This window comes from Onychostoma macrolepis, chromosome 11, assembly GCF_012432095.1.
Source record: "Onychostoma macrolepis isolate SWU-2019 chromosome 11, ASM1243209v1, whole genome shotgun sequence".
NCBI classification, from domain to species: domain Eukaryota; kingdom Metazoa; phylum Chordata; class Actinopteri; order Cypriniformes; family Cyprinidae; genus Onychostoma; species Onychostoma macrolepis.
This window is the reverse complement of record NC_081165.1, coordinates 16,579,907-16,724,085: the sequence shown is the minus strand read 5'-3', so window position 1 is coordinate 16,724,085 and position 144,179 is coordinate 16,579,907. Positions and strand designations below refer to the sequence as shown.

Genomic DNA, 144,179 nt, shown 5'->3' with positions numbered 1-144,179 from the left:
AAATGCTTCTTGAGCACCAAATCAGCATATTAGAATGATTTCTGAAGGAAAGTGACACTGAAGACTGGAGTAATGATGCTGAAAATGTAGCTTTGCCATCAAAGAAATAAATTACATTTACATTTACAATTACAGTTATTTTAACTGAATCTAAATTTAAAATTAAAATAATATTTAATAATAATTCTGTTTTTACATGTAAACATCCCACCAGGCTTGGGTTCTCTTTAATGTAGTTGTATACTTCAGCTGTTTTATCATACGCCGGTAGTACAATTACTTAAAAAAAAATAATAGCACAGCCCTTCTCAACAAGCCACATGATTTGAGGTACCATTAACGGCCGTAGCTCAAACAGGGACGAATTACATGCAATACCTAAGGTAAGCTCTTTGTTCAAATCCCTAATTGGCCTTATGAGTAATAGTAATAGTGATGTTTGCCTCAGCAAGCTCTGCTAATTAAAAAGAACAAAGCAGGAGTTTATTTATCTTTATTTTAAGATTTAAAGTGTGCATCTTTATAGTACTTGGTATGTGTGGAAGCTGTCCTTGAAACTGTATCTAGTATTTTTCCATTTTATACAATATCACTTATTTTCTCTGATGAGGGTGACGCCTGGAAGGATATTTAGTACAAATAGATACAGATCCACCAAGCAGAAGCCGGGAAACCTGGATCCATACCAGCGCTGCAATTGTCGATAACACAATTGTTAAAAGTCCTCAAAGCAAGCCTAATTAAGCCCGTTTTCAGGCTGTTCTTCACTGAAACCTTGTCAGCCGGTTCCAGAGGGGGTCTCTGAGAGATAAGCAGGCGATATGAGGATTCACGTGCCTCTCTGCAGAGCGCCTTCAAGGTTTTAAGATTCATCCATTCTGTGTCTCTCTCTTCTGATCTCTAAATGAGGCGAGAAGCGATTTGAGTTGGTTCATCCCATCTGACACCACATCCAACTAAGTAAATGAGGGCTGATGTTCCCTCCATATCTCAGGAAATGAGGTAGATTTCTGCAATTGCCTGCTGTCAGGCATGCGTAGTTCTTGCCATCAGAAACCCTGAGCATGTGAATCCGCTTGGTCTTCTCTCCTCCTAACACTTATGTCTTAAATCCCCATCTGAGAAAATGATGGCAGCCACCATCATGACAGACCTTGAATCTTAATGCAAGGATCATCGCGATAGTCAATAAAAAGGGAGAGAGAGAGACGATCATTAATGTGAATCAACAGTGAATCTCTATTACTACATGACACTACATGACAAATGTTTGCATTCTAGATTGTTCCTCATTCAGGGAGGTTAAAAGCTTGGTCTCTATCATCTATGAGATTCTGCAATTTATATAGAAGGGCTTCTATTAACATTTCATAAGCTGCTCATCGTACAGATCAGAAGAAGCACGATACAGCGCATTTGCTAGTGAAATTAATGCTGAAGCCAATGTAGCCATTTCAACAGAACTGATTCTTGTCCAAATTCCCATACAGAGTGGAAAGAAAAAAGGGGGTTTCTAGTGCTGTCAAACGATTAATCGCATCCAAAATAAAAGTTTTTGTTTACATAATATATGTTTCTGTACTACACTGTAAAAAAAACAAAAAAACGTTGAACCAACTTAAAATTTTAAGGCAACCAGCTCCGGCAGATTTTTGATTTTTCTCAACATGTCGTTTTAAGTTTATACAACAAAAATCTGAAAATCTACCACAAAAATAAGTTGAGCAAACTCAAAAATCTGCTGAAGCTGGTTGCCTAACATTTTAAGTTGGCTCAACTTTTTTTTTTTTTTACGGTGTGTGTATATTTATTATGTATATATAAATACACACACATGCATGTATATATTTAAGAAAAATATGTTACGTTTGTATATTTAATATATTTACATATGATATAATTTATATGAATATAAATATATACACGTAAATACTTGTAAATATCGTCAAAATATATGCTGTATGTGTGTCTTTATATATGCATAATAAATATACACAGTATGCACACATATATTATGTAAACAAAAACTTTTTTTTTTTGGATACGATTAATCGCGATTAACCGTTTGACAGCACTACGTCACCTTGGAATTATAAGGTTCTATCTGCATTCTGAGTGGTTTTGAGATATTGAGCCTCAAAGTTTTTGCATTCCATATAGCAAAAATGATATGGGGAACAAGTCTCTTTCCTACATGAATATGACAGAGACCCTAAATGTACAATATCAAAATCCTCTCAAATTTTTAAATGGGGATTTTTGAAACAGGTCAAATGCAGATAGAACCTTCTAATTCTAAAAAGTCATTTTCCGCTTGGAATTAAGGTTCTATCTTGCAAAACATTAATTGAAGCAACAATTTTCAAGAAATACAAATCGTTTTTTTTTTTTTTTTTTTTATAATTTGTTTTAAAACATATTTAATTAAATTTAATGCTTTCTTTATCACATTTATTCCATATTTTTGGACAATTAATTTTTCTAAGGTTAAGTTAGGCACAAAGGGCAATAGCCTACTAAATATTTTGTTCAGTGTTAATGTTAATTTTAGCTAGGATTATAGTGGGTAATTAAACACATTATTGAGGGAACAGTTAAGGCAGCTAATGTTACTCTAATCCATCTGACCAGGACGTTATTCCACAAAAAGCAGGACAGGGAAAATGGCATTCTCTTTAAATCAGTATGGCCGAGAGATAACATGCTGACGTTTATTGTTGTAATTAAGACCCCATCGTTTAAATTGTTGACTATTTGATATTTAAGGCTTAATTTAGTAAAATTTAAGACATTTTAAGACTTTAAACTGCATGAATATTTCGCCAATCATTACATATTCGGGTCTTTAGCGACCCAGACTTATATCCAGCACGGATGGATCTCTAATTGCTGCAATAGCAAACTCTCCTGATATTTTAAGAACATAAAATAAAATGGAAAAAAAGAATAAAATAAGCATACTTTCTTACCTTTTGAAACTTAGAAGGGTTCGATTTGAGCAGACTTTACCATCACTGCCATCATCAGAGCGCATCTGGCTCATATTCACGATCTCAATATATTCTCAAAACTATCGTTTTCAACATCTTCAAAAACAACATTTTGATCGCTATTCACCACATCCACCATCAAACGACAGTGACACTTATATTTCATTATGTGCAGTAATTGCTCTGCAGTAAAGCCATTCAAGCCAGTTCAATTTTTGTAGATGATTATTTGTTTTATGCATGAGCTAATTATGAGTGACAAATCACGTCATTATTATGTTTTAAACAGTGCCACTTTGTGGAATAAAGGTGAATTGCACTTATTGATTATGCAGACACGTAATTATTGTTGTTTAATGTTTAATCTTTCCTGTTGTTACGGAGCAGTCCGGCGACATGACAAAGAACGTTGATCCTGATTGGTCCGCTTGCGTGCATTCCAAGTGCTGATTGGCGGATTCACAGATAGAACCTTATAGAACCAAGTTAGAGTTCGACTTTGTAGATAGAACCTTTTTGTTTTCTAAATAAAACGTCCTAAAATGTACAAAACTTAAAAAAAAAAAAACATCACATAATGTAAATAAGTAGTCACAGAATAAGAATATGTGAATAACTCAATTTTGACAAAAATGTCAGATAGAACCTTATAATTCCAAGGCGAGTATTTTCATACTTGTAAGACCTGGATAAACAATTGAGGCATATATGATTAAATGTGTGGCTGTACAGGACTATCCAAGACTCCAAAACAGATATTCATATTGTGTATATATATAGTAAACCGTAAATACCTTATTATGCATTTATTTTGCATATGTCTAGATATGCTAAACAGATAATTCACCCAAAACTGAAAATTCTGTCATCATTGTTTCACTCTCATGTCGTTCCAAACCAGTATGATTTTTTCTTTTCAAAAGATGTTTTGAGAAATCTTAACTTTTTTTTTTTTTTTATCGGTTCAATATAAGTCATTAGTTACCAAAACAGTGTGTTCACCAGCATCTTCAAAATATCTTCATTTGTGTTTTGTAGAAGAAAGTAAGTCTTAAAAGTTTGGAAAGACATTGGGGAGAGTAAATGAAGACAGAATCTTTTTTACAATTTTAACAATTCAGTAAAGACCTAAACTTCTAGACATTTATATCTTCATTTATATCTTCTAGACATTTATAAGGTGATAAACTGGTCAGGATAAACTCTTTTGTATAAGGCACATGTTGTCAAAAGAAAGAAAAAAAAGAAATCAATACAATTTACTTCTGAGGCACGGTCAGATGCTTGACAGCATTGCATCTGGGATTTTTGTGAACTGTTTGCTTAAGCATAACCATTAAGCTCAAACTCACAAAGAACGTCCCCTTGTGCTTCTGCAAGCACATTCATTTCCAATGTAACCTCCCACTTTAGAGGCCCTCCACCAGCAGGGTCCATCTCCACACTTACATGCAGCACATTAGCCAATTGGTGAGCTGTCAGATGCTTGAAAACAAGGCGACAGAATCAATTTTGAGTGTCGATGCATCAGAGGATGCCCGCATCTGAGCTCTTTCCATCCTTTAACGTCATGTACCCATTCCCATTACACTCTGCTGCCCATTAATTTGGCTTAGCCAAACGGAGAGAACTCATTGACAGGAATCAGAGCATGAAAGAGAAAGTGTTTAAATCACTGTAACCCAGGCTGGTTGGATTATTAGGTATCTGACACACGACTCTGATAAGATGATTAAAAAAGTAGAAGAATTGTCGGTGAAGTGCTCAAATAATCTGAAGTTTTGTAAAAGTGCTCGTCTCGCGTGCACATGAATGGTTCTCATTAAATTCTTCCGAGGATATGAACAGTTTTAGTATGTACTACAAGCTCAGCTGTTCAGACAAAGATGTCTTCATGTTTCTGACCTATAAGTTCACAAATATTGTTCCATAACACAGCAGCAGCCACAACTGATGAATTGAAGCCACTGGAAAAATGTTATATACTGTAATGTGTGCAAGAGAGAAAATTAAGCAATTAGTCATTTCTTATAATTGAACAGTAACTCTCACTGTTTTGCATCTTGTTGTGAAAGCCGGAGCAAATCCATATACATCTATTTAAGACATAATAATGCACTTCTAATACAAAAGTTTCTTATTCCATCTCCCAAAAGCCTGCTAATATAAATCCACTCATGCAAATACAGTAAACAATAAAAATGACTTATGGCCCAATATAGTCAGCTGTCACTCCAGTCACTTTTTCAGTAAAACAAACTGGCAAATCTGCCAGCCTCGTTATTTCATGCCCCCAAAACTGATAAACAGTCTCATAAATGAGACTACATTCATCTGCTCCTCCACAAAAAAAAGTTCATTTTAGCTGAATAAAAAATAGGTCCTCTAAATGAGCCAGTATTTCAGTATAATGAGGGCGAGCAGGATGTTTCAATATTGTTGCTCTTCTTCGCAGACTCAGTGTGCATGTATAACATGTCAGCCTTTTTACTAAAGAGATTATTTCCTCACACTTATATATCAATGTTATCTGATTCTGAATGCATTTTTATACTGAGATATATTCTCACTTAGAGTTCTTTACACTCCATTTACCCAAATTAAATGCGCATTGTGTACAAGAACGACAACATTGAAGTCCCTTGAGAGCACACAGATTTTTCAGTCGATATAATTTAGTCACTGTGAATATGTAAATGAACTAATTAATGCAATCAGGTTAAGTGTACTGTGTTTCAACATTGAGTACTGTGACTGTAATAATCTACTGGGATGTTTCCCTTACAGTAACTAGAATACACCCACATGTACAGTAGGCATTCAAGTTCCTCCCTTTTTGAAATCGTCAGTCATCGTCAGTCACTGACATCAAACATCAGTTATATGTCAAAATAGCATTCACAACTCCCAAACTGACAAATTTCTAAGTGAAACAGGATATTCAGTAAGAAAGGAGACTGAAAGACGAAGGTTGAAAGAAAAGCAGCCTCGTTATATACCAACATGGGGCCTGGCGAGTGGCGACTGGAGGGGAGGAGTTTGCAAATTCCCGGGGCCGTTTTACACTGTTTTGCTTTCCACTGAGCTATTTAGTTATTTTGTAAACATGCGCTACACGGATGCATTTAAACGTTATGCTCTGCGTATCGTGCACAAGAGAGCCATGGCTGCCGTGTCAAATTTAAGAACTTCAGTTGTAAAAACCTGATAACCTAAATCCGATAACCTAGTGTGAGCTCTGTTGGGAATTGTGGTAAGAATTCAAAAGGAAAATTTATTATTATTATTTTATTTACTGATAAATCGTACAAATAAGCCTAATAAGCCAATGAACCTGTATTAGGCAAGGCAAGGCAAGTTTATTTATATAGCACATTTCATACACAATGGTAATTCAAAGTGCTTTACATAAAAGGAAGTGAAATAGTCATTAAAAATAATAAGAAATTCAAAATAATAAAAATCAACAATAAAAACAAAGTGATTTAAAAATTTATTTTAAAAGAATGTAAAACATTTAAGAATAGAAAGTGATTATACATAGTGCAATCAGTTCGGACGTAGCACAGTGCTCATTCAACAAATGCACAGCTAAACAGATGAGTTTTGAGTCTGGATTTAAAAGTGGCTAATGTTTTAGCACATCTGATATCTTCTGGAAGCTGGTTCCAGGTGCAGGCGGCATAATAGCTAAAAGCAGACTCCCCTTGTTTTGTGTGAACCCTTGGTATTTCTAACTGACTCGATCCTAATGATCTGAGTGGTCTGTTAGGTTTATATTCAGTGAGCATATCTCCAATGTATTTAGGTCCTAGGCCATTTAGAGACTTATAAACGAGTAAAAGTACTTTAAAATCAATCCTAAATGTAACTGGAAGCCAGTGTAAGGACCTGAGGACTGGTGTAATATGCTCAAATTTTCTGGTTCTAGGAATAGTTTACCCAAAAAGACCTTCGTTCATCTTCGGAACACAAATCAAGATATTTTTTGATGAAATCTGAGAGCTTTCTGACCCTGCGTAGACAGCAATGCAACTACCACGTTCAAAGACCAGAAAGGTAGTAAGGTCATCGTTAAAATAGTTCATTTGACATCAGTGGTTCAACCGTAATTTTATGAAGCTACAAGAATACTTTTTGTGCTCAAAGAAAACAAAAATAACGATATGCGTTGTGTTGCTGTTATGAATGTGCATCGAAAATGGACACAAAAGAAATTGTTGAAAAAAGTTGTTATTTTTGTTGTCTTTGTGCATAAAATTAAGGTTGAACTACTTATGTCACATGGGCGATTTTTATGATGTCCTTACTACCTTTGTGTTCTGAAGATGAACAAAGGGTCTTAGCAGTTTGGAAAGGTATGGTTTTGAGTTTATTAACATAGGATTTTTCTCCTATTACACTTTATAATGGACCCTGGATATAAATATGTGTTGCTTGAAAGCTTTAGTGTGGCCTTGAGAACTACATAAGCTTGAGAGTTTGGTAGGCCTAGAAAACTTTCTCTTCAGATATTTAAAGGTGCAGTAGGAGATCTTGGAAAATGCTAACATTAGCCTGATAGCCCAGAACACGAACGTCCCACACTCCCTGCAAATCGCCGTTCAAAGCCACGCCCCCTGCACGCATATACGCACGCATCAGAGACAACACTACTACAATACATTATATGTCATTCAGCGGTGAGAAAACTTTATAGTACAGTTAGTGAAAGTACAACAATACCAGGAATGAAGATCAGGTTGTTGATGTTTGCCTGCCATTTTTGCTCTGTCTGCAATAAAATACATGAATGTGCTGATAACGTATCCTGTCTGTGCGAACAAGGTGCGCAGAGGTATGCAAATACGTGTTCCGAGCGTTTTGATTGGAGGAACATTTCTTGGTCCTACACCTTCCACAGAATATATAAACTTAACTTAATGATTGCTATCAGGGTGTGAAGAGACTTTCAACCAGCATAACAAAAAATGTTTCTGAAGACAATCACCTATTGCACCTTTAAGTGAGTTTGAAGGATGTCATATTAAATTATGTGTCCTTGTGAATGTGAGATCTCATTAACAGAGGGCTCATTATGGAGGTTCGATATGTGTGCTTGTGAAATTCTGTTTATATGTTCATGGAGATGAAAATGCCATGACCTTCAGCCATTCAGTAGTGAACAATGGAATGATAGAACAGCACCAAAAATATTATCGCTCTCGCTGTCAAGGAGTTTAGAATGTAACTCAATGTACATATTTTAGCCTTTATTTATTCAGTGCCGATAGTGATTCATACATCACAGAGGACTCAAATGAAGCCAGCCATCACAGGCCACAGCAAGTGCTCAGTTGACCTTAACCCAATGCACATCGGTCATATAAATCAAGGGCCACAGTCGCTCATACTACAAGATGAAGTGTGCTTCAAATCAATACAAATCTATTTGGTTTTTTGCACAAAATGCCTGCAGCCTGCATATTTGTGGCCAGCAGTCCAACCAGCTGTTGTTTTGATCTTGGCCAATTTCCTTTCAGTTCTTGATCACAAATCCAAACGGGATGATCTCACTTATAGCCTGCAGTGGGATTGGATTCAATTGAGGTACAACAGTTGCATGAGACTGACAGATTACATCCGTACAATACATGTAGGTGGCAATTCGTCCAGTGAAAGATTGGTTTGTTCTAATAACAGGCATAGGGAACTAAACGCATGGTCAGCCTGCAATAGGGAAATCAATCGCAGAGATGAGAACAAAAGCATTGATGGCCTTGTCAGCAGTGAAGTGCACACTTTTTTCAAAATGCTGTTCACAAACATTAATAACAAGCAAAATTGCTCTGTCTGTCCTTCTTTCCTCATTTTACAATCTTCCTCTTTCCCTCTTCCACTTTCTTTCACTGAAAGTGAGTGATCAATCACAAACGCAATGTGTGAGATATTTCATTGATGCAGCTATGTCTGATATAAATGTAAAATGAATAGTGCTGTCCTTTTTGCTTTTGGTTATGAAACAACGCTGGTTTTAAAGGGATAGTTCACCTAAAAATGACAATTCTGTTACAATTTACTCAGCTGATACTCCACTTAGTTAATGCAGCTCTTTTTCACATTGAAAATGTACGGAAATCAGGCACAGCTTTTGGTCACCGCTTTCATTGTATGGAAACAATGACATTTCAGGATATCATAAAACATCAACAGGTAATATAAAGGTGAGAAATTACTGTAAGCCAACAAAGGCAATAAACTTTATTACTTGGTGGGGAAACATGTTGATTTCAGTAATATTTTCTGACAGTGAACACCAACGTTCAGTTAAATTTATTAGTAAATACAGAAAAAAATATTTCCTGCTCAAAAAATATGATTTGTTAGCATGTAATGGTTGTGGCTGCCATTAACAAAGCAATAATATAGAATGTGTAGAATGTGTAATTTAAAGTGTGACTTATAATACTAAGATATGAAGCTTAAATGTATTGCACCAAATGACACGTCAATGACTCTTAGAAACACAATTTCTTTCTTCAGAAAAAACGATCTATCATTTAGCCAAGTCTCCAATCAGCAGGTGAGCCAATAAGGCCATTTCTCTCAGAGTTGGGCCATTAGAGCTGTACCACATTACCACCAACATATAACAAAGTACAGCCTTCAGCCCATCAGTCAAATGACTCCCAACGGAAAATAAACAGAATCCATCACATCCCACAGCACCGAAGAATGGGAAAAGGCACATTAAAAAGCTGCAGACTTTGATTTGTAACACACATTACTCATGAATTATGCAGGCCATGCCAGGGAAACTCCAGGTAAACCAAGCGGTGCGGTAGGTGAGAACAATAAATAATATTTAAACTTAAAGTAGTGTACAGCAATGACTCTTCACTCCACTTCATAGACTGAAATTGAATTGATCTTTTGAAACAATATGGAAAAATGTGATGAGAAAAAATAGATTAGAGCAAAGAAGAGGTCACAAGGTCAAATGTGGTTAAAGTGTGACAGCAGTGGATATGAAGCATTGATGGATAATGACCACAGTAGAATCAATATTCTGCTCATAATAGGCATAACTAGACTTTTGCAGAATAAAATTCATACTTTGATACCCATGAATATTCACAAGCAATAGGCTGTTAATTCAATCATTCTTTGACATGCTTTTCATTTTGTATTTATGCAGAGAAATCTCTTCGGGCCCCCAATTTGGCAAGAAAACATTTGCAGTAATCAGCGGATAATGGAAGATTTTAGGTCTGAATCCTAAAACTGTGGCATAATGATTTCCACCTAGTGCTTTTCTGAGATCTTCTTTTGTGCAGTTTTGCTTCTGTTGTTTGGAAAGTTACTCTTTCCTGTTTGTTATTAACAAACCCACACAGCAGAACTCATTACTCTCATAGTGGTTCAGAAAGATATTTAGAGAAATCCCCAGCTCCCAGGAAATAAGCCATTGTGTTAAAGGACTCACAGCAATCTATGGTGTAAGAATGGCTTCCTGCTAAGTGCGAGTGTCTTGTGCTGAAGGGGAACAGTCTGTCATTTAAATGGTGGGAAGCTTGTTTGTTGTCTGAGTGCTACGGGTCCGTTCATGTATGTGGCTAATCAGGTGTTTGAGTACACTGTAAAAATGATTCTTAAGTCAAGTAAATGTATGAATTGATTGACTGACTTCCTATTCTGAATTTTTGATAGAATAACTTTTAGGTGCATCTCAGTACACCTTTTCCATTATGGTATACTCAGAGTCAAACAAGCATAGCAAGCAATGCACCAGGAATGCTTTATATGACTAAGTATTTTTTACTTATATTTATATTATTATTTGGAAAAGTTACAATAACGTGTATACAATAAACAACATGTCTTTTCATCATAGCTCATCTATTCACATTCCAAAACAAGAAATATTAATAATACAAGAAATATTATTACAATTTAAAATAATTGTTTTCTATTTTAATACATTTTAAAATGTAATTTCTTTCTGTGATGGCAAAGATGAATTTTCAGCAGACATTACTCTGGGCTTTAGTGTCACGATCCTTCAGAAATAATTTTTTTGTGTGTAAACTGTCATACTTATTTGAAGAAAAAAAAATCATATAACATTATAAACATTCTTACTGTTAATTTTAATCAATTTAATGCATCGTTACTGAATAAAAGTATTAATTTCTTATAATTTATAATTTTAACTTAAGCTCAGTGAATACATTTACCTTAATTAATGCAAACAGTTGCCTCCAAACACATCATTGAGTGCACAACACTTCACATGCATCCAAAAACCACTTGAGTTTTACAAGTAGTGGATATTACTCACATATCAAGAGGTTTTATATGGGGACCTTTGTGAATTAGATATAGGTTGTGCGATGAAACAATGATACAGTCAATACAATGACAACCAGTTCTTCACTTTAGTATTATTTGCGAGTAAACACAGATGTCTATAACACATGATGAGCTTTGTTGCCATGTTGTCCTGAGAGACTGCCATATATTCATCATAGTACAAAGGTGATGTATGACTGAATGAATCTTTGTTTCCATTCCTGTATTTCCACTAATAAAATCATGCACCTGAAACTTAAGTGCTCATGAGTGCTGTTTGCATCCTCACTACAGCCTGCCGCTTATTAACTGTAAGTGGATACACCTACTCTACGGTACTGAGCTCATTACTGGCCATATCTCTTGTTTGTTTGATGTATTGTGGAAAGGTGGACATCTGCAAATGTCCAATGCTACATGAAAGAACACCATGTTCTCAACTTAAAAAATGTTTAAAACAATTGATAAGCACTACAAATCACTCAGGTGAGACAAATGCGATTTTAAGTAGTGCTTGTATAAGGTATTCTGCATCGCCGAGGTGTAACAATGTCTACACACCCACCTAGCTAAATGAATACTTGCTCATTTGGCAGGTGTTTTAGCCCTTGCTACTGCTCATTTGCTTAACATCCGGCAGTGTAGGCGGGCTGTGATCTTTTCATAGATTGATAGTAATGGAACTGCTAACTTCTTTCTCTCTGTCCCAATTTGTTAGAACCATCTCTTAACTTGACTGTACAGCTCTACGTTTTCTCTGCATCTTCCAAATAGGTCAAGTACATTTAATTTATTCACTATACCTAGTTATCTACTAGCATATATATATATATATATATTGAGTAAAATAAGTATTGAACACATCACCATTTTTCTAACTAAATATATTTCTAAAGGTGCTGTTGACTTTTTTTCATAATAATCCATATACACACACACAAAAAAAAAAAGTTCAGAAATAAAGTTATGTGTAATAAAACAGAATGACACAGGGAAAAAAGTATTGAACACATGAAGAAAGGGAGGTGCAAAAAGGCATGGAAAGCCAAGACACCAGCTAAAATCTATCAGTAATTAGAAAGCAATCCTTTCTTTCATCAGTGGAAATTATTATTAGCTGGTTCAGCCCCAACACCTACAGTACCAGGATGATGAAGATGAAACAAGGGTGGACATTTCAGCAAGACAATGATCCCAAACACAGCCAAGAAAACTCCCAATTGGTTTCAGAGAAAGAAAATAAAGCTGCTAGAATGGCCAGCCAATCACCTGACATGAATCCAATAAAAAATAAGAACTAAAGATCAGAGTTCATAGAAGAGGCCCACAGATCCTTCAAGATTTGAAGACTGTTTGTGTGGAAGAATGAGCCAAAATCACACCTGAGCAATGCATACGATTAGTTTCTCCATACAGGAGGCGTCTTGAAGCTGTCATTACCAATAAAGGCTTTTTGTACAAAGTATTAAATAAATTTCAGTAGTTCAATACTTTTTCCCTGTGTCATTCCATTTTATTACACATAACTTAATTTCTGAACTTATTTATTTTGTTTTATTTGTATGTTTGGATTACTTGGGTTGTTATCAACATCTGGTGAAAATTTCATGTCAACAGCACATTTAGAAACATATTTACTGGGAAAAATGGTGATGTGTTCAATACTTATTTTACCCACTGTGTATATATATATATATATATATATATATATATACAGTGGTGTGAAAAAGTGTCGGTTTTTTAATTTTTTTGCATATTTGTCACACTTAAAAGATTAAAATTAAAATATTTTAATATTACACAAAGATAATGCAAGTAAATACAAAATGCAGTTTTTAAATGATGATTTCATTTATTAAGGTAAAAAAGCTGTCCAAACCTACCTGGCCCTACATGATAAATTAATTGCCCCCTCCTATTAAATCATGAAAGAACTGTGATTAACCACATTATTTTAGAAAGCTGAGTTAAATTTCACTAGCCAAACCCAGGCCTGATTACTGCCAGACCTGTTGAATCAAGAAATCACTTAAATAGAACCTGTCTGACAAAGTGAAGCATGTTTAAAGAGCAACACATCATTCCGCGATCTTAAGAAATTCAAAAACAGATGAGAAACAAAATAGTTTACATGTATCAGTCTGGAAAGGGTTATAAAGCCATTTCTAAGGCTCTGGGACTCCAGCAAACCATGGTCAGAGCCATTATCCACAAATGGAGAAAACTTGGAACAGCGGTGAACCTTCCCAGGAGTGGCCGGCCTACCAAAATTACTCCAAGAGCACAAAGACGACTCATCCAGGAGGTCATAAAAGAACCCTAAAGACAACATCCAAAGAACTGCAGGCCTCACTTGCCTCAATTAAGGTCAGTGTTCATGATTCAACAATAAGAAAGAGACTGGGCAAAAACAGCATCCATGGGAGAGTTCCAAGGCAAAAGCCATTGCTGGCCAAAAAGAACACAAAGGCTAGTCTCACATTTGCCAAAAAACATCTTGATTATCCCCAAGACTTTTGGGCAAATATTCTGTGGACTGATGAAGTTGAACTTTTTGGAAGGTGTGTGTCCCGTTACATCTGGCATAAAACCAACACAGCATTTCATAAAAAGAACATAATACCAACAGTCAAACATGCTGGTGGTAGTGTGATGATCTGGGGCTGCTTTGCAGCTTCAGAACCTGGATGACTTGCCATAATTGATGGAACCATGAATTCTGCACTCTATCAGAAAATCCTGAAGGAGAATGTCCGGCCATCAGTTTGTAACCTCAAGCTCAAGCACACTTGGGTTCTGAAGCAGGACAATGATTCCAAACACAGCAGCAAGTCCACCTCTGAATGTCTCAAGAAAAACAAAATTAAGGTTTTGGAGTGGCCAAATCAAAGTCTGGACTTAAATCCAATTGAAATACTGTGGCATGACCTTAAACAGTCCATTCATGTTCGAAAACCCTCCAATGTGGCTGAATTAAAACAATTCTGCAAAGAAGAGTGGGCCAAAATTCCTCCACAGCGATGTGAAAGACTCATTGGCAGTTATCGCAAACGCTTGATTCCAGTTGTTGCTGCAAAGGGTGGCACAACCAGTTATTAGGTTTAGGGGGCAAGCACTTTTTCACACAGGGCCATGTGGGTTTGTAAAAAACTTCATTTAAAAACTGCATGTTGTGTTTATTTGTGTTATCTTTGATTAATATTTAAATTAGTTTGATGATCTGAAACATTAAAGTGTGACAAACATGCAAAAAAATACAAAATCAGGAAGGGGGCCAACACTTTTTCACACCACTGTATATATATATATATATATATATATATATATATACTGTATGTATGTATGTACAGTATGTATATACATATACATGGGAAAAGTTTGGTCAAAACCAGTCATTTAAATCTGAAATATTATCATAAAAAATAATTAAAAACCTTGTTGATACAGCTTGAAATGTGATGTTTGCAATTTTTGGGGGGAATATCAATAAAAGTCTCTGTTTGCGATTTATTTTTCATTCAGGTTTGTTGAACATACTGGAAATACTGCCGTAAATATTTCACTGTTGTAATTACAGTGAATAGCTGTATTTGTGCATTTGTTGCTACTTTAAAGTAATCCTCCCTTTTCGCAGAATTTTGTACCCATTTACCAAACAAATGACAGCATTGTGAAAATGATCCCATTCACATGGATCTGCAAAAACAACTAAAAATGCTGTATTATCCAGGCCGGTGGTTGGTGATGTCACTTTGTAAAGAAACATTACACACCTGTACTAATGAACCCGCAATACAGTATGTATGTGCATGACATCATTTTCACAAATTCACATTTTTTGGTTTACATGGAGAAGATAATGGTATAGTTTTCAAAAATATTAAAACCAGTTTTCAAAAGTTTTCAAATGCTGTTGTCATGTAAATTAATGGAGTCATGTAAATGCCCCCTATATTCCCAGAACAGATGTTTGAGGGGAGCGTGGCAGAGAAACAGAAGCCATTCAGAAACCGAAGTCGGTGTACCATCAGAATGATAAAATACAAAAAGAACTTGCATACATTTGCTTTAAGTCACACAAAAATATATAAAATTCATTATAGTAGGCCTAGATAAAATATTGAAGCAGTGCTCATTTGCAAACAAATGATGCTTAGAGTTTGATTGACACCATTGAAATGTACACTGTTAAAAATTGTTGTTAATTTACGGCAGAATTTCAACAGTATAATCCTGTTATGTTCAAAAGCACTACATTATTGTTTTTTTTTTTCGTTTTTGTGAAATGTCGTAGACACAATATAACGGCATTCTACTGTATTTATAACTCGAAGGAAATAAAACATTACATTTACATTTACATTTAGTCATTTAGCAGACGCTTTTATCCAAAGCGACTTACAATTGGGGAATACATCGAGCGATTAATCTTGAAGAGGCAATCAGACATACGAAGTGCTTGCAACACCAAGTCTCAGACATTGTTCAAATAAATACAAACTACCAAAGGAAGGAATAAGTAAAGATAATTTTTTTTTTTTTTTTTTTTTTTTAAGTTTAGGATGAAGTCAAGTGCTGTCGAAAGAGATGAGTTTTCAGTTGTTGCTTGAAGATTGACAGGGATCCAGCATTCCGGATAGAGGTGGGAAGATCGTTCCACCAGCCAGGAATGGTGAATGAGAATGATCTAGAGAGTGATTTTGCGCCTCTCTGTGATGGTATCACGAGGCGTCGCTCACTAGCAGATCTCAGATTTCTGGAGGGGATGTAGTTTGTTAATAGAGAGTGCAAGTAAACGGGTGCTGAGCCAGTGGTTGTTCTATATGCAAGCATCAGTGTCTTGAACTTGATGCGAGCCGTGATTGGTAGCCAGTGCAGGGAGATAAAGAGAGGTGTAACATGGGCTCTTTTGGGCTCGTTGAAGACCAGTCGTGCCGCTGCATTCTGAATCATTTGTAGAGGTTTGACTGTATTAGACGGAAGTCCAGCCAGAAGAGCATTGCAATAGTCCAGCCTAGAAATGACAAGGGCCTGGACAAGAAGTTGTGCAGCATGCTCTGTCAGAAAGGGCCTGATCTTTCTGATGTTATATAGTGCAAACCTGCAAGATCGAGCAGTTTTGTAATGTGGTCTTTGAAGGTCAGCTGATCATCAAAGATTACACCAAGATTTCTGACCGAAGTTGATGGGGTTATTGTTGATGAACCTAACTGGATCGTGAAGTCATGCTGTAGAGTCGGAGTGGCAGGGAGGACAAGAAGCTCAGTCTTTGCCAGGTTGAGCTGCAGGTGATGTTCTTTCATCCATGCCGAGATGTCCGCCAGGCAACCTGAGATCCTTGCAGTTACCGTTGGATCATCTGGTTGAAAAGAGAGGTAGAGCTGTGTGTCATCAGCGTAGCAATGGTATGAGAATCCATGTGCCTGTATGATGGGACCCAGTGATGTAGTGTATGTGGAGAAGAGGAGGTGTCCAAGAACTGATCCCTGAGGAACCCCAGTGACCAGTGTATGTGCTTTGGATACCTCACCTCCCAGGCCACCCTGAAAGACCTACCAGTGAGATAGGATTCAAACCAGCGAAGTGGAATGCCAGAGATGCCCAGTGATGAGAGGGTGGACAGGAGTATCTGATGATTGACAGTGTCAAAAGCGGCAGATAGGTCCAGCAGAATGAGGACTGATGATTTGGAATGGGCTTTTGCAATGCAGGGCTTCAGTGACCGAGAGAAGCGCAGTCTCAGTTGAATGGCCCTCCTGAAACCTGACTGTTTAGCATCCAGTTTGTCGTTCTGTGAAAGAAACAGTGAGACTTGGTTGAAGACAACTCGTTCAAGTGTTTTCGCTATGAACGGAAGGAGAGAGACAGGTCTGTAGTTTTCTATAAGAGAAGTGTTTAATGTAGGTTTTTTGAGCAGTGGGGTTACCCGAGCCTGCTTGAACGCAATGGGGAAGTTACCTGTGAGTAGGGATGTGTTGATGATGTGTGTGAGTGCAGGTAAGAGTGTGGGTGAGATTGCTTGGAGAAGGTGTGAGGGGATTGGGTCAAGAGGACATGTTGTAGGATGGTTGGAGAGGAGAAGCTTGGATACTTCAGCTTCAGTGAGTGGACAGAAAGAAAAGATGGGAGTTTTAGCAGTGGATGTGGTAGGGTGAGGGTCCTGTGTGCGTGGAGGTGAAAACTGACCACTGATTGATCTAGTTTTGTCTGTAAAGAAAGTGGCAAAGTCATCAGCTGTAATAGAGGTGGAGGGAGGAGGTGGAGGGGACAGAGGAGGAATTAAATGTTCTGAAGAGATTACGCATGTCTGGAGCGCTGTCGATCTTGTTGCGGAAATGTGAGGATTTGGCAGTGTGGACTTTAGCAGAGAAGGATGTGAGCATAGACTGGTACCTACTGAGGTCCGACAGATCGTTTGATTTGCGCCATTTTCTCTCTGCCGCTCTGAGTGTAGTCCGATGTTCACGAAGAACCTCGGATAACCAGGGGTTGGAAGGAGCAGCCCGTGCGGGCCTAGAGGAGAGAGGACAAATGTCGTCTAGACAAGAGGTTAAGGTAGAGCATAAAGTCTCAGTAGCTGCGTTTACATCCAGAGATGAGAAATGGGTGGGTGAAGGAAGAGAGGAGGATACCACAGAGGAAAGATGGGAAGGAGAAAGGGAGCGCAGGTTTCGTCTAAAAGTAACTGGTAGGGGTTGGTGGCACAGGAGAAGCAAAGTGTAATGTAAATGTAATGAAGAAATGGTCCAGTATGTAGCGGTTGTACCAGAATGTTATCTGCAGTACAATTGCGTGTGTAAATTAAGTCAAGTTGGTTGCCTGATTTGTGCGTGCTAGTAGTGGTAAGGCGTTTGAGATCAAACGAAGCTAGGAGTGCATGGAAGTCTGTAGCATAAGGCTTGTCTAGGTGAATGTTGAAATCACCAAAGACTAGGAGTGGAGTGCCATCCTCCACGAAGAGGACAGCAGCCCGTCCAGCTCCTCTAGGAAGGTGGCTAGAATTTGGCTAGGGGACGGTAAATGACCACGATCTGGAGTTTTATCGGAGCTGATACAGTAATGGCATGAGATTCAAATGAGTTGTAATTGCATAGGGAAGAGCGGGTTGAGTATTTCCAATTGTTAGAAATGAGCAGACCAGTGCCTCCACCCCGCCAACTTGCCGGGGTGTGAGAGAAAGAGAGATTAGTAGAGAGAGCAGCTGGGGTTGCTGAGTCTTCTGGACGAATCCAGGTCTCAGTCAAGCCCAAGATGCTGAGCGTGGATTTTAAAGAAAAGCAGAAATGAAGTCAGCTTTGTTGACAGCTGACTGACAATTCCAGAGACCCACAGAGAAGGAAAGAGGTGTAGTGAAGGAGGTAGAGATAAGGCGCAGGTTAGCAGGATTACGTTGCCGTCTGCGTGGGACGTTAGAGCGTGGTTGAGAGAGAACCGGAATAGTTTGGAAACACATGATAGAGGTGGCAGGAAAGAGGATGGAAACGGAGAGTGTGTAAGGGAAGGGGAAAAAGAAAAGATACTTAAGTGTGTCGCCGGAGTCGTTGCTCGGTTAAAGTCGCGCAGGAAAAGTCGATGGTCTTTACCCTCGTCTGTCTTCACACGAGGAGGCTGAACGCTTCCGCTGATGCTTCCGCCAGCGCTCGGACCTCTGATAAATACAGCCTAACACACTACCGTGAAAACAGCTGTGGCCGGCTTCTGATTGGCCCAGCCAATAGCCTTGTGCAAATAACTCAAGACGAAACTAACACTTCGCTAGCAAGGAGCACTGAAAATGATCCAGGTTCCTTCTTAGCCGAGGTGCAAATTATTATAATTAACAGAAAGTGCAATCAAACAACGAAACCTCAACGAAAATGCAGAATAGAAATAGAAGGGAAACGAAAGTATTCCTTCCCAACATTACTATCCAGTATTTTTGTAAACTGCAGTGAGCACGCTGGAACTTTCATCCATCTTGTTAACAGGTAAGTTCCCCTTTGCTTTGCGCAATTTCATAGACAAAATACATTACATTTGCTGCTGCAACTATCTGTATAGTGGATATCGGAAGTGACACTATCTTTTATTTGCTCTTTTCAGTGCTAAACGCGCCAAATACGACATCATCGAGTGGAACTGGATTTCTGACTCTGTGACTCGGATTATATTATTCCCAATTACAGGGTGAGTTTCATTCGTCATGAGATAATTCTTATGCAAAGTTAAGTTTTCAAACACTGTTGCATTGAAATCACATTGATGTCTCTGCAACATGCTGAAATGGCCAGTGTTGTTTGCTAATAGGCTAATAGGCTATCAGTTTGCAGAACTGGCTAACGCGTTAAACCTCCACCGTTTGAAAAAAACTAACGAACAAACTCAACATTTCGGTGTCATTGTGATTGCAAATTTGGGTAAGCATGTTCTAGAATGACATGTTTATTCTAAGGGGGATTTTTACTGTTGTGCTTATATTGTTTTTATGTTTCACAAATAAAAAGAAAAACACAAGCTGAAAATGACATTTGACTCCACAGCTGTGAATAATCACAGAAAAGGCGAATCATTAGGAGAGTGAAACAATTGATTGCAGTACTAAGAAAAAGCCTTAAGCCCCTAGAATCAATTCTGACAGTACCACACAGAAAACGGTAATTAACATGAGAAATCTATTAAACACAAAGTGCAAAACAACAAAATCATAACCACGAGTTCCATCTTGGATACTGCAGAGCATTGCAAAACAAATATTTAGCTCAGGCACTGTGAGTGTGGGCAGGCCTTATTGAGGGGTCTCATTGTTTCATGGTCACATGTCATTGTGTTTGCAGTAGGCAGTGGAGTTCAGGGCTTGGTACAGGCAGGGTTGGGATGGGAGGACAGAAGCTCACTTGACAAAGCTTTGGACTTTACCCAGCACTAGCTGCCAGCTCCAAAATGCTCCAAATGTCTGTGACAGCCTGTGGCATTTGATATCAACCATTCTGATTTTGGCTGTCCAAATTTTAGTGAGTTTAATTTTAGGAAAGCTGTGAGGACTATTTTATGAAAAAGACAGAATCTCCACTACTTTTGTTGGCAGTGGGTTATTATTTGAGGGTGACGTTGTCATCCAGTAGTTGCGTGTTTCTTTCAAAAGAGAATAACTGCAATATTAAGGAATTTCCTGATAATTTGGACACCCTATCAAATGTGGACAACTGTTAGTTCCGCTCCTTAAATCTGATTGATTGGCTGAGCAGTGTTCAAAGAGTGCTGATTTAACAGCACAACATCACTGTGACCTTTTAGCAACAGGTGGTGGTAGGTGATGGGTCTTTCTACAGTAAATAAAACATTGGCTGAATCCGAAATCGCATACTTTCCTCCAACATAGTTGTCAAAAAACAGTGTTAGAATAGAGTAGTATATGTCCGAATTCATAGTATTTATACTATCAGGGCCTTTCCTCCGAGGAGGCAAGGGAGGCAGTGCCTCCTCAAAATGCTGGATGAGAAAAAAAATTGTAGAACAAAAGTAAAACAGTGCCAATATTATGAAATATAACATTAAAAAGTGTATTAATCACTCGTTTTTTCTACAGAAACACTGTACAACAGCGACACCAGCAGGTAAAGTTACAGTGGGGAGTCTGTGTCTGTCTTGCCTCCCCTGAGCACATTGAGTTTTAACAGACCCCCTAAGTGTGCCATGAGTTTGATGGGGGGTAATTGAAAATGAATTTTGGAAAGTCACGTGAGAGGAGGCCACGCCTCCATTGTGGTGTGATTGGATTTGACTGGTTATGATCAGCTGTGATTGGTTAATGCGATGAATCCCACCTCTTGTTTTTGAGCGCATTCCGCGTTCGCAAATCAGTCGGAATGAACAATATAATAGCATTAATGGGAAGACTAATTTAAAAAAAGTAAACAACTCACACACTTATAACCACTCTGTTACATCAAAATATGACTTAAAATGGCATAAAAACATGATATGTGGGAGTTTTTAGTGAGTATTCAGCTTGGTGAAATTTATGATAAATCTCAGTGTCTGAGACCATAATTTACCAAGCTCTGATGATCCGAAAAATTCAAAAATAGTTAATACTAAAAGTAATAGCTGAACATAAGTTCACAAATAAAATATATATTTTAATCGTTACCGTTTTTTCAAAATTATTTTTATTATTTTAACTAAATGTTTTTTCTTTTCTTATAGTGCAAATAATGTTTATTTGACCAAGAAAATGTGACTGTGACATAAATTTACATTTTATTTAAAGAAAAAAAAACTTTGAGGACTTTGCCTTCTCGCTTCAGAACACCACCGCACACAACTGAGATGTGTGTATATTTATGTATGCATGTTGGAACATTTCACCCCTAAGTGTCTGTGGTTGACATATAACAGACTCTTTCAAAACGGCAAAAAAGCATGCCAAATCCCACCTGCTCTTTACTATGTTTACTTAAGGATCATGTTGTCACTGTTGACCTTGGGGAGGATTTGATTGCAGATGGCTGAGCTTTCTATCTAAAATCTCATGATCCCCTTTAGTATTGCTCAACATAAATCAAAGTGTTCCTATGCTCCGCAAAGAGACAGTACTTTTACTTAAAGATGAGGTCAAGCCCACCGAGGATAGCTTCCATGCTCCAGAATGTGATAAAAATGCAAATCTCAGTTTTTAATTATGTATATGGTAACATATTTAAAACTAGCATATTTGACATAGTATCCTCAATTCATACATGAAACAAATCCCCAAAAGAGTCTTCCATGAACTTTTCAAAATAACACATTTAGCATAGCCAAGTAATAGAGAAAATAAAGCTACTGTAGCATAACATGGTCTAAAATAATTAGCACCTTTATATGACATCATCAGAAGATAATTACTTCCTCAAGCCTCAACGGACCCCCGTTTATTTTTGTAGCATCCATTTGTGTATTCTACAAACGGTAGCAAAAACTAGTTAATTATTCCCTGGCTGTCCTTAGCAAACAAAACCTCAGTGCCTAAAAACGAAGAACAGGTTCTGTTAACCAAGCATACATTTCTATTCAAAACCATTCAAGGTCAAACTAACTCATACCATTCTCAGGAGCTGCAATCGGCTGTGCTGAAATGTTATAGTTTTATCCCAACAGGCCCTTCTAGAATGACAATCACATATAGCGAGCTGATATTTAACTCTTTAGCTGTCAGATTGTGGAGTACAATGATCTAATCTTGAGTCTGAGACCAAGGAACATTCTCAGACCAGTGCCACTGCCATCATATTCCTGTACAGGAAGACATTCCTTTATCTTCCTACTAGCCCTGGTGCATTCAAACCCTACATTTTAAACAGAGCCATTTATCACACAACTGTCACAAAGAGCTTCCAGACAGAACCTGGAGAACAAAGGATTCATATTCCATGCAGTGCACTGATGGCAAACTTTGATGTTTATGTCGCCTCATAGATGAATTGCACCAGCCCTCGGTATGAGAGTTATTCCCCACTTCCTTTAAAGATCTTAAAATGAGCAGAGTTCACTCCCACAAACTTATTACTTTTTTGGTCACCTTTAGCAATATTTCTCTGTGAGAGTCCTCGAGGAATGGTATACAGCAGCAGCAGTATCTCAGAAAACAACGTGAGCGGCTCCGTGGAACGGCTTGTCCACACCTTTGCAGTCAACAAAGCAGCACAAAGCCTGGAACATCCACTGTAAGAACCAAGCCACTGATGATAACATGGACAGTTGCTGTCATCTCTCTTTGACTGTCGTCATGGAAACTGATCAACCGGGTATCGGAGGCCAGGTGAAGTGTCTGCTTGCCTCCAGCGAGCCATCTGAAAAATGACAAAACAGAGCGCAACAGATGTTTTACAATCATCCTTCTCTGACAAACGCTCTGGTTAGAAATCAAAAGATAATCAATTATAAGAATTAGAAACAGACTTTGCTTAAGTTGATTGATTTTCAACCTTCCATCTGTGAAAAGTGGTAATAAATTGGTATAACAATGTATCATTTTAAATTAATGAATCTAACTTTTCCGAAAGTTTCTCGTTGATTGTTTCTTGAATGTATTAGCATACATTTGGTCTGTCTTTCAGAAGAACGGAAAGAAAATGATATTAAATTTGATATGCCAGGTTTGACATCATGGATACTAAAATGACATTTTAAAATGCCATACTAAAATTGGTTCTTGTGTTTCATTTCCAAATGCAACATGCCAGTGCAGGGCAAGATTTCCTGTGAATAGCAACCCGATTCATATGGAATTCAAAGACTCAACATATTAACTATTTTTATGGTTCTTTGTGTTCTGCAAGTCGATTGGAAAGCTGTGCAAAGATTCATCAAAAGATTAATCAAATATTCTATTTTTGAGTCTTTTTGTGTTCCAAAATAAAATTAAAAAAACACATGAAGGTAAGTAAATACTGACTCTTTTTTGTAATTCCAAACAACTTGAAAAAATTAGCTTTCTGTTCACTAGTGAATGCTTAATCGGACTTTATTTACTGGCCCTTTTCTAAGAAAACTCCATTCTTGTGAATATGCATATATGCTTTTCGCTATGAATGGATCTGAAAACGTTAATCTAAATCCACTATTTAAAATGAATCTATTAAAGCAGAATTCTGACTATAACTGAGAGTCAGCCTCAAGGACTTTTATTCTGGCCTCTGTGCACAATGTGAAAAAATGTGCATATTTGAATGACTCATCAAACTCTTTGTAAGGTGAGGCAGAGAGAGAGAAAGAATTCTTTGAGAGACTAAACAGGATGTCTCACATAACCAACAGAACCATTTGATGGGGGCAGAAATGTGCAGCTTTAGAAAGAAATGCAGATGAACCAGTTTGCATGCTGCATTATGATGGGGTCATGAGTGTATTAATTAAATTCACCTAAGGACCGGGTCCGTTTTCATTGCAGAGGGGAAGATATTTCTATACTCTCAGTTTCTTCAAATAATAATAATAAAAAAAATAAAAATAAAAAAAACAGGCAAGTCTTAAGTCTCAATTTATGCAAAAATATTCCATTATAGAAAGAAGCTACTCAGGCCATGCCATAGGCTGCCTCAGCTTCAAAGAGCAGCCACAGTGAGACTGTACTTTATGGGGAGTGCGAAGACCCATTACATTACATGCTAGCAGTGGGTGCCTTTAGATTACCACAGCCTGTGAAGGAATTAGGATACTGATAAAACTGCTAGCAATGAGGGCAGGGACACACGCGCTGCCATCTATTCTCTTTTATCTATTGTATTCTCTTACGTAACAGCTGGATGACAGTTTTTACTCACAGATTACTCTGAGCTGAAAGAAAGCAGCTAGTGAGTAAGGGATACAGCTTCACTTCATCTCAGTCAGTATTGCACAAGGGCTACACAAACAGATATTTTTAGTAACCACAACTCTGGGGACAGCAACTAGAAGACATGTTTACCCTATGAAATAAGTGAGGTGAAGTACAAGTTTCATCATCTCTCATAAATTATTGAAGTTATGCTTATGTGCATCAATGCAAATGCATAGATTAAAAATGAGACTATTAGTTTTTCTGGCAGGCCCTTTCTAAATAACAGCATCACGTTTTGTTGTCCTCAGTTGGATTGGTTTATAGAGATCCTCAGCTGGAGGGCTGCAGGTCTATTCTGAGAAGAAAAAAAAAAGTGAGTTATAATGCATAGTGCAACTAAGCATTAAATAGTCATTAAATAAGAGGAAAAAACGCACTTCCCATGTCTTGTTGTTGATGTGAGCTGTTCAAAGGTCAAATTCCTCTGTCATTAAAATATATATTTTTAAATATTATTCTAATGGGATTAATATTCAATGCTTTTTTGATTTATTTTGTACAATAACCAATTTTTCTCCTGTCTTGGTTCACCCTTTGATGCCCTGGAAACACACACAATAGCTATATTGTCTTACATGAAATACCAACGTCATTTGAATTAATATTATTGATGGATCAGTGTTGAATAATTTATGTTGTCCGTATACACCTCAGCTTAACTCTTACAAAAACTAATTTTATACATTTTAGAGTCCAGTACTGTTGTCAGTATGACGTAGTAAGGGACGCGTGCGTAAGGAGCGCAGCTGCCCCTCAGGAAGCTAGGGAGGAACTACAAGCGAACGATTAAATATGTGCACAATCCTCTTGTCTGCAAATGTTTAAGAGAAACAACAATACTATCCATTAAGAGGATTGTTGCAAGTGTTCTGTTACTAACAAAAAACGCCAAGACGACGAATAATTTCACCGTAGAAATAAGAGAAATATAAAATGGCTAGCAGGTGAGTCGTGCCGATTTCACATTTACAGCGAATTTTTATTTCAAGCAAGTCAAAAAAGAAAATGCTTTTGTGGAGTTGGGTCCGGCTGTATCTTTCAACGAGTAGTTTGCACGTCGCGTTAGGTCCATGTCGTTTACCCAGATACTTCGGGAAGGATATTCTAAAGCGAAAATATTTCCTGCACAGTGGCGTCTTCCAAATTACTAGCGCGCCTGCGCAAAACAAGCAAGGCATTCTGGGATCTGTAGTTTTTGCCATTGCGAACGTCAAGGATAGGTTTGATAATACTAAACGTAAAGAAATAACGATGTATGTACATTATTAACAACAACAATTCCATTATAATATAGGCTATCTGTATATGAATGGCAACCATAAACCGCAGCAAATGCGTAGCCTTACAGAGTCCTTACAGAAAAACAGTGCTACACTGATAGTGACTATTTTCCACTAATGCTGTTATTTGATGTGTTTCAAGTTGAAAATTGGTAGGCTGTGGCCACAATGTCAAAAAAAGAAGATTCGGGAGGAAAGAAAGGGTAGGTATTGTTTTCAAAAATTTACATGCTGTAATTTTTCCACATGTAATAATGGCAAAATAACTCCTGACACTGATACAATTACTGTTTACACTCTCTTATATGCTGCAAGCATGATTATTTACATTACATATTCATCTTTCCACAGTTCTCACCAAACTGAACTTTACACAGAGGTCCCTGCGACATGCCTGCCTATTGTCTATTCCCCAGAGTACAACATCACCTTCATGGGTCTGGAAAAGCTGCATCCCTTTGACGCTGGCAAATGGGGCAAGGTCATTCGCTTCTTAAAAGGTGTGTAGCACAACTGCAGGTGGAGTTTGCCAGGCAGGCACTCTGACCAGTGTGTAAGGTGATCTATAAAGTGTGATACAAAAGAATTGGGGAATCAAAGAGCTGCAAGTCAGTTCGGTGGTGGGGAGGTATAGGTGGAGGGATGTAGAGAACGATAGAGAGAAGAGCAATCAGTGAGGCAGAGATAATGAGGGAAGCTGAACTCCCCTCGGGAACAGAAGCAAGAGGATGTTGGCTTCTCAGCCGCTGCTGCAAGGTCAGGGGCAAAGTGTAACTCTGGCAGCTAGTCAGCAGCGCAAGCTCTTTTTCCTCATTAGTTCACTTAACAGTTGAAAATGTGCTGAGCTTCCACAGCTCACCGTGTATTTTTATTCAACTGTCAGATATTCTTGTTCACAGTCGTTGTTGCTTTCATATGATACATCGATTTGTTTCCAGAGGAGCAGTTCATCACCGATGAGATCATTGTTCATGCCCGGGAGGCCAGCGAGGCGGATCTTCTTGTGGTTCACACCGCGCGTTACCTGAACAGACTCAAGGTAGAGATGCAGTGTCTGCTGTGCCCATGCCCTGTGTTATCACTTCTTTTCCTGGCACCCATAACTCCATATACTGATGGCAAAAGGTTACTATAAGCAATACAAATAGCCAATTATAAACGAAATATTCTGATTTTCTAATTGGTTTGTCCTTTACCTCAAACCGGCTTGCAATAAATTGCAAATGTACTTATTGAAGACCTTCTATGAGATCAGTGCCAAAAGAAGAATCAATTTTAATATATTATAGCCCCATTATGACTGTGCGGACATTCCCTACTTTATCAAAAAGACATCTAGACTTCTCATTTCATCTCACCAGCAATGAGCCAGTGATGCACAGAGGAAGTGTACAATAGCAAATTGCACTGGATTACTCCGAGCAGGCCTTTATTTCAATCCAAATCAATCAGTTCGCAGTCTTCTGCAAAGATTGCAGTCTGCCAAGAGGCTCTAAAGCACCCATGAGTCAGCTGCCCCATCATGCAGTCTGCACAGTGAGGAAAATTTAAAGGAGCAGTTCACACATGAATGAAAATTCTGTAATTATTTACTCATCCTTGTGTAGCTTTATAATAATCATCACTACCAAAAACTGCTGTCAAGTGGTAATGCCGAAGTAAACTTTAAATAGTTTCTTGCGTACAACTGCTATAGAAACATGTATGAAATTATTTTAAAATATTAACTCTTCAGTTTTAGACTTCCGATGAAAGAGCATCAAAAAGATGTTCTATTGAATGATTGATTAAAGGCATTGGCTCTTTGAGTCATTTGTTCATGAATCGAACTACACTAGTTATGCTCTATGAGTCAATAAAAAGGACAGACTCATTTGTTTGTGAATCAGATTATGATGGTTGTGTTGTTTGTTTTATTCACTAAAAAGAACCTCTTTAAAAAGAGTCATTTGTCCCTGAATTGAGCTGTATTTTGTAATTCAACAAAAATAACCAACTCAGAAGAGTCATGGGGTCGTGAATCGGACTACACTGGTTGCGCTGTGTTCACTAAATTCACTAAAAAGAAGAAGAGTCACATGCTCTTGCTGTTTTACCGCCAATGGCCCTTTTTATCGTATCAAATTCAATTGTTTTTGCCTACAGACATGTTGCTGCTGAAAAGCGATACGGGAATGCTGCCATAGAATCGAGCTTGCTTTAATGAAGATCACTTAATCAGAAATCAATATTTTTACCCATAATTAGTTAAAATGAATGGCGTAATGCAATGTGGCATTTTAAAACATTCGTTGTGTAAGAGAACTTTGAAGATTCTTCAGAGTTTCTCATTTTGTGTTCATGGAAATGCACGTAGAATCACATGAGGTTGAGTAAATAAATGACAGTTTTAATTTGGGGGTGAACTTATTCCTTTAAATTAGGCATTCGATTTCCTGAATCTATATTTGGTGATGCATGTGTACTGCTCTCTTCTCACTTATGAAGGCTTATCGTTCAGCTACTTGGTCACCCTTTAAATCGGCTCTATGTATGTATTCTCTCTTCCCCTTAATGCATGCAGAACGCTATCTTGGAGGGCTCCAGAGAGGTATCTGAGTTCTACTGTGACCGAATCTTTTGTACTTGCTTTACACTTTTTCACTCTGTAATGTGTATTAGTACAGTCTATTTATCCTGCTTTAACATTTTGCCACCAGTTTGCATTTCCACTAAATTGCCCCCTGCATCAACTATTTTTCACTACCAGAGCAAGATTGGAAACCTGATGTATTGTACAATCCACCAACATCCCCCTATAGCTTTCTGTTTTTATTTCTGGTATTTACAGCATCAATTTTTTATTTTCACAATATTTGTTCATTATAATTTAGATGGCATAGTAATTGTAATTTAGACCCAGAATAGCATGATCGCTTACCTTGAAAAAAAATGTGCATGTGATTTCTTCCCTCTCAGTGGTCGCTGGTGGTTGCCACCATTACAGAAATCCCACCTGTCCTGTTCCTGCCCAACTTCCTGGTACAGCGCAAAGTTCTAAAACCTTTGCGAACGCAAACAGGAGGAACCATTATGGTAGGTTTTGAATATCCATTTTACCCAGAAATGTATATGTGGAGATTAAAACATGCACAATATAGGGAATTTATGAATTCATACTGAACTTTTTTGAACAGTGGAGTGGCATATGGATTCAGATTTATTGAACAGTTTCATATCATAATTCAGCACTGTTATCATGTCAAAGCCTCTTGTCCTCAGGAGATTTAGGTGGTCAGCTCATTTGTTTATATTATTCCAATTGTAATTTCTCTCACAAAAATAAATTTTAAAGTATTCGAATGACACTTTTTTTTAATCGCAGTCTACAACAAGAATAATCTCAACATAATTTAAAACACAACCTGGGTGGTCAAAGGCAAGTGTGTAAGACAGTCAATACAGTTCATTCCTGCAGACTTTTGTAACAAATATTTATTAGTCTTTGATCGAAATGAGATTTTTAGTGAATTCGGGCATGTGTCTGAAAAAGGTCTTTTGAAAAAAAGTAAAAAGTTGAGAAAATTTAAAATTTAAGGCAACTAGCTTCAGCAGATTTTTGAGTTTTCTCAACTTGTTTTTTTTTTTTTGTAGTATAATCTCTAGTAAAATCTGCTGAAGTTTTCTCAACTTTTCTTTTTCAGTGTAATAAAGACTTTTTTATAATGAAGACTTTCAACTGTGAGACCTAGAAAACATGTTTAATAGAAAACATAGTTCCCGTTTGGACTATTATGATCAGCAAAAGCATACAATTCACTTGCAAGAATCAAACGGAAATAAACATATTTCAGGATTCTAAAGTGCTATAGATCAGTGGTTTTCAATCCTGTTCCTCAGGACCCACTGCTCTGCACATTTTGCATGTCTCCCTGATCTGACACACTCATTTGAGTTCATGGAGCTCTTTCCTAATGAGCTGATGATCTGAATCAGGTGTGTAAATTAGGGAGACATGCAAAATGTGCAGAGCTGTGGGTCCCCAGGAACAAGTTTGAAAACCACTGCTATAGATGCCCAAGTAATTTTCTTATATTGTCCAGCAGCAAGACTTTGTATTAATGATAGATTACACATCTTTACATATCAAATAGAAAGTCAAAAGAAAATCCTTCAGCTTATCCATCTCGTGTGTTTCTGTAGGTCTTAAGATTCTACAAGCTCTAACAGGATTTTATTTCTAATGTTCTGTTTATGCTGCAAGCAAGTACAGAGAAATTTTAATAGAAATGGTGTACACATTGCTTTAGGATTTTTTTCAGTACGTTTTGTACAACACCAGGTGTTATACTGCTCGGAGAATGTAATACAGTGAGTCATCATCTTGCTCAGGCTCCAGCTCCATGGAGTATTGTTCAAAGTTTTGCTAGGAAACAGGAACATTTGGTGACAGAAAGTTGTTTGTGAGGGCCTAGTTTGGGCCTCTCATTGGCATAAGTTGAAATAACCTGGGGAGGAACAGCCGGTAAGAAAGGCTCTGAACATCTGTGATAGAGACGCTCGGAGGAGTTTCTCACAGGTAACACAACCACATTAACACTAACAGCCTCTTTTGAAGCTATCATAGAAGCAGACACATTACTTGCTGCTTTTCTGCTTGGGAGTTAAGCAGAGAAACAAAAAATAAAGGCTGAGATTGCTGCTTCAATTCCTAATGAGATTTCAGTGTTTTATTTCTCAAAGGAGGTTTCTGTTTTTGGATCTTAATAACCTGCTTGGATGTTTGCGCACTTCAGCCCATGACAGTTTTCTCTGTAGGAAATGCTTTCTGATGGTTAAATTGTTGTATTTAAATATTTTATTTGCTTAAACTTAAGCAATAAGCACACAATGAGAACACAACTGAGAATTGCTAGTACTTTCAAAACCATTTGGTATTTCTACCGAGAAGAGTGTATCACAGTATTTATAATAATAGTAATTGAGATTTATATTTTCTTAGGAAATTGTGAGAGGTGATTGCTTGTGGAAAATCGCTTCTGCAATGTTAATGTAATGGCAGAGTGAGTCTTTTTGAAAATTCAGAACAACTAAACCAATTCCTTTAAAGATGATTCACTGATTCAAACAGAATCTAAAATTGTTGAAGCAATAGAGACTGTGTAAATTGCAAACAACTGAAGCACTTGGGCATTATATGTGTACTATATTACCACCTAAATAATGTTTACTTGTAAAAAAAAAAAAAAAAACAACAACTTTGCTTTAAAAAAGCAAACATAGAGGTTACAGTGAAGTGCTTACAATGATTTAAAAGCAGAATTTTGAAGCATATAATTTTATATAAGCAATTAAAATTTTTTTTTTCCTGTTAAAACTTGACTAAAGCTGTACAATTAAATCCAACTTAGCAAGCAATTTTTTCATAATAAATCATGTTAACACCCATATTGTTTACGCCTTGTGGCTATACTATTAAAGCAGTGTTTTAATGTTTACAGATTGACCTCATTCACCTTTATTGTGAGTGCCTCACTGTGACTGTAACCCAGATTTTTTGCTTTTTAAAGAAAAGGGTGGACAAGTCGAAATGAATTTTTATGGTAATCAACATTATTCCAAAAAGGCTGTTGATTGAGCTGAACCCAGGAAATTCCTTTAAGGCACGTTGGTGTCAATCTTCTAGCAGCAGTAGCATCTTGAGGACGTCCTTCCCTACTTTCTGTCCTCCCTGTTATTCCAGTGATGTAAAAGACTGCAGTAAATTACTTTGCGGTATGCCAGGTGTTCTCCACAGTGCATCTGCGCTCTGACAGACTGCACTGCGCAGCAGACGAACTCACGATGAGTGTGCTCCACACGTCCCTCTCAGCCCGAGAACATAATTATACCTCCCATTGAGCCCTTCTCACGGCCTGCTAATTGACTGCCATTTCAGTCAGCAGTCGACAGGCTGGATGGAGCTGTAGTTCTGGTTCGGGGAACATGGGAGTATGTGCGGGCCGTCCCCGTCTTAGGTAGTGAGCAAGGAAGTTCAAGGTTGGACAACATCCGCTGTGTAATTGTGGGCGTTTGGGAGGAATTATCATAATGGGTAGACTCGTATCATTAATCTCTGTTCTGTTGTTGTGGATTTGTTTATTATCAGAGTATTAATGTGATGATTATGAATGAGATCAGATGTGCACACTTGTCTTTGCTTTAATAGCACTACTTCAGTTACAAACAGGGCGGTCAAGCTTGAGTTTAGAGAGCGGTTGTGATGTCATTTAGGTAGTTCGACTAGAAATGGCACTGATATGAGCCTTATTTAGATTCTGAAGAGGATACATTTAAAAATAAGCATGGCCCAGAGCCAGTGTGAATGAGCGAATTCTAATCGTGTCCCAGGAAACTGAGTCATCATTGTCCCAGTGTTTCATAGATTTGTGTTTACTAGACACTGCTTAGGGGTCTAGGGAGTGAAATGAAACACAGGTGGGGATTTGTCAAAGTGTGCAAGTGACTTGTGATAGTCTTTGCATCAGTTGGAAAGTGTTGGTATAAATAAATCAATAATGTTTTGCAATGTATTTCATCATATTGCAGCAAAATTCTAAACAACAGGGATACATTGTAGCTGGCATGAAGTATTTCTTAAAAAAAAATACATTTATAATGGCTGCTGAAAATTTGTTTTTGCCATTACAGGAATAATGGAATTTTAAAATAGAATAGTGTGTTAAAATTTTAAAATAGTGCATTTTAGTGCATTTAAATCTAAAACAGTTTTTAAATTGTAATAATATTACACAATATTGCTGTATTTAGTGTATTTTTGATGAACAAATGCAGCCTTGGTGCACTTTTCTCCATTTATGTGTGTATTTATATACATCAGCTGAACTGAATGTGAACTACTGGCCCAAAAATCCGTATTTTGTTGAGGCCTGTATAGGATTTTTCCATGTTGCCTTTTCTGTTTCATTGAGAGCACTGGATGATTTGAATAAAATATTAATCATGAGTAAATTTATATGCATTCTGGTCCTTGAATTGATTGAAATGATTGCAGACTCAAACTTTTGATGCAGTTTTACTGATGGATCCTCTATCAGTATAGAAACCCTGAGGAGAGGGAGAGCAGGAGAAAGTTAAAAAGGAAAGATAGAGCGGAGTTGAGCTGAGCTGTGCCTCCTAGGAGCAGCTCAGGGCTCTAGGCTCACTGATAACCTTCTCCTTATGCAAAGCCATGCACTGGCTGCAGCCAAGGGATTGAGCTCAAGAGCACTGTGTGTGTGTGTGCGTGTGTGTTCGTTCGTACATGTGTGGAGCTCTCCTCTCAGTTTGGCACTCTACTTCACGAGTGACTGAAAGTAGCTTTAAATGCACTCAGAGGAGAGTGTCATGAGTGTACTGGGCTGTATATCAATTCTAGATACAGTTAAACTGCTCTAAAATTATCATTAGTTGATATCTCCGATTGTGTAATAATACAAATTCATAAGAGATAAGCAACACAAATCAGAAATGATTTCTGTAGGATCATGTGTAATGGCTGCTAAAATTTAGCTTTGCCATCACAGTAATAAATTACATTTTAAAACATTAAAATAGAAAATGGTTATTTTAAAAGTTTAACAATATTTCACCAAATTTCTGTTTTTAAATGCAGCATAAGAGGATTCTTTTTCTAAACATTAAAAAACCTTAATGACCTCAATGGTATTGTGTGTATGTGTATATGTACTGTATATCAGGAATAAAAAAGCAAAAAATACACTATTTATAAAAAAATGGCCCTCAATATAACCTTATTTAAGGCTATACCACTCTGAATGGTACTGCAGTGCTAAGTACTCAGAGCTTCCAAAGACACATGGAGGCAATTAGATTACTTTTGACAAGAAGAAATGATAAAAGAAAACACGATCTGGTCTCATTTTGAGACGGGTGAAAATCTGATTATTATTTCAACAAAGCAGCATCAAGTTTTCTTTTTATTGCAAAACGCATTGGAATGCACCACTCTTGGAAGATGGCCTTATCTGTGATAGACAAATGGATAACCCTTGCTGTGATAGAAATGCTATTTTAAAGACATTTCCTGTTATTCCTCTGCCGTTAAATGTGTTCGATAGATTGGGTTTCCCTTATGTTCATAATAACAAATGCAAAACTAAGATAGGAGACAGATAAGTGAATAAAGGAAAGAATATATGAGGAAAGCATTAACAACTAAAATAAATGACTAAACTGAGTGTATTTTAAATATTAGAAATGCACAGGCTCTGTAAAAAGCTGCACAAAACCCTTCCTAAACCATTAGGAGACGATATATGCACAGAACTTCTGTGTGAAGTTGAAAGGATTTATAATCAGAGATGAAAGAAGTTCAGATAATGTTGTATCCTCCCTCAGCTTTAGCGCCAAGTTACTCTGCTTTTGATTTATCCAGCATATGAACAGATTTCTGTTTTTCTGTTCATTTATTGATGACTCGATAGGGGAAAAATGCCAGCTGGAAAATGAAACCATGAAAGTAAAGTGTTCTCTCTCTCTCTCTCTCTCTCTCTCTCTTTTTTTTAAATTTTTTTTTACCTAGGCTGGAAAGCTGGCAATGGATCGAGGATGGGCAATAAATGTGGGTGAGTTCTCTCTCTAATGTTCCCGATCATCCCTTGAAAAACAATTGCCAAGAGAATAAGTGCATTTCAGTGTGGCTTATGGATTTGCTGTGCTCCCTGCATATTTGATTCCATCTCAGACAAACTATTGATCATTTAAAGTAGTGATTCTCAAACATCCTAATATTACTTAGTCACAACAAATTCCCTCTAATTTTGTCACCGTTCACCTGACATTGAGTGGAAAAAAGAGCAAAGAATATGTAATAATTACATTAAATAAATATTTTAATTATTATTATATTAAATTATTTATTTATTATTTAAAATATATTTTTAAAATAGTCATGTACCACTGGTGCGATAGCCCTAGACTCTTTAATATTAAGATGTAACACAGTTGTTCTCTTGGTAACTTCATTCAAAATTCCCCAAAGATGGCTATGTGTCAATACATTCACTATTCTAATCTCATCCTCGTTTCTGAAGAAATTGGGAGAAAAAGCGTGGCTCCTGCTAGCTTAGCCATTTCCAACAGAGCCGCTCTTTGCCTCTGCATTGCTAAACATTAATAGACAACCGACGACTATTCATTCAAATGCACACGTTGTTCTCTGGAGGGTGTTGCACAGTAATTGAAAGGTGTGAATCAGCAAGCGGGGTCGTGTGAATAAGCAATAAATGCTAATCAGTAACCGGCCCGCTCCCATAGAGGAGCTTCCGGAGTGCTAAGTCATTTAATGAGGCTAAATGTGGCAGGTCACGGGAGGACAGATTGGATCTGTTGCCTGAATGTATAAATACGATCCTAATTAAAAACTAGTCTTTCAATCACCCACATTTTGAGGGAACATTCAGATTGAAATCTTGTGGTGGCACTGGAAAACAGGCGCCATTTTTATGCAGTGAGCTATTTTTAAGGCTCTTTTCTGCTTTGAGCAGGAGGAGGCTTCCACCACTGCTCCAGTGACAAAGGAGGAGGTTTTTGTGCCTACGCTGACATCACATTGGCGATCAAGGTGAGATCTTTGCATCTAAACATTAGAGATTGCAAAATGCGCCCCTAAAAGCAATTTATTAGTCATCAAAACTGTTCTAAATAATATGAATAACATGACAGTTAAACAGTTAAAATCTTTGACCAGTTTCTGACTGAAATTATGATGACCAATGTCAACATCTAATATTGCTGAGTGAATAGATATTTTACTCAACTCTTTTTATCCAAATTCACTTAAAAATATATTTTTATTATTAAATATGAAAAATAATGCCATATATTTAATATGATATATTTTTAAATCCATTTTGAATTACATTTAGGAACTTAATCAAGTGATGTCAATCATCTCCAAATGATCAAAAATGTGACCCTGGACCACAAAATCGTCATAAGGGCCAATTTTTTTGAAATTGAGATTTATACATCATCTAAAAGCTGGATAAATAAGCTTTCCATTGATGCATGATTGTTGGGATATGACAATATTTGGTTGAGATACAACTATTTGAAAATTTGGAATCTGATGGGGCAAAAAAATCGAAATATTGAGAATCTAAGTTCTTAGCAACTTATCAAAAATTACGTTTTGATATATTTACGGTAGGAAATTTACAAAATATCTTCAGGGAACATGATCTTTACCCATACAATGTTTTGTTGGCTATTGCTACAAATATACCCGTGCGACTTAAGACTAGTTTTGTGGTCCAGGGTTACATATAGTGTTGTTTTACTACTGTAACTTTACCACTCTTATTCACCTGCTGTTGTTATTGCCATTTTTACTTTGGAAATGAGCATTTTTGGATTGTGGATTTGCTTATCATATTCAGTGTAGGAGCTGTTTGGTATTGTTAAGAAATAATAGAATTTTGTTCTATTTAAGAAATAAACAGACTAAAGATAAGAGGATTATTTACATAAACATGTCATTAAACCTTTTACAATCCAGGCTCTGAGTTTCATTAAACCATCCTGCACAGACTTTTGGGGGATACAGATATCATGTTCGGTATCTCTGTATCATCTTTTTACTGAAACTCATCCATCGATTTCTTTTTTCCACATTCATTCCACTCTCAGATTGTTGCTATGTCGTGAGATCCACAAACCTCTCTGCAATTTGTTCCTCTGTCAGACACAACCTAACTGCCTCCCTTGTGTGTTTCCCTCTGCAGTTTCTCTTTGAGAGGGTGGAAGGAGTTTCCAGGGCCACCATCATTGATCTAGACGCCCATCAGGTGAGCAGTCCTTTTCCAACTCCACTCTGTCAGTCAATGGAATTGACGCCGTAGACGAGATAATACCCCCTTTTTGGAGGCAAAATCAATAACTCTGCACTCTGATTACTTATATGCAACAGCTTTTACTCTTCTGCAGCTGAAACGTGCTTTCTTCTGTTGTCATGACTCCGTTAGTGTTGGCTGTTGAGTGTATCATTAAGATGATTGCCATGGCAATCACCACTCAATGATAGCAATGCTACATTTTTGGGCTGTCAAGTGTGTTATGATATTGTACATGCTCTTATAGTGTGTAATGAGGTAATGGCTTTTTCTGTAGTTTAGTTCTTTTACCAACTTACAAGAAGTTGGCTTATCCCCCAAAATGTTTTGTCTAAGCACACGGGTGGTTAAGCTCTTTAATTAAATATTTTCAAAAAATCATGAAATATATATCAAATAGAACATTAACAGAGATTCCTATCATCTTCATTCAGGGCTTCTTTGGCCAAATATGTTTCAATACTGTTTAAATGTATTAATAAATAGTGAATTATTTACCATGTATTTTAATTTTAAATATTTAGTTTTAAATCTTACTTTAACCATCTATGTGTTTTGTACTCCAAATAGATTTTGTTGATGTAGACTTCCATTCAATAGTTTGGGCTTATTAATATTTCACATAATTGTGATTCTTTTTTGAACTTTCATAAAAGAATCCTAAAAAATACATCTCAGTCTTATTTCTTGAGCACAAAATCAGCATATTAGAAGACAACTGCTTAAGACAGCTTTGCATCACTTGAATAAATTACATTTTTAAATATATTAAAGTAGTAAAAAGTTTAAATTGTAATAATATTTCACAGAGTCGTGACAGTTCTGACACGTGCATTATGTGTTTACAAAGTAATGTATATCAATCTCTTTTTTCAAAAGATCCAGAAAAAATGTATTCTGCATTATATGACCCCTTTAGAGACCAGATATGAATATTGTAAGAAGCCATTCTGTTGGTCTTAGCAGCAGTAGAATATGTCATATCCAATTCAGTGCTGAGATGGTAAATTATCCCACTCATTAATAAAATATGACCTTTCTTTAATCATTCTCACTAAATTACAGGTTTTATGATCCTTAACCAAGAGTGTAGACTTCACATGGATATCAGCCATATGCCAGTCATTGATTTATCCTTATCATCTTGATATTTGCTTGGTCACAAGTGTGTTTATAGGCTGACTTATGAAATAATTAACAACAAAGCAGCTAAGCACTTGTGAGAATGCATGTTCATTGTGATCTAGCTTCTCTCTGTGAACATTGGGGACAGTGAAGGTGAGCAGAAAATATTTGGTTTGACGTCATGCTCACCTGAGCAAGAGGAGAGAAGTGAAAGAGACAAGGAAGTGCTTGATGAGATAACAGAATGAAAAAGAGAGCTGTCTCACAACCAAGGACCAAGGAGGTAAAGAGTTGAATTAAGAATCAACTACAAAGAGTTTCAGATGACAGCTGTCACACTCGTCACTTCTGAGACATCCATAATTCTTTATGTTGTCAGGTTTTCAGTGAGTATAATATTGGTGCTTTATAGTTTTTCAAGAAGATAATTTGAATCACGAAAGCAAAATATATGTCACCTATAGTGAAAGATCTTTGCTGAAAAAATTACAATTTTCCATCAATTTTCATATAAGATATGTTATGGGGAACCATGGCTGTTTCATTTTATTTTACCTCATTATTTTTTTATTAAAATGTCATAACTTGATCTTCTAGTAAAATGACTTCTCTCTGGTATTGTTTGCCGGAATCCTGTCCCTTTCGATTTAGTCCGCTTGAACCCTGTCACTTTCTCACACATACGTGTAGAAATATTCATATTCAACCGCTATTGAGTACATTACATTTTTTTTTTTTTTTTAATTATAAATGTGATCACAGTTGATGTCTTAATTAGTGATAAACTTATTTATATATATATATATACATATCTGCTATAGGATGTTAAATCAGATGATATTTGACTTGCCGATAAGCAAAAGTTTGTGTTAGTTGCAGATCTGTCAATTAACAATTCACAATGTGTTTTTTATTCATTTATTTATTTATTTGTATATACTGTGTGTGTATATATATATATATATATATATATATATATATATATATATATATATATATATATATATATGTGTGTGTGAATGTATGTATGTGTGTATTTATTTATTGCTATAATTAAGTTGCATATATAAGTTTGTGGTTTTTGAAAGAATTCTCTTGCTCACCAAGTCTGCATTTATTTAATGAAAAATACAATAAAAACAATAATACTGTCAATTATTTTTACAATTTAAAATAATTGTTTTCCATTTAAATATATTTTAAAATGTAGTTTATTAATATGATGGCAAAGCTGAATTTTCATTCTGATCATTGTAATATGCTGTTTTGGTGCTTAAGAAACATTTCTTATTATCATCAGTGTTGAAAACAGTTGTACTGCTTAACATTTTTGTGAAAACCAAGATTTAAAAAAAAAAAAAAAAAATTCTCATTGTTGCATTATAAGTTATTTTAAGTATGTATTTACTGTCACTTTTGATCAATTTAATGATTCCTTGTTGAATAAAAGTATAAATTTCTTTAAAAAAAAAATTTTAAAAAATCTTAACAACCCCAAACTTTTAAACAATAGTCATTATATCAGCCAGCCATTTCAGTCGAATACCAGTCTTAACACATCATATCCTTCCTTTAATTAGTGTAAATCAACATGTTTCCCTTAAATTTGCAGTTTATTGCACTCTCCTTCCTAATGAGTCACCTCCTCTGCTAATTAGCCCAGCCTATTAATTAAGTTCTCACGGACCCAGGAGTTGTTGTTCCTGATAATTTTGGTGCAACAGTAGCACATAAAACTGGCATAAGCATTTTTAAGTGTGGCTTGATTGTAATTATAGTCTTTTGCTCATCGACTAAGCCAACAAGATCAGATCAATACCATTGCCGGGTGAATAATTCATGGAGGGCCACAAGCAGAACAAAGGTGGGAATCTTCATGTTGGCATATAAATGTGCCTGAAAGCGCTGTCTCAGCTGGGTTTAATGGCTGTGAAAATATCGAGAGGGGAGACGTTGGCATTAAAGCTCCAATTAAAGGCTTAAAGTTATGACATGTAATGGTCTCTGTAGGCGACAACAGTTGCATATATGAATTCATAAGTGTTTGCTAATAACCAGGATTATCTGCACAATGAGGTGACATATTAGGAATCAAAGTACTAAAAGTAGTTGTTAGCACCCATGGAATGTTACATACCCAACAATGATTTAAAGTCAGGTCAAAAGTTTCCCTTTGTCTTTTGAGTGTTATAAGCTGTTTGTGTAGTAAAGTTGCAAAGGCTAAAGTCTTAAACCCAAAGAGAAATTCTTTATAAAATGTAAGACTCGTCCACGCCTTCCTAAAACGCCTAATTTAAACACGTCTCCACATATCTACGTCGCTGTGTGGGAAGATTTGCATAACACCTCCCAAATGTTTACGCAAAGAAAGAAGGCTTAACTTTTATTCTCGCTGTAGTATTGTTGCCACCACCGCCATTTCCTGGAGACGCTTTGTTTTTCCAAATATGGCATGGGGCGTAACATTTCCGTCACACGCTTGAGGTATTCGGCCAGTTAGTTACAACGTACTGGATAGCTGGTCAATCAGAGCACACCTCGCTTTTCAGAACGATGAGCTTTTGAAAAATCAACGCGTCATTGCAGAAATGCGAATGTGCAGATTAATTTGCTGTATCTGTTAAGGGGGTTAACTTGTCTAAAAAAAATTTAATGAGGAAAAAAAAAATCCTTTTGACATTTATATTGATGAGTTGGAGAAGTGACAGGACATTAAAAGAATCAAGAAATGGCCTGAGCTGAATTCATACTAGGATTGCTCTTATTCGGTGTTATTTTAATGTTATTTATATGCTGTTATTAAATGTTTAATTATATTTATTAAATATAAAAAATTTATTTTATGTTAATATTTTGAATTATCACGTATTGTTTTAAAAACGTAATTGTTATTGTTTTAATTTTAGGTCAAGTTTAGAAATGTATTTATATTTCTATTTAGCTTTTTTTTTTTTAATTTAGCTATTTATCATTTACAAAATAATCCCAGCATCTCTTCTAATTCAGTTTTATAGGTCATGATAACTTAATATCTTCATATATCCAAACAGCATTCTCTATCACCTCTTTAACTGCCTGTAGCGAACTAAAGAGGGCGAATCTACATGAAAACAATGAAATGGTCCATCTGATATTTCCAGAATGTCTTTATATGTATAAACAAGCCGTTGGGCATTCCAGTTCCGAGGTGATGGCAGACTTGATCTCTGATGCAGAAATACTGTACCTTCCGTCCTCTGGTCTTATAATAGCATTGACGCATTAGATGCTGTAATATTACCATTCTGTAACAGTTCACCTCTACTAGAGACCATTAGTGCAACTTAAGGGCTGCTGCATGTTCAGTAATCACTCCTGTATATATTATTAATGTAAGCTGCCCGTTAGATTTCAGAGGACCAAACTCAAAATTGCTACATGGATATCTTTTTGCCAGCAGCAAGGTTTTGCTGCTTGAGTGCACAGATGGTGCAGACAGGAGAATGTGAATGTGTCCTTAACGCATGGTTCATAGTCTCGTAATTGGCTAATGGTTGCTGTGAGCAGAGAGACAAGGCTGTTTTGGAATAAGAGACTGGAGTCGTACACATGAGTTGTGGGCCTTGCAGCAGTTTTAAATTAAAAGTGACAATAGCCAGACGCTGTATGTGACAGATGAGGAGGAAGGAATGAAGAGAGATGGAAATGTTATGTCTTCAGAACACAGAGCTCAACACTTAGCAGTGGAGAGCTACAGAAAAGCTCATCTTTGCATCTCTCGCTGTCAGTCATGCTCTATTTCAGAAACAAAAGCAGTTGCACTCACATTGGACACATGCAATACACTGAATTGTAGTATTGTTGACAAGCTGTTTTGAGATTTTTGTGGGAGCTGAGTGAATGAATAGTTTTGTAAAATACATGAAATACAAGTTATGAAATACATATCTGTATCCAAAATTTCCTGCCGTCTGTCTCCATGGGATACATTGCAAAAATAATTATTTTAGTTTTGTTGTTTTCCTACAAAATTCCCCAAAAAACAACATAATTTACTTGAAGCAAAATCAAGTTTATTAATTTTACCCGAAGAGCTTTCTAATGAAAATGAAAGCTTTCTAATGTCTTTTATTGCCTTATTATTATTATTATTATTATTATTAAGGGTGGAATGGGGTGATTTTGGTCATTTTGATAATGTGTTGAAGGAAGATTATCATATTATTAACAAATTAATAATACAATTATTTTGTAATTATTGTTAACATTTTTACACATTTTTACTTTCCAAGAAACACACTGTTTTATGGTTTATTCTTTGTTTTGAGGATGTATATGTTTTTTTTTTTTAAATGGAAAACAAGACAAAATATGATTTTTTGCAGCATTTAAACTGGGATTTCACCCACCGAGTTCTGCAGATTTCCACAGATTTGAACCCTTATTATTCTCTGCATCTGACTTATAGAATATTCTAATTTAATATAGTAATTTCAGTTCATTGTAACACATTTGGCTGTGTTAAAATCCATTATGTAGAGTTCAGCAGATTTTCTCCTAAAATCACCAATCATATTGGTGTTAACCACTAGACCAAATATTTATTATATATTATATATTTAATGCACTGTAGTTAGTGAAACCAGCCGCAACATTGATCTTAGTTGTAGTTATTAGTCCAACAAGCAGGAATCCACATAACATGAACTTACATTTGCTCTTTGATGCACATTGCAGGGAAACGGCCACGAGCGGGATTTCCTGGAAGACAGACGTGTTTACATAATGGATGTCTATAATCGCCACATCTATCCAGGAGATGGATATGCAAAGAGTGAGTTAATGTGCATTTGAGTGTGTAAATGAGGATCTGAAGTGATCCTGATTATGTAAAGATATCCTATCCCACAGTGATACGAGAAGCCGAAGCGCTTTGGATCATCGTTATCTGACTAATTTAGCCTGGACTTGCTCTTTATTTGCATATCTATACAAATTCACACCTACACACACTCACAAATAATGGCATACTGAGGTGAAGCCAGATGAAAGGAAATAAAAGAATGCATGTCACCCTTCTGACGGTTACAGCTTTTGCTCTCCTACAGGGGGCAGTGTCCTGCAACCCTCATGCTACTGTTCTTGTACTGTATGCTTGTATCTTTTTTTCATGATTCACATTTCTAGTGTTACGTTAACACCCTTCTTTATGTAAAATATAAAGAAGAGTTTGCATGCAAACAAAAAGGGATGTCAAAATATATTTGTTTTCCTCTTACATCTTTGTGTACTACCTTCTTAAACATTGCTTCTGATACAAATATTTTCTCATATCTACATGCCAGCAGTAATGCAATACATCTACATGCCTACATTTACAGTAATCCATTTAAAAAAAAATCTAATCAAATCAGTTTCCAACCTCCAGTTTATTTTATTTTATTTATTTATTTTTTACTTACAATTGGCTTGGCTTACAATGATACTGTATTCAAATTCGATTTGACCGTTGATGTCATTGTCATTTGCATACTGAATGGTGATTGGTCTTCTTTTTCTGCCTTGCATGCACTGATATTTCCTTCAGGAAATGTTTTGATTGATATGTTGGATATCAAAGAAACAGCCCAAAGTGGTTTGAAGGAATGACTGACAACACGCTTCAACTGGCACCGATATGGTCACATTATAATCTTCGTCAATTAACTCATCCGTTATCTGCACTCTTCTAACTCGCTCTGTCAAACATTTGAGTAGGAGTGACAGAAATATTGCTGTTCTGTTCAGCTTCAATGCTCACTGTGCGACAACTTGTCAAACCTGAGATGATTTCATTAATGCATTTACATACCGTAACCAGCTAAACATAAGGTTTTATAAACGTATAATATTCTGACTTAAACTTCCCCTCGCTCTATTGAAGGCACATCCTGGCTTCTCATGATAAGTTTTGCATGGCCTTACTTTCCTTAAAATTTTCATTAGTTTTTTTTTTCTAAACCATTTTCCCTCTGTGACTTCTCAGTAGGTTCAAAAGAGAACATACCACTGTTTTCTGACTCTGTGTATTTGTAGTTCTCTCATCTGCCTGGAAAGGCACAAGAGACTAATTAGGTCTTAAAAGCCTCAGAGAAGGCAAGGTATTGTGCTCTATTTGCCTTTAAACCAGGCTTAAATAAACGAAAGAACATCTTCCATTAGTTTTTACCTTTTTAAAGTAAATAGTTACTTCTTTTCAGTTACATCCACAGCAAATTTGGTGAGAAAAGAAAGACAGAAAAACCCTTAGTGGCTTTTCCACCAGATTTTAGAAGGATGTGTCCTTTTAAAAAAAAAAAAAAAAAAAAAACGGGTGCAACTTAAAAAAAATCTGCAATTTACTCACCCTCATCCCTATATCTTTCAAATAGTTTGTGGGTATTTCTTTACTTTCTTAAAAGTAAACATTTATTGCAGACTGTCGTGGCTTCTCTTTTACATACAGTGAAAGTGAATGGTGACCAGTTATATCAAACAGTTTTAATTGACTGATAACTTGCATTTTAGAAAGCTGTTATAATTTTAGACTTAGAATATAGCACAAAAGACATTTGGCCTACCCTGGTCCCCATAGAGCAGAGAGTCATACAGGAAAATAAAAAGTTATATGACTTTTGGAACAGGATGTGCAGTTTCTTTGTCCAGTATTTGAGTGCAACTGCTCTGAATTGCTGTTATCTATTCTGTTTGCTGACATTTTACCTCCCTTTGTCTTCGTTTGCAGTCAAGGTGATGAAAGCCTAATTTGGTCTTCATTTCTGACTTCAGGGGCGATTAAACGAAAAGTGGAGCTGGAATGGGGCACAGAAGACATGGAATATCTACAGAAAGTGGAGCTCCATTCAGAAGGGGCACTGAATGAAATACGTCCTGACATCATCATATACAATGCAGGCACGGACATTCTTGATGGAGACCCTCTAGGAGGGCTGGCTATATCCCCACAGGTACAGCTGTCACTCAATCTTTCTTTCAGACCACCATATCAGATCTGCTTCAAATCGGCAGGGTTTTCTAGCCTGGTCAATAAACTTCTGTATCAATTATTCAGGATGAATGGGCAGTAGTGCTGAAAAACGTCTTCATTTTGAAGATTTGGAGGGAGGTTAGAAGAAAGACATTTTATTAAAATCATATATCATATAGTGTATTAATGGTGACAGTGATTGATATGCCTGCACATGAAGTTACCCTATGCCATTGTGACCTATTATGCCTCGTAAATCAAATGCTATCAGCAAGTTTATTTACTTTTTGTATTTCACTTGCACATTATTGAATTTTCATTATTAAATGTTTATGTGAAATTTTATACATGGCAACAAGCATTTTCTTAATCATAGCATCTTAAAAATTGGTGGGTGGGGGTGGGGGTGGGGGGGCATCAAAAATGCTCTGGGTGTGTGTTCACTGTGTGAACTTTCCTTTCCTTTAGTAATTAAGCACATATTCTTCACATATTCATATTAAGCCTTATTCTACATGACCTTATTCTACGTCCCTAATCCTACCCAATACCTAAATTTAACAACTACCTTACTAACTATTAATAAGCAGCAAATTAGGAATTTATTGAGGGAAAAGTTGTAGTTAATAGTGTTTAATAAGTGTTCCCTATTCTAAAGTGTTACCATTTTTCTCACCCCATTGACTTTTTTTCTTGTTTTAAGCAAAAACCTTTTTTATGCTCAAGTTGGAAAATAAGCCAGTAAACCTTATTTTACTTAACTCTGAAGAAAGAGACCAAATACATTAGCTTAGCTATTTGAACCAATTTTTTGCAACCATTTTTTAAACTAATTTCAGATTGATATTTTGCTAAAATTACTCATTACATATGAAGCCATGTTTAACACTGAGTGCTAAAATATTCTCACCTCTCTTTTAGGGTATCATAAAGAGAGATGAGATCATCTTCAGGGCAGCCCGGCGACGAGGAATCCCCATCCTTATGGTGACGTCAGGGGGCTACCAGAAGAAAACTGCCCGCATCATTGCTGACTCCATCCTGAATCTGCACAGACAGGGTTTGATTGGCGAAGAGGCTGTAGAGGGTGCGGGACCCTCACATGTACCGTTCATGATGAGCAGATCTGTGTCATCGGGGGCCACATTCAGTGCCATTTAAACTCTCCTGATCTTGGACCTTGTCAAGTGTGTCAAACACACTGTTCATTTACCTAATGCAAACATTTAGAACTAATATATAATGTTCTGGTCAGGGATCTAATGGTTTGGTGGTTTGGACCGAGATTGACTCAGGATAGTTTTCATAGTTCATTGATTTGAACTATTTAACTCGTATGTTGCATTTTTTGTGATAGTTTTGGAGTGAAATTTTGAAATTGGGTAATATTTTTTATTTTTCCATTATTTCTTAAGGGTATTTTATGCAATGCTTGTTTGCACATTCAATTTTCAAAGGAATAGTTTACCCAAAAATAAATTCTGTCAGCATTTGCTCACACTCAAATCCATTCAGTTTTATTATATGGGAAAGAACATTTCTCATTTCGTGTTCCGCAAAAGAAAGACAATTATACGGGTTTGGAATGACAGAATTTTCATTGTTGGGTAAACCTTTTTAATTGGTTGGGCATTGGAAGAGAATTGATTTCTTCTCAATTTCAAAAACAAATCTAAGGGATACCATACATTAATACATTCCTCTAGAAATCCCCAGTTTGAGATCCACACAAGAAAAATAGACCATATGCCAAGAGTCGATTTTATTGAGCAATTTGAGTCAGCTGCAACACTATATTAGGTTTATTCAAAATTAAATTATGGCATTATGAATCAATTTTGGATGCATTACAGATTCCTCATTGCGTTGACCTGCTCTGCTATCACGCTTTAAATTATTCTTTGACATTAAATGGAAGTTGCTCTTAAGATGTGCTTTTGTGACCGGTTGGTTTTAGCAACGCGCAGGAATTCTCATTTGTGTGCATCAGCAGGTGGACCACTGTCAGGCTGAGTGCTTTCTATCATATTACGCCTGGCAGGCTTTTGAAATGTCTTCAGACTGAAGCCGGGGCTCTCTCTATTAGGAAATGAAACTCTTCATTGGAGAATCTGAGAGACACTGCAGTTGGTTACCAGTGACAGTTCTAAAGCCGTGATCTTGTCTGCCTCAATTTAACAAGATGGTTCCTGTCATCTAGAGAATAAGTAGGAGATGGTGACACTGTTTTCTTTTTTTGTTCAGATTCTAAATTAAAATCTAATTAAATTTAAAATCTAGATTTTCAGTTTTTGATTTTGTTTTTGTGTTGTGATTTTTATTTTTAGACATCAAGTGTAGAACAGTCAACTATTTTTACTCAAGGAGTTCATTACTCCACACAGATTTACCACTGAATTTGTCACTATTGGCATTATAAGCTTTTGAGTTTATTTAAAGATATGATTCACCCAAAAATGAAAATTCTATCATCATTTATTCACCCGCATGTTTTTTTCAAATCTGATTTTCTTGTGGAACATAAGTATTTAGGACATGATGGAAAGAAATATGAGATGGGAGGAAAAAAGTACATATCAATGCTTTTGTGATCACTCACAAGACATATATGATAATATGTGGAAATAATATGAAGTGGGAGGAAAAAACTATACTGTATTTCAGTGCTAATGCAAGTAAATGTAAAGTTTCTTGGGGGAATGTTTTGCAAGTAAGTGCAAAGTTTTTCAAGGTGTCCAAAAGAAACGTAAAGTTTCTTCAAAAGTTTTTGCAAGCGAACATATTGTTTCTATGGGAACGCAATAGTTTTTCAAGCGAATACAATTTTTCCTGTGGGAACTCAAAACTTTTGCAGATAAACACCAAAGCATTGAATATAACTTTTCTTTATATCTCATATTTTTCCATCACAAACTCCTGGTTTCTATCCACTTTGTGTAAAAGAGAGCCGCATTAATATTTTCTAAAGTATATCCTTTTTTGTTCTGCAGAAAAAAAATCCCATAATGAGGGTGAGTAAATGAACTCTTTTGTGAAATTATCTCTTTTATTTAGTTTTATTTCAAGCTCAAGGTTGGTATTCAGAGGGTTGTCGTCTTAAGGAGCAAGTTAGGAGTTTTGTGGTAGGCACTTATCCTCAGGTTGCAGGGGAAATGGTCGACATTGTGTGAAATTTGTAGAAACTAATTCCTCCGACCTTGTCCATAAAGTTTTGCTGGGAGGTGTTACTGGACCTCCAGATCTTTCTGCACTAAATTGCTCTAAGAACACAGAATAAAGTAAAAACATTGCTCTGTTCCTTTGTGCATCCCAACCACCCCGACATAGCAAAATTGCATGAGCCAATGGCGTGATTTTGGGACAGATCTATATTTCTATATTTCGAATATAGGTGATTCTTTTGAATAAGTGAAAAACTATGTTCTAGATAGTAAAAATGTGTGTAATGTGAATGTAATCCGAACGTCATCCGGGCACTATTGGCATACTGTTTTATGAATACTGTGAATTCGGACACATTACTTTGTTTGCCTACTATACAGTTGGGAAGTTTGCGATTTCGAATGCAGCCAAAATATCTGGAGGTGCTAATGGTACAGAAACTACACACATCATGTTTAACAGTTAATTAACATGTAATTTTTAAAACCTACTGAAATATTACTGAAATTGTTGTTATTTATTTTGTGATTTGTGTACAGTGATACCTCCCATTCCACGTATCACGGAATGAGACTTAGTTTATGAAAGTAAAGAGAGAAGAGCACTAAATTAGTGAGGTGTTTACTCTTTTGGGAATGGCAAAATTTTAGCATTATTAATGTTTTTTTAGGTCTTGGGTTGAGGTTATGAGTCTCATATTGCACTCGGGTGCTGGAGGGATCTTGGTAATGGACACTAATGAGTGTAGTAGGGCTCTTTTCGTTGCGTTCCTTTCTTTTTCTCTTTAATGAAAAGCGTCAAAAGGATGCGTATGGAGGTCACTTGAAAGACGTGAACCCTTTAGCTCTAGCTAGCAGTTTAATGGATCCGTACATGAAAAGGACCATCGTGGTCCTGCTTGAACAAATGACTTTCTGATGAGTATTTCATGTGCATAGATCTAAATGGATGGATTTCAAACTCGCCAACTTCATTGGTAACATTTTTTTTGGTTGATAACCTTGTGTACACCTTGAACACTAAACATCTTATGCGCTTATTGTGGTTTGTGCCACTTTATGAAACATGTATATTTAATTTATTCCTTTGTCTTGAATTATTTTTGATATAAAATTACTTCAAATTTAATTTAGTAACTAATTAATCATATCTTGTCTATTTAAACCTGTGTTTATGTATGAAAATACTTCATTACTTGGGTAATATACATTTATACAAATCTATAGAGATGGTGCTTTGTTAACATCTAACAAATGTGCCAAATGTCTTCATGTTCGGTTTGTCGTGTTGTTTTGTACCTGGCACTTTTTATTTGATGTAATTTCCATGTAAGAACAGGGAAAATAAATCAAGTCTAACAATGCAATTACCGAAGACCTCATGTTTATTGTATACTATATCTGTTAACACTTCATATGATTTATATGACTTTGTTCCATCAGCATGACATCTTCAAACACCTGCTGGTTTATTGTTGGAAAGCCTCGCCACAACCGGAGAAGATTAATGCTGAAAGCAAGTGCTGAGCGGCGGGACAAATGTGCTGTATTATTCATCATCTCTGCTTTCAGTCTCTTTTGTTAGCGTGTTTGTTTTGTAATGCAAAAGCAGATATCATCTATTTATACTGATGTTTCAGCATGTGTGTTCCCAGGGAATCAAACCCATGACCTTGGCGTTGCGAGTGCCATTTGAGCTGAATGCCCATGACGTGGATATGCTTTCAAAAGGTGAATGATTTGCAACCATTTATTCTACTTGATAAAACTTTTTTCCAATCTAAAAGCCAAAAACTACACCCATTTCTGTGAGCTTTCCGGTATGCCAACCGTGTCTGTGTGTCCCTCCCATACTCCACCCTCCAGTGATGTCATGAGTTATTTCAGGAGGTGTCTATGACTCAGCGATCAAACGTCCAGAGCCCACTGACGTCATGTGAGCTGTCTGTCTGAGAGCTACAAAAGCAGCTCAGATGTCTTTATTCAGACTCCCCATCGTCACCGTTTTACAGGCTCTCATTAACGGCTGCTATGCCCTGTTTACATAGTCTGAGGTAATGAGTATGGGTCCCTTGCTCCTTACTCTTCAGCCTGATTAAGGACTTTCTCGGTCGTTCTTTGAAGGAGAGATGCTAGAGTGGTCTTGACTCATTTAGGCATGGCTATGGGGAAGCTAGGAATCCTTGAGATTACTTTTAAGTGGCATTGAATGAAAATGCAATGTTGTTGGATACTGAATATTTCATACTGAGTGCCTGGTGGGACTGTGCATTCGCATGTGTCTGCCTGCATTTATTGATTTATTTTAATACATTTCATTTATAAACAAAGTTTACAGTTTCACCGTTCAGTCACTCATGGCTTGAACTTGATTATATACAGTTGTTGAATTGAATTCAGCCTTGGAAACAATCTACAATCTTTGTTGAAGTCTCAGGGGGCTGTTTAGCTCCATGTGAAGCGGTTTAACCTTGTAAATGTACTCTCAGGAGGAATTTTTACTGAAATTACTTTAAGCAGGAAGAGATGTTTGATGTCAAGAATGTGGTGAGGACATTATCAAATTCCATGTGATCTATTCACCCAACAATGAACATTTTACCTTAATTGAGATATTTGGTGGAATGTCCAAGTTGTTCTTTTTCATACAATGAAAGCAGATGGTGTTTTTTACTGCCATGACCCAATAAGGACAAAAAACTAAATCAGTCTAGAGATACTTGTACAAGTCTTTTGAAGCCATACAATAGCCTGTGTGTCAAACTGATGTAGTCTTTAAACACATTTCACCAGGTTCAGTGTCATTGACTGATTCTGGTCGCGTGACCAGTCGCAAAGTGGCATGGTTGAAAAACGCGACTGCAAATGAAATTTGATAGCTACCACAGATGGAACAATTATCATTGAACCTAAGCGACTTAAATGTTGGGCTGTTCCTCACATCTGCCATATTCAAAAGTCTTGAAATAGAGTATTTATATGGTACTTTTATTGTGCTTTTTGTCAATTTTAGAGCTTGGCACTGTAAATCACAATCCACTTTCTTTGTATGGAAAACTCAGATCTTTTGTTTTTCACAGAGTAAAGAAAATGGTAATGGGATGGAATGACATCAGGGTGAGTCAATGAACAAAATATTCATTTTTGGGGGTGAACTAATCTTTTAATATTAGAAATCCACCCTTCTATGGTTCAAAATCTTACCTTCTGGTTCACAATATCAAGAGGAGATGCAAGGCAAAAATTTTAGCGAGATGTTAACTCAGCCAAAAGTGCACAGTCCACTCTGCAGACAAACTGAAGTGGGAGATCTTCGCTCCCGGCCAATTTAACACCTGACCACCATCCATTTCTCACATAGAACGAGATGACACCATTAAGGAAGGCCAGTCTTTTTCCCATGTTACTCTCTACAGGCTGGATCAGCTCATCCACTGGTATAATGGCTAACACCCATTGATCTGTGCATATCGTAAAGTTCAATTTCAATATAGATGGAAATGAGATTAGACTGTGTTATTAGATCGCACTTTTCCAGTTCGGCTAAGGCAGCGGGTGCCCTGTTTCTATTCAAGGCTATTCTGCAGATTTGTCTGAGGGGAGCAGGTGCATAAGTTATTGTGTGCATTCAATCTCTTGTTTGAGGTAAACACATTCGTAGGGAAATATTTTTGAGACGGAATAAATTTTCAATTGCATTCTGAAATGCGCCTATTCATTAAAGTGCTGTCAGTCATTTTAAAAGACATTTCTTGAGCTTTTTGTCCATGCTAAATTTAGTGGGGAGGACAAAGAGTGCCACTTCAAAATAAAGAAATCAATTAGCCATGTATTTTAATATATTTTAAAATAGAATTTATGCTTGTGAAGGCAAAGCAGTTTTCAGCAGCCGTTACCTCGATCTTCAGTGTCACATGATCCTTCAGAAATCATTCTAACATGCTGATTAACAGTTGTGCTGCTTAATATTTTTGTGGAAACCATGATGCATTTTTCAGGAATCTTTGATGAATGGAGGTTGAAAATAACAAGGTTTTTTGAAATAGAAATCTTTTTCTTTACTGTCACTTGATCAATTTAATGCATCCTTGCTGAATAAAAGTATTAATTTCCTAAAAAAATAAATCTTACTGACCGCAAACTTCTGCACAGTAGTGTACTGTATCTAAAGCATTTCAAAATGACTAAAATATAGATGTTTTTTTGCTGAGCAAAATTCAATATTCAACAAATGTTCAGCTCAAATATTTAATATTCTACAAATATTAGCAATTATTCAATTCATTCAATCATTTTAAACTAATTTACATTTAAATTTGAAGTTTCAAATATGTTTTTTTTTCTTTTCAATTTATATTTTTCAGTTAATAAATTGGTAATTGATTCCATAATCAACCCCTTGATCATTTAAAATTTGTATTTAGTTTTGTTTATATTTATTTGTCTTATTAGTTATAGTTAAATATATTGTGATCAAATATTGCAGTGACAGAAGTCTGTTTAGTTTATGCTTAGCCTTCTCTCCTGTGAACTGACATCTGTGTTTATAGGGTGTGATCCTGGGTTGGTCGTTGCAGATTGATGTCAAAGTGATTGGAACAGCTGGGCCTTCTAACTGGGCTTGACGCCAGCTCTCACACATCAGCTTTCAAAAGACTGTCCATCACCCTTGATAAGTGGCACCTGGATGAGACCTGGAGTGCAGAGATTCAGTCTGTGAGAGCTATTATTAAAATCCTGTCAGGGGAACGTTCCTGTTGGCCAACAATGTGACGGTACCTTGTTTTCTCCCACATGTCCACAAGTTTTTCTTGTTCTAGCGTCACCACACCCGCAGGATGCATCATAGTTTTTTGCCAATGCTGCTGACACAACTCTGTTTCTTTGATAGTACATCATTTTGACTTGTCTGACGTGAAATGGAAGCAGAGAAAGATCTAGTAAACCAGGATCCTGAATGCCTTTAAATGACTAATGGACGTAACCTTCCAAGTGGTGATTTGTTTTGAAGGTGTTGTCATGCTGTTGTAATTCTGATATCAGATCTGTTGTTGATATAAAAGTTGCTTCAGGGCCAGCTGAAATATCCTGCTTGCATTTGTACAGTGTAGTTTGTTTTCCAGCTGTTTTGAGGAAGCTACTTCGAAACTAACCTACCTAGCTACAACCTAAATAAGTTGACGTACACTAGAGCTACTCTTTTAAGAAAGCAGTTAGACAAAAATATCCATAATTATCTGATCTGTCAAATAATTCATAATTTCCACATCCCAACGTGTAAATACAAACTTCCCAGGCGGACTTGAACGCACCAAAGTGAACTACTATATTTCTGTGACCTCTTTTAGCGATGAACCTTTTCCAGCAAAGTCCCAACTCACAGATTCTACACATTGTGCTGCACAAAATCTAAAAAAGATGTGCAAGTTCTATCAAAGTGTTCCTGTCGCTCTCTCGGCTGGAAGAGCTCTCAACAGCTGCTCATTTTAGACTGTAATCAAATGCCTTTTAGTTAACATTCTCCCCCTCTCCTCACAATGTCTCATTGAAAGGCGAGTGAAGTACATTGAATGCTGGAGATTTCAAGTAGGCTATGCTGGATACATGATATTATCTTAGCATTTTCTGATGCAAGCATCCTCAATCTATGCACTCTATTTTAATAAAGTAGCCATTATAAGCACAAGAGAAATGTGATTCTAAAATGTGCAGAGGATAGCCAATCAAAAAAGATTTACATATACTGTATTGACCCGAATATAAGACGACCCTGATTTTCAGACGACCCCCCTTTTTCCAGATGTACCTTTTGGAAAAAGGCTTTTTGAAAACCAAATCTTGTTTTCTCTCTCTCTCTCTCTATCTCTCACTCTCTGTAAAACACATTTTTTCTTAAATTATTTTTATATTGCATGTTTTTTCTATTTTAATTTTTGTTTTGAAAGTAAGATAAATACTGGTAAAATGTACCAACAATGACATTGAAAAATATACACTTTTTGATATACCATAAAAATAACAGTTAGCCCATCTGAATTATATAACATTTAGGCTATCCATCTCATAGTAGCCTACCAAAATGTTATTAACAGTGAAAGTGAAATCGTATTGTAGTCTTCAAATCTGGGTACTGTCTTATGTTTTAAAATCACTTACAGAGGAAGTTTGGTCCCATCAGGCTAACATGACAGTTACGACTCGTGCCGCTGTAAGCTTTTATAAATGTTATAAATACTACATTATGGCCTCTTTAAATCTTATTTGGTGCCCATTACAGTCCAAAACATACACAAAGCCAACTTTTCTATGGACTAGTTATTAATGGTTAGGCATATTTTGTTGTTTTCAAAAGAGTTTTGGACACATGGCTGATTAGAAACCAGAACAACACCAGTTTGGCCAGGCCAGGCTGGGAGACCCAACCAAAAAAAAAAAAAAAACCCTAGGCTGGTTTGAACTAGTCTACTCAGCAGGCTATATTTGAATATTATGTCTCTTTTACCACTGTCCCTCATATATACAGTGTATATGAATTCAAAGGAGGGTTACAAAAGAAGCGGATCAGAGAGATCCTCTTGAAAGGAAACCCTGGTCCATGTTTCTCAACACCATCACAGTGCTTTCCAGCAGTGACCATTTCCATTAGCGAGACGATGGTGAGATCTTGCTCTGATTCTACCTTCATTCTCTCTCTTTCTCTCTCTATGTATCCACTTAGCTCTCCAAACGTGTGGAGAAGAGAACTTGGGAAGGAGAAAAGCAGGATCAAATCATCATGTGACACATACACTCTTTTTTTTATTTAAAGCTTTAAGTCCCCGGCATGCTCAGGATTGTAACGTGTTTTGCATTCATGAGGCAGAAGCAGCTACTGGAAAATGTCAAGGACTCCTGATCCTTCAAACAAAAACTTTTTATCAAGTGAAGCACCACAAATTATTTACCTTTTGCGTGTAGATATATTCATAAACTAGTTATTAAAAAATAGTCCACCTGTCCATGGAGGTCTATACTGTTAGAATTCATCTCAACAGCAGTTGCTCTTCTGGCGCAGGTTTGAAATCTGCCATCTTTGCTCAAAATAGAATGATGCAGCTGTATTTTTCATTTTAATTGTGAATGACAGTGTACAGTATCAGTTCACTTGTTTTGCCTGTTTTGTTATTGTAGACAGTTGTCTCCAGATGGACATGCATTATTCATCAGGACTGCAATATGAACAGCGGACCAGCAGGAGGCGAGTGTGTATGTGGACTGCAGTCCCACGCAGCACATGCTTCTGTGAGCAGTTGCTCCATATGGGCAGATTCAAGATCAGTTTATCTCCTCAGGCCAGTAATGCACTTGGTGGAGGACGGAGCTGAGAGACTTTTTTTTTTTTTGAGACCAGAAATCACTTGTGTCATAGGCATGAGAGTGTTTATATGATGATGTAATAGAGATGTAAAGAAATTTCTGTGACACCGTTTGTCTGCTACTAAATCGACAGCGTGATCATTATAGTCCGATTTTTGAATGATTCCTATGAGCCGGTTCTTTTGTGAATCAAACTGAAACAAGTGCAACACGTATAGTCTAATTACATGGCAAAAGACTCAAATGACTCTAATGAGTCAGGATTTAGCAAATCAGAAACATACAGCACAACCAGTGTAGTTCAATGCCGAATGAATGACTCTTATGAACCTTGAAATTACGAAAATTAACCATGTATTTTATTGTAGTAAAAGTGTAGTAACCATGGTTTTTTGGCGTATTGATTACCATTTATATAGCCAAAGTTTTACTACAAATACCATGCTAAAACTATGGTTAATGTAGCAAAAACTATGGTTAATTTGTGGTTACCATGGTTTAACTATAGTAACCATGGTTTTTTTGGTTTCATTTGTAGTAAAACCATGGTTAATTTTCATAAGGGTACTTCAGCCAAACAAAAATTAAAATTCTATCATTAATTGCTCACCTTCATGTCACTCCAAACCCATAAGACCTTTGTTCATCTTCGGAACACAGATTATGATATTTTTGATGAAATTCGAGAGCTTTTTGAACCTGCATAGACAACAACGCAACTGACATGTTCAAGGCCCAGAAAGGTAATAAGGACATCCTTAAAATAGTCCACGTGACATCAGTGGTTCAACCTGAATTTTATGAAGCTACGAGGATACTTTTTGTGCACAAAAATAACTTTATTCAACAATTTCTTCTTTTCCGTGTCAGCCGACACTCATTCGCAAAAATTTACAGTTGAACCACTGACGGACTATTTTAACGATGTCCTTACTACCTTTCTGGGTCTTGATTGTGATGGTTGTGTTGGTATCTATGCAGGGTCAGAAAGCTCTCGGATTTCATCAAAAATATCTTAATTTGTGTTCCGAAGATGAACAAAGGTCTTACAGGCTTGAAACGAAATGAAGGTGAGTAATTAACGACAGAATTTTCATTTTGGGGTGAACTATCCCTTTAAACTTAAACAAGTACAACAAGTGATAACACAATTGTTTGTGAATCAAAAGATACAAGCACTGATCTAATTATAGATTATTATAATACATTATTATGTATCAGTAACAACAAGTGTAGTCTGATTACACAGTGAATGATTCTAATGAGTCGGCTCTTTTTAGTGGATCAAAAACATTCAGCTCAAACTGTATTGTCTGTTTTCTGAATGAATGCCTCTTAGGAGTTGATTCTTTTTAGTGAATCAAATATCCATCACAAACAGTGATGCAAACACAGTTTACAACTAACTAAACATAAAACTAAGGCAGTGTAGTTACTTTTTCAAGCACTCTGTGTAGTTTTTTTTTCCCCCCCCCAAATATTATTTCCCTGAAGTACTTAAGCATTAATAGAATCTTAAGGAACCAGGATCATTAATTTCTTTACTGTTCCCATGCGGTTCCATTTCTGTTATACTGTCTAAAGTACAGTATGTAGGCTATGAGGCAGCTCTCTAGGTTTTTAGAGAGTTGTTATGTTGTTTGAATGATGGACTCGCTCGAGGGAAAAAAACAGCTAAGGCTCTCTGTGTCCTGGACTGCAATCCAAGTTATGAAAGCAGTTGTTGCAATTGCTCATGTATCGTTGCAGCCAATTTTTTGCTTGCATCAGAAAAGGTTGTTCAGCTGTCAAAGCACAGTGCAATATTCTATTATCTCAACTCATACTAGGAAACAGTCACTGTTTCTAACCTCTCAATGTTTCTTTCCTGTATGGGGTCCGTTCACCGCATCCCAGAGGAGTACTACGGTAACATTGCCTCACAACTTATGCCTGTGTATTTCAGTGTGTCATTGTACATCTAGAGCTCAAATGACTGTGTTCTGCTTTGCAGCTGCAGAAAAGGCGTTGGCTGTGGGATATTAGAGCGTGATTTCTCAGCAGAATTCCACAGAGAAATATCCAAACATTCCGTGATCTCCTATTGTGATGGTTGGCTCAGTTCGAGAGAGCCGCCTTTCTTTTTTGCCAGACAAACATGTTCCACCATACAGTAACTATAAATTAATGAAAGGTGCCATTCGTAGCAAAGACATTCAGACAGTTTGAACACACCAAAGTCTGACAAACTGTACATTGTTTTTGTTGCAGTCTGCCCCATTGGGTGGAGATGGCTTCCAGCGTCCCTTTTTGTAGCTGAAAATATGATCCTTCCAAAATGAAGGCATGACTGCGATGGAAAAAGCAACAGAGACTGTGGCGCTGCAGGCTCACAGACTCACAGACCTTCAGACACAGCTTTCATCATTAAAGACCCATCAGAGCCCGTGAACGGCCCTTACCTCTGGATAAAACCCAAATAATAATCAATCACAAGGCTGACTGGCCAAGACGCACAAACACAAAGCCCCTGTTTTCCCACAGAGAGCGAAGAACTCATGCCTTGAAGGTATACAGCATGAAATCTCTATAAAAATGGTGAGCTTGTTTTACTTATTGTTATTACATTTTTTGAAAGATATTTTAATTATATTGACCCTGTCTATCTTTCATCGATGTTTTAGGCCTTTGTAGTGCAACTGTTGTGCACAGCAACCAATTTTAATGAAAAGTTAATGAAAAGGTGGGAGAATGTGAGACTATGCGTGTGACCAGATGGATTATATTAAGCTGTGAGGTGAGGGAGATTGAGGCTGGGGGTCTGGATGAAAGAAGCAGAGGTCAGTTAGCCAATTCATTCTAATTTCCACCTGTTAGCTGCCACTAAAAAAACATCTGTTAGCTGCCACTTGTCAGGCTTGTGTTGTTTTGTTCCCCGTGTGCTCTCTCATGTGCCCATATATGGATTTTCCTGTTCCTGTCTTTATTAGTTAATTTGTGTCCAGCTGTGTTTGTTAATTGTCTCGTTTAGTTCGATTATTTAAACCCTGTGTTTTCATGAGTCTGGTGTCTGGTATTGTAGGTCGATGTAGTGTTCCTGTGTGTCCCCTGGAGTTTTGAGTTGGAGTTATTAAAGACTGTTTATGTTAAGTTGATCTACGTCTCTGCGTTCCTTCGTTTGCCACAGAGCTCAACCGTGACAGAATACCAGACCTATATAGAGTGAGCAGCGATCTACCCTACGCTTTGTTTTCCCATTTTAACTCGGTGTTTTCTTTTTCTTTTCTTTTTTTATATGGATCCCTTTGAGCGCTTATGTTCGGTCTATCAAGACGGCCGCCCCCTGGAGGAGTACATCCAGGAATTCCTCACCTGCTCTCAACAGGTTTCCCTTGACCGGTGGAATCTTGTGGACTGTTTCCGGAGTGGTCTGGATGAGGGGATCGCTAAGCGGATGCCACTGGCTGGGTCCAGGTGGACTCTGCCACATTACATCAACCTGGCTCGGTCCCTCAGCGGATCCCGTCTCCTCGCTGCCAGCCCAGAAGCATCCTCCATTCGTTCCATCCATCCTAAGTCAGGCCCACCGGCTGTTTGTCAGTCAAGTTCGCGGGCCACCGCCACTCACTCAAGCCCTCCGTCTGCAGGGAAGCCAAGCCCTCTGGCCGCTTATCAGTCAAATTCACTGGCCATTCATCTTGTCTAGCCCGCTATGAAGTCAAGTCTGTCAGCCGCGGCTCACTCAAGCACACTGCCGTCCACGGCTCACTCAAGCCCGCTGTCCACCTCGCATGTGCCCCTAGGTATGCTGGTGGAGTATGAGGGGATGTCGTGGGCTCCTGTTCCAGTGCACCCTCTAGTGACAGCTCCTCGAGAGCTTGCTCCATTGTCAGCTCCAGCCCCAGAGTTCGCTCCAGTGTCGGCTCCAGCCCCAGAGCCTGCTCCTTCGAAAGCACCTGCCAGAGCGCCTTCCAGTGCCCGCTCCTCGAAAGCACGCTCCTATGATGGCTCCAGCCCCTGACCAGAGTCCAGTGCCGGCTCCAGCCCCTGACCAGAGTCAAGTCATGTCCCCTGAAGCTATGTTTGAAAGTCTTGTTGTGTCCACAGGTACAACTCTAGTCGGTCTTGTCTTGTCTGTGGGGGTCTCTGTCCTGGGGGGCCTCCAGAGCCTTTATTTCTGTGACGGTAAAGCAGCCATTACTCCAGTCATATGATCCTTCAGAAATCATTAGAATATGCTGATCTGGTGCTCAAGAAATATTTCTTCTTATTATCAATGTGCTGCTTAATATTTTTGTGAATTCTTTGATGAACACAAAGTTCAAAAAGCTGAATTTATTTAAAACACATCTTTTGTGATAAATGTCTGTACTTCAATAAAAATATTAATTTCTTTAAAAATAAAATCTTACGGACCTCAAACTTTGAATGGTCCTCACACAAAAGTATTCCTTTCCCCTAAGATACTTTGCATTCGCTTGCAAAAGCATTGATATATGTATAGTTTCCCTCCAACCCCAACCGCATTTATTTCCATCACAAAAGTTTTGCGAATGAATGCAGAGTTTCTTGGGGAAAAGCAATACTTTTGTCAGCAAACACAAAAAGCATTGAAATATAATTTTTCCTCCCATCAAATTTTTTCTATCATCATGTCCCTTTAGGGGTCTGCAGTTTTGAGATATTTTGCAAAAGAAAACCTGAAGGTGAATACTTTGCCTTTGTGTTATCAAAAAGTTCTGACAACTTAATCACAACAAGCCCCAGATTTCAGGATCACAGTTTTTTTCAGTGTTCACAAGACCTAATTGCTGCAGTGACTTTTATATTTCAGTTCTGGTGTTAATGTGACAGCAGCATTGTCACTAGCATACCATAATTTACAGTGCTGTGCTTGTGGACTAGAAAAGATACATCACATGACTTCCTGACTAACTGCAGCACACATTTATTTGGTTACTGATAATGTGCAGTTCATTATGGAAGGAGGAACAAATATCCTATATGAGTGTAAGACTCATGTATATCCTTTGCCCCAATAATGGCAGGATATAAAAGCGAGCCAAATACATCCAGATGTTGATCACGGCAACATCTGCACAAGGAGGAATCGGGGCTTCACCATGGGATTGTCTGAGTTGTCTTGTCTTTTTGCAGCTCTTCCGGTCTGTGGAGGAATTCCTGGCAAGACAAGACAGAAATCGAAACCTGCCGCTCAATGAATTGAAGGTATGTCAGGAATTATAAATGGACTGAACAGGGCTTGTGTACATTGCAACAGTGTATAATATTTTTTGTGCTTTTGAATAGCAACTATCAAGTTTGTGTGGAAATTTACTCAAACAAATAATAATAATAAAAAAAAACGTTTCTTCTTCAGAACAGATTTGGAGAAATTTAGCCTTACATCATTTGCTCACCAATGGATGTTCTGCAGTGAATGGATACCGTCCAAACAGCTGATAAAAAACATTAAGATTCATCAAGACATTAATTTATTAATATTTGCACCTGTTAGCTGACACTAAAAACATCTATACCACAAAAAGGCCAAATTTCAAGCTCTGTGAGGTATTGAGGTTGGTAAAAACATCACAATAGTCCATGTTTTTGGGTGAACTATTCATTTAAATGTTGAAAAAATATAAAAAATATCTGTTCCACAGAAGAAAGTAAGTCATAATCTTTTATGAAGGTTATTAAAAAAGTGTAAAACTTAAAAAAAAAATTTTATTAGAAGTTATAATATTTATTAATTGTTGAATGGATTGCTGATGTGGACTGTATTAAGCTTATGTTCAATGAATCATGTTCATTTTCATAATGCAATTAACTTGATTAATTAAACAGCATATCATCTAATTAATTAGATTAAACATGCACACACATAAAAATCCATGTCCTTGTACCTCCTTGCATAAAAATGTGCAAATATAAATACAACATAAAAAATATGTTTTTCATTGTCTCTCTGATTGATGACCTCGCTCAACCTGTTAAAGTGTATACACCGGAAATTATAACAAGAAAAATATCAAGCTTCAAATTTACATTTCTTTCTCATAAAACCTACTGGTAGGAAAGCAATACATTGCATTGTTGTAGTGTAATCAAAATGAAAAATATGTTTACCTGCAAATCTTAAATTATAACTTGTTTTGTGTGCACACAGTTGTGAGAGCATGTAAAGCTGTTTTTATTAACTGAAAATACAGAGGAAGATAATCCCTCCAGACGCGTACAGCTCCCACTCGCACAATATCTGGCAAAAGCAGGCGCAACGAACTGATAGTCCTCCCATCTAATGAAGGCAAGCGAGAAAAACAGACACCTTCAGTGTCCAGATGGGAGTCCGACATATTTTTCATCAAGACATTCATAATAGTTAATAGTTAAACACTGAAAATGTCTCCACAACAGTTTGATTACCTTACACAGATGCTGGCTATTTCCGGGGGTTTTAATGAGATTATATCAAATTGCCCTTCAGTGCCTTTGAATAAAAGACTATTCCAGGTCATGGGTTGTTTAAAGTGAATTTAATGTGAGCGTTTAGCGAAGTGCTCGAGCTAAATGTAAAATCCATCTTGTGGACGAGGTTGAAATGAGATCAAGTATAATAAAGGATTTTCCACAGATTTGATGACTGGCCTTCTGCCCTGGACTCAGAACAAGTGAGTCATTTTAGGGGGCAAATCTGCCCTCTAACTGTACAAAACATCCTGTTAAATTTACAGCAAAACTGTCCGATGCGGTTGCTTGAATTTCAGAAATTTTTATATTTACTTTATCAACTTTAACTATTCGTTTCTGTTTTGTAGAAGACAGAATACAGGTTTGGAAGGACATGAAATTTGGGTGGATCATTTTAATGAAGGAAAAATCAATCCTCATAAATTAAAAATGATGCACATCCTACATGTGATATGTTCTGTATTTAAACTCTGTTTGTCTGCTCACGTCAAATGGAACATTTTTATGTGGAGATTTTGGCCCAAAGACAATATCTCAGTATCACATTAATGGAGTCGACCATTAGCCTCCTAGTGGCAGGCCTGATAACAGTATTAAGGTCAGAAAGTACCAGGGCTTGGGGCAAAAATGCCACTGAAAGTGACAAAAATGCACCAGATGTTTCAGATGTGGGTGTAAAAAGTGCCTCGTGTTTTGATAAATTTCTTGCCATGGGTTAAGCAACCATAATGTCTGTTTGAATGAACTGATTCAACTGAAGTATTTGGCATACACCACTGTTCAAAAGTTTGGGGTCAGTAAGATTTTATTTTCAAAAAGAAATTAATACTTTTATTCCACAAGGACGCATTAATCAAACATAAAGACATTTATAATGTTACTTTTGAACTTTCTATTTATCAGAAACTCCTGCATAAAAGTATCAGTTTCCACAAAAAATATTAAGCAGCACAATATTAGCATATTAGAATGATTTCTGAAGGATGTGACTCAGACAAGATTGGTGTAATGGCTGCTGAAAATTCAGCTATGCCATTGCAGGAATAAATGACTTTTTAAAACATTAAAATTGAAAAGTAAAAAAAAAGTATTTTGTTTTTAACAAACCTTGGAAAGGTTGTGTATATAATGACGTATGTCACATAAAGTTCAAAAAATGCCCTTAAAAATCAATTCCAGCATCCTTATCTGCAAACTGGTTGACATCATTGCCACAAATAAACCCTAATAAAGTTCTGGAGTCAGATTTGGTAAACCTTTGATTACCGACAGTACACTGTCTTGGCACACAATGAAATGATTCATGTCTACAACTCTGAGCTTTCTGAAGCTCATCCAACTCCTTGATTTCATTTCCATACTTTTCGCCGAAGCACCATATATTGAAATAAACAAGAAGCCTTAATGGTTTGCCATCTAAAATTATTCAAAAACTGCCCTAGCACAAAACCTAAGTTCCAGTGGAGTGTCAACATTAGGAGGGGGAGAATGAAAGAGGCAGGCAGAGCAACAGCCTCAAGCTATGTTTGCTCCCTCTGCCGCCAATATGACCAGAGATCTGCTTGTTCCTTTCTTAGCAAACATAACTTCCCTTCTGTGTTTTAGATGAATACTTATCCTAACCTTTCCCTGAGGCCTTTTATGGCTTTATATGTGATTTTGATCACAAATACCTTTTTTAACTACTAGTTTCAGTGTGTTGCCCCATTGAAGAAAACGGGAGGCTTTTGAATGTAGGGATGGCAATATTTAAATGTCACACCGAAGTGTGGATGTATAGGTTGGACTGTTGACTGTATTATTAAATATGAGAGGTTTTTGTTTATGCCTGTTATGATGCCAATAATAGATAATATGTCGTGAGGTAGGAGACACTGACCTCTGGGTTTGACTTTTACTGACATTTGAAACTACTTGGAAAGTTCTTCTGTTATGTTCTTTGTTATTTAGCAGGCACTTCTTTCAATCAGAATGATTATGTAGTTGGTACAATACAGCTAAAACAGCACAGCTATAGAAGAGAAACCTTGAATTTTTTTATGGAAATAAATAAGCATGACATTTAAAGGTCTTTCTGAACCATACCTTCTAAGCTATACCTCTCACAGCAGATTTTGGGAAATGGAAGGAACTTTTTGCACATGGATCTTTTCACTCACAGTTTAGACTGAAAGTATCCATGCGTGAGGTATAGAGCAGCTGGAAAGAGAATTACCTCAGTGCAGAGTGAGTGGCCTATAAGCATCACAGCAGATAATGCATCACTGTAAGAGATGAAAGCAGCTGTTGTCAAAGAGAGAAAAGGTAATCATATAGGTGCTTTATAAGGTTTCTTAATTAAACTATCTGGAAGCAAACATGTACTTATATTTTATTTTGCAAATAGAATAGAATTCAGTAACATGCATGTTGATCACTAGCTCTGAAGTTCTGTCACATCACACTGGATTATTTTTTTAGGCAAGTTCTTTTTGTATTTTGAATTCATTTTAAAGTTAAAACTCAAGCAGCTGGGGTTTGCCAGCCAGGGGGTAGTGATGGCAGGTTATCCTGATAATGAATCTGCCTTTTTCAATCTTTTATAATAGGGATAAGTGATTTTGTAGCAAGCCGCAATGACAATGTTTTCCCAAGAAATCACAGTGTACGGAGTCAGCTGGATCACAGATCAAGTAAGTGGGATTTTTCGCTGTCACCAGCTAACTGACAACAAAAATCGCATTTTCCTCTTTGACACCTCACACATGCCAGAAGCTTGCTTTTGGGAGAACTGGATGTCACTGGTTTCTATCAGTTATTTGGAGATTTGCTTAAAGGCTTATTCTCTTAAAGGGCACCTATTATGCAAAATTCACTTTTACGTGGTGTTTGGACATAAATGTGTGTTGGCAATGTGAGTACACAACCACCCTATAATTATAAACCTGCTCCTTTTATTTAAAATCTCCATAAACCATAAGCAGTGTATCAGAACAAACCGTTTGCCGAATCTGCACCGCACATAGTCCAGCATGTTTATCTCCACGCTTGAGCATTTAAAAGCAGCATTCAAATAAGAAACGTCTTCTTGTTAGGGCTAAATTATTCACTCAAGAGCAGTGAGTTATTTTCTGTTTTTATTTATCAGCATAGACAGCAGGATAGATAACGTTACTATATATTACGCTGCTGTCACTTAATACACCATAAACTTGTGTGTATTTGACCATTTAAGCACAATCAGACATGAAAGAGAACTTAGTTTAGTACTCACATGCCTTGTGACAGCCGCTTTCTCTGTGCGTGTTTGTAAGTCGCTTTGGATAAAAGCGTCTGCTAACTGAATAAATGTAAATGTGTTTCGGATTTGTGCACTCAGAATATCAGAATATTATCGTATATCAGAAGTTTCAACTAATATGGTTTAAAATGCATGATTTCAGCGTGATATAGATGATAATGAAAAGCAAACAGATGTTTTTTAGCAGAGTATCTGAGGTAAGAGCTGTAAAAGCACAGCCCTATTCTGAAAAAGGGGGCAGGGAGCAGCAGCTCATTTGCATTTAAAGAGACATGCATGAAAACAGCATGTTTCTGCTTCCACTCAAAATAGGCATTTTCAAAATGATATAATAAATAATGGGGTATTTTAATCTGAACCTTCAAAGACACATTCTGGGGACACCTCAGACTTATATTGTATCTTGTAAAAAGGGGTGTAATAGGTGCCCTTTTAAAGCTGTGTTTTTTCAATTAACGTTTCTCCTACTCCTTTAATCATGATCCTAAATCACAGCACTAATAAACAGTGTAACATCAGATTTAGCAGTAGCTAAGCCGTAATATTACAGCAAAATGTATACCTTCAACCACCTATGAATACTCCCCTAAAACCAGTTCACACACTTTTATAACTTTTATGACACAGCATTGATTCATGGACGACAGACATTCCAAAATGTCATCTGACATCATTGCCTACCTGTTCTGAAGCACAAGAGATGCTGATTTCAAGTCTTGCATGATTTATACATGCTATCTTTATCTCACACTGCATTTCGACACCCATATATCCAAAACAAAACCGTTTGCATGCTGAGAGCCCACAGGTAGAACATGAATATTTCATGAAATCAGGAGCTGATTAAGTAGGGGCCACAACATTCCTATTCAGTGAACCATCCCTCACAAGCACAAGTGGAATCTCTCCACAGGCATTAGTCAAAACATCAACGCAAGACATGACATTTGCCTCAGGCCTTCAGCTTGATGATCCTTCTGTGACTTGCTAGTGTTAAAAACTGCACTCATTTTAATTACGAGTCTTAAACCACCTCTGACTGTCATTGCGACATAACGAAAGATCGCTAGATGTGTATAGATACTCACATTACGGAAGCTGCAGTGATAAGGTGATTTCATCAGGTAGAAATTAATGAGCTGTCATCTTAGCCTAAATGCAACAAACATCAAGATTTGCTAAATCGTTTCAGAATCTGATTGTATCGATACCTTAGATCAATGTAGCTGCTTTTTGTCACTTAATTATTCAACCTCGTTTGTCTTTAGTGCATGAGCTGGGGGAAAAAAACACACCCATGCACTAATGTTAAAAATAAAGGTAAAGTAGTTTCTTTGTCGGATAAAATAAGAAACTCTTGCTTGCTGCAGAATTTCACCTCAAACCGGCTGGAGGCAACAGTGTTTACGTTTTATATTTCGAGCACATTCCTGTCACTCGAGGTCAATGTTAGCGGGAACGTTCTAATGAAGACGTCAAGACCCTGAAACACATTTTGTGCACTCAAGTGTAGTCACTGCTGTTACAGAAGAAACATCAGAAGCTTTTTGAAACATCTCTCCTGAGATTCTGTCCCTGAGCTTGTAATGCCATTAACAAAGCAGAGTAGAACATGTAGTTTCATGAAGTTCCAGTGGTGAGTTGAACATGCTATATCCTACCCTACATAAACATACACAGATGAGTTTCTAGACTCTTACATGAAATAAACATGAAATCAAAATTAGGGTCAAATTAGAATCTTAATACATGGGTCGTGTTATGCATAATTCATCATTTTGAGTTATTTCAAAGTTTGTAACGACTTTGGCTGAGTCTCATTTCAAAGTCTGCGCCCTCCAGAGGTCATATTTATTGGTCATACACTGTATGTCATTAAGGATGCCTCATTTCAGAAAAGTAATTATTATAAAATCGACTGTTATTACCCAAATTACTGTAATTTCATTCTTAGTTTGAAATATAATGGATACTTTTCTGAATTGAGGCAGCCTCAATGGCATATGTGGCCGATAAATGTGACCTTCGGGGCACAGCCTTTGAAAAGAGAGACAGCTTTTTTCTGCGTAAATTTTTGGCTGATAGTAAGTGCTCAAGGTTTGGCCCATTAGCCCCGGTAGATGCTGTAACTACACCATCTGGGATACAAAAATTTTTTCCAATTGACAACCAAAATTAGCAATGTTTTCAGATCTAAACATGCATTTCAAGAATTCATTAATATTTAATGGAAGATTTTAAATGTCTTTTTCTGCTTCCAAAGGCTTCTGCTAGCTGAGCCACTGGGATAAATGGGAATGCCAAAAGATATCTTTCTTCAGGTATTTTAGATCTCCTCAAGCCTCAAACTCAACAGTGGAATGTTTTTAGACTGCTCATGGGCCACACGCTACATTTTTTTCCCCATTGAATATGCTTTTTTTTATACGGTACATCACATTACGGAAGTAAAATGGGATATTTATGTAAAAAGATCACTAAGATTTTGTAATATTTTGAAAAAAATCTCTTATGTTCATCAAAGCTTCATTTATTTCACTGTAAAAAGTGATAAGTTGACTTAACTTAAAAAAATTGAGGAAACCTGTTGCCTTAAAATTTTTAAGTAAATGATAATTAAAAAAATAAGTGAATTGTGAAGTTCGCTTAACTTAAAAAAAAAAAAATTATTTACTTAATAATTTTATGGAAACGGGTTTCCTCAATTTTTTTAAGTTAAGTCAACTTATCACTTTTTACAGTGTTCATTAAAAATACAGCAAACAGTAATATTGTGAAATATTTTCTACATTTTGATATATTTTAAAATGTAAATCATTTCTGTGATGGCAAAGCTGAATTTGTTTTACCACCAATTACTCCAGTCTTCAGAGTCACATGGTCCTTCAGAAATCATTCTAATATGCTGATTTGGTGCTCAAGAAACATTTCTTATTATTATCAATGTTGAAAACAGTTGACCTGTTTAATGTTTTTTTTATGGAAACTGATTTCTTTCAGGAGTCTTTGATGAATAGAAATTAAAAAATCTTTAATGTCACTTTTGAACAATTGAATGCATATAAATAAAAGTATTCATTTAACAAAATGATATCCTGCTCATTGCATGGCTTTGTGTATAGAACAATCTGATTTTTACTGATTTTTGTCCCGTGCTTTCTGTGTTTCTGAAAGACATCCAAGGCTTATTAGCTCATTTGTTCAAATCATCATAATTGGCAAATAGGAGTGAGAAGATCAGAGGTCTGGCTGGAGTCCACTTGATCCCATGAACATACTGTACACTCAACTCTGCAAAACAGATGAGTGTTCTACATTTTCCCTTCTTTCTTTAGGTCTCTTTCTCCCTCTTTCATCATGTTTTGTCAAGCTGTGCTGCCCACCCAGGTCTCCCCCACTACTGTGTTGACAGATGCCTAGCTGGAACAAGAAACTGGCTTCAAACATCCTCAGAAGTAGCTTAATAATTTACTGCTTATTAGTCATGTGCATGTATGAAGCTATTCAATTCTGTGGTATTGTGTTCGAATCACTCAACACTCCGAATCAGAAAACTTTTCTGTTTATCAAATGGTAGGGATAACTGTTTTCTTTTTCCCCTGAAGTTTTCATTTAGTTAGATACATTGGTTAACATGGCCTAACAACAATACTTCTACAGCATTTATTAAGCGTAATGTCAATTTGTACGTGTCTGTTAACATTAGTCAATAGTTTTCTTAAGTTAAATGTAAATGACATACACCTGGATTGCAGTGCTATTGAATTTGTGTTTAAATATTTCACGAAAATGGAACTTTCCACACTTACTAATGTGTGGTTTCACAGGATGTCACCAGAGCCTACGGAATATCTTCCACAATTATAATCGGCAAAGCATGTGCATTAACAGAGTGGAGGAAAAAATTTTTATGGTTATCTGAGAGGTTCCTGTCAATGTGTGTGCTTCAAACACAGGATATGTTTTTATGTTATTTTTACCCTTCCCCCCTGCTGTTGCAATACATTCGGTTGATCATGGTTACCTGTCACATTGCTAAGGGAAGCACTCCAAAAAACAGTACTCTCTATACAGATGGAGTGTGACGCTGATGTAGATTCCAGAACCTCCTGCTACACCCACTTCCTTTCTCTCTCCCTTTCCATTTCTCTCTGGGCTTTCTTGGTTTTTCCCATAATTTACAAGCCTTTTAACACCACTGCATCACAAAGATAACCCACTTATTGCTAGGCCACACCAACATGCTCATCGCTGTACTGGGTGGTCCCCCTGTATTATGGGACCTTTGGGTGACACCGTGTTTTTCCTGCAGGTTTTCATTAGAAAGAGATAAAGGGGTCAATAAGAGATCAGATTTTTAAGGGCGGCAACAGAAAACAGAACATTTATCATACATGTACAATATTTCATCTCTCTGCATTGAGTACAGGGATTATACACAAAGAATTCATCAAGATCCCCTTTATCCACTGGTTATATCCTTTATAATGAGCATATTATATTAGAAATGCAGAGAGGATCTACATGAAAAAAATCTGTGATTTCACTGAGATATAGAGTTTAATGATTTTGTTTCGGTTTTTGCAGCTTAAATACATGTTTTCATAAAGCAAAAGGGGGACCTTGCAAATACACTCTGTAAGTTTATTTTCAATTAAAGCTTTCACTCATTTTATGCTAATAATGTAATTTGCAGTGAAAGTATTTGTCAATTACTGTAGAAAAATGCAAAATAGAAAAAGAAAATTGTATTCCACAACTTGCAAATGCTAAATGAGTAATAACGATAATAGCAAAATATGCTTCATTTCGACAACTTTAATTTTAGTCCGTATGTCAAACGCTGATCCAGCTTTGATGGATCAGTTCAGTCAACTGTCTTTTTGACCCGTGGTCCGTGGCTCATACAGTATGAGTCGACTTAATACAGTAATTTATTTGTGAATCAAACTACACTACACTGTAAAAAGTGATAAGTTGACTTAACTTTAAAAAATTGAAGTAAATAATAATTTAAAAAAAAAAAATTAAGTGAACTTGACAATTCACTTAACTTCTTTTTTTTAATTATCATTTACTTAAAAATTTTAGGGCAACGGGTTTCCTCAGTTTTTTTAAGTTAAGTCAACTTATTACTTTTTACAGTGTAGTCACACTGTGCCTTTCTTGATTCACTATAAATTATACACTATAAATTGACTACATTCGTCACAGTGTATGTTTTTCATTACTAAAGAACTGTCTCATTTGTTCTTAAATTGGAATACATTACGTTTAGTCTGCGAGGACAGCTCAATAGAAAAACATAGCTTTATATTTAAGTACAGGGATTTTTTGCATCACATTTAATACAGACAGCAATCTCATATTCACAAGATTCAGCAGCGTGGGAACACCAATGTTAAAAAGCATGCGGGAAATACAGATAACCCATGCCTTTATGGACTAGATTTCACAATCAATAAATTGAGGGTAACTTTGAAAGTTATACAATACATTTTTTTCTTAACACAGTATATCAGACCCGTCATAGCAGAGACCTCGACCTTATTTTTAACTTTTATTATAAACATACAGAAATTGATTTCTATCATAGTGACTGCAAAATTGATTTGAAAACACTATTTTATTCATTCTCTTCTCTTCTCTTCCAGAGTTTTATGATCTGTAGAATATTGCATAAGTGGATTAATCCAGCCTCAGCAGTAGAAGTTTACAGCAGCCTTAATAGCAGTCCCAGATGCTCTTCACCATGCTGAACAATTGACTTTTATGCGCATAATTCACACGGAATGACCTGTCATATATTGAGCAGTTTGCAGTGCTGAAAGGTATTTTATTTTTAAAATCAGCCTAAAAGTCAAGGAGACGGCATGATTCAGATACAACCAACTTCTAATGAAAGTGCCATGTGCCTCAGGTTTACAGAAGCTCTCCATTTTCCAGGGGAGTGAGTGTGGTATGTATTGTATGTATATAAATCCTTTTCAACCCCCCTATCGCTTCTTGTTGACTTTTTGAAACTGTGTCTGATAAATTTCTTCTTGAGATGAAACAGGGAATCCACAAATCTCACTAGTATGCCTTTAAGCACGGCTGTCAGAGTAACATGGTCAGTTCACACAAACACCTTTTTGATTGTTGGCCAAGTCAGTATCACCGTAACTGTCTCCTTCTTTGACTATTTTCTAAACCAACTCTGAGTTCAGTTTTATTCACCAACAAAACAAACTTGCACAATTTCTTGGTAAATGTCATTGCACTGAATGCCCTGAATTAACTGGCACACATAGGCTTTGTAGATGTTCATTACAGCTTTGCATTTGAGCACATTTGCTTCGAGAATTAATCCTGCATTAATGCGCATTTAACGGTGGACCTTTTTTGCTCCAGTTGAGCAAATCAAAACAGAGCATCTAAATGCATTTGAAAGTGTGCTGATTTCACTGTCTCATCCGCCTGCTGGAGGAGCGTAGGCCTGGAAAGAGAAGTATCAATTACAAGGATCAGAGTAAAACTCATTTATCTTTGCAGCAGACAGCCTGCACTGCTCTCCTAAAGCCTGGTCATTAGAGTGGCCTCATTGGAGCCCTGGGTCAGAATCCTGATCAGGTCAATGCCTGGGCAACATCATTTAGATCTATTCAAAGACAAAAATTCCACCACTAAAATTCCTACCAAGTGACAAATTTATGATACCCTGCAGATAAAAGACATGGCTGTCTGAGTAAAATGTTGAAGAAAATGCTTTGCTTGGCCTCGATGGTGGAAATAATGATTTAAAAAAGTGTTTCCCAGACTTTCTATGCCTTATGTACCCCCAGCCCCATCAGTAAAGCTCAAGTACACCTTCAAAACTGTTTTTTTGCATACATAGATTGCAACAACTTAAACAAACCAATCGGTTTAATTGGTTTTTATGCATTCTTTAAAAAAGGAGCTGGAATTTTTTTTTACATTTATCATGATTAGTTAAATTTATTAACATGCCTAATATTTTATGTCGCAATTTCTGTTTTATAGTTTTAACAAAACTGAAAAACGAAAAAATGAACACTAGATGATTTGAAGTGTACACAGGTTTGAATTATTTCAATTAATCAAATTTGTTTGTTTGTTTTTGTTTGCATGCAAATCCATAATTTTGAAATGAAATTTATGCAGGTAAATAAATGTCAGATTTTTGATACCAGACTTTTCCATATAAGTAATACTCGCTTTGCGTTAAATGATCTCATTGAAATGGTTTCTAGATGTCTTGAAATAGTCAGGACATTAAGTTTGTATACAGTTTCCATGATGTCAGATGTTTCACTGCATTGTGCACTGGCCTGTAAACACTTGAAATTGGAAATATGGAGTCATATGTGCTGTATTTGCTTGGAACAGTTTCTTCTTCCTGCCTGAATTTCATGGCAAAGCTGAAAATTAAATTAGATTGGATTTCTAAGAGGACTTTGTTGAGAAACACATATTAGATCACAAAATTCTCCTGAGGAATTTTTTATCAGTATGAATAATTTGACATTACTCCTTTGCTGATGTCATGCAGTCTGATTGTTTTGGACGGTTCTCATATGAGTTAAACACAAGAATACTTCTGAAGCCAGTTGAGTGACTAATGGGCGTATGCTGGTATAGAATAAATCATCGGAGCTTGCCAGGTTTGTGTTGTTGGCTTCTTCATTACTGTTTCATGTCTTCACTTCATGTCATGTCATGCAGCATGACTAGGGGGTAGTCGTGGCTTAATGGTTAGGGAGTTGGGCTTGTAACCTGAAGGTTGCTGATTCCTCGCGCCGGCAGGAATTGAAGGTGGGGATTGTGAATGAACAGCACTCTCTCCACCTTCGATACCATGACTTAGGTGCCCTTGAGCAAGGCACCGAACCCCTAATTGCTCCCCGGGCGCTGGAGCAAGGCTGCCCACTGTGTGTTCACTGTGTGTGTGTGCACTTGTTCACTACTCACTGCTGTGTGTGTGCACTTGGATGGGTTAAATGCACACCACCATTTCGAGTATGGGTCACCATACTTGACAATACGTCACAACTTGACTTCCATTGATTGTTTTCACATTGCATGACTGCTCATTTGCACAAGATCTCTTTATGTTGCATTACTATCACTCATATCATTGGAAATCCCAATTCTCATCGATAATGACTTCAGATAGATTTGTTGCTGCAGTTTGCTGACAGCGTGAATGAATACTCGTTAAAAGCTGTGCAGCTCACCGCTGATCAAACACACTGAACAGAGAAGTACTGTTGGATGCGCATGGTGAGGGAATAATGCATGGCGACATGCACATGTGTGTTTTAAATGTAAATTAATCAAATTATCAGGAAAGGCAGATAAACTTGAGTGCCAATGTAGGCGTAAGGTCTTTGTTTGAACAAAACTGACCGCTGCTCCTAAGTAGTAGGCCTACATGTAAGTTCCCTTAAAACAGCATCTTGGACAGAAGGCAAGCTTGTCTGATAATCTAAGATTATCAAGAGCTACAGCCTGTATTAAAGAATAATGGCTGCTACTATTTACTTGCAAATACAATAAAACGAAGTCTTATATTAAAAAGAATGACATGACAGGGATATTTGAATTGATTTATTAAGAATGCAATGAATTTGTTTGTGTTTACATCGCCATCATCATTTATATTTTTGTATTTATTTGTTTATTGCAGTTTGGAAGTCCATCATGTAAAGCACATTTTTCCCCCTGTGCATTCACGACTACATCAATGTATTATTAATAAAATAATTGAAGCAATGTAAAATTTATTTTTGCTAGGAGGAACATTAAATCTAAATGTGTATTAACATTGCCTAATTAACATAAAATTAATGCATTTTCATGTTTTCAGTAAATAACGTGGTACTTATTTTAATAATACTATCAACAGATTAATCGTTAATGGTTTTATGGTTGAGGCTGAATGAATGGGCTGCTTCAGAAAGTAGGTAGGCTACCGTATGTATGGAGGTCTCCAACTTTGTCCCTCCCCTTTACAATTCTCAGCGCTCTCTAAGCTGCACTGTGTATGCTTGGTAAGGCAAGTTAGTTGGCTGCAACTTCTAACCTATGGACGCACGGAAGAACATGACTCCAGCGAGGTAAAACCTCAGTTTTTAACGCTTTTTATTTTGTAACATCAGCAAAAGAGCTGCTCACGTGCTGAGACATATGCTCTGCAAAACAGGTTTAATGTTGCAGTGGCAGATTTGTAAAGTTAGACGACCGACAACATTGACTGCACATTGTTTTTAATGTTTATTTAGCTGGTTTTACCTTTGTGCAAGAAAGTTGAACTAAAATAGAGGTGGTGCTACTTTTGGTACTTGAGCGCGCGCTTTCACGTCTATTAGTTATTCTCTGACAGCACTTACAGTAGTTTACCATGGTAACCGCGGATTTCGCCAACATGTCCTTTATTTTGTTATTGCTACTACTATAAAACAATAATAGTTCATTCAGAATTGTCATTTATTTCATTTATTTTCTTTTGGTGACAATGTTGTCAAGTTACCACTTTTTCACCGGGGTTTGGCGGAAACTGGTTATCAATTTTTATAAAGAGGCATCTGCAATTTTTGTGAGGCGCGTGCCATCTTCTTTGTAGTTAGTTTTAAGTTAATTTGCCTCTTACCACGCTTAAAATGATAAAATACACATACTCAATAATTTAATTTAAAAATAATAGTTTTGGTCTCATTTCTATAGACTGATAATAGTTCAACCTAAACATAAAAATTCTTTCATTATTTACTCACCCTCATGTAATTCTAAACAGGACTGTGTTTCTTTTGTATAGAAAGAAAAAGATAAATTTTTTGAGGACTAAAAGATTCACCATAAAAATTTAACTAAAGTGTGTCTAATGCACTATTTTTTGAGGTCATATGGTGCTTGTATTAGAAACAGAACCCAAATTTATGTTGTCCTCAAATAATCTTTCCAAACAGTAAGCTGTTAACCACAGCATTGCACTGTGTCGTAGTGAGTTGAACTTGAGAACAGATCAATCTGATTCATGAACAAATCACTCAATTTTTAATAAAAAAAAAAAATTGGATTTAGGGTAAACTATTAAGCTCACCAAAATTGAGACATTGAGACATTTTTAGTGCACAAGATATTGGTTTCAGTACAAAAAGTTATGTTAAAATAAAATATTAATCTCTCACACAAAAATATTTAATATTATTTTAAATGACAAAAGCATTTCAATTATGATATACATAATTAAATGCAAAAAGTCTGGCTGTGCTTAATGGGTATTTTTTGCTCACATTATGTTTTATTAAAAATGCTTGTTTATTTTAAACAACCGTTTTATAGAATAATTGAAAAATATTTTTTTGAATACAAAGTCAATCACAAAAAAAACAAAAAAAACAGAACAGAATAGAACACAAAAATCAAGCAACAAGGCATTCAATTTGATCAGTTATATATTCATAATGAAGTGTCATTTAAGCACATTGCACCATCTAGACTAGTCTGCATTCAGCGAAGTAACATGTGACCCTGGAGGATTGACACCGAGTGGTTGAACTAGGTATTGCAGTCAAATTCAAAATATTGGAGACGGTTATTTTCACCCGGCCCCTCCTCCTCAGACTTGACGCACACGCAGGTTGCCAGATTAACGACATCAACAGGAACGAGCGCACATGACGATAAATACAATTAAATACGCTGTGTTTTCCACCAACTGGCAACCCGCGGTGCCGAAATACAATTGGGTAAATGGCAGTGGGCAGGTTTCACAAATCATAACAAACACAGACATTCCGGGCCGGAATGCACATTTTCAAAGGAGAATAATTGACTGTAGCATTGTTTTTCAGATAAACAAGTATGTTAACTTAGCATGTTTCTTAAATATCTGCAAACATATTATGGTATTTTTATGCTTTAGTAGAGGCAAAATCCTACATACAGCACCTAAATTTTTCGAAATAAATAAGCTTTCCATTGATGTATGGTTTGTTAGGATCGGACAATATTTGGCCGAGATACAACTATTTGAAAATCTGGAATCTGAGGGTGCAAAAAAATCTAAATATTGAGAAAATCGCCTTTAAAGTTGTCAAAATGAAGTTCTTAGCAATGCATATTACTAATCAAAAATGAAGTTTTGATACATTTACGGTAAGAAATTTACAAAATATCTCCATGGAACATGATCTTTACTTAATATCCTAATGATTTTTGGCATAAAAGAAAAAACGATAATTTTGACCCATACAATGTATTTTTAGCTATTGCTACAAATATACCCCAGCGACTTAAGACTGCTTTTGTGGTCCAGGGTCACATATATTCAAAAATCAAATAAAACAAACCAATAAAACTTTTCAGTCATGGGGATGAACAGAGAAACTAGCCTCATTATGAAGCCTCTTATTAAATGGATGTCCACCTGTCTATAGTCTCCAATGGCTGGAATACACTACACAATTTTTGCCCCGATTTTCCACCGAATTTACAGTCTGGAGAAGTTGATGCTAGTTGCCAAAGATCAGAGCCAGTCTGCAGATTTGAGTAGACACTATCCATAGAAAATCGATTAACTTAATTTAAAGTGACAACCATCAACCAATATGTGAAGTCTGTTTATGAAGTATTTACATAGAAGATCAATGTGGAAGAGCTTAACTGAGCTTAATTGAAGCAGCAACAATTTTTAATAAATTTCATGTAATATTTATTAAAATGACAAGATTTTGCAAAATAAATAATCTAGGTCATGTATTAAGTTCATAGATATTTTATTATGAACATCTATCAATACAATAAATACATTTTCATAGTAGTGTACACTTTAAGCTCACCTTACAATAATATGAAATCTTAAAAAAATGACAGCAGTATAAAACCACAGATCAGGAATAAACTTTAAGTTTATAATATTATGGATGTAAAAGTACAAGCCAGTAATGCCTGTGAAGTAATATATTAGCGTAGCACACAATCTTATACAGCTAGTCAGCTAACTGTGTTCTGTAGCATCTGCGCAATGTTGCTAAAACTCTGTAGCATCTTTTGGATCTAACTGTAATAAATTCCCACATCCAAGTTCCAGGTTATAATATGGAAAAGTCTAAATAATAATCTCTTACAATAAGTAGTGAAACTTACCCCAAATAAAGGCTTAAACATCTCAAAAATGCACATTTAAAGGGCTCCTCTTCTGATGAATGTTTTTAGACAGCTTTCAAAATGGCCGCCAGACAGTGTGAACACATGGATACTCATATCTCAGTGTGCAATGGTCTGATTGACTTGAAATTACAGGAGGTATGTTGTAACAAACACATCAATTTTTTTAAGACATCAAGTATGATAATACATAATTTTTTCCTTATATAATCTGAGCTCAGATATGGAAGTGTGCTTAATGGGTACATGAGCTTAATAGGTACGTTTACCCTATTTAAAACGATCAGACTCGTATGACTCATTTATGACTTAGACATTGCTACTTTAATGAAAGAGATGAAGAGCTAGGGGAGATAACAAATTTTTTAGTGCATAACTATACTGTAGTATAGTTGGTCATGCAGACCAATTTTACTGTTGCTTTATGGTGAATTATCATATTTTAGAAGCTTGACATCTCTAGTCATCATTCATTAACATCCTTTAAATTTCACTTTTTGTGTCCTGCAGAACAAAGAACATCAAACAGGTTTTAAAACAACTCTCCCTTTAACTCTTCATACAGGTTATAGAATCAGCCAGACCTATTTTTATAAATCAAAGGTAGACTAGACCTTGCAAATGGCACGTTGGCATGTGGTAGAGACAAATACTTTGCCCAGACTAAGATATTAAGGTTAATGGTGTTTTTTTGGAAACAATTAAAGCAATTCCTTTCATCTGCCATGAAATCTAAACGTTCAGGGCCTCGGGACTCCAATGGTTTTCCAAAGTAAACAGAACGTGATTCTCAGCTGCTGAATGGAAAGCAATTCAATACAAATGGCTTACAACGCTAGAAACAAGTCTTGTACTGCTGTAGCCTGCTGTAGTCAACGCTACTACAGAAAAACACAGCTTTGCTGAATTATTTTAAATCCCCTCTATGTTTAACCCACAAAACACCTCATCAACTACAAAAATGGCTGTGTGTCTGCACTGAATGCCTCAATTTGAGTCCTTTCAGTTGGCTTTGCTATTTGCAAATGAGAGTTCAGTATGACTTCCTTCATTACAGACCTGCACTGACTGAGGCAAATCACAGTTGTCCCATAAATGTCAAACAAATCAGAAAAAGCTATCAAAAATAATAGAGAAATTGTATGGTGTGGTAAGGCTTTTAAGACCCATCAAATGGAATATTACAAATTTAATGCCGCTGAATACACTGTTCGTGTGGCGGTTGCGTAATGGTAATGAGCTTGAATGCTGGTGCTTCATGATTAAGAGGAAACTTGCTCATGAGATCAGGCTTGGACAACCCTGTGATTTTAAAATGTGGGATGGTCTTAGAAGGGTGAGCTCAACTGTGAAGCCAGATGTTGGCTTTTACACACTGACTTTGGGCTGGCTGGAAGAACTCCACAGGAAATTTTCAGAGTGCTCTCTAACTTGCATCTCTCTCACAAGGTTTCACTGACTGCTTGCAGTTCACAAGAGGAGAGCTGACTGTTTGGGATCTGGAGAGGTTGGACTGTACTGGAGACATTTATCAGCAGGTACCAAGTCAAAATGGCCCGTGGCCTCTTGAACTTTGTGTTTTTGCTGAGTATAACCGGCTGCCTTTGTCAAAGGGATTGCACTGGCGTGAATTGCCCTGAATTGCACAATTGCATCGAAGAGGTTTTGGACACGGGAGCGTGTTGTGCTACCTGCATGCAAACGGGCTGCATGTGTGAGGGTTACCAGTATTACGACTGCATCAGTGCTGGCTTCAGAACCGGTAAGGTTCCAGAAGGTGAGTCGTACTTTGTGGACTTTGGAAGTACTGAATGCTCCTGTCCTCAAGGAGGTGGACGGATCAGCTGCCATTTTATACCATGCCCTGAGCTTCCGGCCAACTGCATAGCATTGTCAGAACCGTCGGACGGGTGCATTCAGTGCGAGCGAGTTGGATGCGTTAACGAGGGGCAGAAGTACGAAGCTGGACACTCAATCCAAATTGACTCTTGCCAAGTATGCCACTGCCCAAATGAAGGTGGAGACCTAATGTGTTATCCGGTTCCAAACTGCGACCCAAATCACGCTTCAAAACCCATGCTAACCACAACACCTGATGACAGCACATCGGAGAGACGATACAGAGACCCGATACAACACATTTTTAACCCTCAAGGCTCCAGAGGTCCCATTAACAAACACGTTTCCTTACACAGCGATAGCAATCGTCCTTTTAAGCTACGTATGAGAAACGTAGATGAGAAGGAAGAGAATGAAGAAGACTATGATTATTCACCCACTGATTCCTTAGCTCCTTCTCTGCATGATTTTGCTGCTCCCACAGACTCATCCATCATCTCTGTATCTCGTTCAGATAATTTTACCCCCCACCAAGGTGTGCACAGGGGAGCCAAGCAAGAGCTGAGGGAGATGTTTGGTATTCATAAATCCACAACAGACATGCCACAGTTTCCTTTCCATAAGGACATTACTGACAGGATGAGAATCGGCATTCATAACGACAAACCAAAAAACGAGCTATTCAGCCCTCTGAAATATAAAACAGACCGGGAACGATTCATCCTTCCTGTGGAAACTACAAACAGAGTGGGATTCGTCACTCATAAAGATACCTCAGAGATCCAGAGCTTTAGTCTTTATAAAGACGACTCCAATCAAGAGGCCTTCACAGATGATGAACAGCTTGAATTTCCTTCGGAAACTACGGATGGGGATACATATACCTCACAGGAACACACCACATATAGTGAAATGGTTACTGACTCTCCGATATCTGTTGAGCAAACTACATCTCTGCTTCGGGAAACCACAACTTCATCGCAGATCGTTTTGGACGGTGTACCCGAGAGTCAAATTCATTCAGTTCACTTTAACCCCAATACTGTGGAAACAGACGGCTCCAAACAAGAAGAAACCATATCAAGAGGGTCTAGTAAGGAAAAAGCAGCTGTTTTGAATGAAACTACTAGCATTGATGGAATTCAGAATGAACATATCCTAAGCAGTCCAAGTCCTGTTAAGCAAAGTGTGACCATCCCAACCAAAACTTTAACAGAACATGGAAAATCAGAAGCAGAACTTGAAGAGGAACACAAAAGGCTCTCAGTGGACCACAGAGAACCTTCTGTAGACCACAAACAACATCTTGTTGAACACATAAAACCCCTTGAGCGCCAAAAACCTGAAGCAGAACATGTGCAGACCCTAGGAGAACACAACACAGAGCTTGAGGGGAAACATCAGTGGCAGTTGTTCTCTCCAGCTGAGTTCAGTCCAACCAGCCCACCTTCAAACAAACAGTCCCACAGTCTGTTTAACTTCAGAGACGAGGAGGAAGAGGCAGACAACACCCTCAGAACTCATTCTAGGATGGAGGAGGGTGAGTTAACAAGCAATGCATGTCACTTATTCAGTGTTTCAAGTGCTGAACTGTTATGCTGAAGAGTTTTAGTGCATAATTAATGCTAATGTGATTTATAGTTGACATTCACCTGGTACCGTAAACTCTTATTTTGAGTGCTTGGCAATGTGCCATAGACAATCACAGCTGTGTAAAGATGACTGTAATACATTGCCGGGGAACACACCGGGCCTTGCACCCTGCGGTACAACAAGAGAAAACAAACAGGCCCCTCTCGAGATGTCTACGGTGGCTTGTTTTTACAGATCACATGGCAGGGTACCAATTAAAGTATTTCTGGTATCACCTAGCTCTTAGGAAAACTGTTTGCTGTCATGTTTGATTTCAACATGTAAATGGTAAGGACTCTTGCTATTCCCTGGAATTGTGAGCTGGAGCATAAATATTCAACTCAGGGGGGGCCGTCTGGATCGTGAAGCCAAACACCGCACCCGCTGGGAACATCCTCCTGGCTCAGTCATCATATTCACTCACATACCACCTAACACCCTTGTGTCGTTTAGCACGCTCAAAGCTTCAATTAGCGGAAAACATTGCTAGCTATAAACACACCATTGACTGGAAAATGGCTTGTGACTTTGAACCAAAAGGTGTTTATAGGTTTTGTCTGCATAATTCGTCTTGACTTGTACTGGAACAGAAATATTTAATTGGGCCTTTGAATGAGGAACCAAGGTAACTCAATATGTTCCCAGTGCCTTCTAAATATCGCGTGACAAAATCACTGGCTTCAGATTTTTTTATAAGTTCAGATGGTGAGGCCAGACTATAATAGTGAAAATTTTTTGGCTGTAATAATAATATATTGTACTATGACCGTAAATCCAATACAGTGGGAGAATATGACAAGAACTTGCCAAGGTCATATTTCGTTGCAAAATTAAAAGGAAGAAATAATTTAGCCTTTATATTATTACATACTATAATATATATTACATATACATTATTTAAATTGTAAACATTTTATAGTGGTATTTCTTTCAGTACCTTGAAATGCTGATGTTTCTTGCTGCAAGACAGGAAAAAAATCATTGTATTATAATAATGAGAACCTAAAGAGAATCACTATTGAAATAAACTCAACTGTAAAACATCTGGAAGCATTACAGTAATGAGAATTTGGAGTATGAGTATGTTTAATTATCATGAAAATAATGTCACAATGCAAACATTCTTGATAATAGGCTTTATTTTCTTTTGGTGCAGTTATTTATTTGATTTGATTTTGGAGTGAAATATGACCTGGACATGTTTTAATGGCATTCGCCCATGTAGGATTTTCAGTTTTATTCCAGAAATTTTATGAAATGATGAATTGTTCTGTTTCTTGTTTTTCTAGAACTGTTGTTTGCATAGCATTGATAGATGTAACCTTTTGAATAGCATCGAATAACTCAATCCATTATCGTTTCTTATTGTTTAGTTACTGTTTGGCTGCCAAGATCAGACCGATTTGTTTTTCCTAGCTTTCATTGTTTAGGCACGGTCACAGCTTGTCTCTGTAAGATTAGTGAACTGCTATTTTTGTTGTGACCAAGACAAGAAGCTCTAAAGTAATGCTTGTAATGCTTACCCTCTCAGTCAAATGGATTTCCTGATAATAGTAAAGAGTTAAATCTTAGACTGGAAGGGTCAGTCCAGATCACTGTGACAAGGCTACTTCAACCAAAAGGCAACATTGCACAATTAGTTAGATAAGGAGAGGAATTAGTTATCTTGCAGGATACCAGTTGGCCATTGCTCAAAATAAGCAGCACTCACTGGATAGAAACACTATCCATTGGAGCTCTCAACAGTTTGCCTTTCTGCATTGCATGAGTATGATAATCAGGGAAAGTGGAGGCATACTGTACTGATAATATGTTTGGCAGGAAAGCGGTTTATCGTTTTGTGCATACCGGCATTACCAACATGTGCACTGAATTTAAAGTCAGAGGTTCAGAGCCTAGACTGTTTGTGTTGCATGATGCATCTCACCCACCGATCATGAATCTATGCAATGGAGATAAGCATCGTCCAGTGGGAAACCTTTTATTAGGAACCTTGTTTTTTGTGACTAAAAAGATGGGGTGAAAAAAACTGCTTTAGCCCCGTTAAGACATGGCAAAATCCAATGCTTGACTATATAGAAGTTTTTTAAGTTAAAACACAGGACAGGGGAGTTAAACATGCATTTAAGGGCTCATGGACTGTCTGCCGTATAGTTTTATTGATCAGTTTCTCCTTGAACCAAGGCAGATATTAAAGGAGAGTATTTGATGTAATTCCAGCTGGAATATGTGAACTAGGCCTATTTTTATTTTGAAAGTCAGAGCATCTGTGTTCTCTCACTCTAAGATTGAGCTCCATCATAAGCATAATATGCCAATCGCATGAATGCACCATTTTAAACAGACTATCAGCAGTCAGAATTACCAAAAACGGAATTTGTGGAGGAAATCAAGAATATGAATCAAAATCAAACTACAAGACCAAACACTGGTCTCCTATTTGCTTGGATGAAAAGATTCTAGTGCTAATATGTGTGTATTTGCATGTGTTGTCTTGCTATAGTGAGAACTTTAGCACTTTGTTGATATCCTCTTTTACATCTGAATGTTTACTGCTAGCAGTAATGCAGTGATTTGTGATTCTGTCTTCTCCTCATTCAAATGCATCTAGGTTCTGTTCACATTTAAGAATTAAAGAAACTCAGAGCCATACAGAGGTAATGATAAAAACAGGGCTCTGGATATTTATTCTTCGCCTCAAGGCTGACACTTGGTGAAGGAAGTTGAGTCTACATTTAAGTTTGTACTCAGATTTGTTACACACTCTCATAAGGAAACATCACTTTAATGGCTTTCATCCTGTACCACCAAAACATCATGCTTGTGCTGCATTTAAAATATCATCACTATGGTAGAGTATTCAACTTATTTCCATTGCTTTAACCAAGGTTTAACTTCAATTTCAATTAGATTTCAACAGGAATAATAACTAAATTAAACACAATCTTTTTATTTTTTAATTTGCATTTATCTGCGATTTACATATTTATAATCCTCTGAGAATGTCACAAGAGCAACATTTTGGTGGTGCAGGATAGAAGTCACATTTCTAACTTTAAAATCCCATCTTTGAGTCTCCCCTCTAACAATATTTTATATCTGAAAATATATTTTGCTGAATCCATACTGATTTGATCATTTGAAGTATTTAATAAAGTAAAGATTTACAAATATAATGCACATAGACAAACTACTAAAGTTGTATTATGCATCAAATGCTCATATGGCAACACAATGCAACTCACAGAGCTGGGTAGTAACTGATTACATGCAATCAGAATTACGTAATCAGATTCCAAAAATTAAGTACTTGTAATTAGAGTAAGTTACATTTTAAAATACTCGTAATCAGACTACAGTTACTTTTTTATGGATTACATGATTACATATTATTCACACAATAGCAATAAATTATTCATAATTCATTGTTTCTCCCCTAATTTGTCTTTTTCATCTTTTAAATTTTCCTTTCTAAAATAGCCTACCGATTATATACATATTATATTATGTATATATTGTCCAGTTTTGTGGACATTCACACAAAGATCAGTCATTATTAGTCAGGTGGTGGAAGAATTTGACCACTGGATTTACAAAAACCATTTCAGGTTTAAGAAGGGTATCAATATTGCATCAACTACTGATGAACACATTCATTTTTATTTGAATAGGTTTTTTTTAACCATGTATTATTAATTATAACTAATTAAAATGCACATATTCACTTTATTTCTTAGTTACATGTAATGCAGGCATTCCGAAACTTTTTGTCATCTAAACCTTATTCACCAAATATATTTGCTTTAAGTACCCCTGAGATTTAAATTTTTTTTTTTTTAAATAATTAAGTATCACATTTGCATTTTCACAGTTTCTTTGATGTTGATTAATGATCACATGGCATGCAGGTAAATAAAAATATTTCATCTTTTTTAGTAAGTGTTTTATTTACTCCTATCCTTATGAATGGGAGAAACTGCAACGCGCAATATGGAGGAATAGTACCACTTTCTACATGAAAGAGACAAATTTCCCATAGAAACCTGACTAGAGTGAATGCACATGCGCAGTATAAGCACGTTATGACTCCGCATGCGCATTGGCTGGTCTAGCCTGAAAAATAAGCTGTTTAAACGCTATTTAGCATAAGAAACAACATTCATGGTGCAAATAATTTCAGATTTTTGTTGTTGATTTGAAATATGTAATTTAATTGTGAGTTCACAATTAAATTACAATTAAATTAACTCTCTGTTTTTGAGATTTCAGGATTCCCCCATTCATTAAGGTCTTGTACGAGCTGCCCGAAGGCTTTGCAAATATGGCCGCTGAGTGAAGAGACTTTCCTCAAAAGGGAGTTTGTTTTAAAATGTAAAATTTATGATTTAATTGTCAGCTTTTCATTAAACTCACAACCACCCTGCAGTTACTTTATGAACCCTAATTTGGGAAACCTTGATGTAATATAATGTTTAATGCACTTCATGTTGTAAATTACAATGAATGGAACAAGTTTTCTTACACTTTGCATTTTTTACGTCATTATGGTACAAGATAATGCTATTTAAATCGATGTGGTAAACGAGTTAAATCAAAAGTAATCTAAAAGTAATCCAAAAGTAATCTGATTATGTTACATTAAATGTGTAATGTAACGGATTACGTTACGTTTTTGTCATGTAACCTGGAATCAGTAACGGATTACAATTTGTAAGTAATCTACACAGCTCTGCTCATCACCACTAATAATGTATTACTTAAGCATTAAAATTCCTGTTATTCCCTCTTAACAAATCAGCTATGTTTAAACTAGAAAGATAGATACTTCCTTTTAATAATGTTGGCTGCTTTTCCCAAGAGCTGATGCCAGAAAGATTTTGTGGAGAAACAGAGTATGTGTGAGACGTCAATAGATTTGGTGATTTCTGAGATGAATGGCCTCTGTGTTTTAGCCAGAGTCCCAAACATATGGAATCGAACAAACAGATCATTGTGGCTAATTTATGCTTTCTGCATCCTTGAAAAGATGAGTTTGTGCTAAGATAAATGGCAGCGATCCTCATGCATAGTGGATTTTATGGTGTTGAAATGCACATTAATTTGAATCTTGCCTGTCAGCCTCAAAGCCTGTATTCTGCCCAATGTAAATTGCTAATGATTGGCTCTTACACTCGTCCATGAATAAGATATCTACTGAGTTCTTTCTGTCCATAATACATGAAGATCCAGATTCAGAATATGACGTCTTCATATTTTAGACATAATATTATTTTTATGTTTTGCAGCTAAAGGTTTCTGAATACGAGAAGACACTCAAAGTAAAATAAACAAGATACACTTCGTTATTGTGTATTTTGTTTATCATATGTTTTATTCTTTGGTCAATGTTTTCCATCTTTTTGTAACATTTTGTTATTTTCCCCTGAAGTGTACGCTTATAATGTCAGCCGAGGTCATGGTTTCCATATATGGCTTCCACAAAAATTTTAAGCAGCAAGTCAAAATGTTTCTTGTGCACCAAATTAGCATATTAGTACAATTTCTGAAGGATCATGTTACACTGAATGATGAAAGATTTATATTAAACTGTAATAATATCACACCATATTACTGTACTTTTACTGTAATTTTACTGCAGGTTGATGAATAGAGAGTCGCCATTAATATTTAAATGATATGTTGATATGGGGGTGGTCATATGCTAATGTGGTGACATCATAACTATGACACCTTGTGAATGACTCATGTTTGCAGTCTAGTTTCCATGGGAAAAAAACATAGAAATTCACGTTTTTATTATGCTTATAGCTCAACTACTGTTGAATAATGTAGATGAGGTAAACAATATGACCACAGACACAAATGATCAATCATCTGACATCAAGGACACACACAAGGCCGTATATAGGTAGTGTTGTCTGATGGAGGGAGGCTTGGAGATTAAATGTCCAACAGAGACTCTAACAGCATCATGTGAAACATCAGCACAGCCCAGAATCACACAAAAGAAATCACCTTGAGAGTCAGTGGATGTCAATCACAGGTTTAATGCGATCACATTTCTCGTTTGTGATAAATATTACAGGAGTGTCAGAGTCTATTGTGGAGTAGGTTTTCTTCTCAGTGTTTTTGGCCTGTATATGAAAGATTGAGCTGAATGTGAGCTTGCTTCTTGGTGTTTTTTTTTTGTTCATGTTGGACAGGACTGGGACCAGATTGTCATGCTTGTTACAGCTGAAAGAACTGAAAAATACAATTTTATCAAGGGCGTGTCACGTCCCCTGACAAAGTCTGTGTTATTGACTCAGTGTATCTAGGCCATAATAAAGAGTTGGATTGGCACGTGCTTTATGACACATCCTATATTATATGGATCTGTTTTGTGCATTCACACGTTACAATGTCATTTACTGTTATTCAGAAAAATATACTGTTTAAAACATCAAAAACAGAGAAATTTAAAAACGTCATGACATGCAAAGCCCCTGTTTTTTAAAGCCAATAGTTGTTAAAGTCAGTCATGATTCATTGCTACTTGTATTGCTAGTCAAGGTCAGGCGGTATCAGTGGGAGGAACATCACTTTTTTTTCTTTTCTTTTTTTTTTACACAGTACCGCTCAAAAATTTGGGGTTGGAAAGATTTTTCAGTGTTTTTGAAAGAAGTATGTGTAAAGCAGCATTAATTTGATCAAAAATACAATTTAAAATAGCTTTCCTTAGTTAAAATGTAATTTATTACTGTGATGGCAAAGCTGAATTTTCAGCAGCAATTACTTCAGTCTTCAGTCTTGTTTTTGATCCTTCAGAAATCATTCTAATATGCTGATTTGGTGCTTAAAAAACATTTCTTATTATTATCAACTTTGAAAACCGCTGTGCTGCTTAATAGTTTTGTGGAAACATTTTTTTCAGGATTTTTGAACAAAGTTAAAAAGAACAGTATTGATTTGAAATACAAATCTTTTGTAACATTATAAATGTCTTTAATTTCACTTTTGATCAATGTTATGAATCCTTGCTGTTTTGGGGTAGTATATCTGCATAGCCTCAAAGCGAACAGAAATAAAAGAACTAAAAGCCGTAGAACTCCACTTTAAGCCGATGAAAAACTTTCTGGCAAGCAACAATCAGCCTATGACATTACAGCACAGAGATTTTATCATTCCAGAAAATTACAGGCTGCATAGTCTTTGTAATTGGCATGAATTTTCTATATCAGTATGGTATGAAATGAAGAAAAAACTAAAGTTCAGGGCCTTTTGAGTTAGGAGAAATATGAGATGCTCTATTAAACCCTGTCCTTATGCCTAGCGTGACAGGATGATTTGAAGTCACCGTGAGAATACATCATTTCACAGAACGGTTGAAAAGGTCCAGTTATTGCTTCTGGAAGCCAGGCGACTGGGTGCTGCTCTCAGCAGAAGTGATTTCTCAAATCCCATGGGCCCACAATGCCTCAGAAAACACTGCAATTACCAAAAATCATCCATACATTCACAACCTGTTCTTTCCTAACTGAAGGTCTCCATCCCGCATTTTTGTTTCAAGTGCACACTCATGCACCAGCACAAGAAAACTGACCAATCATGTGCTTCTGCTCACATAGCCCTTGCTGTGTTTGTGTTTTTGCCAGTGTCTTAATGTTTTATTGTCCTTGAGAAATTACTCTTTATTCTCTTTGCACCTCTCTTTGTTCCCCCTGAACTATGTGAGTAATTCTCTATTCTGTGCTGACAGACAGTAGAAAAGCTGCCATGACTCTTTCTGAAAGAAAAAATATTCAAGAAAGCCTCTGAAGCAGGGCATTTAAAATTCGAACCCCATATGAGATTTTTTTGTGTGGTGGTGGGGGGTGAATAATGCCACATTTTTTGATGCCAATTTCACGCACATTCACGCTAAAGCTTGACTTGTTGGTCAGTTCTGCCTTTGCTTTATTGAAGTTTTTTAGCTTATCTGGAAATGTAGTTGGACAAGCAGGCATGCTTGGGGCTTTCTCCTTTTGTTTTGTTTCTTTGTTCTTCATTATGTTTTCCATTTCACCTTATTATGCCCGTTCTGCATATTGCCTGCAAAAATCAGGCCATCATGGGTATTTGCAACTATTTTGAGTTTGATATTAGTAAGTGAAAGGTCTGTTTTGGAAAATCACTCATCAGCTGCTTTAATGCCATAAGAAATCAACATAGGGAGTTGATTGTATTTTGAACAGCAGTTAAGATAGGGATCTCTTGCAACAATGTGGAACAATGGCGCTCTTAGCAAGGATTTATCTTCCTCAATCAATAACCTAACAAAGGGTTTGTTTATCATACTTATAAGAAGTTAGAAAAAAGTGTCTGACATTATAGTCTCAACAACTCAAAATAATGATGGAGTATAATCGTGTTAGAAGTAGCTCACACAAGTCTCTCATTATAAAAAAAAAACTAAGAGTCTGGCTGACCTTGGTCTTTAGATCTCCTCTTACTTAGCAGTGCACAAGTGCAGTTGTGGCTAAATGAGAAACAAAATGGTGTAATTTATAATGTGTGTCCGCTAGTTCTTTACAAGTAGCAGGTAAAAACAGATCTCTCTCTCCTGTTGAACACAATAGAAGATATTTTGAAGAATGCTGGTAACCAAACAGTTGCTGGCAGCCATTGACTTCCACAGCATTTTCTTCCATACCAGCAACTTGGTTACCAACATTCTTCAAAATATATCTTTTGTGTTCGGTAGAAAAAAGAACCTTATATTGCTATGTCTTTGCAGAAATGTCTAAAAACTATGGTAGCGCATATTTTTGGGGGAGGTTTCATAGTTCTGAAATGATTTAGGCTGTTGATTTGTCCAGATCCAATCATTTTATTGGATGTTGCATTTGTGGCAGGTGCAGCACTGCGGCAGACAGTAATCGTTCCCAGGAAATGAAAAGATTATTGGTTAAAGATTCAGATTATGACAGTAATGTAATTCCATCTGCTGAGTCATTCTGCTGGTGTTGATGACTTTGTCTGCCTTTATTATAGAACTGATTTTGTGTGCTTATATGCTTACTTTTTAAAATATATATCATGTTATTTATTTATCTATTATATTTGTTATTTTATTATATATAACAATGTTCATATTTTGTTATAAAATTATACATATACTTTTTATATTATATATTAAATATTATTTATATTTTAAATAATATGTTTTGACTTTGCCTATTGATAATATGCCTATTGACTTTGACCACCTACCGTATCACCTACAACACTAGCCATTCTGTTTAAGGGTTTTATATCGCAAATTTTGTCCATTCTTTAAATCATTCAGTGTATTACTGTGTAGTATGCAGAAACCATTTGTGTGACATTAGCAGTGATATCGCTAAGCAGAATAGGAAATTACTTGACCTGGAATGCAAGTGCTGGAATGCAGGACTCCAGACTAATTCCTCTTTGTGCTCTTTCATATTAGCAGAAATGCACAATTCTCTGACACATGCCAGCTATGTCTCAGCCTCTTTCCTGGATGTTCCTTTGTACACAAAATCGTGTTGACGTGTTCCTGAGAGTGATAGATTACCCAACTCGATGTAGTGCAGAGAACCGGATGGGGATACAGGTCACTGCAAGAGATTAGACTTGTTAAACAAAGAGACTTTATGTAGAATTTAACCAACAAAGCCCGGGAGTTCATTGTCCCGGGAAATGCATTATGCATCTGAAGGCTTTTAGTGCAATTATCAAAGGATGTCTTGAGTATCGTGTCATTTACAGAAGAATGACTGGAGGAGGAGATGCTGAATTTAATAAAGCTGGTTGTTGTTATATACACAAGTTTATACATTTTATAAGAGTTAACATGAGCAAAGAGCTTTCTAATGACTCTCAAATAATGAGGCCTACTCAAATGCTTTTGAATGCACAAAAAAAAAGGATTTTAATTCATATTTACTGTATATACATAAATGTGATGTTTTTCTTTTCTGTTTATTTTTGCTTGAAGGGGAACTTAGAAAGAGGATATTGCTTTTCATAGGCAAGAGTAACAAAAATAACAAGGAATTTGTATGCGGCTCAGATGTATAAGATAAAGTATGAAGCGCCATTTGCCATTACAAATGCGCCAATTATTATGATGACAGAATAGAAAGTGATGTCCAGAAGATATCATGGTATTGGTTTTGCATTATGTCCATGTCTAATTTCCATGGCGAGCCACTGTTATTTTTTCTCAAACCTATTTGTGCAGTGTTTTTACATTAGTTGATTTAGAAAAACAAAAAAATGGAGGCCACTCAACAGAGGTAATGTGAGAATAAGTCTACTAATTTAGAAGAAATCAATTTTCATTCATGAGCGGAGAGCAGCTTGGCATGCTCGCTTGAAATTGAAAAGCTTCAGGCACTTGTTCAAAGCGCTGAGTTCATAGATATTGTTTATTAAAAAAAAACAAAAAACAGCTATGAGTATGCTGCACATTTAGAAGTACATGGAAAAATGTACGTTTGGGGCCCTGTGCTGAAATGCAGCCAGAAATAAAGCCAGTGTTCAACATCCCTCCAGTGCTTAATGTCAAAGTGATGTACTTTGCAAGCTAGTGGCCCTGTGTCAGTGTTTGGGAGTGTATTTGTCACCGTTAAAACTGTCTGAGATGTCACAAGCAAGCAGAGTGCTCAGATTTTAAATCGTGTCCCCTGCGAAGTGACATTTGTCATTAGTCTCAGAGTATGCAGTGAGGTTTTTAATCATTTTGAATAGCCGTCATGTTTAATGTTAGGAAGTCCTGAAGATTTTATATGCTTCTCCTATACCCTGTTGGTTTGTTTATTCTATATATTGGAGAATATACTTATTTTACCATATTTAAATTCATTCCACATAGCTCCACCGAAAGTGTCTGGGTCTTGTTATAGTTGTTTAGTTCCTCAGTGTTGTGTTTGAAGTCCAAACAACAGGAAAAATGTCAGTTTTCTTAAAACACCGGCTTGCTGATGGTGTACAGTCTTTGTTTGTATATGGAATATATCATAATGATGCATGCACAATGTTGATGTTGATGAACTAACATAGAGGTTCTCATAGAAATTCCTGATTCAAACAGGAAAGGAAAGATTCGATTGGTGCCATTTGATAAAACAGTTTAAAACAAAACAGTATAAATATTTTGGTTGTTTAACATCTGTTTTTCTGTGGGAATGAACAATGGATCTCTCATTGTCTACTTTGGGAGTAAATAACCAAAGTCAAGAGCTCTTCAACATGGTTGCCCAGAAAGATCAGACAATTGTCACTAAGAGGTCAGAATGTGACTCTATGACTAGTCAAAGAGGCATATGGTTAACTGAAGTTCAACTTATGACCTCAAGTTCGTCATCACAGATATGTCATTGAACGCCAGTGGGCCATGAACGCTTTTGAGAAGATTAAAAATGAGATCATTAGGGTGACTGAATCTGCAGTTTGTGGCTGATTATGGCATTTGTGAAACCCAAAAGAGCTGTTCAGCCTTGACGTCAATTTGTAGGTCGACCTAAGCTAATTTGGCATGAGTACCTTTGGGAATCGCTAATGGATTTTTTTTTTTTTTTTTTTTTTTTTAGAATGGCGGTTTTGAATTTATGAGTAACATAAGGTTTGTGGTTGACGTTTCTTGAAGAGCTGCTGTTGAACAAATGTGAACAAAACATTGAAGGCTTTTTAAATAATGTAAACCAGATTTTCTTTTACTTAAATAAATAAAACTAAATATTTGTATCTATAAATTTTATTCAAATTAAATTCTGGTTATTTATTTATCTATCTATATAAATAATAAATATCAATATTTTAAAATAATCAATTCAAAGCTGGATTTAAAAACAGAGCTGCTGTATTTCAAAAATGTTGATTGATCAATGATTTTTTTAAGGAAAATACGGAATTGATGAAACTCAATTTGTATTTTTTATTTTTTGTATTTTCTGGCAATTTACTAAACTGCCAACCTACTGCAGGGGCACGGGAAGTGGGGGTGCTGAGGGTGCTTCAGCACCCCCTGATTTTTTCTGTGGGCAACTGTTTAATTGTTGGGAATATAAAAAAAAAAAATCGGAGTGTCTATTTAAGTGCAAATAGCCATGTTGTTGGAAGAGGCTATTTACACTAACTCCACCCATAAACTTATGATTTGGATAGTCAAATATGCAAAAGACGGCCGCCAATTGTTAGATTCAGTGGTGCAGTCGGTAAAGCGTGTGCTACCGTACTTTCGACACGTTCGAATCTGCCTTTTGGCTAACTTTTTTTCTCCCTTTTTAAATTTCAAATCACATCACATCAGAAAAGCATTTATTTTTTAAGAAAAATGAAGGAAATAATCAAAAAGTTGAACATAAAGTATCGGGTAGGGTTAGGGTAGGTGTAGGGAGAGCTTTTGTCCCAATAAGGTGGCATCCATTTAATAATTTGAAATAAACTTAAAAAATTACACTCAATAAGTTATTGCATACTATTTTATAACGTATTACAATGCAGAGGTGCAGATAATTGCCACTATTTGCAATAAGTAATGTTTTTCTCTAATCATGTTTTTCGCCACAATTAATCATACCCTTTTATTCAATATCTGCAATAAGTAATTAGCAGGATCCTGCTATTTTAACATAGAATAAATAGAACCTAAAGCTATTTGCACTGTGTAAATAGCATATCACTAAAGAATACTGCTATTTTCACTTAGTGTAAATAGCCTCTATCGCAACAACCCCCCCCCCACCGCGTACAGCACCCCCAACCTAAAACATCTTCCCGCGCCCCTGACCTACTGTTCACTGATTCGATCCAAGGCTTTCACAAATCTGCCTTGTTTTGATCCTGCAGATGTTCTGTGACCATCTGCGGAAGAAAAAGCGAAATCTGTCGAGCTCAGAGAGGACCTGTTTTGAAGAGCGCTTTGTATTATAACCATCTGCTTTACAGATGACCTAATGATGATCTAACAGAGCAATGGCAGCAGCTCTCGTTTTAGCGCCCACCCCTTCAAGTGAACATTTATCACTATGTGTTATCTGTGGGATGTATTACAGGCAAGCTTCAAGAACTTCAAGATCAATACCGAGAATCAGCAGCCTCTTAGGCTTTTGAAAACATACTTGAGGAAAATCCTTGAAATGGATGTTTTAATGAAGTCAAAGTCTAAACATTAACTTTGTTTAACTTACTGCGCAAGGCCTTCATGCAAAATAAGTCTGGGCTTAATGAGAGACACGTGTTACATTTTCTGAGCCTTTATTGAAAAGCGCATTTACAGATTTCACCATTCATTTGGAGCTGCATATTCCACTGTTATGAATCATCATTTAAAGGGATAGTCAACCCATAAATAAAAAGTTTGTCATCATTTACTCACCCTCATATCTTTCCAAGCCTTAATGACTTTCTTTCTTCTTCTGAACACAAAAGAAGAAAGTTTGAAGAATGTTGGTAAATAAACAGTTTCAGTACTCATTGACTTCCATTGTATAGACAAAAAATACAATGGATGTTAATGGGAGCCGAAACTGTTAAGCATGTGGGCGAGTAAACGATGACAGAGTTTTCATTTTTGTGTTTACTATCCCTTCAAGTCCACCCGCTTTTATGGTGTCAAGGCGCCCATTGCCAATAAGGAACATAACAATGCCCTGGTACAAATAAACAAATCCCAATACAATTCAAGGCTCAAATGCAACAAAAATTGAAACCTTACATATACCTACCATATATACCCTTTTTCCGCTTGTAATTTTATCTTGTTGGGCTTTGGAAACTGAGTTAGACTTTATATAGCCTAGTGACATTTTTCTCGATGATTGCTTGTCTGATTTAATCAGAACAATCAGTAATTCAGATGTTTTATCAATGCCAGAACATCTACTGCTCCATGCACATCAAATGTGCTGTAGTAGACCCAGGCATTTGGAGGGGGCAAAAATGTTTATTTTAAAATGGCAAAGTAGAGCTGACAGTATTATGTGGTTGTTGGCACGTGTGAGCATAATCAAATTAGGCAAAATATTTAAAAAACAAATAGACAAGGGGTTTGAAGAACTGTGAATGACAAGCGTTTCAGTTGTTCAAACTTTTTTTCTGTGACTTCTGCAGACACAGATGGCGCATTTGACTGAATTAGTATGTTTTAGTTGTACATAAAAGCCAATCAGACCTTCCACTCCTTTTACTTCTATGTCTGTCCACTGATTAACTATAAATAGCTTAGGGGCCCTATTGTTTCCAAGATACTTAGAACAGATGGAAGTTTATCACAAAGTTCACAGCAGCTTGTGACCCCTGTCAAGCATTCCAGGAATCCCAGGGCGCTCTGGGCCTCATGTCACTGCTCAAGCGATTTTACAATCAGATCTTCTCCAAGTAAATTCATAGATTATGAATGTGTCTGGTTATAGAAGAAATAGGGGCCGGTTGTCACAATTTTACCTTCACTGAATATTTATCAGGGTGTATTTGTTTAAATTAAAACTGGGTAAAATGTCAGTTTCTATGTAAACACATACCTTAAAGCAGGAGGGTCGAGACCCCAAAATGGGGGACATGTCTGTTCTAATTGGGTTGTAGACAGCAGGGGAAAATGAACATAGTGCATAATAAAATTATTAATAAAAAAATATTATTATGATTTTTATATTAAAACATAAATTATATATATGGATATATTTTTATAATCTAATAATATATAATAACATGTATATTCTGTATTTCATGATAATGATGATGATGATTATTGTTATTATTAATAATACTTAAAAGATGCTGGCATATTATTATTGAACTTATACATCTTTAATGTTATTAGTTTATTGTTTGTTTTTCTAAGATAAACTTTTTGGAACTGGATTGGGTCACAGTTTGTTCCGTGTAAAATCTGGGTCCTGAAGCAGAACTATATTTGAGAGCCCTTTTTTTTTTTTTTTTTTTTTTTTGTCAACAAAAGAAAGATATTCAATATTTTCACAGTTTTTACCCAGGATAAATATACTGTTTATTTAAATATACTATATATTTCACTGAACACAACAAGCCTCGCTATATGCATTACAATTAAATATATAATTATGACACTCTAAGCAATTAATTAAATAGCAATAATAAGCTTTAAAAAATAGTCCTTGTGTCAACTTTTACTTCTTTTGCAGGTGATGGTTCACTCATGGAGTGAATAACTCCATGGGAATCCATTTTTTCTATTCAAAGTATTAGTCACACCAAACGTTTGCCATGAATATTAGCGTTTGCTATGAAGGGGCCTTAAGACTCACACCTGAGCAAGCTTTTTTATTACCCTCTTATGGTCTGATAGGAAATAACCCGTGTCAGACTTGTACTTAAGGTTATCAAGTCCCCTCTACATTTCTATACTCTCTACACTCGTAGAAGTAATGAGATTTAATCATATAAAATTCATTTAGCTGATTCACAGCATGTCTGACAAGAAAAGTATTTTTTGACTACATTTATATGGATTTCATCCATCACTCTAGCGAGCTGATTTTGTACACGTAATTTAATTCAGGCCTTCATTCACACAGAGGGATGAATAATTCAAAATGTCAAGTGTTGAAATGAGTCATTACTAAATTCTTGTTTCTTTGTATCACAATTTATTGAAAAGATCAGGCGGATATGCTCCTCGAACTCACTTTCAATAGCTGGCTTATTGAAATTGGTGCTTTTTAAAGTCAAATATTTGAAGGCTGAGTTAATGACGCCTATGATGATGCACATACCATGACTGTGTCCCATCAGCTTTGAGTCAGTCTCTCTGTTTTCCTTTATACAAAGGCTGCAGTTGCATCTTTTATGCTTTTTCTATGAATCCAAGTTGGGCTTCATGTCTAGCTCACCTCTGGGGCTCTATCATTGCTGAATTTCTTGTCTGCCTGTCTACCCTTTTCTTGTCAGAACTCTCTATTCTTTTGGCTGGTTTATGTTAGATAAAAGTGATGTGTGAGATTTTGTCCTCTTGGTGCTTTCTCCTCCAGGACTGGTGGAGAGCTGTTGTGTGGCCGGGCAGAAATGGGCAGAGGAGAACCAGCACTGTAACCATATGCCTGTCAAAACAGAAGACCTCAACTCTGTGTGTGGGTAAGTTGGCTGACCATTTCTATGCCTTGGTTATGCTTTTCAGTACACCACAGAATCAATTTTATTTGCCGTTATATGTCCTCTGACCAGTAAAGTATATGTTGGAATAAAATTAAAGGAATAAAAATGAAAATACTGTCATCATTTACTCACCCTCCACTTGTTCCAAACCTGTATGAGGTTCGTTCCTTTGTTGAGCACAAAAGAAAATATTTTGAAGAATGTTGGTAACCAAACAGTTGCTGGTGACCTCTGACGTCCATAGTGTATTTTTTTTATTATTTTTTTTTCACATTATGCGAGTCAATGGCTACAGTCAACTGTTTGGTTACCGACATTCTTCAAAATATCTTCTTTTGTGCTCAACAGAAGAAAGAAACTCATGCAGTTTTGGAACATCTTGAAGGTGAGTGAATGATAAAAGAATTAGCAATTTGGGTGAACTATCCCTTTAATAAAGTTGTAGGATACAGGACCAGTTGTGTGTGCCTCATGAGCTTCTTTAAGTAGTCAGTCAAGCAATAAGCAGGGCGACTGCGAATAGTCTCTGCATGCAAATAAAATGTAAAAACTACTGCTGATTGAATTCTAAATTCTCAGTATTTTCTAAATCTGTGGTATCTTTAAACCAGGGGCTTTAAAACTTTTTGGTGACATGGACACCTAAATATATGTGTCTATGAGCAAGCCCCCATCTTAAAATATAAAAGACTGCTATTTACTTTTTAAACACCCAGTTTTTTACTATAAAAAATGAATTAGTTGTGAATAATGTAATATAATATATAAACCACTGTTTAAAAATTTGGGATTGATAAGATTTTGAAATAGTTTTTGAAATAAATTTGTTATGCTCACCAAGGCAGAAAACACAGTAACATCAAAAATAAAAACATGAATATTGTGAAATATTATTACAATTTAATGTAACTGTTCTTTTAGCCATCACTCTTCAGTGTCACATGATTCTTCAGAAATCATTCTATTATGATGATTTGGTGCTTTCTTAATTAAAAAAAAAGAAAAGAAAAAAACTCTGATGAACTAATTTTATTCATGCTAAAATCTTTACACCTTTCCCTTGCACTCTTTTTTTGCTGCCCCCTGGGGTCCTCTGCTCTAAATAACAATAAATACATCTGATGGGACAGCCTTGGTTTGACATCCTTAGTTTTAGAATCAGGTATTATATTCTGTTAAAATGCCTTTTGTCTGCTTTGTTCAAGTGTTGTCCAGAAGCAGTGCTGTTCAGGTGCACTGAGAGACAGCAGGTGTCAGGCTGGCATGAATGAAGCAAAGGCCGGACATGCCTGTGAGGGAAACAGCCCACTCTGTGGAGAAGATTCCAAAATGGTAAGATAAATAGTGGCATCAAACAGAATGCAAAATACTGACTGTTTTTAACAGTCCACAGAGACCACAAAATAATGACAGAAAAATACTAATGAGGTATAATCTCTGTGGGATTCATCAGACATTATTTTGGAAATTCAAAATTATTTACTGAATACTATCTGGTCATGTGAATGGCTGAATATTACATGTCCAGGAAAAAATCGAAACATTTTTGTCTTAACAAGCTGTGAACACAAAAATAATTTTGGTCTTTATATTTCTATTTTTACCTCCCACAGTGAAATTCCATTAACTCTTATAATTACTGTACACTACCACTGCACTCTTCAAAGGTTTGGGGTCAGTAAGGTTTTTGAAATATTTTTAAAAGAATTCCCTTATGCTCAACAAGGCATTTATTCAATCAAAAATAAATACAGAAAAATTGTGAAATATTATGATGATTCAAATGATCTGTTTTCTGTTTTAATATATTTTTATTTAATTTATAAAATCAATTTTCAGCAGCCATTACTCCAGTCTTCAGTGTCACATGATCTTTATCAATGTTAATAAAAGTTGAAAACAGTTCAGCTTAATATTTTTGTCAATATATTTTTTTTCTCAGGATTCTTTGATTAATATAAAAAACTTATGAAATTTTTTCTTTGCTTAAACAGAATTTATTTGAAAAATGTAGATGTAACATTATAGTTGTCTTTACTGTTACTTTTGATCAGTATAATAGGTCATTGCTGAATAAAAGTTTTCATTTTAATAAATTAATTGTAAATCATTTTAATATTATTAAATGTGTTATTGAAAAAGAGTAACACTTTAGTATAGGGAACCAATTCTCAATATTGATGGTTGCTTATTAGCATGCCTATTATTAACATATTGGCTGTTTATTAGTGCTTAAGCGCATATTCTGCATGACCATAAATAATCTACATTCCTAATCCTACCCATACCTAAATTTAACAACGACCTTACTAACTATTAATAAGCAGCAAATTAGGAGTTTATTGAGGCAAAAGTCATAGTTAATGGTTTGTTAACAGCGAAAATAGCACCTTAAAATAAAGTACGACAAAAAAAAATTCTGATTGGCATGACATCAATTTTCACTTTTAGTGTGGAAAGCACTGGTTGCTAAGCAAATGACTTGTTGCTCAACAGTCACATCATGACTGGTTAGGACTTAAAATGAAACTAAATGCAATTTTCAATTCTCTTTTATGCTGTTTCATGTAGGATTGCTGTAACTGCTGTGCGCTGGGTCTGCGTTTGCGAAGGGAAGGTAAAGGTTGTGAAGTGCATCAGCACCTGAGCTACCCTTGCGGACACGTCTTCCTCACCTGCTGCGAGGAGGGAGAGGAGGGTCTTGCTCCGCCTACGATCAAGAAAAAACAGAGGCCTCAACCGACCGTTCTTCCTAAGAGAGGTGAAATACTTGTCTTTTTCTTACAACAGAATGCATGGTTTGCAATGTGTAACCTGTAGTTTATGGCTGATTTCCAGTGGCTGGAGTCTGGGGTGAGTGAGAGTTCATATTTTATTTTGACGAACCGATCTAGACGGGCTGTCATGCCAAGAAAGCGTTGTGATGGAGACACACCATATGATGTGAAACCACACGAGAACATCGGGAATGTCTCGGTTTTGAGCTGCATTTTTTAACACAATGTCCCAGTTATCTCTTCATCCCAGTGACTTTTGAGTTTATGTCTTCATATTAACATCAGAGCCTCAGTTGTGATTGTGCTTGTTTGTTTTTGAAGCCTGGATCATATTTGGAAGCATCTGAAGTCTGGCTGTGTCTTGGCATTCAGTTTCACATTCAAGTTCGTCACACTTCTGGCCGAGAGGTTGACATTGATGGATCAGAGGAAAGAAAGATGCCCAGAGCTGATCGGTCAGGTGTCACGTTACCGTTCAGTATAACGCACAAAGATGCTGCAAGCTGGGCTGAATCAGAAGCAGATGGCAAAGCAGGCTGTTGCCGCTCTGCCCGTGCCAACAAACTTTCCTTCTGTCTCAAATGTTTCAGCTGACTACTTTCACTCATTTTGGCAGGATTTGAATGGAAACATTGTTCTCGTTTTGGATTTCTATTCATCCTGTGAATTGTGCTATATGTTTACACTGGGACAAGACCTGATATTAGCTTTAGGAATAGACTGTGCACACTCCAAAAATTGATTTTTGCTGCTTTTTAAATTTAATTTACTAAAATGAGGTAATGCAACACAATTCGTTTGTCTTAACCTGATCTCATTGCATGAAATCAATTTAAATTTGGAAAATGGATGTTCATTTGATCCTTTTGTATTGGGAATACGTGAATAAAGTTCACTGGAAAAAATCCAGCAGATATCCAGATCCAGACCCACACAAACAGAACTGAGTCAAGCTTTTATTTATTTATCTGTTTGTTTGTTCGTTCATTCTAACATTACCTGCCTGTGTAGTTTATTTAACTTAGTACTCTAAATTAAAATATATTTTTTCATTTTTAAAATGTCAATTTTCTTCTTAACTTGCTAAACAGCCTCTAATATATAAAATATTTTCATAAAAGTATATCCCAAAGCCATGTTTAATGAAAAAGGCAAAAATGAAAAAAATAAATAAATAAAAATCATTAAAATGTAAGTTTTAATACTTGTAATACTTTTTTAAATTTTTTTAAATCTAAAATTATCTGCCTGTGTCGACACCGATAGCCTTGTGGGCAGTACACTGTTGCACTAGTTTGAGTCTCGGCATGTGGACCTCTCTCTTCCACTTTACTTTCTTCCTTTTTTTAAAGTCAAAAACACCTTTATTAAAATAAATCTTTAAAATTACCTGCCTGTGGTTTAATTTAGTACTCTACTAAATTAAAATATCTTATATTAACTTATATTTAAAATATGTATTTTTTCTTAACTTGTAATGGCCTCTAATATAAAATTTATATATATATATATATATATATATATATATATATATATATATATATATATACAATTCAGTGGAAATTTAATTTAATTAAGTGCATTAAAACTGTTTGTGGCTTACAGCTGAATAAAGTTTTCCAACACTGTCCCGGCTTTTATTCTATCAACCTGAGAGCCATAGTGCCATATCAGTATAATGGCAGACGCTCATTGCTCAACTAGCACTCCCGCAGTTATCAGCAAAGCCCCAGTCAATAGACCCAGGTCACTATTCCTTTGAATGAGACATAAAACCCAGACTTCACCTCTTGCTTTGTCTCAAGTGGCACATTCCTTTGGCCCAGTGCCTTGCTTCCTCTAAAGAGCCTACCTGATATCCTGAGGCAAGGTGAGATTAGCTGTGGCCGCGTCAGTACACTAGGGCTAACTTATTTCCTTTTCGTGGTGCACACACAGATGATGGAACACTAAAATAGGTCCAATTAAATTGCCTCCATAGAGGGACCCGCAGAGATGCCTTTTCTTTTTATTTTTAAGGAGACTATTGCTAACTATGTAAGCCCTCTCGGTTGCATCAAAGGTTTAGGTGATACAAAAACGGTTGAGAGGTAATTATTTCCATGAGGGTTGCTTTCTCAGGCCCCCTGCCACCTCACACCCATAACGTGATTAATTATAGCGGAAATGTTTAATCTCTTTCTCCCTTCATTGCATTTACATTCAGTTAATGACTGTGAGAAATATTTACTTTACACCAGCATGCTGTGTAAGGTGAAGCCGAGCCTGTTTATTATGTTTAGCCAGACGTTAATTGCCAAGTCAGTCGAACGCCTTGCCAAATTGCTGCGCGATGTTGGAAAGCCTGTTCATTAACTCCATCCGTTGTTATGTAGAATTCGGTGAATGTGGATTTGGGATTGATAGGAGGTGATTGGCAGATGGAGGACACAGAGGGTGTGGTAGGAACAGCTGGCGGCTGTGAAATGACAGATCCTGACTGGCATCTTGCTTTAATATGTATTATGTTTATGTACGAGTAGTCCTTCGTTGCCATTTCATTCTGGTTGACATCTGGTTTATCCTTCATCAGAGACACTAGTGGAATCACATTATGTATTATTAAATGACATGAATGTATTATTGAAAAAAGTTCAGTTGAGAAACAGTATCGACTAATCAGCATACCAGAAAGTCTCATCTCGATACATATATCATTGATAAAAATAATGCATGATGTGATGCTTTTTTATATTTAAATATATTGAACATAAAACTATTCTAAGATTACTTACTAAGAATAGTATTGCAAACTGTTTACTCAGAAATTAATTCTTCGTAATGTTTTTGTTTCATGAATAAGACCCAATGACCCAATGAAAATAATAAAGTTTTACATTTTTGTATTTTATGGGACATTAAGTAAAAATATAGGTGTTATGATCCTTGGAATGTATTGGAGGAAAAAAGGCAAAAATGCTTGATTTAAAAAAAAATATTATAAATAATGTAAATGAAAAATTAAGAAGTTTGGTTGTAAAATGTTACTGATATTTAAAGAAACTTTCCTGCAAATCACTTTCCCAAAAGTCCCCCCCCCCCAAAAAAAACCACACGAAATAATATCACAGAGAGGACCCCTGTGGACTCTAATGAGTGTCATGCCATTTCAGATGGCATAAATGATAACTATTCAGGGCTTTTTGAAGGGAAAACAATCATAGCAGCTGTTGTTGTAGTGTCTTTCCAGACAGAAGTGCTCAAAAATAACTGCTTCAAAGGGCCCTTCAAATCAAACGCTTTCTGTGAGTCAAAGCCTGTAAGTCTCTCAAAATAACAGTCAATTTATGCTTTTTATGATATGAGAAGGTTAGTTCAGGTTCACATCAAATGGTAGCACTCCAATGAAAAATGTAAAAATACTTTTTACTTTAAAATGTTAAGTTAAGAATGAATGATTGAGGTTTGTACATGTATTTATGCTATCATGTTAGTTTATTAAATAAAACCTAAACCATCATTAAATACACATGAAACCATGTAAAATTAACATTGCATTTCTAATTTTTTTAAATCACACTTTTAAAAAATGTTTTTCATTAAATCCTCGTTTTGAAAATTAAGCCAATAGTAGAGATCTTCTTATTTATTTGTGCTGGCTAATGGTCCGTGTACATTGCGTTCATTCGTTTTTTGATTTAAAATTGAAAACAGAAACATGAGAAAACGGCACCATTTTCATTTTTTCGAAAAACGAGAAAAAAAAACAAGAAATCACCTTGATTTTCCGTTTTTACTTGTGGGCGGAAATGAAACGCCCCTTTCCACTGATTGGTCAAGCAAGGATCATGTCATCACGTCGTCTTCAGTTTTGTGCAACAGAATAAGAGTCCTCCGCTATTAAAGTGTATCTTGCAACTCCTGCATTCATCAAATAACCCGGCAAACAAATGGCTTGACACAGTCCATAGTGGGGTAGCACCTAGACAGGGCTTACTTCTGTGTGGGCATAGATTCTATATGGCAAATATTAGGTGCTTATTGCAGAAATGTACACATTTTATTTAGCTGTCTGTGTGGCAAAGCTGCGTGACATTTACATTACAGTGATGCGCTATCGATTTTAGTGTGAATATAAAGCTTTCTTACCGTTTTGATTATTATTTCAAGTTTTTTTTCATAGAGAAGTATATGATACTGTCATTATCTGACGGCATGTTACACATGTATATGATGCATGCAATTTTTATAGAAAAGGGGATTTTTCTAACTTTATAAAATATGTCTGTCACCTTTAATATTAAATTCCTGAATTTAGTTAATATTTAACAAATATGACATGATGTTACCAATTAAATCAGTACCAACCAAAGCCATCTTTGCACTGTGGCACAGAAGCTGCATCTTAAATTGAATTTAGATGTATTTACACAATTAATGCTGCTGAGACGGCAGTAAATGTATTAAGACAGCAATTGCATTATGGAATGAGATTAATGTTTTAAATAAAAACATTGTGAATAACCTACAGTAATATGAAATGAGTGACAAATATGAAGGTTATATTCGTTCAAAATGCTGATTTGTTCAGGAGCAAAGCAAATGGGTCATTGAACCACTCACTCAAATGATTGATTCAAAGACTCGGATTCATTCAAGAATGAAACACCTGTGTTTTAAGTCAAATAAAACACACTGTTTTGTGTCTAAAATGAAATCAATTTATACTCATTATTAAACTGTACTGTCTAAAATAAAAGTTATGACTGCTGCGTATTCACACTAAAATCAATGGTCTGTGCTTCACTATAATGTAAATGCATTCGCCCCATGTTGTCCAGTGCTTCACGCAGCTTTGCCAAACAGATTTTGATAAATGGACAGCTATATAAATTGTGCAGTGCACCAAAGAAATAGACTAAAAGGGTAATGTGGCTGCAGATCCGAGGTACATATTTCCGCAATAAGCACCTACACTTGCCATAGAGAATCTATGCCTACACAGAAGTAAACCCTGTCCATTTGTTACTTTGTTTGATGAGAGAAACGAAAAGGAGGAGTTGCAATAAACGCCTTAACAGCGGAGGACTCTTATTCTGTTGATGACATGATGGTGGCACCGTTTCATTTTTACCATGACCAATCAGTGGAAAGGGGCGTTTAATTCCCTCCCACACATGGAAATCAAACATTCAAGCTGTTTATCCATTTTCTACCCCTGAATGTAAAAACGAAAAATTAAGGCGAATTCTTGAATTTTGAATTTTTGAAAAAACGAAAAATGAAAATGGTTTTCTCATGTTTCTGTTTTCAGTATTAAATCAAAACAATGACCATATAAATATTTCATTCATTTACTTCCATTTTGTCAGACAAAGTTTAAAGGATTAGTTGTAATTTGCTGAAAATATTCTCATCCTCAGGGCCATCCAAGATGAGTTTGTTTCTTCATCAAAACAAATTTGGAGAAAGTTGGCATCACATCACTTGCTCACCAGTGAATCCTCAGCAGTGAATGGGTGCCATCAAAATGAGAGTTCAAAAAGAACTTAATTAGAGAGTTAATTGTTGGACTGAATGTGTGTCGATTGCTTGTGGATTACTGTGATGTTTTTATCAGCTGCTTGAATTCTCATTCTCACGGCACCCATTCACTGCAGAGGATTCACTGGTAATCAAGTAATGTAAATAATGTAAATAGAGTCACATGCAAGAGATATACAGCCATATCAGCCTTTAAACCTATCTCTCCTCTTCCTCAGTATCAGACAGTCAGTTTCCGAAGCAAGCGTTGTCTGCTGGGGATGTGGATCCTGCAGCTAATTCACTGGAGGATTTGGAGCGTGATGACAGGTGCCAGAGATTCGCAAAGCTCTGCCACCACACCTGCATCAACACTCGTGACTCCTACCTGTGCGCCTGCCACCCTGGATACACACTCCTGCAGGACGGCCGCACCTGTGAGCCAGGTAAGATTAGCTCCTCTGTGAGTTCTGATGACTCAGTATACAACAAAAACCCATGTACGTGTTTCTTACTGTATATAGATACAGTTTTGTATGTGTTGACCATTTTTAAATTAAGCAGGTGTAGTTCAATGAAATATCCAATATTTGGATATCCATAAAAGTTGTTGAGAACCTGCAGGGTTTATGTTATTCATAGATTTTCTCAGCAGAGATCTGCTTCTGTAAACAACATAGCATATGCAAGCCTCATCTTTATGCATTCAAAACACACACTATCAGTCCTGCATTAAATAGGGGAATTAATCTTAATACCTGCTCAGCATCCTGTCTGCACTGGGTGTGTGTGTGTGTGTGTGTTACTTAGATCTGATCTGGATTCAAAATGACCTCAGATAACTCTTTGTGTGCTGTGAGTGCTTTTAGATGCGTGCCTGTACATACAGCTCTCGAGTGAAGATTTTTATGATGAGTCAGTGGATTAGACGTCCTCCTGATATATTATTTTTCAAACCTTTGAACTCTAAGGAACCACATGAATAATATCCATTCATTATATACTGTAACATGCAAGATTTTACATAAAGCTGAAATGAAGTAAAACTGCAATCAAACATTTTCCAAAAATGAAAATATTTACTCACACCTCATGTTATCAGTATAGTATTAAAATCTATTATAGTCCTTCTTAATGTTTAGATTTAGCTTTTATTTTTATAGTTTCATTTTAATTTTAAAGTTTAGTAATTGGGGTATGTGCTTTTGTCATTTGTTGTTTTTTTAATATTTTTATTTAGATTTATTTTTAATTTAAATTGTATTTTTAGCCATTTTAATACTTTAATTTAAAATTATAGTTTTGTTTATTGTATTTAATTTTATTTTAGTTAGTTGCCAAGTCAGCATTTCTAACTTTATTAAAGTTTTTTTTTTAAGTTTTACATTTTCATCTAATATTTATATTTTATTTCAGCTTTATTTAAATTAACAAAAATGAGTTTTAGTAACAATAACAACAATGCATGTTGTTTCAAACGAGATTCATTCTCAAATGAGATTCATTTTAAACACAAAACAAGAATATCCTGCAGTCTTTTCAATATTATAAAATCAAGGAGAACGGGGGCTGTCTTGCTAGAAAATGTTGAAAAAGAATCATAAAAGTATCCTAAAATATCTTTATATTCCAAGCCCATAAGTAAATAATGACAAGAGTTCATTTTTGGGTGAACTATTCCTAGATAGTAGTGATAGGGTGATAGCGCAGTCTACTATTGTTTTGCCCGATTCACTACTGTTTGTAATTATTTGTCTCGTTTCCCTGGTTGTACGGCCAAACCCTAACAACACCAAGGCATGATGGGATTGTCATCATGTGTCAATATTGTTTTAGTGTCTCTGGTGACATGGAAGTGTTGATAGAGATAGTGTTGTGCTGCTCCAATGTGAAACTTGACTCGTGATCTCATGTCAGGAATGAACTAATGATACAACCACAAGGAACTTCTCTCCAGCAACCTTCAGCTGACTTTAGGAATGGTAGGAATTCTGATGACAAGATATATGTTGACAAATGTCACAAATCAAAGCACTTTCCATAATTTCTCATCTGGTCATGATTAAATGTTGGAGAGAAACTTTCCATCATATGCAGTTTCTCTACCAAAAATACCATCTGACAGGATACAGAATGAAAAAGAATGACTCACTGCTATCTCTCACTTTTTTTCACAGAGAACAAGGAGGAAGATAACAGAGTTAGTGAGGAAGACAGGCTGATAACTGTACCTCCAGCAAGACAAGAAACTACTACTCAAACCCTGGTCTTACGTAACCCATGTGCTGGTATGTGGTATACAATTTAGCAGTGCATTATCCACTCTCTTCAGAAAATAACAAAATACTTTTAGGCCCTGTTACGCTAATAAATACTGGTATTTGGCTGATCACTAGTCGACGATGCTAAATACAGTTGTGAATGGGGTTTAAAACACACACACACACACACACACACACACACACTTATATATACAGTCATTGGCCAAAAATATCGGCACCCTTGCAATTCTGTCAATTTTGTTTGGTATTCACGTGCTTATTGTTTTTGTTTGCACTGCAACAACACAAAAAAAACAGAGAAGAAAAGTTGATAAAATTTCACACAGAACTCAAAAATGGACTGGACAAAATTATTGGCACCTTGACAAAATTGTAAGAAATAATTGCTTTTCAAGCATGTGATGCTCCTGTAATTTGTATTTAGACACACCTGTGGAAAAATAACAGGTGTGGGCAATTTAGTAATCACACTTGCAACCAGTTAAAATGGAGAAAAGTTGGATTTGAGGGAAAAAATTGTGGAAAAACATGGACAATCTCAAGGCAACAAATCCATCTCCAGAGATCTTAATGTTCTTGTGTCCACTGTGCGCAATATCATCAAGAGGTTTGCAGCCCATGGCACTGCAGCTAACCTCCCTGGACGTGGACGGAAGAGCAAAATTAATGAAAAATTACAACGAAGGATTGTTCGAATGGTGGATAAAGAACCCCGATTAACTTCCAAACAAATTCAAGCTGATCTGCAGACACAGGGTACAACAGTGTCAGCTCGCACTATCCATCGCCATCTGAATGAAAAGGGACGCTATGGTAGGAGATCCAGGAGGACACCACTGTTGACACAAAGGCATAAAAAAGCAAGACTGGAGTTTGCCAAAACTTATGTGACAAATCCACAATCCCTCTGGGAGAACATACTGTGGACAGATGAGACAAAAGTAGAGTTTTTTGGTAAAGGACATCATGACACTGTTTACAGAAAAAGAAATGAGGCCTTCAAAGAAAAGAACACAGTCCCTCCAGTCAAACATGGTGGAGGTTCAAAGATCTTTTGGGGTTGCTTTGCTGTTTCTGGCACTGGATGCCTTGACTGTGTGAACAGTATCATGAAATCTGATGATTACCAAAGAATTTTGGGGCGCAACGTAGTGGCCAGTTTCAGAAAGCTGCGTCTCCACCAGAGGTCATGGGTCTTCCAGCGGAACAATGACCCGAAACACACTTCAAAAAGCACTCAGAAATGGTTACAAACAAAGCGCTGGAGAGTTCTGAAATGGCCAGCAATGAGTCCAGATCTGAATCCCATAGAACACCTGTGGAGAGATCTCAAAACAGCAGCTGGGAGAAGGCATCCTTCAAATCTGAATGACTTGGAGCAGTTTGCAAAAGAAGAGTGGTCCAAAATTCCAGCAGCGAGGTGTAAGAAACTTATTCATGGTTACAGGAAGCGGTTGATTTTTTTTCCAAAGGGGGTGCTACCAAATATTAAGTTAAGGGTGCCAATAATTTTGTCCAGTGCATTTTTTGGGTTCTGTGTGGAATTGTATCAGATTTCACTTTTCTTTTCTGTTTTTTTGTTTTGTTCCAATGCAAAAAAAATAAACGTGAGTACCAAAACGTTTGCAACCGCAACAATTTTCTGAGAGAAGGGTTGCATTTTCTGACAGAATTGCAAGGGTGCCGCTTCATTCATGATGGAAAAAAATTATGCAAATGTTTTGTGGTTGGCAGAACTCAGAATCCTCTATTTGAAATGAAGTGGTTTTTGATCAGCAGCCAGTCTATTAGTCACGTCTTGGCATAATGGGTTGTTTTGATGTGCGCATAACATTATTCTTTCAATTGTCATGAGACTGACACAAAATTTCAATGATCTGTAAAATTCTGGCACCATGACAGAGAACTAAATTCCAGATCATGAACTGTAGCCTCATAGGTACTGTATGGTTGATCTGATGTTCTGCACTACATATGTTATCTTAATTGAAACATGCTTAACAGAGGAGAAAAAAAAAAAATCTTCACTGACTCCTTTTCTCCTCATTCAGCAGGCCATCCAGAAGATATAGCGCTTTACAAGATAAGTCCGTATGCCACAAGATTTATTGTATATCTGGTTTGGGATTGATGGTAGGCATTTGAGGACTTAAGCATATACTGGAAGTCTGTGTCTGGGCCACTGTCGTGTTTCTGGAGTATCGTTCAGTGCGATGATCTGGACGATTCATTAAGTCATGCTGATTACAGTTTCATTTTTAACTAAATCTGTTAGGGCCATACAGAAGGCACACACTCAGCCTGATATCTGGGCTCTTGCTTCTATAATTAAAACTAAAACCATAAAAATTTTCACTGCTTGAAAAAAAAAAAGAAATGTAAACTGAAAAAAAAGAAAAAAGGGAAAAAAAAGAAAAAGAAAAAAAGAAAGTCGGAATCTGAAAAGTTGCTAAATCTAGCGACACAACAGTGTGCATGTCCATTTCTCCTACTACGGGTTAAGCCACGTATCAAACAGAAAATGTGCGCTGCATTAATCGCGCATTAATAAAATTATTTCCGCTAAAATGAATTTGCGTTAACACGTTATTAACGCGTTAATTTCGACAGCCCTAATACAAAGTATTTCAGCTAGTTGCCAAAGCATAATTGCTCATTTTCTTTTAGTTTAACTTGATATACTAAAACAGCTAAAACTGAAATAAAATATTAGGAACTATATAGAAATATTGAAGAAAAAATAAGAAAAATGAGAGAAACACAACAAAATGACTAAAACTTAAATAACAAAATATAAAATTAAATAAAAAATATAAAAATAAAACTAATTTAAAATACTATTAACTATAATCGTATATCAATTTTATTTTATTTTTTATTACCGTATTGACCCGAATATAAGACGATGTTTTTTTCTTGGAAATACATCTGAAAAAACGCGGTCGTCTTATATTCGGGGTCTAGACTTTGACACGTCAGTAATACACCCACAACAATAGGTGGCGCCAAACACGTATAAAACGAGTGTGCCATGAAATATGTAATGTATGTGTGTTATAAAGATCGCGAGAGAAAAAAGAAAAAGAAAAGCTTACAGCGGCACGAGTCGTGACTGTCATGTTAGCCTGATGGGAACAAACTTCCTCTGTAAGTGATTTTAAAACACAAGACAGTAGGCTACCCAGATTTGAAGACTACAATAAGATTTCACTTCTACTGTTAATAAAATGTTGGTAGGCTACTATGAGATGGATAGCCTAAATGTTATATAATTCAAATGGGCTACCTGTTAGTTTTATGGTATATCAAAAAGTGTATATTTTTCAGTGTCATTGCTGGTACATTTTACCAGTATTTACCATACTTTCAAAACAAAAATTAAAATAGGAAAAATATGCAATTTGAAAATAATTTAAGAAAAAATGTTTTACAGAGAGAGAAAAAAACAAAACAAAAAAAAAACAAGATTTGGTTTTCAAAAAGCCTTTTTCCAAAAGGTAGATCTGGAAAAAGGGGGGTCGTCTTATAATCAGGGTCGTCTTATATTCGGGACAATACGGTATATGTTTTTTTTTTTTTTTTTCATGACAATTAACCACTCTCTCGCACATCCTGGAAAAGTCCGAAAAATGAACTAAATCGCATTGCCACCCATTTCTTTTCAGATTTGAGGTATCAATCATTTATGTAGCACAAATGATGCAACTTTTAATATTTAGGCTTAGAGGGTTGTTGGAAAAAAAACAAATGTATAATGTATAAAGTTTGAACAATAATAATAGTGATCCTTGGCATAGTACATATCATGTAATGTATAAAAAAGAAGTGTGAAAGATGCATTACCTGAATTCTGCTACGGTCTGCAGGTAATGGGCCTTGCTCTCAGCAGTGTTCTGTGGTTAGAGGATTGGCCCAATGTTCCTGTTTCCCAGGATTCTCTCTGATGGCTGACGGACACACTTGTGAAGGTAAAGTGCTCTAAATTGGTCCAAAACTACACATACACAAACTCTTCTCGACGCAGCTGTCAGAAAACACTGCTGTTAAACGGTCATACCACACTAACCAATCCCTTATTGGACTGAATCACTCATGTATAGCAGTTATACCCAAAGGATTATGACATGACCCGAACATCACAGTCTTACCTGAGGATCTGCTTCCTTCAGCTTCACTGATCCACGACCAATTACTCTCCTTCAGCCCTGACTACAATAATAAACAGTGACCTCAGCCCTGGGTTTGACAGCTCCGCTCTCTCACAATACATCTTTCTGTCTGATCTGACACTTTTACCACATGTTTATTTACTGTACTGATAGTGTTGCAGATTATATATTTCAAGGTCTTTCCATTCCATATACTAAACTTGCCATGGAGGGTGCTAATAAAATTGCCATGCACAGCTGTTACTATAAACCGGATCAGAAACACAATATTTTGTTGGTGGAGAATTATTTATTTAATTTACAGTATATAGTACACAGTATATATATATATATATATATATATATATATATATATATATATTATTATTGTAAATTGTTACTGTGTTTTCATTACCAAGAAAGTGGCAAGATGAAAAACACTATTTTCTGTTTCAAACTTTCTCATAGCATCTTTAGGTTATAATAATATTAAAAATTCAAATCCAGATTTAGATTTTCAAAGATTTATTATAAAAACTGCCCCCTCCCCCTTAATGCAATAAATCCATGACACATTTTTTTTTTCTTCAAAATGCAATAAATCCATTGAATTAATATAAAAATTATTTTTCATATTGAAACTGTTGAAGATACACAACAAAGTAAGTTGATCCACATATGACAGCCTCTGAACTTGGTCAATACTAATCTTATATACAGGCACTGGACTAAAAATACATTCAATCAGTCATCGCTCCCAAAACGAATTCAACGGGTCATCTTGTTAATGCTATAAATTAATTACAACAATAAAAGAAAATTTCATCATGAACAAGAACATGATAACAATATCACATTAGACCACAGAAATTCCAAAATGACATTTACCTTACATTCAACTTCCAAAAGTGCATTCATCTTTGCCATGTTACATTCATTTAGTTGACTAGTGCTGTATTAACAAAAACATTAATGGCATTAATAAAAACACTTACACTGACAAGCACAATATCGCGTTCATAATTGAATGTGATTCATCTGCGATTATCTACGGCTCTGTGTATTAAATGCTGCTCCATCTTGAAAGCACGTGATGGAGATTTTCTACTAATCACAGAACCGACTTTACTGACGAGATGCGCATGACAATCACATGTGATTTATCGTCCAGCCCTAATTTTTTTGTTTGTTTGTTGATCACAAAGTACAAAGTAGATTTTCAGAGCGCCTACAATACGTGGAATGGTATGCTGTGATTGGTTGAGCGGATGTATCGTATTCTGCAGAGAAGGGAGACTGGCGTTTGTCGCAGTTTGGAAAGATAGGGAGAAAACATGACAGAATAACACGGCGGATATTGCATTTTGCGGAAACTCAGTTAAAAAAAAAAAAGAGGCGTTTATCACATTTTGGAACCAAACTCTTCATATGGTAGGCCAGTAAAAAAAACTGTTAGTGTAACGTAATTAAATTAATTAAATATAATAAAATACATAATTAAATGCAATTTAGAAACATTCACTAAAATTATCAAAAACGTTGAGTCTTAATCAAAAACATTCTTATTTTCTTTTCCAGTTTATCAAAGAAATGTTTCTTGTTTTAATGATGTTTAGATATTTTTATTATCTAGATTTTTTAAACTATTTTTTACTGTAAAATGAGAAATATAGTGTTTATGATAAACGATTACTTATGGATTAATTACATTTTCAATTACTTTTCTATGACTTTCCCCCCTATGACTTTTATATTGTGCCATTTTAAATTCCAATGAGGATATAAAAATATGGCATGGGTTAATACCGTTAATTGGGCTGTCAGATGTGCCCAATATTAGCTCTATATCATGTAGTCTGGCATAAAATACTGTTTATGTTGCACTGTCTGCTTGGCCTTTACCCAAGATCTCACTGGGATCATATTCTACAAACTGACAAGCAGCAGTCGTAAAGGACAGAAAAAAAATTGCACAGTGTACCAGCTTTTAACTTCTACAGCAAATGTAATTTTCAGCTAATACTGAATTACTTGGACTTTCGACAACAATTAATTCTGTTTATTGGACTAAAATGTGAACTGCCTAAAGGTACAACATGAATGTCAAATTTTACTTTATGTTCACCTTGATTCAGGAGACATTAACTGTAAATCAGGGCAATTTTTGCACGTGAGAACAGTTTAAGGGATGATATAATCGAAATGGCTTCAGCTCAGAGGACAGTTTTCACTGCTGAATTATCTCTGTATTTCAAGAGTTTATTTCTCTCTCCCTCTCTTTCCGTGTCTCTCCGACAAAGCGTTCCCATGTGCTGAATGCGGGTGGGCAGAGACCTTGATTTCATTTTGGCAGTAACAAAATCAAGCTTGACTGGCTTTGCTGGAGCCAAAGACTTAAGTCACACTCTACAGGAAACTGGATGGATTTTTTTTAATGAAATGTTTTAGTGTTAACTTTCATTCAATTTATGATCGACATTTACACTTCCAAATGCACACTCAAAATATGAGACTGCGTATGTACTGTATATCCTCCCCGGAGTTTCTCTAGCATCTGTTTCTCTTCATAAGCCGTATTCACATGGTAAACATTAAGTGTTATAGAATCATAAAGCCAGACATGCATGCGATTTCGCCACAAAGAAAACCAACTTCAAACAATAAAATGGTTGATTAATTGAGAGCAAACCTCACTATTAGAAACAAAACCTGATCTGATCTCACACCTCATAAAATGCTAGTACGACTTTATGATGGTGGAGGTGGCGTGTATGTATTTCGTGTGTGTTCTTTTATGTGTTATGTTATGTGTATCATAGATGTGAATGAATGCACGAGCGGCAGACACAATTGCTCTCGGGACGAGGTGTGTGTGAACCGGGAGAGCTCCTACCAGTGTGTGCGGCTGAATGAGATGTGCGATGAGGGCTTTATTCACAACCAGAATAGAGATTGTGTGGGTAAGAGATTTCAACTGGCACAGTGGGACTGTTTCAGCTCACTGTTGGGGCATGTTTGTCCAGCGCTTGCCCAGATAAGCACTCACTAACACACGAGGAGGAAATACAAAAGCTCATCGGCATGCTCTTACAACTAGCTCACATACATATGGTTGCATTATGGGTATTATGTTTGCTCAGATTTCTCACGAGAAGCTGTGGGGCCCTGCTGAATTTGTGTTGCCTTCCTCCAGACATAACCAAAACAGCAGGCATTAGTGGTTAGCATACACAAATATCTCAATCTATTGCAAAACAGTTTGATTCTTGAGGTGGTTAATGGGCGTCTTGGATCGGCCCCTAAACCAAATAGGGAGCAGCTAGACAGAGAAGTGTGGGTGTAGGCTTTGAAAATTAGTTTTTACATTTTGACAGTTTTTTAATGGTGTTGTTAGGTTCAAAATTACTGATAATAATACTAATGAGCATGCATGTTAAACATAAGCTCTTAAAGGAACAGTGCTCCAAAAATGAAAGTGCTGTCACTATTTAGTCAGTTTACTGATAAATCCTTCCTTCCTTTTATTTGTTTATTATTTATTTATTTATATATTACTATTAGTGTTATAATTTAATATATAATCTATTGATTAATATGTGAATGCATTTTTAATTAATTAATTTATATTTAATATATAATGTAATTTTATTTATATATTACTTCTCAGTACTCCCATAATAAAAATATGCAAATGTGTGTGCATGTCCATAATGTTATTTTAGTATTATTTATATCCTATTATAATATTTATTAACATTAACATCATCAGCTACATTAGTATTTATTATAATTAGCTCTATTTTTTTTTTTTTTCAGTTTTCGTTCCAAATTGTTTATGCTTTTGAAATGTAATTTTACAAGCTTTTGTTTTTCCTTTTAGGTTTTTTAATTACTTCTATTTAGCTTTTATTTTTATTTCAATTTTAGTACTTAGACTTAATCTTATTTATTTCAGTTAATTGCCAAAGCAACATGTTTTTTAATATTTATATTTTACATTTACATGCTTTTATCCAAAGTGAACAAAAGCAATTTGTCAAAGAGGCAATAATATTTGTAATATACAATATTTTTTGTATATTTATATATAAATATATTTTGTATATAATATATTGTATATTTTTTTGTATTTATTTATTTATTTAAATTAACAAAAACATTTTTAATAGTTTTAGTTAAAATAACAACACTGACTCATAAATAAAGACAGGAAATTAAACAAAAGGTGAATCCAAGCTTGCAGTAATCTTGGGCGGTCATCATCACCCTCTCATCTTAACCCCTATCAATCATGCCAGCACCACTGATGTAGAAATAATGTTGACAGACCACAATCCTGATAGCTTGCACTGCAGTCACATCCCTTTGCAATAGCACTAACCTACTCTCCTTTGCCTCCAGTCTACAGAAATGCATTATTCATCCCATACATATCCTCTAATGCATTTCAGAGCACCGCATTTTGAGGGCAATTCACCATATTGTTATGATAAAGCAAATTTTTTGAATAAGTGCCACTGCTCGTGTATGTTGATGAGGCAGCTTGTTGACACTTCTGTGCTGGATCTGCAACAGAGTGCAAGAGGGTGTCAGAGATGCTTTCTGTGTGACTTTTGGGGCTAAATATCGTGCACATGAAATCAGGAACCTTTAAAAACGACTCACAGAGATCTCACAGTCCTGTCACTTGCCTGGCAACTAAAGTGTGGACCTTTAAAGTGATTGTCAACTCAAAAATGAAAATTCTGTCATCATTTACTTACATTCATGTCATTCCAAAACTGTTTAACCTTTTTTCCTGTATAACATAAAATAGATAAAAAAAGAAAAACAACAGAGACATTTCTCAAAATATCATCTTCATGTTCCACAGGAACAAAAATCATACACGTTTGGAATGAAATAAGGGTAAATGATGAGATAATTTTTAATTTACTGAACTATGAACTATGTCCTCTTGTCATGTAAACTGTAATAAATGGTTGTAATTTTACTGAAAAGATAAAATAAAATGCTACAGTAAAAACCTGTTAACTCCAAAAACTGTAAAAACACTATATGATGAAAACTTAAATGGTTTAACACTGCATTGTAATGTTACTGTAAATCAAAAAAATGAAATGTATAAATTACTACATAATTTACTGTTTAGACATGTAATAATGAACAAGAACATACATTTACAGAATATTATTTATTTGTAAAAATATGTGCAACCCAGTAATCTACAGTGAAAACAGTAAATATTATAAACGCAACACTTGTTTTTGCCCCCATTTTTCATGAGATGAACTCAAAGATCTAAGACTTTTTCTATGTACACAAAAGGCCTATTTCTCTCAAATATTTTTCGCAAATCTGTCTAAATCTGTGTTAGTGAGCACTTCTCCTTTGCCGAGATAATCCATCCACCTCACAGGTGTGGCATATCAAGATGCTGATTAGACAGCATGATTATTGCACAGGTGTGCCTTAGGCTGGCCACAATAAAAGGCCACTCTAAAATGTGCAGTTTTACTGTATTGGGGGGGTCCGAAAACCAGTCAGTATCTGGTGTGACCACCATTTGCCTCACGCAATGCAACACATCTCCTCCTCATTGAATTGATCAGGTTGTTGATTGTGGCCTGTGGAATGTTGGTCCACTCCTCTTCAATGGCTGTGCGAAGTTGCTGGATATTGGCAGGAACTGGAACACGCTGTCGTATACGCCGATCCAGAGCATCCCAAACATGCTCAATGGGTGACATGTCCGGTGAGTATGCTGGCCATGCAAGAACTGGGATGTTTTCAGCTTCCAGGAATTGTGTACAGATCCTTGCAACATGGGGCCGTGCATTATCATGCAGCAACATGAGGTAATGGTCGTGGATGAATGGCACAACAATGGGCCTCAGGATTTCGTCACGGTATCTCTGTGCATTCAAAATGCCATCAATAAAATGTACCTGTGTTCGTTGTCCATAACATACGCCTGCCCATACCATAACCCCACTGCCACCATGGGCCACTCGATCCACAACGTTGACATCAGCAAACCGCTCACCCACACGACACCATACACGCTGTCTGCCATCTGCCCTGTACAGTGAAAACCGGGATTCATCCGTGAAGAGAACACCTCTCCAAAGTGCCAGACGCCATCGATTGTGAGCATTTACGACGACGAACTGCAGTCAGGTCGAGACCCCAATGAGGACGACGAACATGCAGATGAGCTTCCCTGAGATGGTTTCTGGTCTCAGACGATCTTGGAGGTGAAGATGCTGGATGTGGAGGTCCTGGGCTGGTGTGGTTACACGTGGTCTGCGGTTGTGGGGCGGTTGGATGTACTGCCAAATTCTCTGAAACGCCTTTGGAGATGGCTTATGGTAGAGAAATGAACATTTAATTCACGGGCAACAGCTCTGGTGGACATTCCTGCAGTCAGCATGCCAATTGCACGCTCCCTCAAAACTTGCGACATCTGTGGCATTGTGCTGTGTGATAAAACTGCACATTTTAGAGTGGCCTTTTATTGTGGCCAGCCTAAGGCACACCTGTGCAATAATCATGCTGTCTAATCAGCATCTTGATATGCCACACCTGTGTAGTGGATGGATTATCTCGGCAAAGGAGAATTGCTCACTAACACAGATTTAGACAGATTTGTGAACAATATTTGAGAGAAATAGGCCTTTTGTGTAGATTAGAAAAAGTCTTAGATCTTTGAGTTCAGCTCATGAAAAATTGGGGCAAAAACAAAAGTGTTGCGTTTATAATTTTGTTCAGTGTACATCCCAGAAATTATGTAAATATATTTGTTCAAAAACACATTTTTATCATTTTATTTTTATTTCTGGCAATGCAGCTGCTATTTACTGGAAAATTGAACTGTCACTAATTAAAAATGCCCAGAATGAGAGGAAATAAATGCAAAATTAAGCAGAGGACTTAAAGTAGTCCCAGTTGGCCTTGGAAACCTGTTTGAAAATTGAGTTTGTCTTTGAGTTTGGGATATTCAGCTTTTTTTGAGAATCATCTTTTCTTTTTTCACCTTCTCCTTATTTCTCTCAAAACAGCTCAGCAGACTTTTACATATTCACATATTTAACACATATTCAAGGCTATGTATTGTGATCTTTCAAGTTGTTTTAGACTGCAATATTAAATATTTTGAAATTACTTCAGCCTGGACCACTTGTAATATTTGCATATTTAGCAATTGGTTTTGTCTTCCTATACAGTACATGCATTCATACATACACACACACACACACACACACATATACAGTATATATATATATATTGTGACGGGAGGAGCCAACGACAGACACAGTGGGTGTGGCGTCAGGCCTCGGAGAGGCTTTTATTAACAAAATTGATAAAATAAAGTGTCCAGGGAAGAAGTGTCCAACAAAACGGGGGATCTGGTGTCCTCGTTGTGCTGCGGGGCTTGTGCAGGAGGGCAGTGTTCCAGGAGGAAGGGTCCAGGAAGGGGCGGAGTCCGGCGGCCGCCGCGCTCCCACTCGGGTCCGGGCGCGGCGGCTTCATCACAGCGGCTCTTACGTCGTCCACGGCCTTTGGCAGGACTTATGCGGCCCGGCGGCCGTGTCTGGTGTGGCTTTCGTCCGGACCGCGGGTTCGGCAGCTCACGTCTCGGTGGCACGATGTCCCTCGCACCCTTCCTGGACCCACGAGGACACCAGCGTGCATGCACGGGGAAGAGACCGGTCTCTCGAGGAGGCGCTGGGCATTTAACAGCGGCGGTGATGAGGCTTCATTCAGTCCAGCTGTGCCTCATCACGCCGCCAGCCGCGTTGATCCCACGCCTCCTCTCATCCACCCACTCCAGTCGGGAGCCTGGTGAAGGGCGGCGAATAAGGGACGGGTGGTGATGATGATGAGGGGGAGGGCCACCGATCCGTCACATTTTATATATATATATATATATATATACATACAGTATCTCACAGAAGTGAATACACCCCTCACATTTTTGTAAATAGTTTATTATATCTGCTTCAGTATGTCACAGTACATGTTGGCATTCATGGTTCCCTCAATGAACTGTAGCTCCCCAGTGCCAGCAGCACTCATGCAGCCTCAGACCATGTCACTCCCACCACCATGCTTGACTGTAGGCAAGACACACTTGTCTTTGTACTCCTCACCTGGTTGCCGCCACACACACTTGACACCATCTGAACAAAATAAGTTTATCTTGGTCTCATCAGACCACTGGACATGGTTCCAGTAATCCATGTCCTTAGTCTGCTTGTCTTCAGCAAACTGTTTGCGGGCTTTCTTGTGCATCATCTTTAGAAGAAGCTTCCTTCTGGGACAACAGCCATGCAGATCAATTTGATGCAGTGTGCGCCATATGGTCTGAGCACTGACAGGCTGACCCCCCACCCCTTCAACCTCTGCAGCAATGCTGGCAGCACTCATACGTCTATTTCCCAAACACAACCTCTGGATATGATGCTCAACTTTTTTTCGACCATGGCGAGGCCTGTTCTGAGTGGAACCTGTCCTGTTAAACCGCTGTATGGTTTTGTCCACCGTGCTGCAGCTCAGTTTCAGGGTCTTGGCAATCTTCTTATAGCCTACGCCATTTTTATGTAGAGCAACAATTCTTTTTTTCAGATCCTCTGAGAGTTCTTTGCCATGAGGTGCCATGTTGAACTTCCAGTGACCAGTATGAGAGAGTGAGAACGATAACACCAGATTTAACACACTTGCTCCCGATTCACACCTGAGACCTTGTAACACTAACGAGTCACATGACACCAGGGAAAGAAAATGGCTAAAGCTGGCTGCACACTAAAGGATTTTAAAGCCGATTTTAAGCCCGATTTGCACCCCTGAACGATCAGGATGTGGCCCGATTCGCGGCTTGTCGCAAGCGATTTTTTTGTCCAAAAATCCTCTATTGTGTGGTGTCATTACTATTATTTATCCATTCCCAATCGAGATGGAGCGTCGCCAAACTGAAATCTCTTGATCGGGCTGCCTCTGATGTGATACTCGCGATAGCCAATGAGAGCGAGCAAGCGTCACCTACCGGATGTTGTGTGCTTCTATAGCTGAAACTTGGCAGCCACAAACATGCCATGAAAGCAGAGAATATCACTCATATTCTTTTCTATACTTTGTTTTTCACTGTGAAACAGAATGCGCCAGGAGAGTCAGCTGACAACGTTGATTGCCCTCTATTTGTTTTTCTTCTCTAGTCACGTTTGATCTCGCGAGTGTCAGTGAGATCTCGTGTCACTGTGAAATCGTTCCTACAATCTTCAAATTTGTGGTCTCGTGGTCTGGTTGAATTGTCTGGTGTGTGCGTTAAGAGGATTATAAGACTAAAAATCGGTTGAACCGTCTTCATGTCTGTGGTCTCCCATGGCTTTAAAATTGTTTAAGATTTTAAAATCTTCTAGTGTGCAGCTAGCTTAATTGGGCCCAATTTGGACATTTTCACTTAGGGGTGTATTCACTTTTGTGGCCAGCAGTTTAGACATTAATGGCTGTGTGTTGAGTTATTTTGAGAGGACAGCAAACACTGTTATACAAGCTGTACACTCACTACTTTACATTGTAGCAAAGTGTCATTTCTTCAGTGTTGTCACATGAAAAGATATAATAAAATATTTACAAAAATGTGAGGGTGTACTCACTTCTGTGAAATATTGTGTATATATATATATATATATATATATATATATATATATATATATTATAGCTGCCTTTAAATTTCACAATGACTATTATTGTGTGGTTCACAATTTGTGGTCAGTGTTATTATAACAATGAAGAGGCTCTGATTTACTGTACCCAAAACACTAGTTTTTGTTTCGTCCTGGAAATGTAAGTCTAAAAATGGATGTCCAAAAAACGTTCAAAATTCAAATTCAGTGCTCTCTCTATGGTGTTACCAGTTGTTGTGTGGAACAGATAAGGTAGCATGTGCTCTTTTTTCACTTCTGTCCTAATGTGGCCAGGAGAAAGCACAAACATTTCCAGCCAGTCCCCTGAAATTATTTACTCTGGCAATAACATGACAGATTGAATCCTTTTCTTGGCCCACAAATCAGCCATTGTCTAAGCTTCAAGTAATTATTTTCTCCTCTCTCTGGGCCGTGCTCGCTTTCCAATCTTGTTTAGACTTTTTTTCAACTTAGTCCAGAGTTATTTCCTTTTATAAATCTGGCCAACCGAAAATCTTGACAGTTCGCCACAGAGCCAAAACTACAGAATGTGAAGCAAAATGCCTTATGTGTGCCACAACTAATGGAAACACACAACGGGCTCTGCCGGTCTCTGTTTTTTTTCTCACATTGCTGTCTCACCTGCTTGCTTCTCCATCAGCTTCAGCTTCTTCATTCCAGGTTTTTGTGGATGTACTGTAACTCTCCATTTGTGTCCCTGGCTCTGTGTGAGGATGTTATACTTTGGAGCTCAGGAAAATAACACTGTGCTCTTGCTTTGCAGATGTGAACGAGTGTGTGACGAACACGCACACCTGCCAGGCCGACGAGCGCTGCGTGAACACGGTAGGAGGGTTTGTGTGCGAGAGGCAGATCTCATGTTCGAGCGGTTACCAGCTGAGGAATGGAGTGTGTGAAGGTGGGTACAATATCAACAAATTCTCACATGTACACACACACATAACACACATGCAACATCATTTTGTTTTCCTAATTTTAATTCATGACTCTTAGTATTTTAAGGAATAGATAAGGAGAAAAAGTAAAAAAACCTTAATAAAACCTTTTAACCTTTTTAGTGACCGCAGCACTCTGTTACCAAATGATGGACAGATACAATAAATCTGAAATAAATGTAAAATAATTTGTGCAAAATATTAACATGGTTTAGAGAAAGCCATAAATGTAATTCAACAATTTGTATTCAGTTAAAAAAATGTAACTGTATATGTAGTAAAAAACGCTAAAACAGTTTTTAATCTAATGTGTATCTTACCTACACGGGGCATGCTCCTAATGAGACGACGGATGGTGTCCTGGGGTATTTCCTCCCAGATCTGGATCAGGGCATCACTGAGCTCCTGGACAGTCTTAGGTGCAACCTGTGGCATCGGATGGACTGAAACATAATGTCCTAGAGGTGTTCTATTGGATTTAGTTTAGTCCAAGCTTCAATGGTATCAATTCCTTCATCCTTCAGGAACTGCCTGCATACTCTCGCCACATGAGGCCGGGCATTGTCGTGCACCAGGAGGAACCCAGGGACCCACTGCACTAGCGTAGGATCTGGCAATGGGTCCAAGGATTTCATCCCGATACCTAATGGCAGTCAGGGTGCCATTGTCTAGCCTGTAGAGGTCTGCGTCCCTTCATGGATATGCCTCCCCAGACTATCACTGACCCACCTCCAAACCGGTGTTACAGGCAGCATAACGGCTTCTCCAGACCCTTTCACGTCAGTCATGTGCTCAGGTGAACCTGCACTCATCTGTGAAACGCACAGGGCGCCAGTGACGGACCTGCCAATTCTGGTGTTCAGTGGCAAATGCCAGTCCAGCTTCATGGTGCCGGGCAGTGAGTCAGGGCCCACTAGAGGACGTTGGGCCCTCAGTCCACCCTTATGAAGTCTGATTCTGATTGTTTGTCAGAGACATTCACACCAGTGGCCTGCTGGAGGTCATTTTGTAGGGCTCTGGCAGTGCTCATCCTGTTCCTCCTTGCACAAAGGAGCAGATACAGATCCTGCTAATGGGTTAAGGACCTTCTACGGCCTGTCCAGCTCTCCTAGAGTAACTGCCTGTCACCTGGAATCTCCTCCATGGTCTTGAGACTGTGCTGGGAGACACAGCAAACCTTCTGGCAATGGCACGTATTGATGTTCCATCCTGGAAGAGTTGGACTGCCTGTGCAACCTCTGTAGGGTCCATGTATTGCCTCATGCTGCCAGTAGTGACACTGACCCTAGCCAAATGGAAAACTAGTGAAAAACAGTCAGAAAAGATGAGTAGGGAAAAAAATGTCAGTGGCCTCCACCTGTAAAACCATTCCTGTTTTGGAGGTCATCTCATTGTTCCCCATCTAGTGCACCTGTTGTTAATTTCATTAAGACCAAAGCGGTTGAAACTGATTAACAACCCCCTTTGCTACTTAAATGACCAGATCAATATCCCAGGAGTTTAATTGAGTTTATGCTATACTCTGATTAAAAAGTGTTCCTTTAATTTTTTGAGCAGTGTATCTTCAGAAATATATGTTATATGTGCAAAATATTGTGACTTTGGGGTGGGAGAGGTTGCGTTAGACTTTAGTATTATCCTCATTTTGACGGACAGGGTCGTAAAAATTCAGTCATAATCTATTATTACCTGTCATTTTAATTTTCGTATTTTAATTATAATAACCCATTTAATTGCTTTTATTTTTGTTAAATGAGGAGCATATTGGCTTATGCATTTATTTATTTATTTATGAAGAGAACAGATGAACAGAGACTGCGTCAGTGACAGCGGAGGACACTTAAAACAACAAAATATTCTAGTGCTGGATAAAAAATAAAATAAAACCGATTTCTCTGTTTTAATAGATTTTTATTTTTATGAACCAATATTGTTTCTTAACTCCCAATCGATGCTGTTTTCATTTGATGAATGCACAGTAACGTTAGACAATCGGCTAAGCTTTGTGCGTTGTTACTTTTGATATGAAATGCAGTCTCAGGTTTCAAATTCTGTCCATTTTATTAGGAAATTCAAGCAATAAATACCGTTTTGGCTTTAATATGACATGATAGATCGCTGTAGACACCTCAGATCAAACGATTCGCTTTACTATACTCGCCTGTGAGGAATCAAAGACATAGCAAAAGACCTTTATTTTTTATTCTGGAGACGATCGCGCGCTCTGCTGCCTCACTGGAGCGCACTCGCCACCAACTGGACAGGGCTGGGAATTACAGTTATAAATTACAATAGATCACCCTCAGTGTGTGAAATCTGCCAAAGTGACGGACGGCCTTCAGATTTTTCCGTCACTGCTAAAAAAATTCCGTCAATGACGGAGAATTTTCGGTTAATGCGACCTCTGGGTGGGAGTGTCAGTTTGTGTCACCAATGACAAACAGAGAAGTGGTCAGGAAAGCTGTCTGAAAACAGACATTATTTGTATGTTCAGTTAGTGGTGTAAAAATGACACACTTAAGCTTTAATTTGTCTAAAAGTCCACAGAGCTTTATTAATTAAAATATGCTGAGTTACATCTATGTGAACTTTGCTTTTACATGAGATCAAATCAGCAGAAACATGGCAGCGGTCCAACTCTCCCTCAGCTATCGGAGCTATCCGGTGATGCATATGGACAAAATCAATAACAAATGGTCTTCCATCTTTGTCAGGGTCCTCTAGCCCACACTACCTCAGCGCTCTCAGACCAGTGTCTTCATCATCTAAACACACCACCGTTACCTCTGTAGAGAAGAACCAGAAACCATGCGTCAATCTGTGCAGTAAAATGCGAATTTTGCAGGCCTTCGCAATTCGAAAGAGGCCACAGCTGACTGCCTCAGGCTCTCGCTCGCGAACATCTAAAGCATCCCGCACTCTGTTTTTACACAAAGCAGATGCCTAGACACAGCTAACCATTGCCTTTGAACAGGGAAAACTTTGCAAGAGTCTCTGATTCTTGTCAGGACTTGGCCTGGTGCATGTTAATAAGTGTGGAGGGATTATAATAATAATAAGTGACAGAATGGGAATAGTGGATTTTAACTAATTGCAGACTTTGGAGTGTTGAAAATTAATGCTCTGTTGCTATAGTGCAGATGTAGGTTTTGAAAAGGCCACCCTAAACCTGAGATTAAGGGCCCACTAATAGCCATAAGTGGGTTTCATGTTGCTTAGGTAATGGTGCTAAGAAATCATATTTTACCTGAGTTCTGAATATTAAGTATAATGCAAGGAAAAATGGTGTGCCGTACAATATCAAGAAACATATTTTTGTAGACTTGTCCTTGGGCTGTATGCTAAAGCATCATACAACATGAGCAGTGCAGTCTGATAAACAAACAATGAGCTGGTTCAATGCAGTCTGATTCATGAACAAATGACTCATTTGAATCACATGTTTTTAGTGAATCAGAAACATTGTTCAGAAATCAGAAAATGGTTGTCTGCTCTTATCACTCTTATGTGCTTGCTCTGTTTTGTAAATCAAAAATATACAGTGTGACCAGTACAGTCGATTCATGAACAAAAGACACAATATAATAAGCCAATTTTTTAAAGTAAATCAAGAACATACAGCATGATCAGTGCATGAACAAATGACTCATTATGAGCTGATTCTTTTTTGTGAATCAAAAAATTTCCATAACCATGGTAATCTCCCGAACGAATCATTCTTATGAGCTGGTTCTTTTTAGTGAATCAAAAACATACAGCATGACCAGTGCAATTTGATTTATGAACAATTGACTCATTATGAGCTGACTCTTTTTTTGTGAATTAAAACATCAGCACGACCATGCTCTGATTCCCGAACAAATTACTCTTATGAGCTGGTTCTTTTTAGTGAATCAAAAACATACAGCGTGACTAGTGCAGTCCAATTCACAAACAAATGAATCATTATAAGCCGGTTCTATTTAGTGAATCAAAAACACACAGCATGACCATATGGCAAGCCATTTTAACATTTAATCTATAAGAAACTAGTATACGTACTACCGGCACATCCGGGAACTTAACTGTCAATTTCGTCACCGCCCCTTTTTAGGGGAAAATAAACTAGACCTCCCATAGACTTCAATACAAAATAGCGGCACAAAGCAACGTCCGTACACAGCCGGCAGGCGTGAATAACTTAAGAAATCACTAAGATTAAACATGTCAAGTAATTATATGTCCACCCCAGAGGTTGCGTTAGACTTTAATATTATCTGTCATTTTGAAGGACAGGGTCGTAAAAATTCCGTCATAATCTATTTATTACCCGTCATTTTAATTTTCGTTTTAATTATAATAACCCATGTAATTGCTTTTATTTTTGTTCAAGTTTTCATTTTTAATAATGAACCTAAAGGAGGAGCATATTGGCTTATGCATTTATTTATTTATGAAGAGAACAGATGAACAGAGACTGCGTCAGTGACAGCGGAGGACACTTAAAACAACAAAATATGCTAGTGCTGGATAAAAAAATAAATAAAACCGATTTCTCTGTTTTAATAGATTCTTATTTTTATGAACCAATATCGTTTCTTAATTCCCAATCGATGCTGTTTTCATTTGATGAATGCACAGTAACGTTAGACAATCAGCTAAACTTTGTGCGTTGTTACTTTTGATATGAAATGCAGTCTCAGGTTTCAAATTCTGTCCATTTTATTAGGAAACTCAACCAATAAATACCGTTTTGGCTTTAATGTGACATGATAGATCGCTGTAGACACCTCAGATCAAGCGATTCGCTTTACTATACTCGCCTGTGAGTAATCAAAGACATAGCAAAAGACCTTTATTTTTATTCTGGAGACGATCGAGCGCTCTGCTGCCTCACTGGAGCGCACTAGCCACCAACTGGACAGGGCTGGGAATTACAGTTATAAATTACAATAGATCACCCTCAGTGTGTGAAATCTGCCAAAGTGACGGACGGCCTTCAGATTTTTCCGTCACTGCTAAAAAAATTCCGTCAATGACGGAGAATTTTCAGTTAACGCGACCTCTGGTCCACCCTGCCTGCCATAGAGCGTGAAAGATACATCCACAAACTTAATTTGGTCAATTTAAAAACTCATTCTCCCAGCGTCAAATTGGTGTAACAACCCCACCCAGTGGCCAGAGGTGTTTTACCAGACATTTACTTGTACCTAATCGAATCACCAGGTAAGCCAGTGAATGATTTTACTTCGTATTTGAAAGTAAACATCTTTAAATGTATATATTATGTCCTTATATTTAGAGCACTGAGTGTACTTTTCTGTCCAGCCATACAACTAGCCTGGCTTAGCTTTCGATAGCATCATCTGTAATTCATGATTTTTCCATAACAGCAAGATATGGAGGATGATGGCAGGTAGCCTGGGCTAAATTTAGGTTTTTACAAACATTATTGGTGCACCCAACCACACAACAACTCTTTGGCATGTTGTAAGGTTAGTCCACTTCCTCGATCCTATACTGTATGGCAATTTGTTTTCCCCTAAAAGTGGGCGTGAATCTGTTCAGAGACATTCTATGACGTTGCGCCGGTTGTGAGTATAAGGGATTTCCTGGAAGAGAGTTTCTGCTAGAGCCCTGCACGGGCCTAAAATTTAGGCCCTAGCCTGGCCCTGGCCCGAGACGCTCAGGCCCTGGCCCGGCCAGTGTCCGACAGCTCATCAGAATTCTCGGCCCGAGTCCAACCCGAGCCCGTCTTTTTTCCCCCTTCTCCCAATACAGCTTATCTACTACTGTTTCAGCTATTAAAATAGTTCAGTTTTGTATGAAATGGCAAAGTGATTGTATTTCGTTTTGTTATTTTATTAAGTTAATTTAGAAAAACGTTTGGAGCATTTTTTTATTCGTTAAATGTAATGTTGTTTTTTAAAGTAATGACCAAGCGGCCAGCGGCAGACAGAGAGTTGATCATAGCCTATCCTATGTTTGATCAATTTAGCTTTCTCAAATCATCACGACTTCTCTAAAATTAAATTTATAATTATAAAACAGCTCCACAATGTTAGTTTAAACGCTTGACCTAGATAAATGTGCACTGATGCATATCCAGTAGTTTGTGCGGAGAGTGGAAGCTGAAGCACGCTTTACAGGACGCGACAGAACGATCACTTGCATTGGAAACATTTCAAAATACGCTGTCATTTTTGCTCATAAAGGTAAGAGTAATAGGCTACATTGTTCGGAACTGTAAAGGGTCTACTTTTATTTGTGTGCACTCACAATATCAACAAAACCGAAAAACCGAAACACAGCATATAACCTACTTGCCACACTGACTTGATAAATATAGTATCTATAGAAAGCTTTGAATTACTACTTTAAAACGAAATAATTCGAATCGAAAACAAAAACACTTTCATTATAAAATCCCTGAAGATGCATTTCTCTCTAAAGGCGCATCCAGTGAGGAGATAGCAAGTCAGGATCATCATCAAATGCATGGCTGATCAAAAAATGCAGCTTTTCCTGAAGCATTGGGAACTTTTTGTAACTCCACGCTCCAACTTCTCCCTGATACTCTGCATGGTCAGCTATCACCTGTATGCTAATGCGTGCATGCGTTGCGTATTGCTTAGGCGATGTATAATATTTATAATATAATCAGTATTTAATACAGTAGCCATGTGTGCTCTGCCCGTATATGGGCACAATAAAAGGAGAGAAGCTAAATGAGCCCGAGCCCGACCCGAGCCCGATCTATAAAAAAAAAAAAATGGCCCGAGCCCGGCCCGAATGGACTCAGTGTGTCGGGCTCCATCGGGACCCGACGGGCTTGCAGACCTCTAGTTTCTGCGTGAGGGAGCCCTCTGGTGAAGAGTATGAATGAAAAGAAATTACTCGTTATTGCTCACAAAATAACGAGTAAAAATAGCAAAAATAATTAAGAACTTTGAGTTCTTCTTCAGTGTAGAGAAGTGTAATATTTTTCTTTTCTTGGAACTATATTTATTGTTATATTTATTCTTAAATACTCAGTTTTGTATATTATAGTGTAATAGTGTTATTACAAAAGTAATATTCCTTATTTTGTTTAATGCTTTTAATTAGAAATAATAACCATAATCATTATTAGTTTTATTGATATACTGTATATATATATATATATATATATATATATATATATATATATATATATATATATACTGTATATATATAAACAATTTTTGACCAAATCCTGCAGCCCTACAAGTAGGCTACAGCATACCTGTTTTTTTTTTTTTTTTTAATTCTTTTTATTATTATTAATAATTTTGGCCTTTTTTTCCAAATAAAGAAAATGTTTGTCTGAAAACCATAAGGTTCGGATTTTGTGTGCCCTGTACAGAACATTAATGTAAAAACATTCAATGTCTGTAGCACCAGTGCTACATGCAAAAAAGTTAACGTACAGCCCTGATATGATATTTATTGTTTTTACTGGAGGAAAAAGAGGAAAATAACATATAATAAAATTGGTGTCTTATCTCCATCCTGCCACTAGAGGTCACTCGATGACCAACAAACAGGCTAGGCTACTACGTTTACAAACTTACAGTGCTTACAAAACTGACAAAATAGGTTTTCTATGTGCTTGTGTACAAATGATTGTTTATTTTCTATGTGGTTTCCTCAAAAAAAATCATCCATCTCCTTGTTTCTGGTTCTTGTCTAATCTCTCTCCTATATGTTGCTGGTTCATTAATATTCAACATGCGATTAGCATACTGGGCAGAAATGCAAATTTAAAAAGTACTAGTATCTATTAAGTTCAGGATATCTCTGGTTTAAAAAGTTACTAGTAACTAAAAAAAAAGTTCTAGTTCTATTTTTTTTTTAACAAGAAGAGTATAATTAAATACTAGTCACTATTGGAACAAGTACTAGTATCTAATAAATAAGAACTATATCTAATGAATAAGTACTAGTAACTTTACAAAAGACACTAGTACCTAAAGAATAAGCACTAGTAGCTAAAGAATAAGTACTAGCTAATGAATGAGTACTAGTACTTAATGGAAAAGATACTAGTATCTAAAAAATAAGTTCTAGTAGCATGAAAATAGATACTAGTACGGCTTATAGATTAAATGTTAAAACGGCTTGCCATAATGACCAGTGCAATGTGATTCATGAACAAATGAGTCTTATAAGCGGATTCTTTTTTATGAATCCTGATGAATGTATCAGACAATGGTAATTCCTGAATGAATCACTCTTATGATACTTATGGTTATTTTAATGGATATGAGTTCAAAAAGACAAGATACCAGTTTGAATCCTTCTTTGAATTTATTCCATCATTTGACTCATTTACTGAACTGCAGGTTATTATTGCTTTCATTCATGTCTATATCAAAATGAAGAAAGTTTTATGTCGGTACCATTAACAAGTTGCGAAATACAAAATCAGTTAATTTTTACTTTTAATAGCATGCAATTGTGGATGACTGATCCTGTGAGATCATCTGCCTTGAAGCATGAGCATGCTTTCCCGGCCTGTTATTGAGCCACAGTGCCACCTACTGTGAAGTTCTAACTTGTAATTGAGTACTGTTGTGATCTCTGTCCAAACCAATCTCCTCCATCAGATGTCTCAGATGAGCTTTGTCTATTCATTATGCTGCTACGCTTGCCAAATTTGGTGAGATTTACAGATTTTCCTGAAGGTTTTAAAAGAGGAAACTTCATTTGTTTGGACCTTGTAACAGCATCCGTCTCAAAAGCTAAACAAATCTATCAGAGCAGGAACCCAACTGGGTGGCGTCTTGCTGTCCGGTCCACTGGCCTGTTTTGACATCTGGTGCACTCTTTCTCTTCTAGACATCGATGAGTGTGTTATGCGAACCCATAACTGTGGGACGGGCTTCCAGTGCCAGAATACTGATGGCTCGTTCACGTGTAACCTGAAGCAACGCTGCCTCACAGGCTTCACTCAGGACTCACACGGCAACTGCATTGGTAAGACAGGGAAGAGCCAGCTTCAGAGTCACTCAGTGCCCCCTAGTGGACAGATGCATGAAGAATACCAAATCAGCAGACACTTTTATGAACATTTTTACAAGAAAGTTGCTTTTTTGTTTCATTTTCCATAAATTTTACGACTTTCATGCTGTCTCTCGCTTTATTTTAGACATCGATGAATGCAGCAGTGTAAGTGAACCATGTACGACCGGCTTTAACTGCATAAATACTGTGGGCTCTTACACCTGTCAGCGCAAGATTATCATGTGCAGTCGGGGTTACCATTCCAGCGCTGATGGAGCAAGATGTATTGGTGAGGATGCACAACTATACCTTAACCCTACAATTTCCTAAACTTAACCCTTTCAGACACCTTTTTATTTTTAAATTAACCACTATTATATAAGTTCAAAGGTTTGGGGTCAGTAAGAATTTTTAAAGGAACTAATACAGTTATTTAGCAATATTAAAGACTCTTTAATCTTACAAATTTTTTTTTTTTTTTTTATAAATGCTGTTATTTTAAACATTCTATTCATTAAAGAGTCCTGAATCCATGTATCACAGTTTCCACAAAAATATAAGCAGCACAGCTGTTTTCAACACTGATAATAAGACATGTTTATTGAGCACCTAATTAGCGTATTAGAATGATTTCTAAAGGATCATGTGACACTGAAGACTGAAGTAATGATGCTGAAAATTCAGCTTTGCCATCGCAGACAAATTGGATTTTTACATTTTAAATTATAATAACAATCCACGCTGTTTTTACTGTATCTTTGAATAAAATAAATGGTGAGCATGAGAGACTTCTTTCAAAATCATTCAAAAATCTTACTGACCCCAAACGTTTGAATAGTAGTGTACAGTATTTTATAAAATATTATTTCTAGATATATATCTGTTATACATGTTATGTATAGAACTATATATTTTATGGTTCCCACAAACTTTTTACCTAACTTTCTTCTGAAATTTGGCTTGACAAAAGACAGTTCTACTTGTTTAAACAAAATACCTTGGAAATACTGTGGCAATATCATGGTAAATGATGATGATACCATGCTCAAAAAATATCAAGCTACTATGATACATGTCCAAAAAAGCTGTTTGAACCATGTACAAACAATTATGAATTGTGAAAAACCACACTAGCAGTATAGTACGCTTTGTTAGTATATGCTAACAGAGTCTGAAAGAACTATTAAGACTGTTGAATATGTACTACAGATGTAGATGAATGTCAGATGGGCACCCACCGCTGTGGAGAGGGCCAAATCTGTCACAACCTGCCCGGCAGCTACCGCTGTGACTGCCAAACCGGCTACCAGTACGACACCATTCGCCAGCTCTGTGTGGGTGTGTATCAATAGACACATCAACAGACACACAACAAATACACAGCCAAAACACACATCTTTATTCAGAATAGCAAATTCACACAAAACATCACTTCAAAAATGACCTTACAAAATACTATGCAATACAGGAGGACGTTTTTCACCATTAGCATTAGCATCTGTGACACAGGAAAACTGACTTCTGACCTCAAACACGTTCAAGTTTCCGACATTTTTTTGAAGTATCTTAAACCACAGTAGCAAAATAAAGCACTTGAAGGGTTTAAAAAAAGTTTGGATACCGTGACTGAATTACCTAAAGGATGTCGTCTTCTCTGTGGTTAGCCAGACTAACAGCATGCATATAGATGAAGCTGACAGCAGCTCATGCTCAATAGAGCGTGCAGATTATCCTAATCTCTTATCTCTTCTGCTCCTATAGCAGAGTGAAAGAGGACAGCAAGGCAAGGGGAAAGAGAAAGAGATGCTCCCCAGACTACAGTATGTTTGTAAACTAATGCAGTTCTCTGCATCTTTTCTGCTGGCAGATGTAAATGAGTGTTGGCGGTACCCAGGCCGCCTGTGCGCCCAGACCTGTGATAACACGCCGGGCTCCTACCAGTGCTCCTGTACCACTGGCTTCTCCCTGGCCTTTGATGGCAAGAACTGTGAAGGTACATCCATTTGCACTAGCAGAATTGAACACAGATCAGTTCTGCCTGTGAAGAATGTGTTGTGCTCTGACAGTATGAATGTTCTTTCTTTCCAATTAAAGTGAGACACGAATAGAGTGAAAAACAAAAATAGACGAGTGAGCTGTCAGCTGAAGCGTTTTCTATGGGACTGAAGCGCAGTTTTTTTACTAGTTCCATCATGGCCAGATCCATTCATTTATTAAGAGTTTGTTTCAAGGACTTGGTGGCTGACATAGCCTGAGGCACTTTTCATGAGGTGACTTTTAGTTTGGTTTCAGAGGGACAACAGTATGTGCCATTTTGCAGAATTAGTAGTTTAATACAATAATTTAATAAGCGTTTTTCTCATGAAGATGACAGTTTGAGTGTAAAATGAAAACCAAATTGAATATGAAAACCTGATGGTCATGTTCTCCAGCACGATCTGAGAATGATCCAAAAAGCGTCTTGTGCTTCAGTGGAGGAAGAACATCTGACCATTAGTTTACATACGTAGTGTCAAAGTAATTTGATTAGTGACCTAGAAATAGTGCAGAGTTATAAATATTTCCTTTTTTTATTATTTGTTTTAATTAAATCTATTATTAAGATTTAATTTTATTTAATTTTTCTGTACATCTGCCTCACTCCTTTTCCTAGATTTTAATTAGATTTTGAATTCCAAATTTTCAGTGTGGGTTCAGACTTTTAGACCCCACTGTATATTTGCACTGATATGACACACCGCCAAGTGCACAACACATGCAAATATGTACAAACAAACAGTTTTTAATCCAAAAACTTGATGTTTACTGTGTTCTCTCATAGATGTTAATGAATGTGACAACAATCCCTGCAGTCAGGAGTGTGCAAACATTTATGGCTCTTACCAGTGTTATTGCCGAATGGGCTACTACCTGAAAGAGGATGGGCACACATGTGAAGGTGAAGTGTTCTCAATGTCCTCAAGACATGAAATAGATTAAAATTAGTTTTCACGATTCCATTCGTAGTCATTAAGGATTAAAACACAAGGACACATTTACATTATACAGTATGTTGATTAAAGAGATGATGGGGATATGAGATAATAATAATAATAATAATAATCTTATTTTCAATAATAATACAATAATAATAATACTTGTAAGACAATAATAATATCTTGAATATTTTAATAAGGATGGATTTTTTTTTTTCAGCACCGTATAGCAGGTAGTGTGTTGTTGCCACATTTTCTTAAACACATATCTTTCTGGTTAATGGACAAATCCATCTCACAGTGGTTTGTTCTTTATAAATGGCTAGTTTTCTCAGTGATAAAGATGAAATGCTCTTATTTGTTCTCTAGATATCGACGAGTGCTCACAGAGCATTGGAAACCTCTGTGCATTCCAGTGTGTGAATGTCCCAGGTAGCTACAAATGTGCCTGTCCTCCACATGGTTACTCTATGTCACCTAATGGACGCACCTGTCAAGGTAACACAAAATTATATATTACTTTTCATATTACATATAAATCTTCCCTTCATCTTCTGTATTTTAAAAGCACATAGACTAAATGTTTAGGATTTAGTTCTGGATAGTCCTCCCCAAAATGAAAATTTACTTACCCTCATATTGTTTCAAACATTAATGCATTTCTTTGTTCTGCTGAATACAAAAAAAGATACACTGAAGAATGTTCATAACCAAACAGTTTTGGTTCTATTGACTTTCATTGTATTTTTTTGTTATGATGTTGAATTTAATATAATATAAATATAATATTTTCCCCAGGTGATGTCACTGGTCTCTATTCTCTAAAAGCAAATTGGCCATTCTGTTAAATATCTCCTTTGTGTTTTGCACAAGAAAGAAATGCGTACAGATTTGGAAGACACAAGGATGAAGATAACAGAATTTTTGGGTGAACAGTTCCTTTAAATTGTGGTTAATATTCTATCCAACACCTCTCTAAAGCCAAATGCAACAAACTCAATTCGGAGCCTTAATTTCTCTAATTGGCGCATTGTGTTGCGAGGAGCTAACCTCAGGTTCAACACAGTGCTGCTCAGTGTCCTCCATCACTCTCTGAAAGATCACGAAATTGACGAAACTCCCTCAGGCTCTCAAGATAGGAAAGTCGATGAGAGGTGAAGAAGAGCCTGTACATGCTCCCGGAGGTTAGCGCTAGCCTGCACAAAACGAATTAGTCTGCGGATTGGAGCCGGCGAGCTGTAACGAGGACTTTGCTTTTGTAAAATGAGATGCATAATTAATTACTTCTGGAGGGGCCAAAATTGACTCCTACCAGAATGAAGCCTGGCGGTTAGTCACCGCAGACATCAGTCGCCCCTGACAACCCTGCTAGCATAGACTGGGACCGGGTATAATTTAACATGCGCTGCCATTTAGATATTTATTTATGTAATAAAGCCTCACAAAAGTCTAATAGTTTACTTTTGATTCGCTATTGAATTTCCATTTACTCTTTTTTTTTTTATGTAAGAATTGAGAACTAAAAAGAATACTTAGGAAAGGAATAATGAAATTAAAGTTTTAAGCAGTCTCAGACATCTCAGTTTTGGATCGAATGGTTATATAACTGTCTATTTAGCTACTGTCTTCCCTTTTGTTCTCAGATATTGACGAATGTGCCATTGGATCGCACAATTGCTCTGCTTCCCAGACCTGCTACAACATCCAAGGAGGCTTTCGTTGCTTGTCATTTGCATGTCCAGACAACTACAGGAGAGTGTCGGACATGTAAGTATGGCCTGCTGATTTTCTTCCCAATCATTTATCATGCAGAACACATATGGGCTCCAACTGTGAACCTGCTAATGTTGCTGGACCCTGTCCAACCTTATCACACTAATCAGAAGTTTCTTAACACTTAAAGGGAAAGTTCACCCCAAAAATTCTGTTATCATTTAAGACCCTTTCAATCCAAGAACAACTAGATGAGTAAAGCTCACAAAAAAGCATGTTGCTAGCATGATTAGCATGTTGCTAACATGCTTCTAGCATGATTAGCATGTTAACATGTTGATAACCTGATTACACTGCAAAAAATGCTTTTCTTACTTAGATTTTTTGTCTTGTTTCCAGCCAAAATATCAAAAAATTCTTAAATCAAGAAGGATTTTCTAGACAAGTAATAATTATTGTCTTGTTTTCAGCAAAAACAAGTGAAAATTAAGTTTTTGCTCGAAACAAGCAAAATAATCTGCCAGTGGGGTAAGTAAAATACTCTAGTTTTCTGTTTGAAATAAGATTACTTTGCTTACCCCATTGGCAGATTATTTTGCTTGTTTCGAGCAAAAACTCACTTAATTTTTACTTGTTTTTGCTGAAAACAAAACAATAATTTTTACTTGTCTAGAAAATCCTTCTTGATTTAAGAATTTTTAGATATTTTGGCTGGAAACAAGACAAAACATCTAAGTAAGAAAAGCATTTTTTGCAGTGTAGCATGTTGTTAACATGTTACTAGCATGTCGCTAGCATGATGAGAATGTTGCTGGCATGTTTCTAACATGATTAGCATGTGCTAAGATGTTTTTAGCATGATTAACATGTTGTTAACAGGTTACTAGCATGTTTTAGCATGATTAACATGTTATTAGCATATTTCTAGCATGTTGCTAGCATGTTTTTTAGCATGATTAGCATGTTTTTAATGAATTCTGTCCCTCCATTGAAAATCCAGGTAACCAAAACACAAAACTGTTAAAAAGATCATAAATGCGACATAAAATCAATCCATATAATCGAGTGGTTTAATTCCAGTCTTGTGAACAAAAATGATAGCTTTATGAACAGATTTAATTTAGGCTTTTATGCACAAATACTGTACATAGAGCATGTCACTTATGGTTAACACAGCAGCTTGTGTGTGTTACACAATAGAACAAACCACATAGGTTCACACACGTTCACCAAATATGATGTGCTCTATATGTCGATTATTTTTTAGATGTTAATAAGAGCCTAAATTAAATCTACAGTGATCATATCTCTCTTCATAAGACTTGGATTAAACCATTTGATTTATATGGATTTTTTTATGACACCTTTATTACCTTTCTGGAGCTTCTAAGTTTTGGTTACCTTGACTTCCAATGGGAGGACAGAAACCTCTCAGATTTCATTAAAAATATCTGATTAACCAAAGTCTGGAACAACATAAGGATAAGTTACTGATAACAGAATTTGTATGTTTTGATGAACTGCCCCTTAATGCAAAAAATAAATGATCTTTCAGATTTTATCAAGAAATAAACTTTTATTGCAAAATTGCGAAATTGGAAACCATACAGATGCACATGCACACACCTTCTGTACTGGCTCTGTACATCTGCACTGAGCATTAGAGCATAAAAACATTCACTATAGCATCCTTGTGCCATCTGTATTGACGCTGGCTCCTTACAGAGCATGGTTTCTGCTAAGAAAAGGGAATGGAAGCAGATTGCTTTGATTAGGCAGTAGTTCAAACACACACGTCTGGCCAGTGTCAGCATGGACTCTGATTGGTGGGAACTCCCACTGCTCACCATCAGCCCTCCTGAGATTCGCAGCTATATCAGAGATTTAACAGCACCTAGCAGTCAGCAGGTTCAAAAACATCTACGTTGACTATGATGTGGTCGTTTTAGGAGACAGTATCACCATATTACTCCAATGCTACCTATGTTCTGTATGTCGTGCTTTACAACATATTTAGTTAATCTGTGGAACAAGACAATCAAGTGAGGGTGTTTCAGGTTGGTTGTCCTTATTGATCTAAATCAAAAGAGCCTCCCCCTAAGTGTCTATATGGCTCTTTCAATGTAAGTTGCTTGTTTTATCACCAACCAGGTCAAAATCATAAATCTGATCATTTAGAAAAGTAACAGCACACCTCGACCTTCAATCTGTACAATTTGAGGTATCATTCAGCACAAATGTTGTGGGATCAGTTACAGGCTGAAGTTTTATATGTCAAATTAGTTTTTTTTTTCAGTACTGAAATGGATACTTTGCTCAAAAATGAAAATTCTGCCATATTTACTTACCCTGTCATTCCAGTGACTTCTGTTTTATGATGTTGATGTTTTCTTATGCTGTTGATGTTTAATATTGTGCTATTGTTTTATGCTCTATATTTTTTGTTTTGCTTTGTAGCAGTTAACCAAATGTGTTATACTGACTTTTTTTCCTGTGTAACAGAGAAGATATTTTGAAGAATGTTTCATTTTGTTTCATTTTTTTGAGTATAAGTCAGTAACGTTTACAAATTAAAGTCAGTGCTACATTGGACCCCGCTGACTTTGATTTTATGGAAACAATGACAGTGAGACATTTTTCGAATTATCATCTTTTTTGTTCCACAGCAGAAAGTTATTAAAAGTAATTTCTTTTCAACTAATGAAAGAAAGACATGAACATCTTGGACGACATGGGGGTGAATAAATCAACAGGGAATTTTTATTCTGAAAGTGAACTAATCCTTTAAAACATGACTTCAGCCAGGGTCTTTGCAGAACAAACTCTTAGGCTGATGATACACTGGGCAACTTTTTGAGCAATTTTGGGAAATGTTACCGTCAACGGGCAACCAGGTGAGACACAGGGTCCACGACCGAGCTAAAATATCCAGATAGAAATATGCAACATTGCTCAAAAAAAGTTGCCCAGCAAATTGGTCAAAAAGTTGCTGTGTATCATCAACGTTACACGTTCTATTGACCAAAACTCTGACCTCTCCCATGCTTTTAGACGCTGCGAGCGAGCAAGTTGCCCCAACCTCCAGCAATGCCAGACCATGCCATTACGGATCACCTACTACCAGCTGAGCTTCCAGACCAACATTGTCATCCCAGCTCAGATCTTCCGCATCGGACCCTCGCCCGCCTACTCGGGCGACAACATCATCATCAGCATCCCGCGCGGAAACGAAGAAGGCTACTTCAGCACACGGAAGCTCAACAGCTTCACGGGTGCCGTGTACCTGCACCGGCAGGTACGGGAGCCGCGGGACTTCCTCATCGACGTAGAGATGAAGCTGCTGCGTCAAGGAACTTTCACAACTTTCCTGGCCCGCATCTACGTGTTCATCACAGCAAACTCCATGTGATATTACTCTCGTCTAACGACACCTTTGATTCTGCATGGTGCTAAACTCTTCAAGCTTTTGCCTTGAAGTTGTTTGTCATCTGGCAGATCTTTAGGCTTCTGTTTGCCTAACGGATTTTGCTCAGAGAGACTTTGATGGGACTCTCCCACTGGGATCCAACCGCTTGTTTTTAGTAGAGTGAGAACAAACAGGATGGAGTACAGAGACTGACAGAAACATTTGGCTTTTAAAAGTCCTAGTTTTTTCCTCTTCAAAGTATTGAAAGTACTCTACACCAGATGCTATTTATACTGTACCAATTTATCTTGATTGCCTGAAACTGCTTTTTATAGCACTTCATTACTTTTCTAACAACACTATGTTTCTCCTCGGGGGTTGGCATAGTAGAGCTGAGGTAGAGTTACACATTTGTAATGGCTGTCACAATTCCTCCATTGGCCAGACGTCTAATCATTTCACAGCTCATTCGAAACAACTAATAACTGTATTTGAAAGCGTATCCATGATAATTCACATGAGTACCTCAGACCACACCAGCCTGCGTAAGAGAACATTGTGCGATCATGTCTGTAATCATTGCGTTAAACACTTGCGATTTAAAAAGGATGTATGATTGTTATGTTTGTTTCAAATGCGTTCCCTTTGTAGCTCTTGGTGCTAATATACCATTTTGGAAATGATACATGAAGAGTGTGTGAGCTCCAAAGCAGCACTAAGAACGTTTCATTGTTATGCGTCTTTTCGTATGTCTGTACTTAGTAATACTGGACCTATTTTGATGTATTACTGTCTTGAAAATCCATCTCAGGGTAAAAGCATAAAAATCATCTCGATATACTCTCACGCACCACATATCTGAAAACCTAACACAATTCTACTCATTACTGAGAAACATATTGGGTATCAATATAAAAGCGTTTCATACTCATTAAATTCATGGAAGAACCAAACGCATCAGTATAATAATGCAGTACATATTATCTGCCTTACTGGATTCAATTCTTCAATAAAGCACCAATAATCATTTTATTAGTATCTTAGTGATTACTTGAGATGCTTTTCACTTCATTTGTTTGTTCTGTTTGATTATTTTATTAAAAGTAAAAGATCACCTCCTAGTGGTGAGAAGAGGAACTGTTGCTTGAGAAGAGGCTCACTTTGCTTTCAGCATGTTGCATTAGCTATAAACCACCATCAAATTTTATGATACAATTTCCCTAGTAATGAAGCATTTGTACTATCAAATGCATTTAAAGTCAACATGGAATCAAAACCGAATCTCAGTGCATCTTATTAAAAAGAAAATAAATGCTTGAAAGCCTTTTAATCAAAAAAAGTAACTTGCTCTTCCTCTGAAAGGACTTTTCTTTGTGGGCTTTTGGAAATGTTAGTCAATAACCTATGGAAGCTCTGTTTCTGCCACAGAATAAAAAAGGGATAAAAATGTAAATTCTGTATATCTCACAATGTTGACTTTTTTCCTCACAATTGCAAATTTATATTTCACACTTCAGACTTTTCTTCTAAGAACTGAGATACAAACTCAACTCAAAAAAGTCAATTGTGAGATAAAAACAGTCACAATTACCTTTGTAATGTCGCAATTACCCTTATTGTTTTTATATTTTATTTTATGGCTAAAACAAAATTCTGAGATGTTAAATTTGGAATTCTGAGAAAAAAAAGTTATTTTTATATCTCGCAAGCTGAGAAAAAGAATATCTTGCTGAGAAAACAGTCAGGTGGAAAATGCAACTGGAATAAAATAATAGACAATTGTTTTAGCAAATTCTCATTCAGTTTGATTCCATTCTGGTAAAAGCCACTTTGCACAATCTAATTAAATATCAATGGATAAAAACTGTCAACCCCATATTTTCTCATTAAATGTCCTGTTTCTCTCAGAAATGCATTATAATACACATGTAAAATGAGTTGCAAACAGCATTTCACATTCAGGAAATGGCCTAAAGACCAAAAACAACTCTTGTCTTGTGTGTTGGTATTTATATTGGAAAGGTGGGCTGCTTTGCTCTTTACTCCTCTCATTATGCTTTCCATCGCAATTCTCATCAGACCTCAGCGCTATCATTTTCTGTCGCACCCTGGAGGCCGCTCAACCCTGCCTTTCATTGTGTAGGTATCGGAAAAGGGTGTGCATTGTTCAAAGCTGGCAGCATGGTCGTGTATGTAGTACATACTACAGATAACCTCTGGCTGCTATCGGCTAAGTGGGATGAATGATATGATTCGTCAGCTCAACAGCACACCGTAAATCACACCTAAACTAGCCTGGTTTTAAAAAAAGAAAAACACCAGTCAGGAAGTATGTGTGTAGTAATTGCTGTCGAGAGCATATTTATACCTAATAATGGCTTTAATAAAAATGACTAAATATCAAAACAATTACAATAATATTCATATATCACTCTGACAGTAATATGGCCATAGATCACTTAGTTGCAACAAGTTCTATTTGATAGTGTCGCACGTATGGCCCCCGTCCTCCCTGTCGACAGTCGAGGCTCAAACACTTCCGCCCATTGAGATGCCATCCTACACACACTTAGGAGTGTGCTGCTACTTACAGATTATCGTCTTCCCTCTTCATGCTTATCAGTGAGGCTAAATATACATTATTGTGTTTTTGGGAAGCAAGTGTTCAGCCCAAGGAGAGGAAGCCACTGAGAGACACATTGGCTATTTCTATGATAAAGATGCTCACAGGAAGTTGTGAACTTTGTGATAATATTCACACCAAGTCTTAATGATTCACTTACATTGTCACCGATATCATTTTGGGCGATAAACAGGCTTTATACAATGGTAAAAATATATACTGTGTATATATATATATATATATTTTTTTTTTTTTTAAATGTATGAATGTCATTGTAAACCATTCTTATTTTTGTATTATCATTTTATTCATATCTAGAATTAGATTTTTTTTAATATCTTAATTGTAGTTTCATTTTTAGTAATTTTGTTATGTGCTTTTGTCCTTTCTATTTGTATATATATATATATATATGTATATTACTATAGGCTTATTTTTTATTTCAGTTTTAGTTTTTATTTATTACCAGCTTTTTAGTGCTTCAGCATAAACTTATTTCAGTTAGTTAGTAGCAACATTTTTGTTTTATTTAAATTTATCATTCAGTTTTATATTTTATTTTATTTTAATTAACAAAAATGTTTTAATTGTTTTAGTTTTAGTTAACTATAATTGCTCTCATGCTCTGTAAACGAAGTAAAATGTTCAAATGCATTACAGTATGTTAAAGCCTTTCTAAGAGCCAGCATCTCTTTCCGAGCCTCTTTTCCATTTTATTTCCTTAAGTGCACAGGTGTAGTTCATCACAGTCTGAAGTTTGAACAAAGTATCTATTGTTTTATATTTTAAAACTCAGAAAATTTATTTTAGTGAAATGTTTAGGTTGGAAAGAGCATACTGCCATTACTTACTATTTCTGCCATATATTTATATAACAGTAGTATACTAGTGTGTTTTTTGAGTGAATCAGATGATTAATGATTAATGATGAATTGACTCTTAAGACTCATAAAGTCATTTGTCGCCACCTACTGATAAATGATGCAAAATGTGTTAAAAAACCCCACTGCACTAAGGCAAACTGACAGTCTGTCCTTTGTCTCTTTTATATTACATGTTGATAATGATATAGATAAAAAGAAGTCCTAGTACTGCATAACATTATAAAAGTGAAACCTGTCCTTCAGTGCTTTGCTTAGCTAAAATTATATAGAACTGTCAGCCCCAATATTTGGTACAATTTATTTGAATGGCTATTGAAAATGAAAATTGTATGTAAAATGCATATCTGAGATCTGCAAGTGCTTGTGCCAAAAATGCAAGTTAATTACTGAAGTGGATCATTTACTGTGCTATCCCAATGCCCTTCAGCAGCATCTGCTTGATTCTTTGATGCCAATCAACCGAAATTTACATCTGCGGGCCTTCAGCTTCTCAATTTAGTTCTTTTCACCCTTGAAGCTTACTTGTTCTTCATCCTTGCCTCCAATCAATGAAACTAGTAAACCATCTGAGCTCAGTCAATATGAACTTAAAGAGGCAGTAATTAAATGAAATTGAATTGCACAAAGGCGGTTTCTGTGTGAGAGTGTGTAGGAAGCCGGTACTCACACTGAGCTACCCTTTAATCCAAAACGGGAATCTGAAGATAAAAGGCGGGATCATTACCTGTGCATGGTCAGCTGGGTCAAATCGAAGGCTTTCATCAGTGCCTGGTCACAAGTGTTGTACTTCAAATGCCTTGGAGTTAGACATCGGTTCCCCTCAGATGACCTTCCCATGGTCCTCAGGTCAGCATTAAAGCATAATTCTTAATTGCTTTGGATGTTGGCACTGTCATTGATGGGCCATCTGGCTGACTAATATCAGAACAAGGGCGTCACTATCTATCTATCTATATCTATTTATGTCCGCTTTCATCAATCAGTCTGCATGATGACAGAAACATGCAGGATGTTGGAATCCAACAAACAAAAATGCAAATTCAACAAATACAATTGTTGTTGTTTTCAGTAAATGCCATATCAGATAGATGTTTCTTATGTAGTTCCTGAATAATTTTTTTTTTGAACAAATCAGTTGAATAAATGAATTAATGACTCAAACAGAGAGTCCATTGTTTTGTTTCAAAATTAGCATACATTTTTGAACAAACTGATTAAGTGAATGAATCAATGACTCATTCAGGTATACATCACTCAGGCTATATTGCTAAATTTATCAACAGCTGAAT

General features: G+C 36.7%; 2 protein-coding genes and 2 long non-coding RNA genes across 10 annotated transcripts in view; 2 read left to right on the top strand and 2 right to left on the bottom strand.

The window, feature by feature from the left end:
• The window catches only part of LOC131549724 (uncharacterized), an 8,322-nt gene extending 4,980 nt beyond the window's left edge, over positions 1-3,342 (bottom strand). Inside the window, exon 1 of the long non-coding RNA XR_009273476.1 lies at positions 2,970-3,342. This is a non-coding gene — a long non-coding RNA (uncharacterized LOC131549724). The remainder of the gene's footprint in view (positions 1-2,969) is intronic.
• Positions 3,343-21,951: 18,609 nt separating this feature from the next.
• Positions 21,952-25,175, bottom strand: LOC131549495 (uncharacterized). Its single transcript, XR_009273406.1, has 2 exons — positions 25,038-25,175; positions 21,952-24,955 (listed from the first exon to the last, which is right to left on the bottom strand). It is a non-coding gene; the product is annotated as an uncharacterized LOC131549495 (long non-coding RNA).
• Positions 25,176-25,255: 80 nt separating this feature from the next.
• hdac11 (histone deacetylase 11) lies at positions 25,256-49,452 on the top strand. The gene is made up of 11 exons (XM_058791722.1): positions 25,256-25,604; positions 26,083-26,143; positions 26,292-26,440; positions 26,879-26,979; positions 28,899-29,015; positions 34,504-34,546; positions 35,468-35,544; positions 36,707-36,769; positions 42,656-42,752; positions 44,726-44,904; positions 45,846-49,452. Exons 2-11 carry the CDS (start codon positions 26,109-26,111, stop codon positions 46,083-46,085), a joined length of 1,101 nt encoding a protein of 366 aa, XP_058647705.1. The 5' UTR covers positions 25,256-25,604; positions 26,083-26,108; the 3' UTR covers positions 46,086-49,452.
• Positions 49,453-74,156: 24,704 nt separating this feature from the next.
• fbln2 (fibulin 2) lies at positions 74,157-140,410 on the top strand. 7 transcript variants are annotated; one of them, XM_058791465.1, is made up of 20 exons: positions 76,014-76,038; positions 77,394-77,483; positions 78,795-80,724; positions 96,812-96,914; positions 98,141-98,267; positions 99,507-99,696; positions 105,454-105,660; positions 107,392-107,502; positions 109,548-109,583; positions 111,363-111,464; positions 114,464-114,604; positions 122,115-122,249; positions 131,125-131,262; positions 131,435-131,578; positions 132,499-132,627; positions 133,157-133,282; positions 134,111-134,227; positions 134,634-134,762; positions 135,908-136,031; positions 139,029-140,410. In XM_058791465.1, exons 3-20 carry the CDS (start codon positions 78,897-78,899, stop codon positions 139,384-139,386), a joined length of 4,245 nt encoding a protein of 1,414 aa, XP_058647448.1. In that variant the 5' UTR covers positions 76,014-76,038; positions 77,394-77,483; positions 78,795-78,896; the 3' UTR covers positions 139,387-140,410. The 7 variants fall into 7 exon arrangements, with proteins under 7 accessions (XP_058647446.1, XP_058647450.1, XP_058647452.1 ...); XM_058791463.1 differs by lacking the exons at positions 76,014-76,038; positions 77,394-77,483 and adding an exon at positions 74,157-74,293; XM_058791464.1 differs by lacking the exon at positions 77,394-77,483 and having other exon boundaries at positions 75,958-76,038.
• Positions 140,411-144,179: the final 3,769 nt, after the last annotated feature.

Coding starts and splice junctions, on each gene's coding strand:
- hdac11 (XM_058791722.1), top strand. CDS start 26,109: ATGTCAAAAAAAGAAGATTCGGGAGGAAAGAAAGG. Junction 26,980..28,898: donor GTTACCTGAACAGACTCAAG/GTAGAGATGCAG, acceptor CTTCCCTCTCAG/TGGTCGCTGGTGGTTGCCAC. Junction 35,545..36,706: donor ACATCACATTGGCGATCAAG/GTGAGATCTTTG, acceptor TTCCCTCTGCAG/TTTCTCTTTGAGAGGGTGGA.
- fbln2 (XM_058791463.1), top strand. CDS start 78,897: ATGGCCCGTGGCCTCTTGAACTTTGTGTTTTTGCTGAGTATAACCGGC. Junction 133,283..134,110: donor TGATGGCAAGAACTGTGAAG/GTACATCCATTT, acceptor GTTCTCTCATAG/ATGTTAATGAATGTGACAAC. Junction 134,228..134,633: donor GGATGGGCACACATGTGAAG/GTGAAGTGTTCT, acceptor TTTGTTCTCTAG/ATATCGACGAGTGCTCACAG.